General features: G+C 38.7%; 5 protein-coding genes and 4 pseudogenes across 5 annotated transcripts; 1 reads left to right on the top strand and 8 right to left on the bottom strand.

Annotated features, from left to right (window-relative positions):
• The first annotated feature begins 1,027 nt into the window (after nucleotides 1-1,027).
• LOC131409097 (olfactory receptor 52P1-like) lies at nucleotides 1,028-1,963 on the top strand. Its single transcript, XM_058546275.1, has one exon. It carries the CDS (start codon nucleotides 1,028-1,030, stop codon nucleotides 1,961-1,963), a length of 936 nt encoding a protein of 311 aa, XP_058402258.1.
• A 19,132-nt stretch (nucleotides 1,964-21,095) lies between these two features.
• LOC131409096 (olfactory receptor 52P1-like) lies at nucleotides 21,096-22,871 on the bottom strand. Its single transcript, XM_058546274.1, has 2 exons — nucleotides 22,770-22,871; nucleotides 21,096-22,049 (listed from the first exon to the last, which is right to left on the bottom strand). Exons 1-2 carry the CDS (start codon nucleotides 22,869-22,871, stop codon nucleotides 21,096-21,098), a joined length of 1,056 nt encoding a protein of 351 aa, XP_058402257.1.
• Nucleotides 22,872-32,572: 9,701 nt separating this feature from the next.
• On the bottom strand, nucleotides 32,573-33,516 carry LOC131408066 (olfactory receptor 52D1-like; annotated as a pseudogene).
• Nucleotides 33,517-51,188: 17,672 nt separating this feature from the next.
• Nucleotides 51,189-52,124, bottom strand: LOC131408065 (olfactory receptor 52H1-like). The gene has a single exon (XM_058544631.1). It carries the CDS (start codon nucleotides 52,122-52,124, stop codon nucleotides 51,189-51,191), a length of 936 nt encoding a protein of 311 aa, XP_058400614.1.
• Nucleotides 52,125-60,271: 8,147 nt separating this feature from the next.
• On the bottom strand, nucleotides 60,272-61,213 carry LOC131408064 (olfactory receptor 52H1-like). Its single transcript, XM_058544630.1, has one exon. It carries the CDS (start codon nucleotides 61,211-61,213, stop codon nucleotides 60,272-60,274), a length of 942 nt encoding a protein of 313 aa, XP_058400613.1.
• Nucleotides 61,214-75,739: 14,526 nt separating this feature from the next.
• Nucleotides 75,740-77,384, bottom strand: LOC131409095 (ankyrin repeat domain-containing protein 40-like; annotated as a pseudogene).
• A 108-nt stretch (nucleotides 77,385-77,492) lies between these two features.
• On the bottom strand, nucleotides 77,493-94,159 carry LOC131408752 (E3 ubiquitin-protein ligase TRIM22-like). The gene is made up of 8 exons (XM_058545794.1): nucleotides 94,035-94,159; nucleotides 88,805-89,296; nucleotides 88,122-88,217; nucleotides 87,246-87,476; nucleotides 81,171-81,193; nucleotides 79,834-79,934; nucleotides 79,499-79,525; nucleotides 77,493-79,239 (listed from the first exon to the last, which is right to left on the bottom strand). Exons 2-8 carry the CDS (start codon nucleotides 89,225-89,227, stop codon nucleotides 78,644-78,646), a joined length of 1,497 nt encoding a protein of 498 aa, XP_058401777.1. The 5' UTR covers nucleotides 89,228-89,296; nucleotides 94,035-94,159; the 3' UTR covers nucleotides 77,493-78,643.
• A 12,551-nt stretch (nucleotides 94,160-106,710) lies between these two features.
• On the bottom strand, nucleotides 106,711-107,433 carry LOC131409094 (E3 ubiquitin-protein ligase TRIM22-like; annotated as a pseudogene).
• Nucleotides 107,434-107,560: 127 nt separating this feature from the next.
• LOC131409093 (tripartite motif-containing protein 5-like) lies at nucleotides 107,561-142,804 on the bottom strand (annotated as a pseudogene).
• Between the last annotated feature and the right edge of the window lie 1,375 nt (nucleotides 142,805-144,179).

The raw sequence follows: 144,179 nt of genomic DNA, 5'->3' as shown, positions 1-144,179 counted from the left end.
TTTCATATCATAATGTTAAGTTTCCTAATATATGGAAACATGAGTAAGGATATAGGCATAAATTGAATGTACATGACCTAAAAAAGTAGATGAAATGGACAACATGTGGGAGATGGAAGAAAGTAGGTGCTATACAGGCAAGCATTAGTGAAAAGAGTTCCTGATTTAACTACTTCTTAGAGTGTCTATAGATCTCTGGAAAGAGAGAGAAATTCTTCTTAATTCATGATAGGAACTGAAGAATAAATGAGTACTCTTAGGTAGCCCAGTGGCCTAATTTGAAGTAAAAGTCTCATGTCTCAAGACAATTGAATCTACACATGAGGGCCAGTTGTAGTGAAAGATGCATGTGTGATGTAAAAAACCTCAAAGGACTGTCCATCAAGTGCATAAATACTCGAGAGACAGTGGGAGGCAGTCACCTAATGGTGTCCTTATTTCGACAATATATCTTTCATATTTTGCCTAAAAACAGAGGTGCCCAGTGGAGAAACAGGATCATGATCAGACAGTGGATTTCTTAAAGAAAGACAACACATAAAAGCAAAGTAACTCAAAGGAGGTTTTTCCCAACAGCTCAGCATTCCTGCAACAGGGGTTGAGGGAGCATATTTCCTCTTTATATAGAAAGCTTCGCAAAGAGAAGATCGTTGTTCTTTTCTCAGATTCTTCCATCTTTTCATCAAGGATAATAATATTTTCTCCTATTCTTAGAACTCCAAAAAAATTTTTGGAAGTGTGGAATTGCTGAACTGGGAGGGGAAAGAGTAAAGGTCTACTACAACATCCCTTATACAGAAAAGAAGTCCAAGGCTCATAAAGAAATGAATGTAAAAACAATATAAGTGCTTAGAGATAGGCCTGAATCCAGATTGCAGACCGCATGATCCCAAAGAGGTATTCTTCCTTCTTTCTCTGAGCCCCATCTCAGAAGTCATTAAAAGCTAAACTGGTAAATACAACCCACAACCCATGTCTCGTTGGCAGGTGTTTAAACTTCCTTTAACAACCACCGACAGTTTCTACTATGCTGACCTTCAACCATTCCAGCTTCATGACCTTCACTTTGGTGGGCATACCTGGCTTAGAGTCACAGAATTTGTGGCTATCTCTTTCTTTCTCCTCCATGTTTTTGGCTATCCTCATTTGCAATGGTGCTATCCTCTTCCTGGTGGCCACAGAACCCACACTCCACACACCAATGTACCTGCTCCTGGCTCTGCTTATGGTGGCTGACCTCATATCCACTCTGTCTCTGTTGCCTAAGCTCCTCTGCCTCTTCTGGTTCAATGATCGGGACATAGCTGCCAATGCCTGTTTCATCCAAATGTTTTTCATCCATGGAGCTTCTGTGGTACGATCAGCTCTACTTGTTGTAATGGCTTTTGACCGTTGCATGGCTGTGTGTGAGCCATTACATTACAACAAAATTCTGAGCCATTCCTTAGTTGGACGCCTGGGACTGGTGGCTCTAGCCAAGGGTGTGATTCTTATTCTGCCCATGCCTCTTCTACTTCAAAGATTGACCTTCTGCCACGTAGTCATTCCTCACTCCTACTGTGACCACATGGCTGTGGTGAAAATGGCCTGTGACGACACCAGACCCAATCGTATCTATGGGCTCTTTGTGATTCTGCTCGTGGTGGGACTTGATATCCTGCTTATTGGTCTCTCTTACGGTCTCATTCTGCAGGCTGTGGTACGCCTCAACTCTAGAGATGCCACCTGCAAAGCCCTCAACACCTGCTCAGCACACTTCTTTGTCATCCTTGTCAGTTATGTACCTGCACTCTTTTCCTCTCTCACTCACCGTATTGGTCACAATATCCCACCTCATGTCCACATTCTCCTTGCCAATCTCTACCTTCTCCTACCCTCAATGCTCAACCCCATCATCTATGGTATAAAGATGAAGGAAATACGGGGCAAGGTGGCCAAATATCTGTGCAGAGGATCTACATAGGCTGTGAGTACTGACAATAGACCTGTGAGAAAATGAACAACGAGGACAACTGACAACATCTTTGCCTAACCATCCAAGATCTCGTTTTATTCCCAGATGAGCTGTGGAAAGAATAGGCCATGGAGGAGCATTTTGTTTTTCTTTTGTTTTGTTTTTTGGCTTACACAAAGGATCAATATGTTTGTACTTTCACTGAGTTATGAACTAAAAAAGAGAGAGCCTAAGATATCTCTTTCTATGTCTGTTTAACAGGAGCACTCTGAGGGTATGGGTTTCCTGATGATTCTTACATATGTGTTCATATTCATCAACTACAAACAAAATTTCTCTGTCAATGATCCAAAATCAGCTTTCCTTGTCTTGGTAGAAAGTTAATATTTGCTTTAGTTTTCTATTTCTCCAATTCTCTGCATCTGATTCTAAATAGTATCTTATTGCTGAAAGGGACCTGACATACTCAATATCTTTGGATACCATCTTAACATGTAATATCTCTTCAGGCAATTGGTATTTTCATCTAGATTTTTATAAAATGCAGTGGTAAGATTGCTGGGAAGATGGTGGCATAGAAGGACTCTGAACTCACGTCCTCCCATGGACATAACAAATTTACAATTGCTCTTGGAAGAACCACCCCTGAGACAGAACCAGAGACTGGATAAAAATAACCCTCACAATAAAGGACAGTGATGACTGAGGTGGAAGGGCAGAAATACCTTTCTGGAGAGGAAAAGGCCACATTCTAGCTTTGGCACTTCACAGCTGGGAGCAGTCTTAGGGTACAAATCTTTTCCTAGAGGAGCGGGGTATCTGAGTGGGAGAGCTTTGCCATCCTAAGCAGCTTTTGAACTCAGCACAACTGAGGTGAATGTCATAATATCTGGCTTGGCTGGCTATTAAAAACAATGGAGTATACCCTCAGAAAAGCTGTTGACATAAGAGAAAGAAAAACCTGCTCTTAAAGAGCACACACACAAATTGACCCATTCCAAAAAACAACACAAAATCACCAGGAAGAAAGGTGCACAGTCCTTTTGTGAAAGAGGGTCTGTTGGTAGACTCTGGGAGTATCTCAGGGAGGCAGGAGGTGTCTGGGACCATGTCCCCAGTGACTGAGACATTGGCCACAGCCATTATTGTGACCTAGTGCAGGCATGCAGACACAGATGCTGGAAGATGCCATTGGCGTTCTTCCCCTAGAATGTTAGCACAGAGATTTGTTCCACCCACTAGAGCACCCATTTAATCCAGCTCAGCTAGGGAAGGCAGCCCACCCTAGGGAATGGCCCCATCCAACAACAAGCCCTCGGGCAACTTGTGGGGCTGCTAAGGGAGCTGCTTGGATCCTCCGAGGCCTGGTGACTGGGTCCACCTCTATAGGGTAGGCGTGTGCATGGAGTGGGTGGAGAGTGTGGGGCTGTGGTGGAGAGTGTGGGGCTCCCGCCTTGGAGAGACTGGGTCCACTTTAGGAGGTTGGGGTGTGCGCACGGGTCAGGACTGTGTTGACTGTATGTGTGGAACTGTAGGCAGTGGGGCTTGTCAGCTGCAGAAGACTTGTTCTTCTCAAAGAGTGACATAGGGGATTAGCCCTACCTTTCAAATCCTGAAACAATTGGGTGCTCCTGTGCCTGTGGCCAGCCCCACCTAGCTGCAATTCTCAGAGAGTTGATAAGGGACCTAAAGGCTAGAGGCTTATAGCAATTGTAAGCCCCTGAGCCTAACAACCTGCCATGCAAGGGACCTACACACTTAATAAAATACAGCAATGGGAATATGCCATTAGACCTTGCAGCCAATTGTGCTGGGACACCCCACACCGGATAAAGAGACTGAAGGGCCCACAACAATGACAAGCAGCTGAGCATTATAACAGCTGGCCAGGGGCATAGCTCAGCCTCCCTGGGCACCTACGGAAAGGACAACCCCACCACAACAGAAGGACACATGTAGCCCACACAGGGGTCACTCTTGGATCATTTGCAACTGGAGAGGAGAGGGAAGCACACTGCAAGGCCTCATAAGGCATCACTTATATAAGGTCACCTCTCCAAGAGCAGGAGATGCAGCCGACCTACTTAATACACAGACACAAGCACAGGGAAAGAGGCAAAATGAGGAGGCAAAGGAATATGTTCCAAGTAAGGGAACAAGACAAAACGCCAGAAAAGGAAATTAGCAAAACAGAAATGAGCAACCTACCTGACAGAGAGTTCAAACAAAGAGTGTTAAGGATGCTCACTGATCTTGGGAGAAGAATGGATGAACTCAGTGAGAATGCCAACAAAGAAATGGAAGATATACAAAAAGAACCAATCACAAATGAAGAATACAATACTGGAAATGAAAAATTCACTAGAAGAACTCAAAAGCAGAGTAGGGGATATGGAAGAACGATCTGCGAGCTGGATGAAAGACTAGAAGAAATCACCCAAGCTGAACAGATAAAAGAAAAAAGAATTAAAAAGAGTGAAGACAGTCTAAGGGACTTCTGGGACAACATCAAGTGCACTAACATCCATGTTATAGGTGTCCCAGAAGGAGAAGAGCGAGATCAAGGGGCAGAGAATCTATTTGAAGAAATAATAGATGAAAACTTCGCTAACCTAAGGAAGGAAACAGACATCCAGGTACAGGAAGCACAGAGAGCACCAAACAAGTTAAACCCAAAAAGGCCCACACCAAGACATCATAATTAAAATGTCCAGAATTAAAGATAAAGTGAGAATCCTAAAAGCTCCAAGAGAAACAAGTTACATACAAAGGAAACCCCATACGGCTATCTGCTGACTTCTCAGCAGAAACTTTACAGGCTAGAAGAGAGTGGCATGATATATTTAAAGTGCTAAAAGAAAAAAAACCTACAGCCAAGAATACTCCACCCAGCAAGTTTGTCATTCAAAATGGAAGGAGAGATACAAAGTTTCCCAGACAAGCAAAATTTAAAGGAGATTGTCACCAAGAAATCAGTACTACAAGAAATGTTAAGGGGACTTATGTAAGGGGAAAAGAGAAGACCACAAACAGGAAAAATTACCTATTTTCATGATAAGAGAGTAATGGATACAAATGCACAAAAAAGAGGTTAGATATGATATCAAAAACATAAAATGTGGGAGGAAGGGAGTTAAAGAGTAGAGCTTTCAGACAGAGGTCAAATTAAAGAGACTAGCAACTTAATACAGACTGCTATATATGTAGGTTACTATATATGAACCCCATGGTAATCACAAACCAGAAACCTATAATAAATACACAAAAAACTAAGAGAAAGGAACCCAAACATAATACTAGAGAAAGTCATCAAACCACAAGGGAAAAGAGCAAGAGAAGAAGAAAGGAACAGAGAAAAACTACTAAAACACCAAGAAAAAAAGTTAAAAAAATGAGTAAGTAAATACATATCAATAGCTACTTTAAACATTAATGGATTAAATGCTCCAGTTAAAAGGCATAGGGTGGCTGACTGGATAAAAAAACAAGACCCATATATATGCTGCATACAAGAGACACACTTCAGACCTAAAGACATTCACAAACTGAAAGTAAAGGGATGGAAAAAGATATTCCATGTTAATGGCAGTGAAAAGAAAGTTGGGGTAGCAATACTCATATCAGGCAAAATAGACTTTAGAACAAAAACTGTAAAAAGAGACAAAAAGGAGCACTACATAATGATGAAGGGAACAATCCAACAAGAGGTCATAGCACTTGTAAATATCTATGCACCCAACGCAGGAGCACATAAATATATGAAGTGATTATTAACAGACATAAAAAAAGAAATAGACAGTAACACAATAATAGTAGAGGACTTTAACACTCCACTTAAACCAACAGATAGGTCATCCAAACAGAAGATCAAGAAGGAAACATTGGGCTTAAATGACACACTAGAACAGATGGACCTAGTAGATATATACAGAACATTCCATCCAAAAACTTAAGAGTACACATTCTTTTCAAATGCACATGGAAGATTCTCCAGGATAGATCACATATTAGGCCACAAAACAAGTCTCCATAAATTTAAGAAGATTAAAATAATATCAAGCATCTTTTCTGACCACAACGGTATGAAAATAGAAATCAACCATAGGAAGAAACTCATAAAAACCTCAAACATGTGGAGATTAAACAAAATACTACTGAGCAACGATTGGGTCAATGAAGAAATCAAGGAGAAATCAAAAAACACTTGGAGACAAATGAAAATGAAAATAGGACATGCCAGAATTTATGGGATACAGCAAAAGTGGTTCTAAGAGGGAAGTTTATAGCAATATAGGCCTATCTCAACAAACAAGAAAAATCTCAAATAAACTATCTAACCATGAACCTAAAAGAAATGGAAAAAGAAGAACAAACAAAGCCCAAAATCAGTAGAAGAAAGGAAATAATAAAAATTAGAGCAGAAATAAATGAAATAGAGACTCAAAAAACAATAGAAAAAATTTATAAAACCAAGAGCTGGTTCTTTGAAAAGATAAACAAAATTGACAAACCTTTAGCTAGACTCACCAAGAAAAAAAGAGAGAAGGCTCAAATAAGTAAAATCAGAAATAAAAGAGGAGAAATTACAAAGGACAACTCAGAAATATAAAAAATTATAAGACAATACTATGAAAAGCTATATGCCAACCAACTTGACAATCTGGAAGAAATGGATAAATTCTTAGAATAATACATCCTTCCAAAACTGGATCAAGATGAAATAGAGAATTTGAATATCCAATCACCAGTAAGGAGATTGAAATTATAATCAAAAACCTCCCCAAAATTAAAAGTTCAGGACCAGATGGCTTCCCTGGTGAATTCTACAAAACATTCAAAGAAGACTTAATACCTATCCTTCTCAAACTCTTCCAAAAAATTGTGAAGGGGGGGAAGCTCTCTAACTCAATCTATGAAGCTGACATTACCCTGATACCAAAACCAGACAACGACAACACAGAAAAAGAAAATTATAGGCCAATATCACTGATGAACATCGATGCAAAAATTCTCAACAAAATACTAGCAAATGGCATACAACAATATATTAAAAAGATTATACACCATGATCAGGTGGAATTTATTCCAGGGATGCAGGGATGGTTCAACATTTGCAAATCAATCTACATGATACAACACATTAATAAAATGATGAAAAAAATCACATGATCATCTCAATAGGTGCAGAGAAAGCATTTGACAAGACACAGCATCCATTTATGATAAAAACTCTGAATAAAATGAGTGTAGAAGGAAAGTACCTCAACATAATAAAGTCCATATAGGACAAACCCACAGCTAATATCATCCTCAATGGAGAAAAACTGAAAGCTACCTATCTAAGAACGGGAACGGAGACAAGGATGCCCACTCTCACCACTCCTATTTAACATAGTATTGGAAGACCTAGCCACAGCAATCAGGCAAGAAAAAGAAATAAACGGGATCCAAATTGGAAAAGAAGAAGTGAAACTGTCACTATTTGCAGATGACGTGATTTTACATATAGAAAACCATAAAGAATCCACCAAAAATTTTTAGAAGTAATAAACGAATATGGTAAAGTTGCAGAATACAAAATCAACACATGAAAAACAGTTGTAGTTCTATACACTAACAAGAAAGTAGCAGAAAGAGAAATTGTGAATACAATCCCATTTACAATTGCAACAAAAAGAATAAAATACTTAGAAATAACCTTAACCAAAGAAGTGAAATATCTGTACACTGTAAACTAGAAAACATTGCTGAAAGAAATTGAAGAAGACACAAAGAAATGGAAAGACATTCTGTGATCTTGGATTGGAAGATTTAACATAATTAAGATGTCCATGCTTCCTAAAGCAATCTATAGATTCATTGCAATCCCTATCAAAGTTCCAACAACATTTATCACAGAAATAGAACAAAGAATCCTAAAATTTATATGGAACAGCAAAAGACCCCGAATAGCTAAAGGAATCCTGATAAAAAAGAACCAAGTTGGAGGTATCACACTCCCTGACTTCAAAATGTACTGCAAAGCTATAGTAACCAAAACAACATGGTATTGGCACAAAAACAGACACACAGATCAATGGAATAAAATCGAAAGCCCAGAAATAAACCCACACATTTACGGACAGCTAATCTTCAATGAAGGAGCCAAGAACATATGATCGAGAAAGGAAAGTCTCTTCAACAAATGGTGTTGTGAAAACTGGACAGCCTCATGCAAAAAAATAACCTCATGCTAAAAAAAAAAAAATTACCTTACACCATACACAAAAATTAACTCAAAATGGATTAAAGACTTGAATGTAAGACCTGAAACAATGAAAATTCTAGAAGAAGACATAGGCAATATGCTCTTCGACATCTGTCTTAGCAACTTATTTCCAAGCACCATGTCTGACTGGGCAAGAGAAACAATAGAAAAAATAAACATATGGGACTACATGAAACTAAAAAGCTTCTGCCCAGCAAAGGAAACGATCAGCAAAACAAAAGGCAACCTAACAATAGAGAGAAGATATTCACACACCATACATCTGATAAGGGGTTAATCTCAAAAATATATAAAGAACTCATGCATCTCAACAAGAAAAATACTAACAATCCAATTAACAAATGGGCAAAAAACCTGGAGAGACATTTCTCCAAAGAAGATATACAGATGGCCAACAGGCACATGAAAACATGCTCAGCATCATTAATTATCAGGGCAATGCAAATCAAAACTACAATGAGATATCACCTCATGCCCATCAGAATGGCTATAATTAACAAGACAGGAAACAAGTGTTGGAGTGGATGTGTGGAGAAGGGAACTTTCATAAGCTGTTGGTGGGAGTGCACACTGGTACAGCCACTATGGAAAACAGTATGGAGATTCTTCAAAAAATTAAGGATAGAACTACCATATGATCCAGCTATTCCACTGCTGGATATTTATCCAAAGAACGTGAAAACATCAATGCTTAAAAATACAGGCACCCCTCTGTTCTTTGCAGCATTATTCACAATAGCCAAAATGTGGAAGCAACCTAAGTGCCCATCAAGGGAAGAATGGATAAAGAAGATATGGTATTTATACACAATGGAATACTATTCAGCCATAAGAAACGATGAAATCCAGCGATTTGTGAGAACATGGATGGACATTGAGGGTATTATGCAAAGTGAAGTAAGTCAGAGGGAGAAGGTCAAATACCGTATGATCTCACTCATTAAGTAGTAGATAATAACAACAAACACATAGAGACAGAGATTGGATTGGTAGTTACCAGAGGGGAAGGGGGGAGAGAGGAGGGTGAAAGGGATAATTAGGCACATGTGTGTGGTGATGGATTATAATTAGTATTTGGGTGGTAAACATGAGAACATGATGTAATCCATGCAGAAAGAGAAGTATAATAATGTACATCTGAAATTTATACAATGTTATTAAACAATGTTACCACAATAAAGCAAAAAAAAAAAGGAAACATTGGCTTTAAATGAAACATTAGACCAAATGGATTTAGTAGATATATACAGAACATTCCATCCATAAACCACAGAATACACATTCATTTAGAATGAATATGGAACATTCTCCAGGATAGATCACATATTAGGTGTCAAAAGCAGTTTCGATAAATTTAAGAAAATTGAAATAATAGCAAGCATCTTTTCTGACCACAACAATATGAAACTAGGAATAAACTACAGGAAGAAAATCAAAAATCCAAAAATATGTGGAGATTAAACAAAATGCTACTGAACAACAATTGGTTCAATGAAGAAATCAAAGGAGAAACCAAAAAATACCTGGAAACAAATGAAAATGAAAATACAACATGCCAGAATTTATAGGATACAGGAAAAGTGGTACTAAGAGGGATGTTTATAGAAATACAGGCCTACCTCAACAAACAAGAAAAATCTCAAATAAACAATCTACCAGTGCACCTAAAGGAACTAGAAAAATAAAAAACAAATCCAAAATCAGTAGAAGTAAGAAAATAATAAAAATTGGAGAGGAAATAAATGAAATAAAGACTAAAAACACATTAGAAAAAAATCAGTGAAACTAAGAGCTGGTTCTTTGAAAAGATAAAAAATTGACAAACCTTTACCTATACTCACCAAGGAAAAAAGAGAGAGGGCTCAAATAAATAAAATCAGAAATGAAAGGGGATAAATTAAAATGGACACCTCAGAAAGACAATAGATTCTAAGAGAATACTATAAAAAGCTATACACCAAAAATTTTGATAACCTAAAAGAAATGGATAAATTCTTAGAATCATACATCCTTCAAAAGTGAATCAAGAAAAAATAAAGAATTTGCATACACCAATCACCAGTAACTGTATCTAAGCAGAAATCAAAAACTTCCCAAAAACTAAGAGTTCAGGACCAGGTGGCTTCCCTGGTGAATTCTAGCAAACATTCAAAGGAGACGTCTACCTATCCTTCTCAAACTCTTCCAAAAAATTGCAGAAGAGGAGAAGCTTCCTAACTTATTCTATGAGGCCAAAATTACCCTAATACCAAAACTAGACGAGGACAACATACAAAAAGAAAATTATAGACCAATATCACTGATGAACATCAATTCAAAAATCTTCAACAAAATATCAGAAAATCAAATACAACAATACATTAAAAAGATCATACATCATGATCAAGTGGGATGTATTCCAGTCATGCAGGGATGAATCTACAAATTTAAATTTAAACATCCACAAATCTATCAACGTGATACACCACGTTAACAAAATGAAGAATAAAAATCACATGATCATCTCAATAGATGCAGAGAAAGCATTTGACAAGATACAGCATTCATTTATGATAAAAACTCTGAATAAAATGTGTATAGAAGGAAAGTAATTCAGGATAATAAATGCCGTATATGACAAACCCACAGCTAATATCATCCTCAATGGATAAAATCTGAAAGCTATCAGTTTAAGAACAGGAACCAGACAAGGAACCCACTTTCACCACTTTTATTTACATGGTCCTAGCCCAAGTAATCAGGCAAGAAAAAGAAATAAAAGGGATCCACATTGGAAAGGAAGTGAAACTGGCATTTTTTGCTGATGTCATGATTTCATATATAGCAAACTCTAAAGAATTCATCAAAAAACTATTAGAAATAATAAATGAATACAGTAAAGTTGCAGGATACAAAATCAACATACAAAAATCAGTGGTGTTTCTATACACTAACAACATGGTAGCAGAAAGAGAAATTAAGAATACAATCCCATTTACAATTACAACAAAAAGAATACAATACCTAGGAGTAAATTTAACAAAAGAGGCAAAATACCTGTACACTGAAAATTATAAAACATTGTTGAAAGAATTGAAGAAGACACAATGAAATGGCAAGATGTTCCGTGCTCTTGGATTGGAAGAATTAACATAGTTAAAATGTGCATACTTCTTAAAGGAATCAACAGACTCAAGGCAATCCCTGTCAATGTTCTAATGACATTTTTTCCAGATATAGACAAAGAATCCTAAAATTTATATGGAACAACAAAAGACCCCGAATAGCTAAACGAATCCTGAGAGGCAAGAACAAAGGTGGAGGTATCACACTCCCTGATTTCAAAATATGCTACAAAACTATAGTAATCTAAACAGCATGGTACTGGCCCTAAAAAAGACACAAGATCAATGGAACAGAATTGAGAGCCCAAAAATAAACCCACACATCTACGGACAACTAGTTTTTGACAAGGGAGCCAACAACATACAATGGACAAAGGAAAGTCTCTTCAACAAATCGTGTTGGGAAAATTGGACAGCCACATGCAAAAGAATGAAAGTAGAGCATTATCTTACACCATACACAAAAATTAACTCAAAATTGATTGAAGACTTGAATGTAAGACCTGAAACTATGAAAATTCTAGAAGAAAACATAGGCAGTACACTCTTCAACATCAGTCCTAGCAGCATATTTTCCAATATAATGTCTGACTGGGCAAGGAAACAAAAGAAAAAATAAACAAATGGGACTACATCAAAGTGAAGCTTCCATACAGCAAGGAAATTATCAACAAAGTGAAAAGACAGCCTAACAGTTGGGTGAAGGTATTTGCAAACCGTATATTTGATAAGGGGTTAATATCCAAAATATATAAAGAACTCATATACTTCAACAACAAAAAAAAACAAACAACCCAATTAAAAATGGGCAAAATATCTGAACAGACATTTTCCCAAAGAAGATATACAGATAGGCAACAAGCACATGAAAAGATGTTCAACATTACTAATTATTAGGGAAATGCAAATCAAAACTACAATGAGTTACCACTTCATGCCTGTCAGAATGGCTATAATTAACAAGACAAGAAACAACCAGTGTTGGAGAGGATATGGAGAAAAGGGAACCCTCATACACTGCCTATGAAATGTAAACTGGTGCAGCCACTATGGAAAACAGCATAGAGAGTCCTCAAAACATGAAAAATGAGACTACCATATGATCCAGCTATTCCACTGCTGGGTATTTATCCAAAGAACATGAAAACATGAATGTGTAAAGATATACGCACCACTTTGTTCATTGCAACATTATTCATGATAGCCAAGACTTGGAAACAACCTAAGCACCCGCTAAGAAGTGAAGGGATAAAGAACATGTGGTATAAATACACAAGGGATTACTACTCAGCTACAAAAAAGATGAAATCTTGCCATTTGCAACATGGATGGACTTTGAGAGTATTATGCTAAGTGAAATAAGTCAGATGGAGAAAGTCAAATACTATATTTTCTCACTCATAAATAGAAGACAAAGACAACAACAGCAAACAGACACCTAGATACAGAGATTAGATTTGTGGTTACCATAGGGGAAGGGGGGAGCGAGGAGGGTGAAAGGGGTGACTGGGCACATGTGTATGGTGATGGATGGTAATTAGTCTGTGGTTGGTGAACATGATATAATCTACACGGAGGTGGAAATATAATGACAGACACCTGCAATTTATATGTTATAAGCCAATGTTATCTCAATTAAAAAAAATGAAAATAAATAAATGCCATAATAAGGCAGCATGTTCACAATATCAACCAGATGATGGTGATGATGTGGAAGCTTATGACAAACATGAAGAAACTTGAAGATGACATATAAACTCAGGACCAAGGGACCATTGAGATACATGTTACGGAAGTTTTCACTGCAAGTGAAAACGTGTGTCCAGATGACTAATTCAAAAGACTGCTGTGACCAGTAACTCCACGTTAAAAAAGCATATATTATCAGGAAGCCACCTGTGCCTGAAGTAGTATTCCAGCCTGACTCAGATCATGCAGCAAGACCAACTTATGTGATGAAGCATTACCTTGTTGAAATGTTTTATATCATTGCTGTGAATGAAATTTCTATCTAATTATTTAAATACGTAGTTATCAATGGATCAATTGCACAATGTTATAAGGCAAATATAAGATTGGATAGTTAGGCAGAAATGACCTCATTTCTTTTTTTTTTTTTTTTTGGCTGAGGAAGATGGGCCCTGGGCTAACATCCGTGCCCATCTTCCTCTACATTTATATGTGGGATGCCTGCCACAGCACTGCTTGATTAAGTGGTGCATGGGTCCACGCCCAGGATCCGAACCTGTGAACTCCAGGCCACTGATGCGGAGCATGGGAACTTAACCACTACACCACTGGGCCAGCACTGAAATGACCTCATTTCTAATAAAAGTTAAACAAAATGAAACCATGGAGTATAAAAATAATTAAAAAATAGGATAGTCATAATTTTCAGCACAATTTAAACAATTGTGATTATTGACTTTAAAGTCAGCAAAAAGAATCCTAAATTTCTAAATTCTGCATAAATGTCTATCACTGTGCTTGAGAATCTTAAGAGAATAATGACACTGAAGATAAGAGTAGTGCATGCACTCTTTATCCCTAACCAGGATAAATCCTGACCCCCTCTCTACTCTGGTGAGCTGACCAAGCTATAAACCTTAAGATCATCTTTAATTTCTCTGACCTAGAGCAGAGAGGGCCCTCGGTACTAAATACTCCTTTACTTTGTATTTCACTTGGTCCTGCTTATCCTTTAGAATAGGAAGATAACTACAAAACAGAAAAAAAAAATCACATTACTCAGAGAGGAAAGAATCATTCTCCTCAGCTTGCTTTGTTGTTAATCTTTCTTAATAAAGAAATGTCCTAATTTACTTTTAACTATGAAAGTTCTTTTGTCCAGAGTGTATTGGAGGAAGGTTGACCTTGGGTGACAGAAAAAGGGTAGAGTCAGATAATTAATCTATGGTGGCTTCTTTGTGACTTTTTATTCTTCATAAGCCAGATTTCCCACTGAAGGTTAAAGCATGGAGAGAGGATTTATGCTGAACACCATCATTACCAGCACGTCAGAGTTCAGAGAGAAACTAAGAAAATAAAGTACTGAATATTACACTGTCATCAAAATATAATCTCCTTGATGGAGAAGAAATATAGCTTTCAAACCTTGGATAAGCAGATGAGGATACTGGGTAATAAGAAACCATAAGAAAAGTTCAGGGCAATAGCTAAGGTTGGGATAGTTCTATCGTAGAAGAGGAGGTGAATGGAAGAGTCCTAGATTATTTTTCTCACATTCCATTAATTCTAGCAGAAATATCTTTGTTGAGATGGCTCTGTTCCAGTTATTTTACATATTTTTATCTACAATAGCTAATGGAATCATTTCAACTTTAACTCGTAATATAATAGTGTTCATTTTGCAGATAAAGTTACAAAAGCTCAATTTCTTTGTAACTTTCCCATAGTCACACAGGTAGTAAAGGGTTAAGCATCAATTTGAATCCTAATTTATCTGACATCAAATATCTTTACACTCTATTACACCCATGCTGCCTCTCTAAAGGCAACCCAGAATGAAGAAGTCGCGCAGCAAGACGAAGTGGAACATTTAGCAGGAATGGTTTTTATCAAAAAAACATGGCAACTATTGTACGCCTACCTCATTTCTAATACCAAAAAGTAAGTCAAGGCTTATCTATGTTGTAATATAAACAGTTACCACTATTTGGAGAACTGAAAATATCTTCCGTTTCTCATTTTCCTGTTTTTAATACCCCACTGCATCTCCATCCAATTTCTGCTCTTCTAAGACACATGCTTTGCCCGTAGGAGTTGGCATTGATGGAAGGCATTACACAGTCTCCATTGACATATACTTTCTTATTGGGTTTGCCCAAAGGAGCTATGTTAGTTTGCATCCCCAGAGAAGGAGACTCTAAGACATGATTTAACATAGAAGAATTTTATTAGTGGAAACACCTGTGTGGAAAAAACCTAGGGAGATGGTGAGGGTAGGCTGGGAAACCATCAGACTACAATTCAAGTTTGATCTTGAGTGAAGGAGGGGAGAGAAGGTTGGGTGGAAGCAGTCTAGATTTCTGGGCAGCAAAAATCACTGGGGAGTCTTTGAGCTAAAGTCAGCAGACTTTTTTTTTACCTGTCAGTTGTGAGTATGCCCTTAATATTTCTAGGGTCATTCTCAGTTGTTGCCTAAAAGTAGCCTCTGGTAGGCATGATCCTGGCGAGCAGTGGGCCCTCAGTCAATTCCATTCCTTGTAGTACAAAGTCTGTGAGCAACATTCTCCTGGCTGCCATAACCCACCCGTTGTAGAGTACAGATTTACTTCTCCACATAGATTCAGCATGCTGCTTCTACCTGATTCTGCAAGGTCTTATTCCCCTGAGGGAAAACTCAGAAGAAAGAATTTAGTGGGATGAACTCTAGCCCCTGCCCCTGCAGTTGATCTCAGGGCTGTGACTAAGGTTCATCTTTGCCCTCCACTCTCCATTCTAAATTTCCCTCACTATTAGCTATCACCGAGGCAGGTATTGTGGCTTGCTCAGTTGTGTGACCCAAAACTTCATCTGAAGTGTCCGAAGACTTAATAGTCATATGTTTTTATTTCAGGATGACTGTACATATTCATTTAGTCTTACAAGGGGTCAAGAGAGTACTAGTAGATGCCCAAGTAAATCACCTGATTTCACATGATTCCTTCCTGCTGACAGTGTGTAAAGGCAGCTCTACCTCCTCCTGTTGATCAGAACCAAAATTAAAGGAAGCCCTTGAACCTCCAAAATTCTGCCGGCCAAAACAGGCTGATAAACTACTCAGTTACAAACACACACTACCATTCATGAAAAAGTGAGGATGACTAAGAGGGTGGAACTATCAGTCCAGAAGGTAGAACCCAAAAGCCTGCAAAGTGGAGCCAAGAGCCATGAAGCATTATTTCTAGGACATAAAACCTGTCAAGGTACTCCAGCTAGAATTTGCCTGCTCAGTTTGTGGTGATTTTTTATGCAGAAGTAGAAAATGCTTACATGTGTTAAGTCCCATTCCTAAGAAAGTAAATTAATTCTTGTTCATCTAGCCTTATGTCCCAGCACCTTTGATCAAGCACCCTCAAAATTCAATCCCAGAGATTGCCCCTGGCTCCTACGAATACATGCCAGCTAGGTCTTGAAATTCCTTAGATGTTTGGTCTCTTTCTTCTTTTATGAGCTCTAGAATGTACCTAGCTGTGTTATGTAGTGATTCAGCCCTGTTTAGCCTGGCATTTAGGAGAGGAGGAGGAAGTATGTAATGAGAGGGGAGCCTGTTGTCTTTTTAGGACAGAGGCTTTGGCAGCATCTTCTAGCACAGAAGTAGTCCCAGGCCTTTGCAGGGATCTCTGCATGTCCAGAAGATCCAAAGAAAATTATTGAGTCATCTTATTCAGGAACATCCACCCAGATATTAATGCCTGTGTCCCAGTTTTCAAGATTCTGTGTTTTCTCTACCAGGACCCTTATCTACAGATAACAGACCTGCCTTACCTGAATGTTCAAACATCCCTGGAGCCCTTCAACTCTCACAATTAGTCTCCAGCCCACCATTCAGTTGTGTCTGCCCTTCCACTATGAGCTCTGAAGGTCTCTTCATATACCACCACTGAGGCTCCCTGGTTCTCCCTTTTAGTTACTAAATGCTTGTTAATGGCTCTCAGTTAATGGCTCCCAGTAACCAGTGAACTCTTGTCTTTGTAGGCACTGCTTCCTTCATATTTTTCAAATGCTTGCATAATTGTGCCTGACACAAAATTTCCTACCACTGGTAAAACCTTTAGCATTGAATCACCGCCTCTATCCAGTTGCTATCCTGTCCCACTTATCAATCAGGACAGCGCCCTCTGCCTGCCAAGCAGGAAGTGAGCTAGTCCCAATTCCCAATCTTACCTCTTGCATTACCCTTAGTATCACTTGTATTAGTCTGGGTCCTGTGCAAAGCAGATACCAAAATGGAATATAATATGTAAGCATTTTATTTGAAGAAATACTTGTATGAAAGAAAATGGAGAATCAGTGTAGATTGGGAGATCAGTCAGATCACAATACAATTCAACCCCAAATTAAGGAGAAAGAGAGAAAAGGCTGGTGAAGGTATCTTAGATTGTCAAGCAAAGTAAAAGTCAGTGGACCAAGGAGCCTCCTATACCCCCGGAATAGATCTTCCTTAACATCCTTGCCACCCTCAGTCACTGATGGGGGGAAGCCAATGGGAGGCATCACTCTGGTGCAAATACAATGAGGGATTTCGAATCTCAGGAGCTAGGTCTTTCAGCCAATTAGACTCTCTGCAGGAGGAGATCTGCAAGGCACATTCATATGGCCATTATAGGACACTGAATAAAATTTGGATGACAAAAGAAAATGAAATTCCAAGTAACTATTTTCCACATTCTCATACTCTCTCTCTAACTTCTGGATTTCTCTAAGGCAGGGATCAGCAAATTTTTCCTGTTAAGTTTCAGATAGTAAACATTTTTAGCTTTTGGGGTAATAATAGTCTCTGTCACACTAATCAAGGCTGCAACTGTAGCGTAAAAGCAGTCATAGATGATATACAAACAAATGAGTCTGGCTGTATTCCAATAAAACTTTATTTATAAAAACAGGCATAAGGTCATATTTAGGCCATAGGCCATAGTTCTCCAACCCCTGCTCTAAGGCCACAGCATTGTTTATAAAAATGAATAATTGGAACCAATGCAAATGTCTCCCAATATAGGATTGGTTAAAGCATACTATGAAACAGTAAAAAAAAAAAAAAACAAAAAAGTGGGATGAATCTATGCTGTCATGGATTGATATTAATAATAATAAGCTAAACAATACATTGCAAAATAGTATACATAAATATGATTCCATGTTGTAGTAATAACACTTGTAGAATTTTATTTACTTAAAGAATAGGTCTGAATAGACACATGTTGTACTGCGTTGAGTAGTGTCCCCCCAGAATTCATGTCCACTCGGAACTTCAGAACACGATCTTATTTGGAAATAAGGTGTTTTCCCATGCAATCAAGTTAAGATAAGGTTTTACTGGATTCAGGTGGACCTAATCCAGTGGCTGGGGTCTTTTGAAGAAGACGGAAATTTGGACACAGAGAGGCACAAAGAGTGGATGATGTGAAGAGACACACAGGGAGAGCATCACATGATGACAGATGCAGAGGTTGGAGTGATGCATCTTCAAGGAACACTTAGAATTAGCAGCAACCATCAGAAGCTAGGAGAGAGTCAAGGAAAGACTGTCTCCTAGAGACTTCAGGGGAGCATGGCCCTGCTGACAACTTGATTTTGGACTTCTAGCCTCCAGAATTGTGAGAGAAAAAAATTGTTATTTTAAGCTACCTAGCGTGTGGTAATTTGTTACAGCAGCTCTGAGAAACTAATACACATGGCAGCTATTACCAGTCATTAGATGGGGGAGGGGTATATTTACATTATATATTTTTATTTGAATGCTTACGTTTCATGTAGTACATTTTGGTGATCAGGCAAAAAGTGCTGCAAAAAGAAAGCAAAAAGTACACACACCCTTTCCTCTAATAATTCCATTTCTACATATTTTTACTTCAGTAATACTTGCTATATGCCAAAAAAAGATCAATATAACAAGATGCTCGTATGATTTTTTTCAAACAACAAAAGCCTGGAAACAAACATCTGTCCATTAAAATGTGACTGCTGAAATAAATGTTAACAAACATACAAAGGAATGCTATAGAACCATAAAAAAGAATAAAATAGGTCTATATGTGCTGATATATATATATATGTTATATTTTGCCCATAATTTCAGTAAAAGTAAACTTCTAATTTTTACAAAATATCTCACAAAAAAGGAAAATAAAATAAATATGAGAGGTAGATAATATTTTGTAGCATACAGACTCTGCTTCTGTACCTGAATCCCATTTAAGTCAGATGAAAAAGAATCCACTCTTAGATCTTAGCAAAAAATGAGTTTTGTGCTATCACAGCTTGTAGACTGTTGAGTGCCTCAGACCCTTTCACAATCTGCTACTTATTTGTCCTGAAGTTATTAATTACCAAACATTTTGCTGAGAGGTATTTTTTTTTGTCTATATGTTTGTGGTGGGTTAAATATCTACTCTTGGCATTCATTTCAGATAGCGATAAGCAGTACTCTGTTCCTCAATCATTACTGCACCTGCAAGATTCCTCCATTTATAGAAAGGGCACTTCATATTCAATTCTCAATTTTGTTTTTTTCTTCTGAAGATTGTGCCCTTTATTTCAAGGCTCTGAAATATCCCATCTTTCTCAGCCTTTGTTACTGAATTGTTTAATGGAAGCCTTTATTATTTTTACAGCTGGTACCACATTCTGGAGAAGGTTCATTTATTTTCCTCTAGTTTACAATTTTATTTATTTATGTTTCCCCCAAAGCCCCAGTAGATAGTTGTACGTCATAGCTGCACATCCTTCTAGTTGCTGTATGTGGGACGCGGCCTCAGCATGGCCGGAGAAGCGGTGCGTGGGTGCGCGCCCGGGATCCGAACCCTGGCCGCCAGCAGCGGAGCGCGTGCACTTAACCGCTAAGCCACGGGGCCGGCCCATTTCCTCTAATTTAAATATTGTAAGAGTCTACTTTAAATAGTGTCCATGTGGCCTTTAAGGTAAGTATCTTTTTCATTAAATTCTGCTTTCATATATTAGTTCTACAAAATAATGAAAAACTCTAGAATCTTTCTGGTTTCAAACTTCACACAGCTTAAAATATTTGTCATTATATCCCAAATCGTTGTCTAGAAGTGATTAACAACATCCCCCGAACTTAATGAATTTCCATATCTGGGCACAGGATCTGAACTCCACAAGCTGCCCTAAGTACTCGTTTATGACTTCTTCCTGGACTCCAGGGAAATTGCTTTACAGAGGTCTATAACCAAAGATTTCCTGTATAAAACTGAATTTTATAACTATAACCATTAACAGAACATTCTGAGAATTGTTTCTTTGTAAGAGATTTTTGTTAGACACTGGAATTAGTTGAGACAAGCAGGAGAGTTGACCCTAGAAGTTTTTACAAGTACGAAATTAGTTAAAATGCATATCAACGTTTTAAGCTTAGGAGCTTCCCATGGTTCCTTTTCCTCTGAAATTTCTCTGGGAATGAAGATGTTTCCTGTTCATATTCCCTAGTTCTACAAAGAAGCAACATGTCCTGTTGCCCAAATGTAGGTTTCTGCAGCAGGGATAATAAAATAGTGACTCTAAATACAATTTTGTACTTTCCCTGTCCCTTCTCACTCCCTCCAATCTCCACCTCCCGCTTCTCCTTAAGCACACAAATACAAATATACACCCATGCCTACGTACACCTTGGTCTTCCCTTGGCAAAGTGGTGGGCAAGTTATTGTTTGCTCTTATGTTCTTTGCATATGGAAACATTCCACCCCGCTTTACAGGCATTCACTGTGTGGTATTGTTCAAAGTGCTTTTGCGTACATTATCACATATAATTTGCCCAACTAAACATGTCAGATATGGAGAGAATTTATCATTATTTTCATCTCATAGAGGATAATTGCCTTGATTTGGAATTAGTGAGAGCAAGGAGGTCTCCTATGTCCTAGCCTCTCTGTCTAAGGATTTTGGCAGTTAATCTGTCAATATGACTTATTTCTACCACTAGTCAATTCCCCCAGCAACTGCATCCACTTAACATTTTTTCCTCATATCCACCACTGCTGGATGATCAGACAGGTTTCTGACCATGGGCAATGGTTATGTGCTCTTTTATCTAGCACCCATATTTGGTCAATTTGTCCCGAAACTCCTTGGTTTTCACTCCATAAATAATAGGATTGAGCATTGGCGGTACAAGGAAGTAAAGGCTGCCAAGAATGGTATGGACATGGGGTGGAATTCCCTGGCCAAAGCGATGAGTGAGAAAAGAGAATAATGAGGGAGTGTAAGAGATAAGCATGACACAGATGTGTGTGGTGCAGGTGTTGACTGCTTTGTGGTGGGCTTCCTTAGAAGAAAGCCCCATTATAGCCCGGATGATTAGCACATAAGATGAGGCAATAGCTGAGATGTCTAGCCCAGTAACCAACAAGGCCACCACTAGACCATATGTCCTGTTGACTGTAGTGTCCACACACACTATCTTCACCACAGCCATGTGCTCACAGTAGGTGCTGGGGATGACATGTTTGGCATGAAAGGGCATCTGCTGAAGGAGGATGGGCATGGGGAGAATGAACAGGATGGCTCTCACTAAACTCACTAGGCCAATGAGCCCAATGCGACTATTGGAAAGGATGGTAGCATAACGCAGGGGCTCGCAGATGGCCACATAACGGTCAAAGGCCATTGTCATCAGGATGGCAGACTGCAAAGCAGAGATGGAGTGGATGAAGAACAGCTGGACCAGACAGCCCTCATAGCTGATCTCACTCTGGCCAAACCAGAAGATGCACAGAACCTTGGGAATGGTGGTTGTGGTCATGCCCAGGTCTGTGAGGGCCAACATGCAGAGGAGCAGGAACATGGGTTTGTGCAGGCAGCGCTCTGTGGAGATGGTGAAAAGGAGGGTGCAGTTCCCAAGGATAGTGATGAAGTACATGGAAGAGAAGGGAATAGATATCCATCTGTGTTTGTCCTCCATCCCAGGAATGCCTTGGAGAATAAAGAAAGAAGGATGGCCCTGGGTGGCATTGCAAGCAGTCATGGTGGCACCCTGGTGAAGTACCTGAGAAGAGCAATTAAGAAACTGCGTGAGCCTCAATTTAAAAAGGAATCAAGATATTCAAAGTGGAAAAAAGAGTTGGAATATTAAGATACACAAAAATGATTCTGAAATCATGATAATATGTATCATATAGTATAATAGTATGATGTAGTATTGCAGTAGTAATAATGTGGTATAACAACATTAATATCTGAGAGAATATATTTTATGATAAGTGTTTTATTAAGGACAAATTCATTCATTATTTATTAACAACACATGTCATTAAATTTATAAAAATATTTTATGTATATTTTTGAATGTATAGCCACTTGAATATAACTTGAAGTATGTGAAACAAAAATGGATAGAAATACAAAGAAAAATCAACAAAATACTACATACCCCTCTCAGCAACCAAAAGGTCAAATAAGTCAACAAAAGAGTTTTTTTAAAAAAAAGATAACTTAAAAGCTTATAATAGAATCTTTCATTTAAAAATTAAAGAATACACATTTTCTATAGATATGGGGCTTGTGGGGACCTTTTTGAGGAGAATTGTGCAATAATGATCAAGAATGAAGCAGGCTATGGGCTTCTGGGCACCTGAGAGTAGGCTACCATAATGTGAATATAAAACCTACCCTCACCTAGAATTACTTACCTGAATGTGAGGCAATGAGAGAGTGGAAAGCTGGTCCAAGACACCTTCTTGAAATGTGTGTGTGTGAGTGTGCACACAGGGATGTAGCTATATCTTAGCAAACATCCATACGGCTGTTGGAGAGCATGCTCATGGCCCTGCATCTCTCCACTCCTCGCTTTCAGGTACCCAAAATCCATGGTGTGGCCCTTTAAATAACCTAAGTAAAGGTCCCAAGGTGCCCAGAATTAGCTCTTCGCTATTCTCTCCTTCCCCAAGCACACACACAAGGCACCAGTGCTATTATGTGTAAAATTGACCCTGGAAGTTACCCTGACTTCCCAAGAAATGAGGCTGGTCAACCTTAGGGATTCTGGGAATGTTCCAGTCTTTGCCAGTCCGGGAGGAGCCTGAGGACAGAGAATGTGAAGTTAAAGCTGAGTCTGGAAACAGATTAGGGCCTGGCAGGGTATCCTAAAGGCTCTCATTCCCAAGCATATACATGCGTGAGAGCCAGTGAGGGCCTTACTCCATGGCTGGAGTAGTCATGCTCAGGAGGGCACAGGAGTACAACCCCTGTTGTGGGATACCCTGGTAATAGTGTGCTAGCAGCTGCAAGTTCTGTCTATCCCTAGCCTCTTTTTGATTTTCACTCTCTAACCTTTTTCCCTGGGCAATGACTTTGCTCTAGACATTCCCCAGAGCATTTTCTGCAATCCCTATCTTCTCCTTCAGCTCCCACAGTCTCTCATGACCCATCATCCCCTCAACTTCTGGTCCAGATGTGACCATATTTCTGTTCTAGTTAGTCCAGAGGAAGCAAGTTATTAAAGTTTTCGGAAAGTATTTTGCCAAGTCCATTGCAAAATGCACAAGACAGAACAAAACAGTCAAAATCTTGCAAAGACTAAACAGAAGCAGGATTCAGAGAGCCAGATTCTAAAACTTGATGTGGTGCAAGTTCTGTTCACACACAGGCCCTGTGGGGGAGACTTTGCTCAGAGTCAGGGGTCAGTAAGAGTGAAACAGTGGCAGAGGAAAGTGAGTGGCAGAATAAATGACCTGGGACAATCAATACATCAACAGAAAGAATACATCAACATAAATCGGCAAGCACTGTGTGACTGCTTATAGACACACCCACATAGTTTGCCCTGCAGTAAGTGTGGATCTGATAACATATAGAACCCCTGTGCTCAGTCATTCTTTCCTCTCTGTCCCACGGTGGTCTGATGGATTAGAATGACAGGTAGCAACCCAAAAGAGTCATTTCTTCCTAGCCTTGCTTTCCCATTTTTACATCCTTGGCCCTATCAGATACCTGAATAAAACTTCTAGAGAAACTTTTGTTACAGAATATCCTCCAAAGTTCTATTAAATGTCTTCTACTATTGCCCAGAGGACTCTCACCTCTCAGTCACAACTTTTAACCTCACCTTTTGGATAATCCCACAAATCTGGGATAATAGCCCTGGTCTGATTTCTCCCCAAATCCTAAAGCCCTATTACTAGCATCATGTTTGGTGCATAATGGGTATATATACGTGTGAAATAAATTAATAAATGAATGAATAAGTATGTAAATTCATTTAAACATGAACCAAATATATATCCTATTTCACAAGATCTTACATGTTTTTGTTTTCTTGTGTATATAAATACCAAAAACACAACTATGTTTGAAGGCTATACCTTCTCCTTAAACGAATTTATAAATTCACAGAAAATCCAAACAAATTTCAAAGATTCATTTTGCTTGGAATCTTGACAAAATGATTCTGAAATTAAATTGGAAGAACAAACATTTGAAGATAATGATAGAACAGAGGGGTGCTTACTCTACTAGAAATGAAAATGTATTATAAAACTGTTGTACTTTACACAATGAGGCTGTGGTGCAGGAATAGACATTATTTGAACAGAATAGCATCAATACAAATACCCAAGTATATATGCAATATGTTATATAATAAAGACACTATCTCAAAATACTGGAGAAAAGATAGATTATAGATAATATAACTATACAGTAATAATTAAATCTCTATTTCTCACATCACTCATGATGTTTTCATGTCTACCAATGTCAAATCTAGACTTATTTTAATCTATTTTGGACACATGAAGGTTATAAAGAATAACACAGCATGCATCCATATATACACAATGTAGATTAAACAAAATATTACAAAAACAATAAGAGCTTCCTGAGTAGCTTTTCATGTGGCATTTGTTTTCTTTATCCGTCAGAGATAAATTGTGTCATTATAATTCCCATAACATTTTATACATTTTATGCTTTTATTACGTAAATATGAATCTTAAAATAAAGAATAATATTATAAAGCATATTTTTAAGCTTTGTATAAATGGCATAAAGTCATCATTTCTCTGCAGCTTGATTTTTGCTCAATATTATATTTGCAAGATACATTCATATTGATGCATGTAGATCTGGTGCAGTATTTATTACTTCTATAAAGTGCATTTATTACTATTATTTACAGGTACTATATGGTACTACTATATTTTATTGAGTGAAGATGCCGCATTTAATTTATCCATTTATTTGAATGAAGATACTATAATTAATTCTGTCATTCTCCTTTGATGAACATATATGTTGCTTGCAATTTTTTATAATTATAATTTTGTTACTAATACCTTATATAAGGATATCTTGTTCACTTGTGCAGTGTGCCTCTAGGACTATTTAGGAGTGAAATTTCTGGTTTGTAGGATATGTATTTCTCTAACGTTGCTAAATATTTATAAATTGATCTTCAAAGTGATTGATTCACATTTAGTATTCCACTAGTAGTAAATAACTGTTATACTTCTCTATATCCTTACTAATTATTAGTGTTATCTGATATTTGTTGTACTTTTGCCAATCTGAGAAGTATAAAAGTGGTTTTTATTATGTTTTCCTATTACTCAGATTGTTGGGGATTGTTTCATAAATTTATTGGCTACCCACGTTTCTTTGATAAGTGCATGTCCTTATCTTTCACTATTTCTATTTTTCCTATCACTTTTCATATCCATGAACTTTGTAATAGATATCTTCATTTATTTTGATCTTTTTTTTCTTCTTCTGCTGATCAAGATTCACCCTGAGCTAACATCTGTGGCCAATCTTCCTCTATTTTGTATATAGGTGGCTGCCACAGTATGGCTGTTGAGTGGTGTAGGTCCACGCCCCAGTTCCAAACCCACAAACCTGGGCCGCCAAAGCAGAGCACATAAACTTAACCACTAGGCCACTGATCTGGCCCCTATTTTGATCTTTTAAAAATATCTTTCAATTCCTTTCTTAATTCTTTTAACATAGAGGCCAGGTACATTTTTGTTATTATTAAAAGTACCTAAGATTTTGTTGTTATTATCAATTATAACTTATAAAATATCTACTATTGGTGGCTTTATATGACAATGTAATTAATTAGTTTTGGGTTTTGTTTCTTTACTTCAAATTCAACAAATCTCTTGAAATATCATTGGTTCCAAAAATCTATCTTTAGAGTCTTCTGGATTTTCTCTGTAGAAAAATCATATCATTTGTTAATAATATTTTTCTTTCTCCTTTTGTGATCTTAAAACTCTATTTCTTTTTATTGTCTTATCGTGTCAACTTGGAGATTATTAGTACAATTAATCCATTACTGAGTAGAAGTGATTAGAGGAGGTATACATATATCTCACTATATTTTAATGAAACTTCTTTCTTTCACTCTTCACAGCAAAATCAATGAAAAAATATAAATAACCAAACAAAAAATTCCAGAAGTACTATTTGGTAGCGAAAAGTTAACTTTACGTAAAGAGAGGTCTAGCCTTTGCCCTGAGCTCCTCAGCTCCAGGGAGGTGATCACTAGGCCCCTGAAATGTCCTGTCTGACAGGAGTGTCTCTATATTGCCTGGGTGCTTTGGCCACTGGACAGTCTATCTATGTGATCTACGATGGGAGCTTCAGGTCACATCATCTCAGTTCTGACCTCAAGAAGAATTGGAGACTACAGGTATAGCCCGACCTACTGGAGGGGCTCGGGAATAAAGATCACCATGTGAGCCGCCTCAACAACAACTCTGGACACCAAAGGCTCAAGTGAGCATCCTTGGTTGGCAGTACTCCATATATAGTCACAAATGGTGACAAGAGGAAGTAGCACCCATCCATGACTCCACAGGGAGAGGATGACCAGAAGCTCCTCATTTGCACCCTTCCTAGACTCTGCTTTATGCATCTCATCCCTCTGCTGATTCAATCTATATCTTTTGTTATAATAAAACTTTAATCATGTCAGTGCTTTCTTGAATTTTGCGAGTTTTTATAGCAAATTATTGAATATGAGGGTGATTGTGGTGACCCCCAAATTTGTAGCCAGTTGTTCTGAAGTAGGGGAGGTCCTGGGGACCCCCAAACTAGTTGATGATGTCTAAAGTGAGAGTGGTCTTATGGGAACTATTCCCTCAGATCTTGCAGTTTGGCCAATGCTGGCTAACTATAAATGTTGGATAGAGAAACATTTTCTTAGTTTTATTTGACTATTATTATCATAAGGAAAATTATGTTAGACATTGTTCCAGTTATTTCTGTATGACAAACCACTCCAAACTTCATAGCTTAAAGCAACACACTTTATTTTGCTCACTAATCTGAAATTTTAGTCAGGGCTCAGCAAGGACAGTTTGTCTCTGCTTCCCTATGTCCTTCCTGGCTGGGGCAGCTCAAAGACTGGTGATATTTGGTTTCAGATAGGGTACTTGAATCATCTAAATACTGGCTTACTCTAGAATCTGGTGTCTGGGCTGGGAGGATTTAAATAGCTAAGGGCTGGAACAGCTAGGAATCCTCATTGATCTCTCTTCATCTCCGTATGATATCATGGCAGCTTCAAGGAAGCTGGAATACTTACAGGTAAAAGAGAGAGAGAGAGAGAGAGAAAATAGGAGGAGGAGGAGGTGAGAAGGAGGGCAATGGCAGGGTACAGAGGAGGAAAGGAGGAGAAAAACCAGTCTGAATTTCTTTCTATAACCCAGCTTCAGAAGCAAGTCACACATTATTGCTTCCAATACATTCTTTTCACTAGAAATAAGTCACCAAGTCCAGCTCATATTTAAGGAGAGGGAACATAGCTTGTATCTCTCAGTGGAGTATCAAGATCACTTTGTAATAAAAGCATGCAGGATAGGATATATTGGTGTAATTGTCTTTTTATCATCTTTTTAAATCATTTTTAACATTATTCAATTTAAAAAATTTTGAAGACAAATTGGATACATAGTTGTTGATATATAGATATAGATATATAAAGATTCCAATACACCCAATCTAGATTCATCCCTGTTTCCCTGATTCTTTTTAAAAATAGTGTAGCACAAGGACGGTTACAAACCCAATAAGAATTCGTGATCATTAATTTTATGTGTTAACTTGACTGGGCTAAGGGCTGCCTCAGTAACTGCTAACATTATTTCTGGGAGTGTCTGTGAGGGTGTTTCTGGAGGATATTAGCATTTGAATCGGTAAACTGAGTAAAGATCACCTTCACCAATATGGGATGCATCACCCAATTCGCTGAGGGCCTGAATAGAATATAAAGGGAGAGGAAAGGGGAATTTGCTCTCTTTGCTTGAGCTGGAACATGAATCTTCTCCTGCCCTTGAACATCAGTGCTCCTGGTTCTCAGGCCTTAGGACTCAGACTGAAACGCACACCATTGGCTCCTTTTTTTACAAGCTGAGTCTCCAGCTTGCATACTGCAGATTGTGGGGCTTCATACACTCTATAACTGTGTGAGCCAATTCCCACAATAAACCTCCTCTTTTATCTATCTATCTCTATCTATCTACCTATCTATCTATCTATCTATCTATCTATCTATCTATGTCTATCTATCATCTATATCCTATTGGTTCTGTTTCCCTGGAAAACCTGACTAATACAAAATTCTATAAGAATCCTTTCTCAATGCCCTTTTATAAGCTGCCCCATGATTAGTCTTTGGGGGAAATTTTTATGTGCACAAGAATTTTTATTTGTGAATCACCTAAAACAAAATCAAACAATGTAGCCAATGATCTGCTTTACTTAACTTATGTAAGTAGGCATACAAACATACATCAGACTCAAAAATTGCCTCTCTGAAAACTTCCGGAGCCACACCGAAAAGAGAAAAGCCTATTGAGGAATTTAGACCTGTTGAGCACATAGACTCCAGTCTGTCTTTGGGTAGAGCCAGAAGAAGCAAAAATATGATTAGAAAAAACAAATTGATACGAGCCGAAAAATTATTTAGAAGTGATAGGATTTCAAACACCCCTCTTACCTTCCCTTTGCCCCAATATGTAAGTGTAACATTTTTCCTTATTAATCTGTGGTTAATTCTCTCTCCTTTCTTCCTTTTTATTTTTTGTTTTTGTGAGGAAGATTAGTCCTGAGCTAACATCTGTGGCCAATCCTCCTCTTTTTGCTGAGAAAGATTGGCCGTGGGCTGACATCTGTGCCCATCTTCCTCTACTTTTTATGGGACACCGCCACAGCATGGCTTGACAAGTGGTGTGACGGTCCACTCCCGGGATCTGAACCCGTGTACCCCAGCCACCAAAGAGGAGAGCCCGAACTTAACTGCTACACCACTTGGTCGGCCCCTCTTCCTTTCTTTCTAACCAACCATTTTCCTGTTAGCTTAGGAACCTAAGCTGTATCTAAGACTTTCTGCTGCACCTATGTGAACACACATTTTAGGTGAAACAGACTGTCACTAGACTTAAGAAACAGTCTCCTGGATCTCTAGAATATACTAAAATGGATTTTGGTCATGTTTCTTGTGGTTTGAATTTGGTGATACAGGTTTCTGGCTCCACAGCCTGTTAAATGGACTAATAATCATTTAGCTTCTGGTAATTGTGTTGCATTTGTTCAATGCACCCAGTCTGGAGTCTTAAATGTTATTCTATTTCATAGCTGTTGTCATATCAGATAATTCAACAGTTTATCCTTTAACAAAAGAAACATACAGGAATAACTAAGGCTATGTTTTCTGAACAAGCTTTCTACCAATAAAATGCTGACAATGGTGTGAATGTGCGCCACACAAATTAATGTTTTGCAGACTGATCTCATCTACTTTTGGCCAACAGGGGAATTGAGAGATAAAAAACAAATCCCTGCCAGAAGTTAGTCCATATTGTTCTCAATTGAACATAAACAGAGCCTAAAAAATAAAATCAATGCATGAACAGGCCACTCTGGAGCAAGATAGAGAGAGGTGAATCAAGAATTAACTTTCCTAGCTAACATAAATCACTGCTTTTTCTTTACCAGTGTGACCTAGCCCACATTTATTCTCATATTTTCAGGTAAAAAATATTAAGATACAATCACCAAATTACCCTTGTTTCTTGACCATATCCAATTTAGAATTTCCCAAACTTACAAGATCCACTCTTAAAATCGTCAAGACAACTTCACGTTCTATAAGAATCTCCACCCAACTCTCTATTATGGGTTTCAAAAAGGTTTCTCTGGGGTGCTTTCTCACTTTTTGTGGAAGAATCAGTCAGCTTAACTTTTTGACTATAGATATGTTCCTGGTGGTCTCAGCTTGGTGAGATTTAATAATTTCCAACAGAGGAGATAGTTGTCACAGTTGTTTAATTGTCCTTTCCCCAAAATATAGGAAGCAGCTTATTACAATTAATTTTTGGTAGAATTTTTCATAGAAATGGCTTAGTTATTCAACATGGGAACCATGAAAAGACTAAAAATATACACTCAAGTTATGAACAGGTTGTACCTTTTTGTCTCAGCACAATGGAAAGAGGGCTTAGAATCAGAATGGATCATAAATAAATGATCACTGTAAAAAAATAATGATTACTTCACTGTAAGAAAAAATAGAATTATCTTAACATGTACATATTTTCCTCTTTGCTCTAATAGTATCTTTCATACCTTGTCACTGCAAATACCATATTTTGTTGTAACTCCTTTATTTTTTCTCTCCCTAGAGTGTGTTTCCCAAAATTCAATGTCTATTATGCCTAGTATATATTTGATCCTCAATACTTTTGATTGGGATGTTCAACTACAAGAATAAATAAATGAATGCAGTTTCTAAAATTCTTGCAAAAGGCTTGCTCTCTTTAGAAAGTAGATTAGAGATTTCCAAGGCCTGGGCAGAGGTAGGGATGGGGAGTTATTGCTTAACAGTTATAGAGTTTCTATTTGTGGTGATGAAATTTTCGGAAATAGATAGTGGTGATGGTTGCACAATGTAATGGGTTGAAACGTCAAATTTTATGTTACATATATTTTATAATAGCACAATAAAAAGTTTTTTGATCTCTGTGTGTCTGACTCTTATTCTCCAAATACCACATTACAAGCTAAGTGAAATCTGTGTAGGCTGAATCTCAAACCTTAGAAAAAGAAAGAGATATGGATAATGAAGTTGAAAAGTAGCATGAATGCCTTAGAAGATTGAGAGTTTCTAGTCAAAGACACTATATGATGAAAAATTGACTCTAGAGAAGATTGATATACTATATAGAAGGGTAGATTGATTACTGGCCTTTATTTCTTCCAACGTATCCAAACAAACAAAAAAACAGACAATCACCCAGGCTCTTATGAAAGGTAAGCCTGTGCTAAAGCATGAAGGCCAGCTATTTGCAGAAAGATACTTGTCAACTCCGACCATCTTGGGCTGCCCTGGCTAGCATTAGCAGGAAACTCTGTGTCCTGGGAGTTCATATCTACCTAAAGTGTTGTCGACTAAATGAGGTAAACAAAATTCCACAGTGAGTCCACAGTGGTCCACAAAGTAATTTGCATATAAAGCTCATCACTCTGAGAATATCAGGAAAAATGCAAAAGTCATCAGTCATGAGGTGAATATAATAGATACAATGTGTCATCTTTTAAAGTAATTGCTTGAGAAACTTGTGCTATGGCTTTCCCACTGATATATGTGCTTTTTGACTTTTCACAATTTCATGCACGAGTTGTCTTCATCTACTTCAAATCTAATCACAGATCCAGTGGATCCTGGGCTCTCATAGCCATCTCTGGCCTAGGGCTGATGCTCTTACCGCAGAAATTCTTGGTCTAAGAAAGTGCTGGCCATCAATCAATCAATGTGTGTGTGTGTGTGTGTGTGTGTGTGAGGGGGCATTAGTCTCAATTTCATGAAGCTATAAGAAAATAGTTCTTTTCTGACCACTTTCTTTCTCCCTCTAGCAATGGGTTTTCTGTACATAGAATAACTTTTTCTGGTTCTTACTGTCAAAAGTACTACAATGCCTCTTAAATTTTTCCCAGGAAGATTCAAGACCTACAGGCTCATTAACAGGCTACATAACAGCTTTACAGGAAAATGGTGTTCTGTAGATTTAACAGGTATAAATGAGTTGATCTAAATACTTCAAAAACTGGGGGCCATCCCCGTGGCATGGCAGTTAACTGTGCACGCTCCACTACTGGCTGCCCTTGGTTCGGATCCCGGGCGGCATTGACGCACAGCTTGTCAGGCCATGTTGAGGCTGAGTCCCACATAAAGCAACTAGAAGGATGTACAACTATGACATACAACTACCTACTAGCGTGTTGGGGAGAAAAAGGGAAAAAAAAAGGAGGAAGATTGGCAACAGATGTTAGCTCAGGGCCAGTCTTCCTCAGCAAAAAGAGGGGGATTGGCATGGATATTAGCTCAGGGCTGATCTCCCTCACACACACACAAAAAAATACTTCAAAAACTCTCATATAATATATGATACTGGCTTGCTAGGATTAGCAGAAACAGCAACCTCTAGTCCAAAGATAAGAGATGCTGGAGAGGGTGGGAAATTAATTATAACTTTTCCCATTGGTGCTCAAGGTATGTAAAGAGCGTAGCTACCTTCTCCCCATAAAAAAGCCAAATATTCTCAGGCGGATCTGTTTGGTGTTAATGCCGTTGACCAGGGGATTGAGAACAGGGGGCAAGAGGAGATAGGGATTTGCAAGTACAATATGGACATGAGGAAGTACTTGGTGGCCAAAGCGGTGGGTGAAAAAGGAAAGATAGGCAGCAACACAGAAGACAAGAATCACACAAATGTGGACTCCACAAGTGCTAAATGCTTGGAACTGGGCATCCTTTGAGGGCAGGCACAGCACAGCCCGCAGGATCAGGCCATAGGAGGTTGTGATGAGGATCACGTCCATGCCAGTGACTGAAAGTGCCACGGTGAGACCATAAATGGTGTTGGGCTTGATGCCAGCACAGGCCAGCTTGGCAATGCCCATGTGCTCACAGTAGGTGTGGGGGATGATGTGATGTCCACAGAAAGGTAAGCATTCAATGAGGATGACAAAGGGGAAAACAAAGAGAAGGCCACGGACCACACATGCTAGACCAATCTTCCCAATCACCGTGGCATTGAGGATGTATGTATAATGAAGTGGATGGCAGGTATCCACATAGCGGTCAAAAGCCATGGCCAGCAGAACAGCTGACTCTGCAGCAAAGACTATATGAACAAAAAACATCTTGAGCAAGGCAGCCATGGTAGGAAATTACGTGGGACCTAAGCCAGAAGATTGTTAGTATTTTGGGCAATGTGGTTGAACAGGTCGGTGATGGAAAGGAGGCACAGGAAGAGGTACATTGGGTCATGTAGAATTCTATCCATCATGATAATATAGAGAATGGTGCCAGCGTCAACTAGAGCAAGGATATACATAGAGCAGAAGGGGATGGCAATCCAAACATGCTGGTCTTGCATCCCAGGGATTCCAAGTAGAATAAATGTGGAAGGATGGAAGGCCATGTCATTGGAGACAGATTCAGAGAGCATAGTGATGCAGACAACAGAAGGCTTTATCTTTCTAAAAGTGGTTAGAAAATGAAATTGTCATCCTAGATGTTATTTATTTCTCCTATATATCCATTCAATTTCTTGCCTTTTTCCATTCCCACCCATTCTATTCCAGTTCATGCCTTCTTCATGTCTTGGCTGGCTCATTAAAATAGCTTTGCAACTAATGTGCCCACTTCTAGGATTTCCATCTTCCAGTGAAGCTCTACATTGCTGCCTATATTTTCTCATGTGAAAATCATAAACTATAACACAAATATAACCTTTCTTAGTGTATGGTGTTCAGAATATCTTTCATTACCCTCCTCTGGTTTACTCTCCACCACTTTCTATCATGTTCTGGGTCCTGGGATACTAGACTACATCAAAAGACTCCCCTGCTCTCTCACTTCTGGATGGATTTGGCAATGAGAAACACCAACAGGAGATTGGAGGCAGGTCAGAGATTTCTTCCTTCATCTCCCTCCCATCAGAGTGGCTGCACACTGGCTGCATCTCTATGCAAAAAGCCTTGTCTGCCTGTGGTTTCCTCCTGTAACCATATTCTCTTGTCCCTCCAGTCCAAGGGTTGCAACAGTGCCTGCTGTCACTAATCCAGGAACTTCATAAGCACTTGTGATTTCCCTGTACCTACCCACACCTTTGAGAATGTTTACGCATTACGATGTCCTGAAATCCCTAAATGGGGCATACACTCTGTTTTCTGCTGGGATCTTGACACAATAGTGTGCAAAACTCTTCTCACTTTTACTCTCGCCCACCTAAGTCGCGTTATTTACCCCCACACTCCACCACATACTTCATGTTCCAGCCGTATCTAAGTGTTTTGAAATGTCCAAAAGTATGTTTTATCACACCTGCATGCCTTTTCACATGGTGCTTTTTTCACACAGAATGGCTATTTCCATTTGGTCACCTGGCTAGCTGCTAATAGTCATTCAAAACCCACATGAATACGTTCCCCTCTGTGAAGCTCTTCTATAATCCCTTCTGCTATGGTGAGAAAATCATACATATTAAGCATCACTCCCTTAAGAGGTATAATTATGTGCATATCTCTTGCCCCATTACACTATGAAATTTCTGAGTCTCATTTTTTCTCTATATCCAGCATCAATATCTTATATATATTAGGCCAATAAATAATGTTTGATGAGTAAATGGTTAAAGGATTGAATGCAGCAATTGATTTTTTTAACAGACTTGGGTAAGTGACAAAGGTTGAAAAATGGTGTTTCTTTTTGGAAGCTTACCTTATGGATCAGAGAAGATCTTCCCTCACAAGATCTATGATCCCCCATGTTCGTTTCACTCTATATACTCCAGGAGGTGCTCCTTATTAGCTCTTCAATACATTTCCAGTCTATCTACATAATAAATTTCTGTCTGCTTTCTTGATTGGCCACATGCATTAGTTTGATTATAAAACATATCTGCCTTAGTCTGTCTTGTCTGAATTAAAGTGTGAGCCCTGATATGACCAGTCAAGACACAAGTGTTGTGTTCCAGGAAATACCCAAGTGAAGCAAGCCATGAGGAAAAAAAAAGGGAGCTTACAGGTGAGTAAAATCAAGGACAGTTTCTCAGTGTGACCGGGCCATGGATTGATATTACGCCAATAGGAAAGGAGAAGAGAGAGAAAGAGGTATCTTTCCCTGGAGCCATCTTGCCTTGAGAGATTCCTATAGGTGAAGCCAGAATCATCATTCTTACTTTACTGAAGTCCAATCTTTGGGACTCAAAGACTCTTGTTTTTAAAAAGGACATGAATGTTAAGCTCATCCAGTTGTTCTCACCTAAAGAGAATTTTACAATGTGGAAACACTTAAGATCAAAAAGTTCTATAATAATTAAAAAGAATACCCTTCCTTCAATCTCTTATTCATGTCCAACTGTAGTATTAAAATAGCAACCAATTTTGTTTTATTAATTGCAATATGCATTTTCATATACTACTGCAAGTTTATTACTTCATGCTAATGGTCACTCTAGCTATAAATTGTATAGGAAATAATATTATTAAAAGTTTTAATTACTAATAAAATTATTATTTTGTTTGAATTTTAAAGCTGCAAAACAGAACTTATTCCAATTCCATCGTCATTTTTTATACTCTTAAAAATTCATAAATTAAGTTATAAGAGCAAGTAATTAGAAGCATTTTAATGCCCATCTTGGAAAGTGTAAATATGTTTTAGTTCTATCTTGAGACTAGTTGTGATTTTCATACAGCAGATAAACTAATGGAATATAATCTTTTCATCTAGTTAGGAAATAAGTTACAACTCATACGTACTTCAATAAATTATACGATGCTTGAATCCCCAAATGTGATATCCTGAAACGTGGTCACCTGGCAGATTCTTGCACAACTCTAGTGACACAAAACATATGCTTTCTTGAGGCAGCCATTCTCAATTTCAGACTCTCTGAGTCTGAGAATGTTTCTCTTTTCATTAAGCCAATATCTGTAAACACAATCCACATCAAACAAGTATTATTCCTCTTCAATATCTTAGGTTTTCAATTTTATGACCATTAATATCCTTTCTAAGGCTGCTCTTTATGCTCCATGATATATTAAGCTTGTCTAATGAGAAGACAGAGTTAATCAAATAATTACCAATATATGAGTCAAAATGCTACATTGATGTATGCTATGAAGAAAAGATACATAAGCCAGTTCCTATTCAGAGAAAGCTTCTCGAGGAAATGAAATTTAGTCTCCAAACCTGAGTCTTTCTCAAATGCTTCAGATATCTCTTGTACAACTCAATTGTTAGGATTTTTGTCACCTTCTTTATGTGGTCCAGTCTGGAAAATAAGAGATCAGAGATAAGATTCAGACTGCCTGGTTTCAAAATCTGGTTTGAATGCAGTTACTCGCTAACTGTATTACCTTCAGCAATTGTCTTATTCCTCTCTGCTCTCTGTTTTTTAATAATAAAAAAATAATAATAAATTTCAGATAATAATACTTCATAGGATTTTTTAGAGAATTAATTGAGAAAAATCATGTAAAGTACATAAGACAGTCTCTGTAATTTAATAAACACTTGTCATAATACTCACTGATATTTCTCATGCTTTTGCAAATCTCTGAGTCCTTTGGCCTAACTACGTACTTGCCTCTCAAAAGAAGAACTTTAGTTCCTCAAGTTGAAAGACATATTGGGCTTTCTTGAGTCTGTAATCCAAGGGTGAAGGCACTGTGTTTTCATCCTTTTTTAAACGAAGAACTATCTTCAGAGATATCCAAGACTCGTCCTCAGTTAGCTAGGTTAGGTGGACTCTTGCAAAATATAAGATGGAAGGGCTCCTCAATGATCCAAATTCTATCAATATGCCAATGTCATTAAACTCCCTTGGGACCAAGGAATGATTGTAATATTTGGGGTCCTTCAATACAAAAGGAGCACGCATGTTCTGTGCTGCAACTAAGAGAAAGTAAAGATGAAGGAATGTATATCTTATTTCTGTTAAAGAAAGAACTTCTATTAAGGTTTTCAATGAGACAGTCATCTAATTTTGCCCTGGAAAAGATAAATAGAACCTGGAGATACTGCAGCAGGGAGTCCTAGCTTGGTGGGCTTCTAAGTTTTCTGCAAGCGAAATTACAAGACAATATTAGAGGTATCAGCTACGCTTGAACACTGCGGAGATTGGAAATCAGAGGAGTTTGATGATCCCCTTGGTTTTTTGGGGGCACTTTGAGGGTCCTAGGTACTCAAGGACATGGTTACTCTCTTGCAAATATATGTAGAATCACTCCTGCCTGGCTGGCCTGACCTATAAGAGTGAGAACAATATGTAGCTATTCTCAAGAAATTTTGAACTGATCATTGCTATAAGAAAGACTGCTTCTAGAGATCTGACCGGCTTGTCCTGACCCCATGTGAAAATAGCAAGACACTAAAATCTCTAAGTGCAGCAAGAAAGGATTGAGATACAAAGAAAAGAAGGACTTACTGATGATAAATTTTGGTATGTAATAAGGCTACCCAAATAACTGAGGGATTCAAGGAACTGTATCTCCTATAATTGAATGAGGGGACAATCTGTGATGACCTGTAGAGTAGCTAAGGACATCAATGTCTTTGTATGATTGTCATCCTTCCATATCTTCCCTTACCTCTGCTCCTGCCTTTATAGAACTGTCCTCAACCTTATTTTCTGTCCATCTCATCCATTCAACACTCACCCCAGCCTCGGTGGTCAGCTACACTGTAGAAATCTTTTTGTTTGTTTGTTTGTTTTCTTTTAAACAGTTTATTTATTTATTTATTTATTTATTTATTTATTTATTTATTTTGTGAGGAAGATCAGCCCTGAGCTAACATCCATGCTAATCCTCCTCTTTTTGCTGAGGAAGACCGGCTCTGAGCTAACATCTATTGCTAATCCTCCTCCTTTTTATTTTTTCCCCAAAGCCTCAGTAGATAATTGTATGTCATAGTTGCACATCCTTCTAGTTACTGTATGTGGGACACGGCCTCAGCATGGCCAGAGAAGCAGTGCGTCAGTGCGCGCCTGGTATCCGAACCCAGGCCGCCAGTAGCACAGCGCGTGCACTTAACCGCTAAGCCACGGCGCCAGCTCTGCACTGTAGAAATCTTGATCCAGCACAAGTAGCATAATTCCTGGATCTGAGATTTGGTCCCATTTATCTCTACCCTCTGAAGGCTTTTTTGACCAGAGAGGTTGTGGTGTGGCTCAGAGCACCAATAGTCCCAGCTGCTAAAAGTAGAAATGAATCTGCAAATAAGATCTCTGGGGAGACACAATAGTCATAACAGAGTTTTCTTTTATTTTTATTTTTTTGTGAGGAAGATCAGCCCTGAGATAACATCTGCCAATCCTCCTCTTTTTGCTGAGGAAGACTGGCCCTGGGCTAACATCCATGACCATCTTCCTCCACTTTATATGGGACGCTGCCACAGCATGGCTTGTCAAGCGGTTCCTCGGTGCACGCCCAGATCCGAATAGGCCAACCCGGGGCAGCCACAGCGGAGCTCGCGCACTTAACCACTTGCGCCACCCGGCCGGCCCCCAGAGTTTTCTTTTAAAGGCTGAACATTTTTTAAGGTGAGAGAAGGGGTCATCACTGTCCTACAGTAAGTTAATACCTGCTCAGCCCTTGGACAGAAAAATGTAGGCAAGTTGTGTCAAACTGTTGGGAGGGAAATTCAGACACAAAGGAGGTGACATGGAATGAGGTTAGACTGGGAGGAGATATACTTTGAGTTGGAATTTGTCTGGTTTCCTTTGGTTGCCTAATCTAGTACCATATATCACCTGTTCTGAAGAAAATAATCACTGTATTTAATTTGAATTCCTCCAGGTTGACCTTGATTTTCAGTATTTATTTACCTTTAACATTATGTGTCTTCATTAGAGTAATTCTTTGTCTTTTCTCCTTCATCTAATTATACCAGATGATAAGCTAGCTACTCATTCAAAGGTACAGCAAGCTACAATTCAGTGTGAAATACATACTTCTCCTATAATACACTGAGGAAATGATATGTTGGCCCTTTGAAATATTCTTCAGTATTCTTCATCAAACTCTCACTTAGGTCAAGTATCTAGGTACCCTAGAATGGAGATACAAAATTATATGTTGGATTGATTGAGTCAGGTTAGACTCCTATAAATTAAGGCAACATCAAAAGTGTGTACTTAAGAAAGATAAGAAAGGGGACAATGGCATTTCCTCCCAGAATTGGATCTTCATCTGGAACTATCCAAGACTAGAGTATATCTGAACCATGGGAAGATAGCTTTCCAGGAAGAAGGAAGAAGGATGGACAAGGTGGACTCAGATTCATTTTAAATGTACTCACCAGGCAGATCTCACATCACTGTAAACATCTTAGTTATCCTGTCCGGACTCTTCTCCTTCTCTCACCCCAAATCTCATTATCTGACTCATTGATATGGAATTATAAATACGTATGTAGATCACAATAATATTTACAATTTTCCTGTGACTTTCATGCAAGTTGGTGTGTAAATTGTTTCAAGATCCTTAGAAAGCAATTTAAGAGTAAGTACAAAGAAACCTAAAAGGTGATTCTCCTTAATCTAGTGTTACCACACAGAGGAATCTATTTTATACAGGAAATAGAGCAAATGGAAATGAGACAGATATAGATTTAAATCCCAGCTGTGACATTTACTAGCTGAGAAATTTCAAACAAATTGTTTAATTTTTCAGACTCTCAGTTTCCTCATCTGTAAAATAAAATTATTAATTACATTCTAATCTGTGGTTCCAAAATTTTTACTGTACACTGGAACATCATGGGGCTTTTTTTTTTTTTTTTTTTTTTTGTGAGGAGATCAGCCCTGAGCTAACATCTGCCAATCCTCTTCTTTTTTTGCTGAGGAAGACTGGCCCTGGGCTAACATCTGTGCCCATCTTCCTCCAGTTTATATGGGACGCCGCCACAGCACGGCTTGCCAAGCAGTGCGTCAGTGCACGCCCGGGATCCTACCAGGCAAACCCTGGCCCACCGCAGCGCAGTATGCACATTTAACCGCTTGCGCCACTGGGCCGGCCCTCATGGGGCTTTTTAAAAAATGCTAGTACCTCAGTTTTACCCACAACCATGCTGATTTAATTGATATGGCATGAAACCTGGGCAGGTGGATTATCAAGGCCCCAAAGAGGACTGTACTTGGTGTGTCTGAGAAGATTCAAGAAGGCAAGTACGGCAAAAGCAAGTAGGTCAGGAAAATGTAGTAGAAGATGAGATCACAGAAGTATAAGAAGTCAAGGTTGTGTTGGATTCTGTAATAGAAATTTTTTATTCTCATAACTGGTTTATCTCTCCATTCTATATATGAGTGTTCCTGATGTATTTAGATGGGGACATATGACTAGTTATGGCCAATGATTTTAGAACAGAAGAGGCAAGTATCACGTCAGGCTAAAACATCTAAAAACAAGTGCCAATACTCTGCTTTATCTTCACTTGCTCTTCACAATGACAAAGGAAGCCATGTGCTGCAATTGTTGATATGCAAGTTAGAAGCACCCTGGGTCTCTGAGCCACTGCACAGAGAAAAGCTACGCTAGAGAGTTGTCAAGTACTATAAGACTTTGTGGACATAAAAAAAAAAACTTTGTTTTGTTAAATCTCTGAATTCTGGAGGTTTATTACTACTTTATTATTGTTTTGTTTATTTGTTACTATAGCGTTATCATTTACTATTGACCTCTTATCCCATCCTGACTAACATAAACATTGCAGGTCATTGAAGGACCTTGGCTGTTACCTTAAGTATGCTGGATAGCCTTAGGAAGTTTTAATCAGAGAACTGTAACACTCAGATTTACATTTTAACAGAATTTTGGGTGCTGTGATGAGAATGAATTGTACATGAAGGGCAAGCACAGAAGCAGGAAGATCAATCATGAGGCTATTGCAACTATTCAGGATGAAATTATGATGGTTTGGTCCAGCTTATAGGCAGTAAATGTACAGAATAAAGATCAGATACTGATTATATTTGGAGGTAGATATAACAGGATTTACTGATGAATTAGATGTGGAAGTGAGATAAAGAAAATTTGAGGATAGCTTCAAACATTTTGGCATGAGCTGTTTGAAAGTTTGAGGTATCTTTTATTGGCATGGGTAAGAAAAAAATGAGTAGGTTTGTGAGGGAAGACAGGAGTTTACTTTTGGATTTGTTGAGTTTTAGTTACTTCTAAGATAACCACAGGGAGCAATCAAGTAGGCAGTTGTTGATATATAAGTCAGGACTCGAGAGAAAACGTCCACACTGGAGATATACATTTGTTAATCACCATCACAATGATAATATTGAAAGCTATGTAGTTAAATGAGATCAAAAGAGAGTGAATACATTTAAACAGCACCAAAAACTAATCCTTAATATTTGAAGATTACATGATGAGGAAGAATCAGTGAAAGAGACAAATAAGGAATAGCTGTGAGGTAGGAGAAAAACCTCTGTAGCCACGTGAAGAAAGTAATTCAAAAAGAAGGAAATGGTCAACTATATAAAGCCCTGATGATAAATTAAGGAATAAGAAGATTGAGAGCACTATTTTTAGCAATTGCAATCATTATTGACCTTGACAAGGACAGAATTGCTCAGTGGTAATATGAAATTTGAGTAGTGAGATAAGAGAAAATGGGAAAGAATTAGAACCAGTAAATATAGACAGTTCTTTCAAGAAGTTGTACTGCAAAGGGAAGGAGAGAATTGAGGTAATAGCTGGAATGGAACCAAAGTCAAGAAAGAATTTTAAGGTGAGAGAACTATTATCAAGTTTTTAAGTGGATGAAGAAAGATCCAACAGGGAGACATTATTGATAGTTTAAGAATGAGAAGAGAATTTCAGTACAATGGCTTCAAATAGGCATTAGACAACGGAATTTACTGTGAAAATGGAAAATTTGATCTTGGATAGTGGCATCTGTAGTAACCAGAGGGAAAGTAGAAATAAAGGTGCAGATGCAGATAGGTGGGTATATGTAGTTGTGGATTCTTGTGGAAGTTGTCTTCTTTTTGCCTCTGTGTTTCCAGGCAAGTAAAAATAAGGTCATCCTTATTGTGATGGATGGTGGTGAAAAAAAAAAATATTGGAAGTTTGAGGAGACAAAAGAAAGTATGAAATAATCACCTAAAGGGGATATGAGTATGAAACTAAGAGCTGGTTCTTTAAAAAGATAAACAAAATTGACAACGTTTTAGCTAGACTCACCAATTAAAAAAAAAAAGAGGATTCAAATAAATAAAATCAGAAATGAAAGGGTAGATATTACAACTGACACCACAGAAATAGAAAGGATCATAAGAGACCATGTACAAATATGTACCAACAAATTGGATTACCTAGAAGAAATAGAAAAATTCCTAGAAACATACAATCCAACAAGACTGAATCATCATGAAATAGAAAATCTGAACAGACTGATTAATATTAAGGGGATTGAATCCATAATCAAAAACTTCTCAACAAACAAAAGTCCAGGACCAGATGCCTTCACTGGTGAATTCTACCAAACGTTTAAAGAAACATTAATACCAATTCCAACTCTTTCAGAAAGTAGAAGAGAAGGGAACTCTTCCAAACTCATTTTACAAGGTCAGCATTATGATGATACCAAAACCAAAGACATCACAAACAAAGAAAATTACAGACGAATATCCTTGATGAACATAGATGCAAAAATCCTCAACAGAATATTAACAAACTGAATTCAACAATACATTAAAAGGATCATACACCAAGTGAGATTTACTCCAGAGATGCAAGGATGCCTCAACATCTGCAAATCAGTCAATGTGATACACCACATTGACAAAGTCAAGGATAAAAATCATATGATCATTTCAATAGACGCAGAAAAAGCATTTGACAAAACTCAACATCCATTCATGATAAAAGCACTCAATACAGTGGGTATAGACAGAATGCACCTCAATGTAATAAACATACTAAAGCCTGTATATGACAAGATCACAGCTAACATCATATTCAATGGTGAAAAGTGAAAACTTTTCTTCTAAGATCAGGAACAAAACAAGGATGCCTACTCTTGCCACTTTCATTCAACCTAGTATTTGAAGTCTTAGCCAGAGGAATTAGGAAAGAAAAAGAAATAAAATGCATCCCAATTGGAAAGGAAGAAGTAAAACTGCCACTATTTTCAGAAAACGTGATATTATATATAGAAAACCCTAAAGACTCCATCAAAGACCTCTAGAACTAATAAACAAATTAAGTAAAGTTGTAGGGTACAAAATCATTGTACAAAAATCTGCTGTGTTTCTATACACTAATAACAAATTATTGGAAAGAGAAATTAAGAAAAGAATCTCATTTACAATTTCATCAAAAAGAATAAAGTACCTAGGAATAAATTTAACCAAGTAGATGAAAGACCTATACACTGAAAACTACAAGACATTAATGAAAGAAATTGAAGAAAACATAAATAAATGGAAATATAAACCATGCTCATGGATTGGAGGAATTAATATTGTTAAGATGTCCATACTACCCAAAGCAATCTACAAATTCAGTGAAATCCCTATAAAAATTCCAATGGCATTTTTCACCAAAATAGAACAAAGAATCCTAAAATTTGTCTGGAACCACAAAAGACCCTGAATAGCCAAAGCAATTTGAGAAAGAACAAAGCTGAAGGCATCAGCCTCCTTAATTTCAAACTACATTACAAAGCTATAGTAACTAAAATAGTACCAAATTAACATAAAAACAGACACAGATCAATGAAACAGAATAGAGGGCCCAGAAATAAACCCATATATGTACCGTCAATTCATTTACAAAAAAGGAGCCAAGAATATACAACAGGAAAAGGACAGTCTCTTCAGTAAATAGGGCTGGAAAAAATTGACAGCCACTTGCAAAAGAATTGAACTGGACCACTATCTTACACCATCACAAAAATTAACTCAAAGTAGATTAAAGACTTGAACATAAGACCTGAAACCATAAAACTACTCAAAGAAAACATAGACAGTAACCTCCTCAGCATAGGTTTTGGCAATGATTTTTTGAATCTCACACCAAAAGCAAAAGCAACAAAAGCAAAAAAAAATAAAAAAGTGGGACCATATCAAACTTCAAAGTTTCTGCACAGCAAAGGAAACCATCAACAAAATGAAAAGGCAACCTACTGAATAGGAGAAAATATTTGCAAATCATATATCTGATAAGAGCTTAATATCCAAAATATGTAAAGATGTCATACAACTCAATGGCAAAAAAACAAACAATTTGATTAAAAAATGGGCAGAAATGAAGGTATGAATTGAGATTTTTTCCACGGAGACATACCGATGGCCAACATGTACATGAAAAGATGCTCTGCATCATTAACCATCAGAGAAATGCAAATCAAAACCATGATGAGATATCACTTCACACCTGTTAGAATAGCTGCTATCACAAAGACAAGAAATAAGCGTTGGCGAGGATGTGGAGAAATGACAACCCTTGTGCACTGTCGGTGGGAATGTAAATTAGTGCAGACACTATGGAAAACAGTATAGAGGTTCCTCAAAAAATTAAAAATATGATCCAGCAATTCCACTTCTGGGTATTTATCTGAAGAATATGAAAACACTAACTCGAAAAGATATATGCACTTTCATGGTTATTGCAGCATTATTTACAATAGCCAACATGTGGAAACAACCCAAGTGTCCATCAATGGATGAATGGATAAAAAAAATTATGGTGTATACACAATGGAATATTATTCAGCCATAAAGAAGAATGGAATCTTGCCATTTGCAACAACATAGAGGAACCTCGAGGGCGTTATGCTAAATGAAATAAATCAGACAGAGAAAGACAAATACCATATGATCTCTGTCTCTTATATGTGGAATCTAAAAAAAAAAAAAACCAAAAACACAAGCTCAGCAATATAGAGAGCAGATTTGTGGTTGGTGGAGGTGGGGGAAATGAAGGATGAGAGAAATGAGTGAAGGGGCTCAAAAAGTAAAAAGAAAAAAAAATAGCTAACGTTTTCTGAGGCTTTCTTTGAGCAGGTACTAGACACCGTCCCTACAGCATTTCTTTCATCTCCATTTGCAGATAGCAATGCTAAGATTCAGAGGTCCCCTGTCCCAGGTTACTTCAATAGCAAGTGCCCAGGAAACCCAGAATGTATCTCCCCTCAGTGCCCACATCCTACCTCAGTGCTGATGTTATAACTCCACATTGTGCAAGTAATTTTAGAAGATTTAGGAGTCCAGCCTGATTCATTAACTCCTGGTTAAGAATCTCTATTCCATCCCATCCTACCCATTTCTCAGAAGAGATGCAGAAGCTCAGAGACTGAGTAGCCTGCCGGACAGCTGAAATCTCACGATGTCAGTGGTCGCTAGGCGAATGCACAAGGCATCTCCCACACTGACCTTCTGCTCCCTGAGATGCCCCACTAGCTCCTCCAACCGCTAGTTCCTCACCTGTTTCGCCCACCTGGGTGCAGGCAAGGAGCAGCGGAGCTTGCGGGAAGCAGTGGGCAGAGGCACTCAGGCTCTGACTGATAGTGGCAGTTCTGGGTTGGTGGAGATCTGTAGATGCATGTGACTGTGGCCTCTGGGCTGGAAGTGACTAGGAAGGTGGCCTATCCTTTGAGACTTCATTACAGGGAGGTGGACAGTCTGGAAAGGCTAATGGGATCTCCCTCCACACACACCTCCTAATCACAGTGACCAGGAAATATTTTTTCCAAGAAACTAAATTTAGTAAAGGTAAGAGTGCATAGCATTTTAAACTTAATCCACATCCCTCTCTGTGCCTTCCTGGTGGCAAGTTTTTGTGGTTAAGAATGCAGACTTTGAGGCTACATTGTGTGGATTAAAATCCCAGCTCCTCCATTTTCTAGCTATGTGAATCTGAGCAAAGCATACCCTCTCTGGGCCTCAGTTTCCTCATCTATATAATGGGGATAATAATAGCACCTCATTCATAGGCTTGTTGGGAGGATTAAATAGAACTGTTGTGCCTGGTACTCTTTCCAGGATCAGACAGGGCCTGGGAGGCTCTGGAGCATCAGGGGGTGCCACAACTACTCCAGGCACAAAAGTTGATCAAGCCAAGACAGACACAGAACTGAGGAAATCCCTCCATATATACTCATATATCCTAGGGGAAGCAGCTACCACCTCAGGGACCTTAGAGCCTTGGTGGAGCCGGGGGGTGGGGCGGTGTGGGGGTGGAGTGGAGGGTGGAGGGGGGGGAATATAAGAAGAAATGGAAAGAAGAAAGTAATATAACTGCTATGAAATAAAAAGTTAGGTGGCCATATATTCTAATTTGCTCAAGAAAGGACCAATTTACCTCTGTTGTCTAAGTGAAATTACTAATAGTTCCTCCTTTCATTCTAAAATTATATGTGGTCTCTTTAAAAATGCTCTTGAGTATAACAATCTTAGATTTAAAATAAGGTGGGTCAGAACATTAACAACTTTTATTCCATAGCTGCAGGCACAAACTGAGCGCAGTGTTAGATTTAGAGAGGGTTACTGAAAAAGCACAATCGTTTGTGTGTGTGTGTGTGTGTGTTTGTATGTGTTAAGGAGGGAGTGAGAGAGGGTGAAAAGGAGAGAGAGAGAGAAAGAATTTATATTAAACAGTAATTCTAAGAATGAACCATAAAATAAATGCTGGTAAGGCAGAGAAAAAGAAATGAAGAAAATGTGAAAAGGTAATAAGGTCACTTTATTTTCAATGCATTGTAATTGAAAGATTGTTGAATTGGGATTCAAGAGAAAGGGAATTGTTAAAATAGAAAGGGATAGGTTGGGAACTGAATACCTAAAATTTAGATTATTAGTAATTTACATGTATGTGTGGAAATACAAATTCTAAAGTATTTCCAAGGAATTAGGTAGATGAGGTAGGATGGTCAAGATCTTTGGAGAAAAATTCAGAGTACTGAGAATCAAATTGTTCCAGCTATTTATTATTGCATAACAAACTATCCCCAAAAGTACTGGTTTAAAACAAGTTACTGTTATTTCTTACGATTCTGTAGATTTACTGGGATCATATGGGCAGTTGTAATTTGGAGTCTCTCTCTCTCTCTCATGTGGCTGCAATCAGATTTTGAATGGAGCTATAATCATCTTTAAGCTTCATTTAGAACTGATGCAATTGATTCTGGCTGTTAACTAGGAGTTCAGCCAGGATGTCAACCACATGAACTCTCCATGTGGTCCGGGATTCTCACAGTGGGGTCGCTGTGTGGTAGAGTGTCCAAAACACAAATATTCGAAGACATCAATGAAGAATATGTAAGGTTTCTTGTAATCTAGCCTCGAATATCCTAAAATGTCACAGCTATTGCATGCTTTTTTCAAGGAAGTCACTAAGGCCAGCCCAGATAAGAGGGGAGTGGAATTAGATCACACCTTTTGAAGGAGCCGCAAAATCACATTGCAGAAAATTATATGGGATACAAGATATTGTTTTTGCCATCTTTGCAAAATAAAACCTACAACAGTGCACCCTCTGACCACAATAAAGCATACCTCCTCCCACATGCAAAATACATTCATTTCTTCCCTGAGATTCCAAAGTCTTACTTCCATTATGAGACTAGTTCAAAGTCCAGGGTCTCAGCCTCTAAATCAGGACAACGTGTGAATAAGGCTCCAGGAGTTCTTCAGTTCCTTGCATACAGAATCTTAAATGCAGTCTTCTCAATTTGAAGACCTGTGTAGTAAAGAAATGAGAAAGAAATCTGCTGCCTACACAGCCAACATACCATAGTGACACAGATATAGGATAATTGCAATAGATACTCATATATAAAACCTTGGAAGAGTTGTCTCTGGCTAAAATCCAGCCAGAAATATATCACCAGTTTCTTAATATGGACCCAATCCTACTCCTTGGGAATGATTCTCCATAGCTCTTGGCTAACTTGTGGGCAATTGGCTCTATATTCTGTGTCATCTACGCTTCTTAATGAGAAATGACTTGTGTTTACATCCTAGTACTTTTCTCAGTCTGCTTCCTGCCTAATGAGGTTGGACACCCAAAGCCCTCATTTCATTTTGCGCTAACTCTATCCCTTTTAGTACATTTCTAAATGTCCCCATCTGTTATGAGAGGTTCGGGGATTCGATCGGAGACGTAAAAGACACTTTCCACTCCAAACAAATGGACTGAAGGTATATTTTATTATATAGAGGATAGTAAAGGTGACAGTCTGCAAACAGATCCAAATAGGTCAAATATTAAGAGGGAAAAAACATCAGCCCGACTGGAAAGGGAAAACACCCACATCGGCTGAAGAGAAATGACACAAATCAACCAGAAAGAGAAACAGCAGGTTGACCGAAAAGAGAACACATCAAATCAATTACTTCATATCAAATCAATTACTTCACATCAAATCAGTTGCTCACAACATCCACGTCCCACTGCCGGGAGAGCCCTGTCAATCGACGCGGCTGGGCAAGGATCACACGTCCTGGGCAAGGTGTCCCTTCCACAGGTGGAACTCTCACCGGGTCTCAGTTTCCAGCAGTTTTTATACCATCAGTAATTTTCAGAGTAAGCAATTACAGAGTTTGCAGAGCAAGCATTTAGTGTTTCCATGCACAAAATGGTTATCAGTGGCGTACGTGCACTGAGCCCCCTGGCTAACGTTCCAGCCCAGTAGTTGTGCACGTGCATTGTTCTCTTTGGTTATCGTCCCAGCCTGGCACAGATGGCCAGTCCGTCCCGTACTACGATGCTCCAAGAGCCTTGAAATGTTACAACTTGCAACTCTCTCTGTGGGGGAAGGGCCAGTTCCCACCACACAGAAAGCAGCTTGGTATTTCTGTTTGTGCTGGTGGCTGTAGGTCAATGGAGCGGCCAAACATGGCTGTACTCATGTCAAGACACCATCTGTACATTTTTCTTAAAAATTGTAGCTCTCTATGAATTTTTCAGGGTTTACTCCATTAGACAAAAGTCAGACTCATAAATACCTTCCAGATTGCTTCCTGTTTGATTTTTGCTGAGAGTTATGGTTCTCTGGGAAAATATCCTTAAGATTCTAAGAAGATTCTTTGTCTAATTGAAACGATTTATTAGGCATACCTTAAATATTTCTGTATTCTTAGCAAAGGATCTTACAATCTCATCCTAGAGATATTGTACTCTGAGACCATTTTTTCCTTTGAGAATATTTTGTCATTTGGAGAAGTTAGGGGAAGTAATCAATTTTTTTATTTGAACCCAGTCAGCCATGACTCCTTTTAATTTACTCTAAATTATGCATGAACACTGAATAATTTCATTTTAGCTTATATCTCTTTATATGTACCTTATCATATGCGGCAATGATACTCTGCTTCAAAATCTCCTTGGCCAAATGCGTCAGTTAGTTAAGCATATTTTCTATTTTCCATATTATTGCCAGCTATGATATTGCCAAATTTTCTACAACTACATAGCACTCATACCTTTTTCTCCAGCCTCCAATAGTAATTTTCTCACTCTCTTTCAAGTCTTCATTAATAGTCTCCTCAAGACCCTTTCAGCTTCTGCCTGTTGCCTTATTCCAAAAATAATGCCACATGTTTTAGGTTTTTGCTACACCAACACCTTACTTCCTGTTGCCAATTTCTGTATCATTTATCTATTGCTGCATAACTAACCATATCCAAATTTATTAGAATAAAATAGCAAATTATTATTTCTTATGGTTTTATGGCTTGGCTTTGATCAGTTAGGTAATTCTCTCTTTGAGTGTCTCATGCATTACAGAGAGGTGTCAGTTGAGCCTACCAATACCTGAAGTCTCAACTGGACTGGATATTCAAGGTGATTTGCTAATGTAACTGGCAGTTGTTGTTGACTGTTGGCTGGGAGTTCAATTAGGGCCTTCCACCAGAATATTTAGACGTGGCTTCTCCATGTACCTTGAGATACTCATAGCATAGTGGTTGGGTTCCAAGAGGGAGCCTACCAAGATCAAATATTTCAAGAGACCGAGGTGGAAACTGCAAATATTTTTATGGCCTAATCTCAGAAGCCTCAGAATGTCACTTCCACTGAATTATATGTCAAAGAATCCTTAAGCCTAGCCCAGATTCAAGAGAAGCAGAATTAGACTCCAACTACTGATGTGGAAATGGCAAGTTCACACTGCAGAAAAGCATGGAAGATGGAATATATTATTGTGGCTATCTTTGGAAAATACAATCTACCATGCTAAGTTATCAAACAGTCATCTCCGTGGACATTAAAATCACCAAAAATCTTGACAAGAACTTTTTGTTCCAAGAGCCAAAGTTCTTTAAAGGCTGAAATAAGTAGACATACTTGATAATATATTCTGATCATATGAGATTTAAAGTTTTGGAGTTTTAAGACAGATAATAATACTAGGCAAGAAGCAGTTCTATGGAGCATAAAGGAGAGCTGCGTTACTTCCAGGTCCAGGAAATTACTACAACAACCAAGTCTATGAGTTTTTCAAATGACTAGGACTTTTCTGATCTGGAAGGATCCAAATTTCTCAGGTATCAGAATCACGTAGACAACTGTTAAAGAACAGAACATAGGGACCCATTGAAGTAGGATGGAGTTTGGGACTTTGAAATTTTACCAAGTTCCCCAAGTGATTCTAATACCTACCAATGCTTGAGAACCACTTTTATAGATGATTAATTTTCCTGGATGATTCTTAAAAGAGGGTAATCATTCCTGTTAGCTTTACCAACTCTCATCTGGAAAGTGTCCTACAAAGGTATCCCAAATTGTTAAACTTTTACTCATCTCTTTTAGCCTGTTTATATGAATAATATTCTCTCCACATTATATATGATAACATCCTACCCCATAAGTCCTGGAAATCTATCTCAAAATAAGGTAGATATTTCCCTCCAATCTCCCTTTTCAGGCAGATATATCTTCTTCAACATTTTTTTTTCTGTCACCTCTCTTGACATTTACCTCCTTATCTTGTCTCAGTGATTCCTACAACTTATAGTGGATTTCTAGGATTTCATACATATTTAAGTCCTGATTGTAAATATTCTAGCTTTAAAAAATGAAATGTATTCCAAAATCAATACAGTTACCTGTTTCCTCTCCCAAGCTCTCAGTCTCATGTCACTGGGTACCTCTAAGAAAAGAGTGGGATGATTTTTTCCCGAAACTGCTTGGTCTTCACCCCATAAATGATTGGATTGAGTGCAGGAGGGATGGCTACATAGAGGTTTGCAATCAGTATGTGGAAGGAGTGAGGAATATTGTGACCAAAACGGTGGGTGAGGACAGAGAACATGGCTGGTGTGTAGAATATAAGAATGACACAAACGTGGGAACCACACGTGTTGAGGGCTTTCTGGCGGGCATCCCGGGATGGAAGTTTAAAGACAACACAAAGGATGAGAGTGTAGGAGATGCCAATGAGGATCAGGTCTGACGTAACAGTCATTAGAGGCACAGCAAAGCCATACCAGGTGTTGATGGAGATGTCCGCACAGGCGAGTTGGGCAACACCTATGTGCTCACAGTATGTGTGGGGAATGATGAGTGTTCGACAAAAAGGCAGTCGCTTCAACAGGAACACACATGGGAAGATGATACAAAAGCTCCTGCTGACAATACCCATCACAATCTTAATAATAATCTGACGGGTGAGAATAGTGGTGTATCTTAGGGGGAAGCAAATAGCAACATAGCGATCAAATGCCATGGCCAGCAGGATGGCCGAATCCATGGCAAAGCTGTAGTGGAGGAAAAACATCTGAGTAAGGCATCCAGGAAAAGTGATTTCCTGGGGACCTAGCCAGAAGATGCTGAAGGTTTTTGGTACACATGTATTAGACAGGATGAGGTCTGTAGTAGCCAGCATGGAGAGGAAAAAGAACATGGGCTCATGAAGGCTGTGCTCCGTGGAAATAAGGTAGAGAAGGACACTGTTGCTCACAAGGGCCACAAGGTAGGTAATAAAGAAGGGAATCCCAATCCAGATGTGGAACTGCTCCAGCCCTGGGATTCCCAGTAGGATGAATGGGCCTGGATTGAAGCTGCTCAAGTTGAATGTGGCTATCATGGTCTTCGATTGGGTGTGTCTCATAGACTGAAAATAAAAATTTCATGGCTTATTGTTAGAATGATTTACAGATGTCCACCTCTGAGCCTTCTCCAGTATCATCCCTTCACTTTCAGCTCTGGAAAGTGCTAAACTATCTCTCTTGTTTTCTCTTTACTAATAAACATCTGCCAAATTTTTAGCCACAATTTTAAGTCATAACAGAAGTGGTATTGAAATAATTTTTTCCCAGAGACACAGTCATATAATTCTGAACAGAGTCCTGCCTAGCTACCAACAACCTAAGAAATTTTCTAAGAAAATATGTGCACAAAATAATATTAGGCAGAGAAATGATTACTAGTCAGGGATTTGGAGCAAAGTTCAATGTGAAGCCCCAGCTCTGATGAACCGGAATAGGAACACTAGGGTTACAAGGTGCTGAACGAAGCCAGGCTCAAAGTCCAAAACCAAAGCTCATCATGCTGTCTCTTTTCTTCTTTACTCTTCTATCCACACTAGAACATCTGCTCTGGCTCTCATTAGTGTTATAGAAAAGTTCACCAGCATAAAGAGGAGACAAAGAGTATTATTCCCTAAAATCTAAGGTTTAGATGGTTTAATCTGTCACTTCAGATATCCCCAGGTTGGAGAAGTTTTTAAGAAAAGACACTCTCCAGCAACTTACTATATTAGATTTGGAAAGAAGATAAGAAGATAGAACCCTTCTCTCAACCCTCACAGAAGATAATCCCAGCAGGGGGAGCCCGGTATCCTTGCAACATTATGCAATGACATTCTTGCCCCTGTCTAATCTATATAATGACTTATTCTCGTGAGACGTCATTGAAACAGTTGAGCCCATCTGCCAAAACTCCTCTATTTTGCGACATGATACACAAATCTTTTTCTCCAACTTCGGTAGTCACTCATTTTTCTTTCTACTTGTTCTTGAATGTTAGAATTATGCCTTACTCTATTCATGTCTGCTGCTTTCTAGGTCGACAAACTCCACCTGGGTGACATCCCCAAATGCCATGACTTTAACTGTGACTCTTACCTTAAAGATTCTAAAGTTTATAATCTTGAAGATATTCCTCTATTCTCAGCGTTTGAATTAGTTATATTATGCCTCAATTTGGAACTAATTATCCTTTGCCCACCATCTCTTCACTTAGAAAACCCACAGGCACATCCAATTCAGCATGTTCCAAACTACCCCATTTCTCCTTCCATTGCTCCAAATATGTTTATCCTTCAATGTTTTCCAACTCATCAAATGACAGTATAACACTATCAGTTTCTCAATCTAGAAGCCTTGAAATTATCTTACTCATATCTCTCTCACACACAATCGTCCTCCACATCTTCTAAACAATTATCATATTACATGTATTCACTCCCTACTTAGGGAGTGAATATTAGATCTACTTATTGAATATTACATCTACTTATCGCTATATTACATCTACTTATTGTTACCCCTGCATTAACTGCTCTATCCTACATGCCATCACGTCTCATCAAGACCTCTGCATATGTCTCCTAACACAAATGCATCCCTTTTCCGTGAGCAATTACAGTTAGATGAGATGTAAGGTCTCTATTCCAACTAGAGAGAAAAAGAATGTGGAAGCCTGTAATTCTATATAGGAAGAAATGGCAAGGCTAGCAGTCAGCAGCAGTGAATATTATCTGTGCTCAAATCTAGGAAGAGTCCATTTCATTCAAGATAGATTCAGTTTCGGTAGAGGACAACACATCAAGAAGCCTCAGCTAGGGTTCAGAATCCAGGCTCCAGGTTCCCTAATCATTGACACAAAATTATGTGTAAGGCTGCTTTCCCCACATCCCACGTCCCATACCACATAAACACCCAGATAACATCTAAGAAAAGAAAGAAGGACAAAGTGGAAATTGGAAGGACAAACTATTACAGAGAAAGAATAATTAAACAGGAGGTCAATAAATTCCAGGACAAAAATACCACAATTAAAGACTAATCAAAGTGAAAAATATATAATTCCATTAATATTTATTTAAAATATTCCTACAGATGACAAAAACAAAGCCCTTTGATCCGGTGGAAAAACTGGCAATGGATATGAACAGTCATAGAAAACATATTAATATTTAATAAATATAGAATAAAGACAAAAATATTGATGATACCATTGACAATATCTAATTCTGTGAAAGGTCTGAAGAAATAATAACTGTTATAACTATTTTAGTAGGGTTTACTGTATAATGTTCTTAGAGACTAATTTGGCAATATGTATCAAAGCATAAAATGCACCTAGCCATTTCCCCAGCAGTTCCAAATATAGTAATGTTTCCAAAGATAGAGTTATACAAATAAAAAATGGCATAAGGTTATTCACAGCAGCAACATTTATAATGTGAAATTTGAGTGAATTATAATATGAAAATTGAAAAGCTGGCACCAGTTTAAATTTTAATCTGGGAATGATTTTAGCATTTACCGTATGTTCATACAATGGAAGAGTACATAGCTTTTAAAAAGAATAGGATAAAGCTATGTGTATGGGAATCAAAAGATGCCAAAATATATTTAAATGAAAAAAGGCAAATTACAGTACAATGCTAGTATATGTTATTAGTGTTAATTTGGTGTTCATGCTGGTATTTGCGTTTAAAAGTCTGGATGAATCACACACATCAACTATTCCAAGTAATAATTATAGTAGAGCTTTTTAGGGTGGGATGGAGAAGGAAATTTGAACTTTTAACTTCATATGTATAAAATTTACTTGTCTTACAAAGTAAACTTTTATTAAAGTAAAATATTAAAAATTAATTACTGGCAAGTTATTTTATATATGTAATGCAACATTAATCAAAATTCACCTGATTTATATTTAACTGGTAACATGTCAGAATATTTAAAAATAACAGTAAATATATGTAAGAAAAATATTTTAAATGATAATAAAGAAGGGAATCATGCCATTTATGAGCTACAGATAAAATGGCATGATTAACTTGAATACATTTATTAAATGCATAATACATAAAATAAATTAAACATATAAATAAATCACATAGTATATTGTTGGCTCAAAAATAAATATACCCAAAGAGCAGAATACATAGCCCCCAAATTGGCTATAATTTTTATAATACTATATGCAATTGGAAGAATTAAATCAGTGAGAAAATACGATTATCCCTCAAATTGTTTGGAAATTATTTGTTATTTATTGTGAAAGAAATGTAGTTAGAGCCACCATTTACATTAAGTAAAATAAAATTCCTCATGAATCAAAAAGATATGTGTAAATCAAATCACAATGAAACCTCTAAATTGCATTAAAAGGGTATGTACCTGAAACCTGTATGAGAATGAGGTTTTTAAGAAGTACATTTAGGTGAATAAATAAGTAAGGTAGAAAAACAAATGTGTAGATATAGACTAGACAAGACCACCAAAGACCTCACTAAATGGCAAAATTTCAAAAAGTAATAGAACCTGCTTTATGATGCAAAATTTTAGTCTTAAACACATTATCAATTGAATAAGAAATAATTAATACAAGTATATTAAATATCCCAAATTGGAAATTAATTATTTTCAAAAGAGAAAAAAGTAGTAAATGCAATCAATAATATCTTGATCATGAAGCATTGTAATCCATACCATACCTTGTCCTTTATTTCTCTTTTTTATGCTGTGTGTCTATGTGAAGGTCTCTCCTCTGCCCTTTTTAGGGAAAGGATTATCCACAGTTGGTCAATGGGTCACAGAAAGACGGTTGTAAGATCCATTCTAGAAAGCAACTATTCAATTCCATTATGTATTTGTGCCCTCCATGATGTGTAGGGTGGGTGGATATCTTAGTACTTGCTGCCATTATCCCAAAAGAACAGGACACTCATTCATAAATGTACTCACAAATACAAACATGCTTACACATATAAAATAACCTAAAAGTCTCTGAGGTGGCATATGCAATTTCAATCTCCAGATGGCTTGCCCCTGTCTGATACGGCCAGGCTTAAGTCTATCATTACCACTTATTCACTTTAATTTTTTTTACATCCTTAGCATTATAAATTTTAACCTTTAGAAAAACCTAGAAATGTTTTGGAGAGAGCAATGGGAGAGGCTTAGAACTAAGCTCTTATGAGACACTTCTCTTTCACATCATTCTCTTACCATGAGTATCAGCTCTAGAATCTATATTCAAAGTTCTAATCTAGGTCTTATTTCCTAGAGCCCTCCACCAGCTCTCTCTATCCTCTCCATCTGCTCCACTTATCATGAGCTCTACTCCCTGTCAACTTTACTCCCTAATAGTTCTATATTGCTCACCACCAGCTTATACTTTGGAAGTCGTGGTCCTGGAACTGTTTTGCAAAGGCAGGGTAAGGACCAGAGAGTGCAGAAAGACAGCAGGCAAAAAACAGACCAAAGAACAAAAGAAGCAGTTTCTGAATCAGTAAGGATAGACACAGGGACAAAAAAGACAGGCTTAGGGTCATACTCACAGTAGGGAAGAACAAACACAGAGCCTGGAGGAGTAGAGTGCAGGGATTCTCCAGGGATTAGAGACAAGTTAGAACAGAGAGTCTCTGAACCAAGGGGACCTATGGGCCTCAGGGCCCAAGGCCCCAAGTCAGTCTAAGACATGAGCAAGGGTTCAACCAAATTAACACTTTCCCAGCTTAGGAACTTACATCTCTGCTCAAATCAGTGGTGGCTTGGGAGTTTTGGAATCCGGGATGAAAGCATACCTGAGTGTCTGCAGGGTCTTGATCTAGCTTGATCAGTAATGTGATAAAGATGCTATAGCAAGAGTCAGATCTTCCATGTCTACCATGTCTCCAGGCCCAATCTAGAACTCCTAAAACTTCTTGTACAGGGATTGTTGCATTTCCCTCTGAATCTCTGATAGAGTTTATTTCATAGTGGACAATCAATAAATATCTGTTAAATTGAAATAAATCTGCTTCCAGCCTTAGATACCGAAACCCTGGAGACATTTCTCACTGTAGCTGCCATTTCCCCAGGTGTGAAGAGGCCTCTCTTGTTAGATACTTATGTCAATGTTCAGTCTTGCTTGGCAGTTCTCTCCATCTTCCCTCCATGGAAAATCATCACTACCTTTGTGTTCAGTCCATTATGTAATATACAGGCTAGTAATCTGTTTATGTGGGGAAAATCTCTAACACAAAGTACATGCAAGTCTGAAAACCATAGATAGCCAGCTTGATTACAGTCTCATCTTTCCAACAGGAAAACACTCCATACAACCTCCCATCAACCTCCCATACAACTTCCCAAAGAGAAAGTCGACTTTCAATATCTAGTGGCCAAAAATACAGAACTCATCCTTTGTTTAACTCATCCTTTCCTTTGTATTTTAACAAAATATTTAACTGTTCTGGAAATCAGTTTCCACGCCTATGAAAAGGGAATAATAACTTGGAAATGCTTAATTGAAAGAGGAGGTCTGAGGAATAAGTGGGGAAACATCTATTACTTTATTGTGGAGATAATATCTTTCTCTGTGACTTTCCAACGTTTTCTCTGATTAGGTTGAGTTACAAATCCAGGTAGAGTCCCACTATGAAAATAGGCATTTCATTCATTAATTAAAACTCATTTGCTTCAGCAAAAACTCCTGCAAATATTTTTTACATACCTGTTATGAACTAGGAGCATTGCAAGTGATAGGAATGCAATGGTAAACAAGGCAGGAATTAACTTGGTCCCTGATGACATAGCTGAGGGGACAGACATTAAAGGACAAGTATACAAGCAGTCACCCTATTAAAGTTGTGATAAGGCTTGAAATACAAAGTGCATTGTGTAATGAGAATGTATACAAGACATACTAATCTAATATGCAGGATTAAAGAAGGAATATCTGAGGAAAGATTTTTAATTGAAGCCTAAATAGAAACTGTCAAACAATGAATAAAGAGTAGACAAGTATGGTGTTGTACTGTCTTAATTCATTAACAGTAGTATCAGTCTGCCCTGTGGGGTCATTTTCTCCAACTTCCCCAAAATACAGGCTAACTTGATTAAGATCCCTAGAATATTTTTTCAATTGAGTATGTAGGAGATACAGTTGAGTTTAGGACAAGTTGAGTTTAGGATAAACAAGATAGTGATTGAAATAATATACTATGGAATCTAAACTGGACAGAGAAGGAAGAAAGGAAAAGTTAGGGATAATGGATGGAACAGGGATTTCTGATGAAGTTTAAATATGTATGAAACCTTTAATGAGAACACATGGTGGGTCAGATATTTTCATAAGACAGGGTATAAGAAGATGCCTAGGACTAAGTTTCTGTCTTCAAGGAGCTCACTATAAAGGTGTGGATACATAAATACATAAGCAAATAAGTATGATGGTTTATAATAGTGGTATGAAAAAGCAGCCCCTGAATTTGTCTCTTCTGAACTGCCTGAAGGACATTACAGACAGCAAAGAAAGTATCAACACACACACACAGAGAATTTTATCTCATTATGCCAGTTTACTCGTTACTTCTTACTACCAAATAATTTAATATGTTCATCTTGATTAAATGTATAGCTTCTTTTCCAGTAGAGATTTTAGGAAATAGATGTTTTTGTCCTGTGACAGTTTCTTAAGAAGAGTATAGATGGCTCTCACCCAACTCCACACACTACACACTCTACTCACACTAAGTTTTATTTTTTGTAAAGGAACAGGATACTGAGTATGACAACACAAAAGAAGAACATCATGTTGGGAATTACTTGCTCAAAGAGCCAGGGGAGTGTAGATGAAGTGAAAATAAACATAAATGAAGTGTAAATAAATGTGAATTAAGAGCAAGGCTCTGAGTTCCATGGAAGATTGCTCTTTCCTTTTGTCTTCCATCCCCTGCAGTGAATCTAAGGACCATACTTACTCATAATCTTGAAGACAATGGAATTATTGAAGAGTTTCAAGGTGAAAAGTGACACAATCATATGTGAATTGTAAAATGATCATTTCGGTTTTTATAGAAAGAGTGGATTGGATGGAGCAGGGTTGGAACTCCTTTAAAAGGATGACTTTGAAATACTCTCAGAGAGACAGATAATAGATAAGGACCCAGACCAGGTCAAAAGCCATATGAGAATGCGATGAATATAGCTACTGGAATGACATCAAATTCAACTATTCAACTCAAGAATTTAGTCCATTTTGTTAGAGAATGATGTAGGATAAACCAACGACAAGCCACAGGTTTCTGGCTTTAGAGTTCATGTTTGTGGTGTTGCCATTTATGGTAAAGGAAAACAGAAAAGGGAGGGCATTTTTTATGCAGGAAGTTAATAAATTTCCAAGTCAGCTTTGGAGAAATTAAGTTCAAGGAGTATGTGAATCATTCAAGTGAGTAGATATCCAGGAAGCATTTGGATAAAGAATCCAGAGCCAGGCAGACCTGGATTTGGATTTTAAATTTACTAATTGTCTTTCTGTAATCTTTATAAATCTGTATTGCCTCATCTGTGAAATGAATTAACTAATGTTACCCTCTCATAATTATTTTTTAAATTAAATATGTTGATACTTGTAAAATATGGGCTGAGTAGTGAAAATTTTCTTGGAACATGTAATTGAGGAAAATAGATACAAAAGATAATCAACTCTATGAAATCTGAGATGGGTAGAGAAAAAAGTAAAATAACTAAAGGACACAGGAGGAGGGATTAATAATGTATAGAATGAGGACTGAAGTGTGAAGCAGTAAGTTTGGTAGTTGTAGTAGAGAGAATTGACAGCTACTTAAAGAGGGAAGGCAGGAGGCTTTGCCTTTAATTCAAGAACTGATAAGCACAGGGCTGTGTTGCATATTAGGAAATATATAGCCTTCAAATATCTCAAAAGCAGCAGCAGGAAAGATGTAAACCTTACTGTTAGTGCTCTTCTGGACCCGTCATCACTTTCTTCATATAAGTGGTGAGAAAATTAAACCAAGAAAGTTCTTGATTTTCTAGAAGTCTGGAAGATTTTCTTTCTCCTCTTTCCCTCTTGTGTATACTTTGCAAGTGGGTAGAACTCTAAAATGTCAAGTTAATAGGAGTTACAACTTTACTTCTATGTCTTCCTGCCTTATACAAAATTTCACCTAATCAATTTTACCTAAATTTCTCCTTCAGTGGCCCTCCTCACTCATTGTGTCTTGTTCAAAGAGAAGAGGAGAATAAGTTTGTCCTGGATCTGCTGGGTCTTCACTCCATAAACAACAGGATTTAGAGCAGAAGGGATGGCCACATAGAGGTTGGCAAATAGGACGAGCACATTTCGCGGGACACTGTGCCCAAAGCGATGAGCAAGGATGGAGAAGAAGGCTGGTGTGTAAAACATGAGGATAATACAGACATGGGAGCCACAGGTGCTGAGGGCCTTTTGGCGGGCACCCTGAGAAGAGAGTTGAAAGACAGCGTGGAGGATGAAGGTATAGGAGGCAGCAATAAAAATCACATCTGAGATGACAGTCATGAGAGGCACAGCAAATCCATACCAGATGTTGAGGGAGATGTCAGCAGAGGAAAGCCGAGCAACACCTATATGCTCACAGTACGTGTGTGGGATGATACGTGTCCCACAGAAGGGTAACTGCTTCAGTAGAAAAACATCTGGCAGGATGACAGAGAAGCTCCTCACAATAATGCTCACCACAAGCTTAATGATCACCTGCGGAGTCAGGATGGTAGTGTATCTCAAGAGGAAGCAGATGGCCACATAGCGATCAAACGCCATAGCCAACAGGATGGCTGAGTCCACTACAAAGCTGAAGTGGAGGAAGAACATCTGAGTGAGACAACCAGAGAAGGTTATTTCCTGGGAGCCAAGCCAGAGGTTACTGAGCAGTTTGGGCACTGTGGCAGTGGACAAGATGAGGTCCGTGGCAGCCAGCATAGAGAGGAAGAAAAACATGGGCTCGTGGAGGCTGTGCTCAACTGCAATGAGGTAGAGGAGGATGCAATTGCCCACAATAGCCACACCATAGATGAGACAAAAGGGAATCCCAATCCAGATGTGGAACTTCTCCAGGCCAGGTATTCCAATAAGGATGAAGGAACTGGGGGTGTAGCAGCTCAAATTATACATGGTCTCTTCAGTCTGGGATCCATGGGTTTTTGAGCCCTGGGGAGAAATCAGCTGTCAGAATGGGCTGTGAAAGATAAGAATTTCACTCTGGTGCTGCACCTGGTTGAGGACTGCAACTGTCACATTCAGGGTTCCTACATGAGAAGCCACCTCCTGTCCCCTCAAGCTGGCACCTATAGAATTGACTTGTTATTGCCCTTTTTCTTTGCCATCAGCCCCAATTCATTTCTTTCTATATTTATTAATAAACCACGTGAAATGGTTATTTTTTTTGTCAGCAATTTTATATGATGAAACCTGAATAACTATGTCTTTTTATTAATGGAGATTATTTAGTATAGGCCCAGGGTCAAATGGGAAAAAATAGAAATATGTATGAGAAGGAAGGAGGTGTGTGTGAGGGAGAGAGAGAGGGAGAGAGAAATGTTAAAAGTATTAAATGGGATAAGCAGTGAGGAAAGGGGAGTAATTGACTTTTATAGAGCAAATATTATGTTTCAGACAATGGCTTTGATAAAATAAACTGAAGAGTTTCAATAAAGCAGAAGAAAAAGATAAAGAAAAGGAAGGAAAATGAAAGGACCAATTCCAGTACTGTGGGTGGTATGGGAGCTTTGTCACACAGGAATTGAAATGTGAATCAGATTAGGAGGTATGCTTACTGGGATATGAGTATAAAAGAATGCATCTACCAGAAAATGCACAGGGACAAGTAAGCAGCATTCTCCTCACTCGGGCAGAGAGCAGTAAGCTCAGAGGATAATTTATGGCTTCAAGGGCAATGCCCTAAACCTGGAAGACTCTGTTCCCTAACATTAGTACGGGAGACAGCTCTACCCATCAGTGAGGCTGGAAATGCCTCTCTAACAGATAGGGACCAGTGGCATTTGGCCTAAGCAAAGTAAAGCAGAGCAGATTCTCACCTCCTAGACATGAAACAAAGAATAATAAAGTTTTACCCTAATGTTTTCATTTCTGGTCTGCCAGGGCTTGGTCCCCATCTTTGGGAATTTTCACTTTTGCACTAAATAGATCCTGTTTTTGGAGGTACATTTTGCATTGAAAATATCCTTTGAGTTTTAACTCTATTGTATGATCTAGTTTATGAAGTACTTTTGAAATGGAAATCAGTAGCATTGATACCAGGAAGCACAGCACTGAAGAGGTCCAGCACAATTTGAGCCATCATTAGACCAATCTTGGAGAGGTTTAGTTCTTACCCACCCCAACAAATTTACTAAGTAATTCAACAAGCTTTTAAAGAAAGGAAGTGGATTTTGTGGACAAGTCATAACAGCTCTATATTATTGTGTTTGTCAGGAATCTGTAGTTTTGTGCACAAAGAGGGGAGAAGGGTTCAAGCCATGTAGGATTTTTGTGACATCTCTGCCAGAACCCCAGTCAAAGCTTTACATAGTCAGCTTCTCTAACTTAGGGGATGGTTTCCTCGTTGCCAGAGTCCTCAATTAGCCAAAGTGAACAAAATATCTACTAAGAAGAATGTAACTAGTTTCCACTGTCCAAAAGCAGCTTCCCCCACCCCTGGACCCAAAAGAATGTATGTTCTGAGTCACACCTCCAGATCTGATGCAGACAGAACTCCTACAGGCTCTGAGCTTTCATTAGAATAATGATAGCAATAGAGTCTTCATTGAAATCCTCCTTGAAAGAACGGCCACATCATCTTCTAGGGCATGAAGAGCAGGTAGACTGGGAAATTCCCAAAATGTCTCTACAATTTAGTCTAGATTGCAACTCAGTCTCGTGGAGCACAGAATCACTGCCTCTTGACATGAAGCACATTTTCTTAGGGTCACAGGGAATAAATTCAAAGAAGAGAACAATAAATCATCAATCGTTAAAACTATGAAGGAAAAGAAAAGCAAAAGAAAACATTCAAACCAAGGTCTGCTGCTTCAATCAAATCCTATTCTGACTTCAGCTCTTTTACCCAAAGAGCTCTTCCTTCTTCTGAATTCCCTGCTGTATTTCTGGTCATATTAGTTAGTCTGCACTTGAAATCAATAGTTTCCTGCCAGCATCTGCCTCCTTATTATGGGATCATTGGTGTCAGTAGAGTCCTTCCTCCCAGAGTCCTGTCTTCCAGGGCACAGCTCCTACTGCGACACTGAGTATATACTAGGCTACATTATCTGACAAAAAACACCAGAGCTAGTGTAGGATTTTCCTCCTCCCTGATTAACTATAGTTTTCAGCTCACCAAACTCTTTCTTCTGTCTCTTGCTTTACAGGAGTAGTGGGAAGTATCTTATTTAGAAGGAAGCAAGTAAAATTTTAGGCTAGGAGAGGTTCTGTAAGAGGTAAAATGAAAACGTTTATGCATTTCCTTGTATTCCTAGGAGATAGAACTCAGGTTATATGGGCCCGTCCATTTCCCATTCCCAGACAAGGGATAAAATCAAGCATATTAATTCCTTTCCCTTGAGATGGAACGTAGCTTAGTGTTTTTAGTAAGCTGTGGATATTGCATCCCTAGGAAATTCCATCTAGATGATTCAGACACAGTCAGTTGAGAGAGAATTCTCAGAGGCCCAAGAATGTTCCTGTACTTGGGGTATTCTTCAATTAGTCTATTCTAATTGTATAATCTTGTATCAATACTGTACATTTACAATTAAAATTTTCTACTCTTAATATTGGAATGTAAGTGCTACAACTTTTTCTTCAAAAATTTTTTAGCCATTCTTGCCACTTTGCATCACCATGAAAGTTTTATAAGTGGTTTCTCAATTTACACATGCACACACATACACACTCTTAGAGTTTTTATTTTGATTGCACTGAATCTATATATCAATATAGAAATACTTTATATGTTTATAATACTGTCTATTCTTATTATGAATATTATACATAAATATGATATATGCCTCCATTTTAATTTCCTCAATAATGGATTAAGATGTCCATATGTTCTTAAAAATTTCAAATATTGTTTTTTGTTGGATGCAGATTGTTTTCTATGGCTGCTATAACAAATTACCACAGACTTCATGGATTAAAACAACACAAATTTGGGCCAGTCCCAGTGGCTTAGTTGTTAAGTTTGGTGTGCTCCACTTCAGCAACCCAGGTTCAATTCCCAGGCACAGACCCACACCACTTGTCGATGGCCATGCTGTGGTGGCGGCCCACATACAAAACAGAGGAAGATTGGTAACAGATGTTAGCTCAGGGCAAATCTTCCTCAGAAAAAATAAAAGGAGTGTTGGTAACAGACGTTAGCTCATTTTCCTCCGCAAAAAAAAAAACAAAAAACAAAAAACACACACAAATTTATTATCTTACAGTTTTGTAGTTTAGAACTCTTGCATAGGTCTCCCTGGGCTCAAATCAAGATGTTGAGAAGACTGCATTCATTTCTGGAAGCTCTAGAAAATACTGTTTCCTTGCTTTTTCCAGCATCTAGAAGCCCCCTTCCTCAATCTTCAAAGCCAGCAATGTTACCTCTGCCCTCCTTCCATTCTCACATTTCCCTCTGTCTCACCTCCTCTGAACTTCCTCTCCAGCTTTTAAGAACCCCTGTGACTACATATGAGCCACTTCGATAATCAGGGATAATATTCCTATTTTAAGGTCTAATGATTAGTTTCATCTGATATTCATCTGAAACTTAATTCCTTTTTGATATACAACCTAATGTAATCACAGCAGTTTAGGGTGAGGACATCATTTGGGCAGCCATTATTCTGCCTGCTACACCAAGTTCTGTAGTTTATAAATTATGTTTGTCAAACTCACTACTCTTGAGAAATTTTAATCTGATAGATATGTTAATAATAATAGATGCATTTAAATGTCTCATTTTATTTTGTTAGTTTCTCCTTGCTTCTTAGTTAATATTTTACATATTAAGGCTACATTGTTATATACATATACACTGTCTGTTTTCACGTATCCCAGTGGTTTGCAGCATCATTCTGAGTGGGAGATCCCCTCTGACTTCTCTCTTTCTTCCGTGCTTTCTTCTAGTGCTCATCCTTCCAGTTACCTCTCCTATTCTCCTAGGTACTCTGCCCTGAACCAAAGATTAATGTGGCGGTGTCTGATCCTGATCCCGTGATGATTTCATGAATATCATAGACCTAGTTTCTAAAACAGAAGGAAGATGGGTCCAGTGCCCGAGGGCAGAATGTGTTTGTATCCTCTCATATCTCTAGGAAAAGCACTTTATGTAAACTTTAATCTGGAAAATGATTTGATACCAGGTTTTTGGTGTGTGTGTGTGCTTGCACACGTCTTTACTTTACATTTTGATCAGGGACCCTATCCCCCATTCTTGGCTTCAGATAGTAGCCTCAGTTTTGGTCCTCTACATGAAAGAACTTATTAAAAACCTGCAGGAGCTAAACTTCTTTCTAGGCTACCATTTCCTTTTTCTAGATCTGAAACCCGGAATATCTACGGATTTGTGAACCCCCTGATCCATAATCCTTGTTTTATTATTTTTTCCTGATCTTCAGGATATAGGAATGTACCTGTAGGGCGTCAGAGGCAAAGCAACACTCAGGAGGAAAATAATGCCACACTTTCCACCTCAGGGAGACTGGATAAGAGTCACTTGAGCTGAGAGTGCCTAGCTCAAAGAGATATGGAAGGGGGAGGGGCTGAGTCCTTGACTGCAACTCCCTTCAGAGACTGCCATGCACTGGCTGTGCACCAAGTTGGGAGGGTAGCTTTGCCCTGTGTGATAAAGTCTTTATAATTGCCAATGGTAGGGCCCCCAAAAAATTACATAAATTTTTGGCCTGGAGTTGGACTCCTCAACTCCACCCCTTAATTGTTCAGGACACAAACTAGAAACATAGGCTACACCATCATGAACCCTAATGGGTAAGACTTTAAGGGATTACATCAAAAACTGGGTAGTCTGCGGCAACAATCGAGACCACTCTAAGTAAGATGATGAGGCCTGTCTGAAGGATTTAACGTAACCATGAGTCTCATCAGTGACCAAATCAGGAAAATATGTCTCTTAGTGGTTAGGTTTCTCCTTAAGTTTCCATAGGAATCCTTTGTATCTGGTCCAAGGCATTAACTCAGGCACAGCAGAGCTCCAGCCACAGCACAGCTGAAGCTGACCTGAAGCCTTTTGGGGAGGGGAGGTTGCTGAAGCAATGTTAGGATAGTCAGGGTACACATTCAAGAAGCGTAATCCCAAGGGGCACATATGGTCCCCCGGAAACAGAGTTTACAATGTGAGGGCACCCCAAGTAAGACATATACTAATTAGGGAGCTGGTTAACAGAGCTCCCAATGCCGCCTTCCATGGTGGGGCCTGCTGCCCTGGGATTCCCTGTCCAGACTGAATAATTCCATTTAGTCCTTGGTTTCAAACTGGCACGGGCAGTCAGTTTCAGTTTTGTTTATCTGTGATATCAGTTTATCAGCCTCAGGAGTGTGGATGACATCTGTAAGTGCTCTGTGTGGAAAATGCAGGAGCCAATACCAGCCATCCCCTTCTGTCTCAGAGTCAGAACTATCAGGTGTGGTTTTTGACTCAGCAGTCAGTCTGAATCCAAAGCGCTCACAGCAACTTAGAAAGGAAGCACAGGGAGGTTTTACATCAGGAGGAGGGGAAAGCTTTCCAGAGGAGTTCCGAAAGATCATTAATATCTTTCTCCCTGCCCCACTCCTCCCCAGGTACCCAGGTTTTAGTTTTAGTTTTTGGGGTTTTTTTGCCCTATTGTTGGTGTTATCAATGTGACCCATTTAACAAGGAATTTTGAATTTTTTAATCCCCTATTATCATCTAGACTTTTAGTACGGATGGACTGTATGCAAGAGGGACAAAAACATTTATACAGAAAAATATTTTTATACAACTGAATCAGAGAGACACATTATGTTTAAGAATTGGTTAGCACAAATATCTTGAATCTCCTATCCCCTGTTGTTTAATAATCATTCTAATCTCCTAACTGAATCTTTAGAAAGGAGTTGAAAAGATTGGAAGGCCCTTGTAAGGTCCTCCACAAAGATCGCGGTGTCAAAATTGTAAAGGAAGGGTGTACAATTGAAGGAAGGGGGAGAAAGCCTGATCAAACATGGTCAGAAATGAGAAGTGTCTTTTTGGTGAATTGCTGCCTTGAGACTCCAGATTGTTCACCTGAGATGTACGGTCTAGGCTGAGGTTTTCGTGTCCCTTCCCATCAGCTGTGCAAGCCTGTCCTTTAATTGCCTAATAAAATGTCAATTTCCCCTGCAACTTGGGTGTGATATTAAGCACGAAGTGTCCATTGTATGTCCCATGATTGGGCGCACAGATGAATAGCTTGGGCTGATAATCCAGGGCTATTATCAGATGCAATATGCTTGGGAAACCTGAACAGGAAACAAATGTGGCATTGTAGGGCCTGGATAGTGTGGCTTGAGTCAGTGGGATGTACGGGATGGCTAGGCCAAATGCAGAGAAAGCGTCAACTGCAATCAGGATTTAGTGATATCCTCTGATATAACAAAAGACTCAATGTGAAGCAGCATGTTCTAGCTGCTAAGAATATACTAGCCCATTGGCTTGGGGAATGTATCACTGGGCAGTGTTTTTAGCCTCGGCAGGGTCTAACAGGGGGACAGACTTTTTATGCTATTTCAGCTTTGTTTTACCTCAGTGGCAGTCTGTGTGTGTAGGCCCAATCTAAGATGATATCTAGATTTTCATCCTCTAGTGAATTCAGGAGGCAATTGGCCCCACACCTGTTTCCTCTGGGGCCAAGGACACTTTAGGCTCCATGTTTAGTTGACAAGTATGGTTTGATCATTGATTATGTTTCCTTGGCCAAGTTTAGAGGTCTCTCTGGTTAGCATCCACATGGGTAACAAAAACTTATTAGGACTAGAACTGATTTTTATCCAAGTTTCTCATCTCTATGGAAGGGTTTGTTTTATATGCCAGCTAAGTTTCTCAAGAGGCCTAGTCAAATAGCCAGGCCATTAGCTATCCCCCATGAGCAGGTAGGTTTACAGTCTTCCACATGACCCACTAAAATGTACATATCTGCAGCATTTCTCATCATTGCTTGGAGACAAAGGTTAGCAAAGGCACACACAGATGATTTATCAACACCAATAACACATTAGCTGTGGGGGCCATCACATAGAGGTTTGTAGGGGCCTGAAGACACTCATCCACTGTCAGGCTTGGGCAAGGGTTTGAGTGGTGACAAAAAATCTCTCCTTGACCAAACTCTAGTCAGGCTACTCTGAACTGTCTTCTCAACTGGGCTCTGATTTTTAGGCTTCTGGTGTTCATCTCTGCATTGTCCAGTTTTAGCAAAAATCCTGCTGATTTAATTTAGTGAGTCATTGCCTCAGCCCCCTTGAAGATATTTAGCTCGTCTGACCACCCTCAGTATCTTATCATCCTGGCCTGCCTTCAGCAAAAATTATGTTATGTCAATTTAGCAAAGAATTACTCTACCTCTTAGTAATTTTCCATCTACCAAGCTCTGACCCTGATCCTGGGCTATAAATCCCCACTTTTCCTTATTATACTCAATGTTGAGCTCAATCTCTCTCCTCTATTACCATACTCCATTGTAGTGGCCCCCCTGGAATAAATTATTTCTTATCTTCCATCTTTAACAAGTGTCCTGAATAATTTTTTCTTTAAGAGTGGTGTTGGCTTCAGAAACCAAATCAGAGAGCATTATCTGCTTTCCCCTCATCTTGATGCCAGGAGTTGGTGGATCACAGTCACCTGTGTACCAATATCTATAATGCCCGTGAAGTGCAACTTTCTCTTATCTCCCCATTAAATTCTAAGGGTAGGAATTTACCTCCCTTACCCTTCGAGGTTCCCATGGCTGACCTAAGAGTTAAATCAACATGAAACAGATTAACAGGAAGAAAACAAAGAAATGTTTAATAGCATATATTCATAGGAGAAACCCAGGAAAACTGAACAACTCACTAAAATGGCCAAATTGTCACCTTAAATATCATCCTCAAGTAAAGACAAAAGAAGATATGGGAGTAGTGGTTTGGGACTTCAAAGGGGAGGAAGACAATTCACATGAAGGTGGGAAAGCAAATGTTTGCCATGCCACACAGACACAATGGGACACGGAGAGGACTCTGATCTCTAGGCCCTGCCCAGTTCCCCCCCACCACACTTAGCCCATGTTCTTTGTAGTTCTCTCTGGTGATAGCTCTGTTCCTGTTACAGGCTATTTATCTAAATTCTTTTGGGCAGTTAAAGGGGAAGTAACAAGAAAAACTTTCCGAGTCTTCTGTTCCTTTAAAATAATCAATGTCCCAAAGGGGCATATTTTGGGGTAGAAAACTCTGTTCCCTTTCAAGTACATCCCAGTGAGACCCTAAAGGAGAGAACCCAGCTAAGCTGTACCCAGACTCCTGTCCACAGAAACTGTGGCATAATAAATGTATGTTCTTTGAAGCCTAAAGTTTGTCTACCACTAAATTTGTGGTAGTGTGTTACACAGCAATAACAAATGAATACAATTTTTATCTAGTATGTTGATTTAGATTAAAGAGGCTGTTTTACAGTTATCAAAGATGATGAGAACAAAGTTATTTTTACAATAATATAATATTTATTTTATAATTGGATATAAAAAATTTTAAAGACTGATTCTTTATTCATATTATACTATTTCTTGAAACGAAACAAAGCTAATCATTTTAAAGTCAATGAATGTGCTTTCTTAAAATCATTTATTTCAAGTCAGAAAAACAGCCAAGAAAAAATGTGAATAGACATCACTCTGGGTCAGTGCTAATGTGCCAGGAAATAACAGAAGTGATTACAAATGTTCTACTATTTAATTCCCACATATCCCCATCAGGTAGGTTTTATTATTTTTATTTATTTTATTAATGAGAAATTGAAAGCCATAGAAATGAGTTAATTTGATAAGGGCCACTAAGAGGCTATATCATAAATATAAAAAATTTGGTCGTTTTTATTCTATTTTTAGAGTCCAGAAATTTAAAAATCCAATTACAAAGTCCACCTTTTACACTAAATGGAGCGGTTTTTTCTTCATGTCATCTGCAATAACATGCTGGTCATGAAATAGCTCAGCATAATATTATCCATTTTCGTGTTTACTCCTGTCTTGTTTATTGCTACATGGATAGAGCTTATCAAATTACATTTCTTGGCACCTAAGGTTTTCCTTAATATGCACCAGGCTTCTCCTGCAGATCAGCATTCCTTGGCTCTCCCTCCTGCCCCACATCTTTGGGAGTCAGGCTGCTGCCTTCTCTGAGGTGTGGTGCAGAGGAGATAGTACAAGTGATACTGGCTCAAGACAAGGTTGACATAAGGGAAGCCATGTTGTAGAAAAGAAACCCTATTGTAACTTTGAATCATCTCTGACAAACTAACCAGGCTGGATATGCACCCTCCAGGAGATCTAACTGCTATGTTGATTTTACAACTCCTGCCTATGCATATACCTCCCAGCTGTGATAAGATGATAACTTTGTTCTTTTGAGTTCCTTAAGAATGTGATGACACCCAACAGAGCGTCTACGCTAATAGCCATCATCAATGAAAACCAAAGGATCTGGTGTGGCCAACTCTCAGTTTGTAACACTAGAATGTCAACATTCCTAACCCCCTCCCCTATAATCCACCAGCCCATATAACTGTTGTAAGATTTTGTGCCCTTTTAAGATGGTTCTCTTGGACATTAGTCAACCATGTCCCCTCTTGCTAACAAGCTGTAATAAAAAAAGTCCTTTTTCTCCTACTACCTTGCCTCTTGACTATTGGCATGTCTTGCGGTGGGCAGATGAACCTCCTTTTTAGGTGGTAACACAGGTGCTGGAGTAACACACACCTGGTATCAATCCTGCCTCTCCCACTCATTAGCCTTGAGGCCATAGTGAAAAATTCTAAGTTTCTAAACTCTTTTAACCTCCTAATATAAATTTCTCCTTCTTATGATATTTGTAAATACTAACTGGAATAATGTAAATATATTTTGTAGAGGAGGAAGAATATTCCTTTACCCTGTAGGTTCTTCTGGCTAGTCTAAACATTAAATTCACATTAGACAGAATAACAGGAGAAAATCAGAAAGTTTAATAACATGTGTATAGTGAGAAACCCAAGAAAACTGAGTAGTAACTTGCTAAAATGGCTGAAGCCTCCATCTTAAATACCAGGTGAAACAAAGGAGTTTGTTGGGGGTAGTGATTTAGGACTTCAAAAGGAAGGAAGGCAATTCACATGGAGAAAGAAAAGCAAATGTTTGGTAAACAAATGTTTGCTGGGCCATCTATAAAAGATGGGACCTGAGAGAGAACTTTGATCAAATGGTCCTTGCTAGGTGCCTGTCTGTCTATCACACCTAGTTTATATTATACTATAATCATCTTACGGTGTTAGGTCCTTCCTGGGGCAGGCCTTCTATCTCAAATTCATTTAGGCAGTTAGGGGAAAGGTCAAAGTTTCTTTCTGAGTCTTTTGTTCTTAAAAACAATCAAGCCAAAGAGAAATATTTTGGGGTGGCAAATTCTGATCTCCAACAATATACACATATTTATACTAATGATTACATGTATATATACTTAAATGTGTATGTATGTGGACATGTGAATGTATGTGTGTATATGTGGAGATATATATATATATATATAGAAAACGAGAGAGAGAGATGTAGATACATACAGATATATACACTGATCCAAGCCAGGCACTTTCATTTTCATCCAGCATGACCAAGATACTCATCATTCTCTAAACCCCTAAAAATATTTTTATTCAGTCACTTAATATTTAATTGTAATACGACATGTTATGTTTTAACTGTAAGTAACGTACAAAGAAAAAACTTCAATAAATGTTTACACACAGTGTAAACACTGGCTTTAAATGTGCAGTGGATGAGGGAGGTTGAATTCACAGTTAACCTATGAATTCCTTGCTATAAATTACACAAAATATATTCTTGTTATAATTTACACAACACATACAAAAATATTTCTCTGAATGCATAGAGTAAGACTTTAAACTCACCTATCAGCAACTGTATAGTCTTATCCCACTGACATGTGCAGGAGTCAGTTGACCCCAGAGGACTGTATAAAGGAGAAGAGAGACCACTATAGGGTCCATTTCTCGCTGGAGATGCCAGCCCCTTGCTAGCCTGTTTTTAAGCCCAGGAAATGCCCTGGAGCTACTCGTCTGCAGGCCACCTCCCAGCCAGGGGCCTCCACTGCTTCTGAGAATCTCGAATTGATCCGGATGGCTGGAAGAGTTTTAACCCCAATGGTTTAGACATGAATTAATACTGAATTTATTTATTCCAGGATTGAACTAGCCTTAATTGTATCAATACATGGTAACTTTTTTCAAAGGGAAAGTAGAAAATGTTAATATGTCTAGATAAATTACCTTCTGATTGATTGAAACACAAGGGAGGCTTCTTCTTTAAAGCACTTCAGAAAAAAAGGGGAATAAGTAACCTTTACTCTGTTGTGCAAACACTATACATGGGGGAGTAACTCACCATCAGTCGTTGGTGGAATACAATTAAGTGACTGAACAGAGTGACTCCATGAAGTTGGCCTTGAACACACCTCAACCTCAGCTCAGCATTTAGGTAGCTGGATGAAGCCATTATCTTAGCAAAACACTCCCTTCCATTGACATCTTCTGCATGTTCTCTCTCAATCCTAGTGTCCCAATAAACTAACCCAGGTAGGAAGTTAAGTTTCTTTGGCAAGTGTAGTCATTATGGGGAAAAAGCTACTTAAGACAGCAGGGAGGCTCTTCAACAGCTGACTTCAAACCCCTGCTCTCCGGTTTGTCTAAATAAGTTCATTCTTATTTCTAAAGTTTAAACTGTTTGTTTCAACAAGAGAGGGGCTTTGCTTTTAACATTAATGACACTGAAGGAAAGGAAAAGAATCCTTGAATGCATTCTTTAAAAAAATTCTTATGCCATATTCAAGAGATTTTTGAGGTGTTTGTTTCTTTTTCCAGAACAAAGCCTGGAAACCCACTTTGTCAAGTGGATTGATTTTGTTAAGTGGTGGTAGTGAGGGATCTTTAAGATCAAACAATCTGTTTAAAAAAGCAACAGATTTCAAAGATGTGTAAAAATCCTAATAATTTCAATATAACCTTTATCTTTGATCTAAAAACAAAGATACAAGAATATTTGTAACCACAGGACCAGGAACAGAATTTACCATCTGAAAATATGCCTCTTTGGTATAAAAATTACTTTGGGCTGATTATGTTTTTAAAAAACAGCAGACACAGACAAAGTTCTGAAAACCTAGTAGAAGTTACCCATTTGTAAGGGAAATTGACATTTATAAGAGAAATCTGCATTTGTAGGGGTGCCTTCCTCTGAGCCAGGATGGACAGGATGACGAAATATCTAGAAACTCTTATCAATAAAGAAAGCAATGACTTAAATCTACATAAAAACTTTACCCTTGTTTACTGTGCTGACCTCATCTCAACAACAGAACGTTAAGGCTATTTTTCAGGGGCAGAGAGCCAGCCAGGACCATGCACAAAAGAAAAAGTTTTGATCTGCCAATGGAAGCTCATCCTGGTACTTCCCCTTACCAGTCTTTAAACATTGATCCTCTCTGATCCTTTAGATCTTACCCTATACCCTGGATCCTGAAGACAGAGTTGAGAGCCTTCCTTCTGTCTCTCTCGCTTTTTTTTGTTTTTTTTTTTGAGAGGAAGATCAGCCCTGAGCTAATATCCATGCCAATCCTCCACTTTTTGCTGAGGAAGACTGGCCTTAAGCTAGCATCTATTGCCAAACCTCCTCCTTTTTTTTCCCCCCTTTTTCTCCCCAAAGCCCCAGTAGATAGTTGTATGTCATGGTCGCACATCCTTCTAGTTGCTGTATGTGGGATGCCACCTCAGCATGGCTGGACAAGCAGTGCGTCGGTGCGCGCCGGGGATCCGAACCCGGGCCGCCAGCAGCAGAGCGGGCACACTTAACCACTAAGACCTGGGGCCGGCCCCCCTTCCTTCTGTCTCTTTACCAATCAATTGGATAATAAACTTCCTTCCCTCAAAGACCAGTGTCCAACAGTTTTGGCCCAACGTGCACAGAACTCTTACTCAGTAACAATACTAACTACTTTAGCAAAGTTTCCCGTAGTAACCTTTAAAATACCAACAAATTCTGTCTTAAAATTTGCTCTTCATTTGTAGCAGAAAATGAAAGTGGAGAACACAGACCGGAATTTTTGTGCTCTTCTCATACAGTGAAATTAAACACATAGACGACAGGAATCGCTTCAGAGTTTAAAATAAATAAATAAAAGCCTCAGAGTCATCTAGTTATCACGATGGGGACTTAAGCAAGAGATGACTGTCTAGACAATGGTGGACTGGAGACAGGGAAGTCATGGTGTTTACAAGAAAAAACTGGGTGAGGGGAAGCTCTTTTGGTTTACAGCATATTTACAATTAGGTAACTGTATTCTTAAACACTTTAACCTGAGCAACATTTATAAATATGTTCTGTGAAACCTGACAGCAACAAGTCATACTAAAATTCCATTGTTCAGTAATTGAGATTTCTCCAGGTTTTTTTTTTGTCAGCTCACATTTCAGGAGAGTTAGGAGCATGTGTTACCACACAAAGTGCACGATCTGCTTGCCGCAAGACAAAAGCCAATCGTCAAGAGGCAAGATGGTGGAAAAGAAAGGGTAGTTTATTACAGCTTGCTAGAAAGGGGGAAGATGGATGACTAATGTCTCAAAGAACCATTGTAAGGGGGCACAAAATTTTACAGCATTTATATAGGCTATTGGGTTATAGGGGAGGGGATTAGGAATGTTGACCATCTAGTGTTACAGACTCGGAGTGCCACATCAGATCTTTCAGTTTTCATTGATGATGGCTATCAGCATAGATTCTCCGTTTGGGGGTCATCACATTCCTAAGGAACTCAAGAGAACAAAGTTATCATCTCATTGCAGCTGGGAAGTACATGCACAAGCAGGGGTCGTAAAATCTACAGAGCAGTTAGATCTCCTGAAGGGTGCATATCCAGCTGAGTTAGTTAGTCAGAGGTCATTCAAAATAGAGTTTTTCTTTTCAACAATATGGCTTCCCTCATGTCAACCTTATGCTGAGCCAGTATCACATGTAACACCAAGAAAAGTACATCCCAGCCCTTCAGATGCACTGTCAACAGGAGAGACTGGAAACAGGCTCCATTCTCTCTCAGCTTCTGCTCAGACAACTCTCTTATATTTTGTAGGTAAAACACACTGGATATAGAACCACTGGCTTCTGCCTCTCCAGAACACTCCCAGTTATTCACAGCTTCAAGCAACAAGTTTATTGTGCACCAAGAGACTTGGAAGTGTGGCACTGCTCCTTGGGGACCAGGGTCTTCCAATCTTGCAAGAACAATGTTAGTGTATGCTCTCTGGTGGGACCAGGGACCCTCCCAGGCGTCCAAGTCATTTAGATCAGTGGTTTATCCTTGGCCCAGAGGTGACACACACTGTCACAATACTCAGTGATAAAAGTCCCTACTGCATCAATAAGTCAGTTTTTAAGCTCTCTTGCTGTGGCAAGACCTTTCAGTCAGTGTGGATGCAGCATTTCAGAACAGAAAATTATTTTCACTTGTCATGATATCCGGTTCCTACTCTTGGAAATCTTGAAATTGAGCAACAATTTTGTCCTTTCTTTTTTGACTTCTTTCTTTTTTTTTGTGAAGAAGATCCACCCTGAGCTAACATCTATGCCAATCCTCCTCTTTTTGCTGAGGAAGACCAGCCTTGAGCTAACGTCTATTGCCAATACTCCTTTTTTTCCCTTTTTCTCCCCAAAGCCCCAGTAGATAGTTGCATGTCATAGTTGCACATCCTTCTAGTTGCTGTATGTGGGATGCCGTCTCACCACGGCTGGACAAGTGGTGTGTCGGTGCGTGCCCGGATCCGAACCGAGGCCGCCAGTAGCGGAGTGCACGCACTTAACCACTAAGCCACGGGGCCAGCCCCCTGTGCTTTCTTACCAGAGTACTGGATAACTTTCTGATCTTCTCCACTTGATCTAGATTAACACTCACCTCACAGCAACTCAACTCTGAGCAATTCTTGGTAGGTGAGCTACTGCCAGTCCAGATTAATTTTAATGAAATCATTTTCTTGAAGAGATGGGTTCTAAATCCTCAAGTACTAGTTCCTTCATGTTAAATGGTAATGCTCCCATGAAGAAAAATGGATGGGATTTTGGCACTGGTCCTATACACATCCCATTTTGACACTCCAGAGACACTGGTGGCTTGGACAGAATAGAAGAGAACAGTGAGTGACTGTGACTCACTGATGGCTGAAAAACAGGACCTGGTTTTGTGATTTCTGGTTTTCTGAATATGGCAGAAGGGGAGACACATCCCACTTCTGAACCAGTGCCAAAGAGGTGTGGTCTCATGGAAAGCCTCCTAGCAGGGAGGTTCCCCAGTGGGGAGCAATGGTGGTGAGCCATCCACAGGGGGTAATTCAGGAGGTGTGGGGAGGCCCCCATTCTACAGCTGGGGTGAATCTACTGCTTTGGAGGTATTGATAAAAGGGAAGGCTGGTTTGGCCAAATAGTTGGGAACAAAGGGCTGTTCTGACTCACTCAGCTAGAGGAGGATTTTGTCATAATCATCATTATCTTCCACTCCAATAGTCTTCCTGAATTCTCTCCTAGATGTTAATTGGACTGGCATTTCTCCTTTTGTGGTAAGAATCTCTTTGTCAACTTCTGATTTTATCAAGTAAGAGACCACTTGGCCATGATGGTATTTACATGCTTAGTGAATATAGGTCCAGCTGTTAACTTCATTTTGGGAGTAGACATTCACCCCCCTCTCCATTACTGTCTGCACTTCTTGAAGGTCCCCCAAAGTCGAGGCCACCCACCTCTCTCCTGCTACTCCCGGCCTGCAGATCCAAACCTCCTTCAGTCCTGCAAATCTTGACTCAAATTTTGTACAGTCACATAGCCTGCCCTAATTTATAATGCATACTTCTCTAAGAACAGTTTGTGTCTTTGCTATCCTAGATAATTCTATTCTTCATCCTAAGTTTGAAAATGTTTTTTTTTTTAAGAGAGAACAAGTGCATAAGGTAATAAAATCAGTGCTATACCAGGTGTTCTACCATAAGGAAAAGGACTGAAGACCAAAAGACCATCTCTCATAAGGATAACTGAGCCTAGACATGACCTTCTCTATAGGACACATCATGAAAACTCAGTGCTGTCCCCAGCAGGTTTTTGGAAGCTGAAAATTGAGACGTCAGTAGAACCAATTATCATTTTATTGAACAAAATCACCAAAACAAAACTGTTCCTTGAATTATTGAAAAAGCTTACATTATCTCAGTAAAAATAACAACCATTTATTCCTACATATAAGGCTCTTAGAAAAGTGTATTACAGTCAATGAAATTTAGTTTCTCAAAATGATCCTAAGAATTAGTTACAATCTATAGCATTAATATTTATTTTAAGAGATGGTTAGTAACTTATTCAAGAGATGGTAAATAACTTATTCAAGGCTACACAGTTTATAAATGAAGAGACTAGATATGACTTCAGAAACTCTGAGAACCAAAAATCTACTTTTGGAAAGATTTTATTTATGCATATCCCACTTTTACTCTGTGATAAATATGAGGTGCCACTGCTAAAGCAACACACTCTCAAGGATTCCTATTTAGGGATAGATCCCTATGCTCTGTCCCAGATTACATGGATAGGGCTGACAAGTTTCGTTATAATGTACAGAACAATTAAACAGCTGCTTTACATTGAGTGACACAGTTTTGCGAAAGGATCTAAGAATTAAGTACAGTTTTAAATCTCAAATTGCATTTTAGGAAAAAGAAACAAGAATTTAGTCATCATTACACATCTTGTAAAAGAAGAGAGAGGATAGGAAGTCAAACACTCTGTACACAAAATCTTCGCTCTGAGTACATACACGGCTTATGTTTTCCTTCTTTGACTTTCTTTTGACCCTGGTGTGTCCTGGGCAGCAAACAAACATACACTCAAAAACTCCTTAGCTGTTTCTAGTGGGTGGGGGGTGATTATGGGCTGACCTAGATAATGTGGATGGTGGCAGACAGGCTTTGCAATATCTCTTCAGATTAATGATAAAGGAAAATGTGGAGAAATGGGAGGGCAAACATGTTATGTCAATACTGCTCTGTCTTTAGGAGGGCGACAATGTCTTTCTTTGAGAATACTAAAAAGGGTAAATGGTAAATAAGCATCTCTCCTGACTTGAACCAGATGCACTGCACATCCCAAAGATGATTAAAAATTCTAAAGCAAACAAGGTTTACAGCAAGGAAAAGATGATGTGAATGGTGCAGATGAGCTCAGGTATAGAGATGAAAACCAGGAAAAGGGGCACCAAAAGAAGCAGGTGAGAAAAAAAGTAGGTTCAAGAGCTTGGTGGGCACAGAGTCATGGGAGCTGGACAGTTCCAAGGATTGATATATGGATAAGCAGTCTGAGAAAAGTGACATTTAGAGAACTTGTAGATGAGTGACCCGTGGTTGGTGACATTGAAAAATGAGACAGTGCCTCCTTCGTAGTCTAGGAAAACCCCAACACGACGGGGAGGAACAGCCATGGAGAGAGTCAAGACCTTGGGATCAGAGGTGGAAGAGTCCTCAAAGGCCTTGTACTCGGATTCATTCTGTAACGCTATAACCCAGTAGCCATATTGAGGTCTGTATCTGGAGTATACATTTGAATGATTTAAATTTGGGTCAAAAGTAAATCCAGAACTCTTTTTTCTATTAAAGCACCTTTTGCTACTGCATACCCCCAGGATCCAAGCAATCTTCCCAGACACTTCTACTTCCCAATAATATTTGCCTGACGAGAAACATTGGCAGCCCAAGACAGAAAAAGCAGAAAAATCACATGGATATACATTCCTAAACGTAAAAGGGTGCAAAATTTTCACTTGTCTCTGATCCGCAGATATGACAATATTTGAAATAGCGTTGACTGGATTCAGCATCACATCCACTGTAGGAAAAATTACAGGGTCAGTAAGGGATATAGGATAGTTGTGTCTTGTGTGACATTGTGGGGAGGAATATTCAGAGTTGACTGGGAGGAACATGTGTTGATGGGTCAGAGATGAGTAGGACACTTAAGAACTGTTGTATGTATGCATGTTTGGGGAAGAACACATGAACCTAACGTCATGGGACCTAATAGTAACTACAGCTTCTGAAGAGGGATTAGAACATGGAGATTTGAAGACCCTGTAACTTCTTCTTACCCCAGTAGCATTGGACCTCTGTCAGCTCTGAAATGACAAAAGTTGCAATGATGTTGTTAGAAGCAAAGGAGTAAACACAGATACCTATCTTCTCTCCAGACTGAGGACTGGAAGGGGGAGGGGAGCCCTGTGAGACTATGAACTGGTGAATGAGAGGACAAAGCAGACACCTGGCTGTTCCCCCTTAGATCTGATCATCTTCACACAGAATCTCTCTCTCTTTGTCAGGCCTACCTCTTCTCTTTTACTCTCACCTAGAAACAATGTCCACTCCCCCATTTTGCCCTGATACTACAAGAATCCCACACTCACACCCTTCCCCTGGCTCTCCTCACCTTTAAATACTTGCAGCATCCCGCTCAGATCTGGAACTCGGAATGCATTTTTCTGTTTCTTGGAAACCATTTTTGGCTTTTTCAAGGTCCAGGTCTCACTCCTAGAGAAGACAAAAATTGATCATCCCACACTACTGACCTTGTGTCTCTCCAAGATCATGGAGATACACTTGAATCTTCTTCACTGAGGAACTTGAAGAGGAGAAAAGGGAGAGCCCTGACACTGCAACTAGAAGAAATATGCTCATGTCTACCATGCCATTTACTCTCTGTGTGATCTTGGGAAGGTCTTCACCCCAAAGAAACCCATGTTACGTCTTCTAAAATGGAAAAATTAACCCCAGACACTCTACCTGTTAAAAATATAAAAATGATATAAAAATAGATGAAATAATGGTGTCTTTAAAAGGTATTTGATGCCTCTAAAAGAAGTATTTGATACATGGATAAGTCACTGCCTTCTCAGGGGTTCCACAAGGGGAGGCCAGAGATGTGAGATCCCAGGCAGATGGTCAGTAGAGAGAGTCTCCTAAACATGGCTACAGAGGGGTTTAGGTTATCCAGTGTTGGGTTCCCGTGTTGAAAGTCTGAAGAGTCTCCAAAGCCTGTTATCCCAGGACAGATGCCCAGAAATTAACATTTGAGGGCACATTCTTTGGGGAAATGTTACAAACATTTGGAAAAGAAGAAGTTATGATGACCACATTAATAGTGGTCTGAATTTCATGTGTTTGGGAAGACCTTGGTACTGGCAGGTGGGTAGTCAGCTTTAGACACAGGAAAACCATTTTTCCTACGAGATGCTGAAGTGTATAAACAAGAACGGATTAATTATTGACACCAGGACCAAAGCCACTATTCCCACAGACTTGAGTCTATTTTTTTTGGAAATCCAAAGAAAACCACCTTCAAAGACCCTGTTTTTTCCATTCTCAGGAAGAAAAGTAAATATAAAGGAGCTGTTCTTGTGGCAAATTCGGGGGCCTGGAAGATAAAGTGGACAGGTTCCTCCCTGAGATAAGATACACAACTAAAAAATATGGAAACAAGAGCTGAGGCAGACTGAGGTTTGGCTAAAATGAGTGAAGTCATGGAGTTCTGATACGGCAACCCCTCATTTCTAATGCCTCTGTTGGCCTTAATTCTGTGACCTCCCACCACCCAAATTCCCTACCATTGACAACTTTCATCTATCATCATCAATTTGGAACAATATCATACCCAAATTTCCCAGCTCTGTGATTTTTTTAAAAATTTTGATTGATCTCACAATAATACTCATGGCTACAATTCTGTCTTCACACAAAAATAGACCATACCTGGTCTCACACACATACCTTCTTATGAGGTTAATCACATCCTAGGAGAAGAGAGAAAACATGCGTCAAGGATAGAATTGCAAGATTTACAAAATACAAATGGCTACTGAAATTTTAATTTTGGATAAATAAGAAATACGTTTTAGTATAAGCATGACCTCTACAATATATAAGATATTCTTCTACTAAAAAATGATGTGTCATTTATCTGAAATTCAAATTTAAGTACACATCCCATATTTTTCCTGGAAACCCTTCAAGGAGTGAGAAGCTCTCCTACCTTACAAAGTTTTAAGCAACTTCCCCCTCACACCACTAGCACCCTTTGACTTGATTTGAATAAATCGATGGTCAGAATATGGGGGAAAAAATGTAGAGATAAGACACAGACCACCCATCCTTGAGGACTCATGTGAGGATGTTAGGAAGATGCTTCAATTATGTGGAGATGGGATATATTTAAAAGGAAGAGAAGTGGCCTACTACTGTTTCAACTACATTTATGAGAAAACTTCACTAATTCATTATGCTTTTATTTATTCTAGAGACAAATACAGGTAAAATCTACTATTTGCCAGACATCATTCCAGGCTCTGGGGAATCAAAGACGAATAATTCATAATAGTGCTCAGGAAGTATACATTCTTTTGCTGCAGGTACAAGCAAACAAGCACTTCTAAGTAGATGTTTCTCTGGTCTCCCTTTACTCACTCTATATATGTCCTGCACACTGCCTATGGGTGATCTCATCAATTTTTAAGTATGAAATAAGCCACAGGAACCAGCACCTAAGAAGGTCTAAAATGTAACATATTATTTCCCAACTATTTATAGGCCAGTTGTCTAGAAGGTTACTAATATCCCCTGGGTCACTGTCTTAGTAACTATAGTATCTTACTCTGAATTCCAACATTGAATCAAGCAGTCTAATCCATATCCCCAACTTCTTTTAGCCATCTTCTCTTCCCAATCATAACCATTATATCCTTTATTTTTTTGAACAGAAATCTGCCAATATATTTGGTTTTTCCATCTCCAGCCTAACCCCTTTTACACCAAAGACTTGGCTACCACTTGACTCTACATCCTCAGAAAAAGTTTTATTTTCTGTAATAGGCTATTTTGCTGTTATTGTATATGACAAAAACCCAACTAAAACTGACTTAAATTTAAAAGGAAAAAGAAGAAATACAGGGGGCAGGTATAACTTCAGTCACAGCTATGTTTTTAAGTGAAAATATTGTCATCAGAGTCTGTTCTTTCCTCTCAGAACTTTATTTTCTACCTGCTATGTTGACTTTCTTTTCAGACTCTATAAGACATCAATTTGAATGTCTTGGTTTAAATGATAACCCTGATATATTACCTCGCAGAAAAAAAGAATTTCTCTTTCTAGTCATGACAGTAAAATTCTAAGGTATACAAATCATTGACCTGAATTGGATCAATGATTAAATCATTAAAATAATTACTGCATCATTGGTAAACATATAGGAATCAGATATGCTGATTTACCTAGAATTGAGAGACATATACATTCCTGATACTATTGATTTTATCAACCTTAACCAGTTACATGGACTGAGGGTTGAGACGGTTTTCCAAAGGGTAATCCAAGAGGTTGTTAACATAAAAAACAGATATTTGAATTGAGCTTGGACAGACAAAGTCCCATGCAGTCCATCGCTTACTTCCTCACTCTATTTACCAAACTATTTTTTTTAAATGGTTAAATATATTATAAAGTTTACAGTGACTTTAAAAATGTATGACATACGTCATATATAATTTATAACTTAAAATCAATTAAAGATCTAAAACTATAAAATTGTTAGTAGGAAACATAGGGTAAACTCTTCATGATATTGGATTTGGTAATAATTTCTTGGATACAAAACAAAAAAGGACAGGCGATAAAAGAAAAATAGATAAATTGGACCTCATCAAATGTAAAAACGTGTGTTCATCAAAGGACTCTCTGAAGAGAGTGAAGAGACAATGCACAGAAAGGGAGAAAATACTTGCAAATCATATATCTGATAAGGTATTAATATACAGACTATACAAAGAACTCCTACAACTCAACAACAAAAAACAAACAACCCAATTCAAAGAATGGGGAAAGGATTTGAATAGATATTTCACCAAAAAGATATATAAATGTCCAATAAACATAAGAAAAGATGCTCAGCATTCTTGGGGAATGCTGGGAATGTAGGGAAATGTAAATCAAAACCACAATGAGTACCACTTTACACTCTTTAGGATGGCAAAAAAACTCATGAAAAGTAATGTGTTTCTGAGGATATACAGAAACCGGCACCCTTGTACATTGCCGCTATAAATGTAAAATGATGTGGCCACTATGGAAAATGGTTTGGTGGCTCCTCAAAAAGCTAAACAGTTACCATTATGATCCACCAATTCCACACCAAGGTACATACCAAAAGGAATTGAAAGCAGGGACTCAAACAGATACTTTTATGCCACTGTTCATTGCAGCATTATTCACAACAGCCTAAAGGTAGAAACAGCCCGTGTCCATCAACAGATGAATAGATAAGTAAAATGTGGTGTATACACAAAATGAAATATTATTCAGCCATAAAAAGGAATGAAGTTCTGATACATGCTACAGCATAGATGAAGCTTAAAAAACATTATGTTAAATGAAATAGGCCAGACACAAAAGGAGCAGTATAGTGTGATTCCACTTATACATGTACCTTAGAATAGGCAAATTCATATAGGCAGAAAGTAGATTTGAGGTTATTCAGAACTGGGGTCAGGGAAAATGGGGAATTATTGCTTAATTGTTACAGAGTTCCTGTTTGGGTTGATGAAAGAATTTTAGAAATAAGTGGTGGTGAGTCTTGCACAACACTGTAAGTGTAATTAATGTTTCTGAACTGTACACTTTAAAATGGTTAAAGTGACAAATTTTATGTTATATGTTTTACCACAATTGTTTTACATTTAATAATGCAATATACCAAACACCATTGAATTTTATGCTTTAAATGAATGAATTGTATGATATGTGAATTATGTCTCAATAAAGCTGCTAAAAGAAATGGATGCGAGCCCTTTTCTAGGGTAGAAGATCTAAACTGTCATCTACTACTCAAATCTACTTTTAAGCTCAGCATTTCTGTCATTTTCATCCTTATCAGTCTAAAGTAGATCTCACGGTTTAGCAAGAAATGTATATATGATAAAATGATCCATTCTAAACCTTGCCAAAATATAGTCCAGATACAGAGAAACTGTCATCTGAACTGCTGATTGGCAAAGCTGTGGAGGGTAAAGACCACAAGCCTTTCACACATTATAACAATTTGAAGAAGAATAGCCAAAACTCAGAAAGTTTCTTGATTGGCCCACACAGCTACCCCAGATCTATTCTTATCAGCAGTGGTGAGTGGTCCCACCCAAGAGGAAAATCGTAGAGAATGTCCATTACATGGCTATAGCTTTCCGATATGTACGGACATACAGGTTGCATATTCAAGTCTGTATATTGCCTCAGGAACGGAACAATCACAAGCATCATTTCCCACGATTGTGATTGACTTTCCCAACTACTTCCTTAAAATGATATGTGATTTTGCTTTATTTATGGTCAATTGTATGACCTAGTAACGAAAACTAGAGATCTCTTCTAGTCCTACAGATTTATATCTAAGAGTTTAGTTTATTTGTTAGCATGTGGACATTATCCTTGAGTTAATTCAAAACAGGTTATCAGCTCCTTTCCCTAATCTGCATTCCAATGAATAGACATTAATAGTAATATTCTTGTGCCCTATCTCAGGTGGGAAATTTACACCTGACCTATGACTGCTGTCTCAGTCTCTGGCTCTTCATTAGTCCCAGTCATAAATCATGCTTTGCTTTCATCTTCTCTGACTTTGCCGGCAATAACTTTACCCGAGACTAGAAAAGCTGGACTTTGTTGCAAAAAGAATGAGCCTCTCTTAGCAACTTGAACTGAAATTCCTCAGTCCTATAGGTCATTACTAAAGGCTAAACAAAACAGCCACATACAAAGTCAACAGTCCCACTATATAAGAAGTGACTGTGTAAGAACCGCCTCACTTCCATCTTCCGTTTGTAGCCCAACAAATACAGAGAATCATTTACATATTACTCAGCATTCTGTTTATTTCAAAGGACTAAATACAAAATCAAACAGGCTTGATCAGAAAAAGATGGAAGTAGATTGTGCCAAAACACATAAATGAAATATGCAATAATCTATCTGGCTCCAGAAATAACTGGTCTGATGAACTCAAAGGATCACAGTTTTTTGCTGTTTCTGAGCTTATACTTTTTCTGAGTTAGTGTCATTCCCAGGTTTCACTTGTCATCCCTAGACAACTGAGTGTTACTTCTGGTTATCTAAGTTAGAATGGGAAAAACAACATATACATAAACATAAAATAGAGAATGATGAAAAGAATAAGAAAAGAAGAATTTATTAGATCAGATAAGAAGCAACTGAAAAAGAAAAGAAAAGAATCCAAAAGAGTCAACTCAAAAATTGAAGAAAATAAGTAAATGACTTTTGTGCTGAAAACTACAAAATACTGCTGATAAAGTTCAAAGAAAACCTAAATAAATGGAGAGATTTATTTGTTAAAATGACAATACTCCTCAAATTGTTCTTTAAATTCCATATAATGCCTATCAAAATCCCAGCAGGCTTTTTAATAAAATTTAACAAGATTTCTCATAATTTTCATGGACAATTCAAAGGACCTAGGGCAGAGTTTGTCAACTTTGGCACTACTGGCATTCTGGCCCAGGTAATTCTTTGTCATGGGTCTACCCTGTGCATTGTAGGAGAATTAGCAGCATTTCTGGCCTCTACCCACTAGATGGCAGTAGCACCCTCCAAATGTTCCCTGGGGCAGCGGTGGTTACAATTGTCCCCATAGAGAAGAACTAACTTGGAAGAGTTACTTTGAAATGTAATTGTTTCAAATTTTTTTCAAACAATTTTGGAAAAGAAGAACAAAGTTGGAAGACTAATGCTACCCAACTTCAAAATTTTCTATGAAGCCACAGTAATCAAAAGATCAGAGCATTAGTGCAAAAATATAGATCCATATCACAGATTGACAATCCAGAAATAAATCCCCATATTTAGAGCAAACTGATATTTAACAACGGTGCCAAAATAATTCAGTGGAGGAATAGAGAGTCTTTCCAACAAATGTTGAACTGAATTTGTTTATAGTTTAACAATTCAATAAATTGACTAAAAATCCTTAAATTGTACACTTAACAGGGGTGGATTTTATGGTATATAAATTATACCTCAAGAAATATTGTTTTTTTGTAAGGCAGGGGTAAAGATCCAGCAGATGAAAATTGATTACCGCAGTATTGGAACAAAAGTTAAGTAAAGAAATTCTTGTTCTGCTAACAAAGGAGAATGGCAAGAAGTGAAGCAGAGAAAATTTGAAATTTCCTGAATTTCCTGACGTACTTCATAGCTCAAGATCACAGTCACACTGCCAACACCACAGAAAAAAAGTTTAACATTCATACTAGGTACAATTCCTCCATCAAGTCTCTGTAGGTTTGCCCCCACATCCTTCCCCAGCCAACGAAAACACACAAACATACATGCACACACACACACTCATACACAGAAGCACACACACATAATCATACATGCACATTCCTCACTCAGATATGACAGAGTCTAGTCTTACATTTGTCACTCCTCAACAACAACAACAAAAATCAAACATAAACAAAGATTCCCGTAGTTTGCTAGTAACTAAGCTTAGCAAGGTGAGGCCTTACAAATGCTAGCTAATGGGAGCCTATAAAGAATCTTCTCCCCAAATTCTTACACTCCCTTTTAGAAATCAAAAACAATGGGAATTTCCCTTACCATTTGTACATTGAATTATTCCCATGATCCTTGAAATGAATGACAGAGAAGGGGCACTGAGGGGCCAAAGGAACATTTTAATGTCACCAGGAGGAAGAAAGCACAGGGACCCAGAAGAGAAGAAATGTTAAGCCTCTGTGTTTTCCGCTGAATCTCACATGTAGGAGCTCCATTCTAAATCTTACCTTCAGTGTATCTATTGATGATCCCCACATCTGATGCTCGAGATCTGAGATAAGCTCTCTCATGTACTGACTCTGCTGGACCAGCTGGTCTTTTGCTGCTACCAAGTTCTCCAGCACATTCACCTCGTCTTCCTCTAGCTTTTGTAGCTCCTTCTGTTCCAGACTGTCCAGGATGCATCTCATTTCATTAAACCCTTTCAGAATCCTCTGTCTCTCAGTCTGCATATGGTTCTTTAGGAATGAACAGAGAAAGAGGTTGTCAGTCTGTCTGGATGAGGGCCTAATTTGTGTGGGCCTGGGAGCCAAGATAAGAACCATTTTCCTCTGGGAGTTCTCAAAGGGATAGGGCATGAAATCAGTGAGCAATTCCTGGGAAAGCACTTTTCCTGCTATTCTCACTTGAGCTCCTCCCAAAGCAATATATTCAAGTTTACTCTATCAAGGCCCACCCTGAGACACAATGTGGTACCTGGAGGAGGCTTGGATTGCAGACGCCTGTCCTGGATAATCATGCTACACTGTGTATTAAACCCCTCCACTCTTATTTCCTAAACACAGAACCCGGGGCCTATCTCAATGTGTTTTCTGGCAGTATCAGAGCCTCAAACTTGATGATGGAAAGGGGATAAGGGATTCATAAGTCGTTTTTTTCGTTGCTTCCCTCTATGCTTTTGCCTCCAACATGGATTCCCTTATGATATGTCTGCTCTCTAGCCACCAACATACAACAAGGAAGGAATGAATTGAGGACTAATCAAATGTCCTTCAGACTCCTTACTTCTGAGGTAACGAAGAGAAAGGAGCCTGCTTGTGATGGGATGATGGTGCTGCCCAATTTCCTGTCTCAGAACTCCCTCGGGAAAAATCTGTTCCTGCCTTCCAAGTAGCTCTCTCTTCTCTGATGTCAGCTTCCAGCTCCGCAGCTTTCTGCTGCTCCTTCCTCAGCTTCTTCAGAGCTTCCTGGAGCTTCTCCTGTGAGAAAGGAACCATCAGAATCAAGCTATGAGCTTTCTCATCCTCTGGGTAAATGAGGATGAAATCAGGCTTATCTCAGAAGAGACTGAAGTTTACAGAAAGGAAACTGGCAAGTAGAATCTAGGATGTAGACTAAAATCTGGGAGTGGGGGGGATGTATTCTTTAACCCTGGGAGATGCAAGTTATGATCCTTTCATCAAGAATAGCCTGTATCTCTCTTTCCCTAGAAGAAGAACTGATCCTGGAACAAGGAAAGTCCTTTTCTCTCTTTGACACTTTCCCACATCCAACCAACCATGTTCCCAAAAAACCCTTCTGCTCAGAGGAAAGTCAGAACTTATCTTGGGAAGCAATTCTCCACTCATCCAGCTTCTCTTTGCTAAGAGTTTGTAGTCTTGGCTTATTCTGAAGCAAATGAACAAATGCACAGAAATGTCCTTCAAGCCTCAGAGCTGAGCAAAGGGTATGGAAAGATTGCAGGGCTCAGTTCTAGGATGACAAGGGTAATAACGTAGGACAAAAAAAGCAAAAATTTCACTTTAGATACCATTTCTGCCCTATCTTCCTCCACTCTGGCGCCTACCTGGATTTTCTTGACCACCTCCTCCATGCAGAATATTTGGTGACCCTGGTGCTCCCGAGACACCACACAAAGCCTGCAAATGGCCTGCTCCTCGTCCTTACAGAACATATGGAGTTTTTCTCCATGGTGCTCACAGAATTCTCTCTTCTGCCGCTTGCGTGGGTTCGTGTTGATCTCCCTGACTCTCTCCACTATGGTGGCCAGGTGCCGATTAGGCTGGAGGGTCCCAGGCTGGTATCTGCTCTGGCACACAGGACAGCTGCATTCCCCTCCTGCGTGGATCACTGACTCCTTGTTCTTTGCAGTGATGCAGGCTTTGCAGAAGCTGTGGTCACACTCCAGGCTCAGGGGTTCTGTCAGGAGCTCCAGGCAGATGGGGCAGGTCACATCCTTCTGTAGATTTACCTGTGCTTGTAAATCCATTGCAATGTTCCCCTCGCTTCTTCCTGTCCTGAGTCCTGAGGCTCTTCTTGCTCACAGTCTCCTGCAGGGCTGGGAATGTTGAAGGGGGCGGGATAAGACAGGCAGGAATAGAAAGGATGTTGATTGTACAGAGATTTAGAACGGGACAAACATTAATATTCAACAAAGAAAGGAAGAGAGAGAGACAAGAGAAATAGGTCAGTGACAGAATGAAGAGGACTTTTTGTCATAATTTCAAACACTTTACTTTTAGTTTATGTTGCATGACAAATTTTACCCCATTAGGGCAATGATTGCTAGTTTCTCTTCTACTGGAGAGAAGGACAAATTGAGGTCCTTCCTACCAAGAACCTTGTATAACACATCATTTGTCCCCCTTTTCTTCCTCAGCCCAAAACTCATGCTCCATGTTAGATACACTGAACCCTGGGCCTTTGCACTTGCTCTTCTCTCGGCATGGAATGATCCTACCCCTGATATTTGCGTGACTCACTTTTTAAAAACACTTTTATTGAGTTACATTTACATCAAGTGCATTTGTTTGAAGAGTATAGTACAAAAATTTCTAGTCAATTTATGGAACTGTATAACTATCATCACAATCCCATTTTAGAACAATTCCATCACTTGAAAACAAACCGAATGCCATTGGCAATCACTCCCTGCTGAGTGAGCCTCAGGCAACCACTAATCTCTTTTGTGTTTATATAGATTTGCATTTTCACATCAATTCATAAAACAGAGTCATAATCCATTGACTTTTGAGTCTGAGTTCCTTCACTCGGCATACTGCTATTGAGGCGCATCTATCCTGCCTTTCTTTCCCAGGCCAAAAACACATCCTCAATGTTAAAAGCACAAAACCCACTTCTGACTCAGAGTGTGTGCACTTGCTTGTCTCTCTGTGTGGAAGGATTCTCCCTCTGATGTCAGCATGACTGGCTATTACATTTCGTTGAGTCTCCTCTTACACATTATCTTGACAGAAGGACCTGCTCTAACTTACCAAAGCAAAACTACTGATACTATCACTTGCTGTACATTTGCCATGTCTCTAATTTTTACTTTAGTATATCTAACATCTTTCTTTAAATGCCTACTTCTTCCTCCTAAGAAGTAATCCATGCATGGATCAGGCATGGTTTTGTTCACTGTGTATCCTCAGTACCTGGAACAGTGCTTCACACACAGGAACACAGTGTTTGATGAACATGTAAAGCTAGAAACTTCTCATCTCTCCATAGATGATTAGACCTTTCTCATCAGCTTCTCATTTTTTCTTTCCATCAATTAGCAGTTCTCCAATGGCTGAGAAATGTTTGCATCTTAACATACCTGTCCCACACAGAGCCTTCCCCTGCCCTCAAACTCATTCCCCAGAGACACCTACGGAACTGAAAGAAACATAATAGGGAAGTAATTTTCTCACTAACAATTTTATAATAGTTACAACTTAGAAATCACTTTGCCCTGCTTATTCCTTATATAAAAATCCTTGACAAATGAGAATACTCCCTTTCTTCAGATGTGTAAATAGAATCAAGTGACTTACAGATCATTCTGTTTACAGAGATAATTCCATTATAACAGGTAGAGTTGAGGTGAACATATCATCCTTGGGATCCTCCTTCAGAGTTCTCTCCACTACTGCACAGATTTTAACGAAGACAAAGAGAGGTAAAGTTTGCAAATAGTAGATTGATACGCAGTGCTATGGAGGTGTAGAAATGCAGAGATCAAGGCCAGCTAGGTGGTTCTGGGGAGTTCGGTATTTGTAGATGTTGGACTTTTATCTTGGCCTGGACATAATGCAAGGGTGTTGATAGGCACATAAAGGTGTATGTGTTTAGGGGGGAAAGAACAGGTTCATATACTCATAAGATCATACATTTGACAGAGACCTGGGAAACAAATTCTAATGAGTCATCTGTTAGTCTTGGGATCAAAGGGACCCTGTTTCAAACACACTGAGTGCTACTACAGATTGAATTGTGTTCTCCAAAAAGATGTTGAAGTCCTAACCCCATATATGTGTGAATGTAACTTTATTTGGAAATCATATCTTTGCAGATGATCAAGTTAAAATGAAGTCATTAGGGTGGGCCTAAATTCAACATGACTGTGTACTTATAAAGATGGAAAATTTGGACACAGACAGACATGCACACATGGAAAATCTATGTAAAGACAAAGGCAGAAATCAGGGTGATGCATCTACAAATCAAGGAATGCCAAAGATTTCCAGCTAACTATCAGAAGCTAGCAGAGAGACTTGGAACAGATCCTTCCCACACAACCTTCAGAAAGAACCAACCCTGCCAACACCTGTGATCTTGTATTTCTAGCCTCCAGAATCGTGAGAAAATAAATTTTATTTAACTCGTCCATTTGTGGTACATTTTTTATGGCATCCCTAGAAAATAACACCAGTACTTATTTTTCCTTTATTCATTCATTCTTTATTCTATCATTGAAGAAGCAATATACCATTGAAATTCTCCCCACCTAAGACAGACAGACAAACAGACAGATACATACAGAGATAAGACATATGCTCCCCTCTGGAGATGGAGCAATGTAGGAGTTTTTACAGTAAGGTAAGGACCAACTAGGTCCTGAGTTTCCTTATCTCACTATATCCTGATGGTCTGCACAGAGGCTTTCTGTATCTGTACAGTTTAGACAAGAAAAAGGAAAGTATCTCCACAATAAGGAGAATAAGTCCTATGAGGGGTTGAACCAACATTCTTGAAACTTCCCCTGTTCCCTGGATCAGGAATTGCCAATGGGAAAGTGGACTTGTCCTTGGCATCCAGAGACTTGAGGAAACTCAGAAACAGTGCAACTCCTCTCCATCCCTCTACGCTCAGAGCTCCCTCTTCAACCACCTCTTAGAGATCAGGGTTTAACTTGCCCCACATTAATTACCCTCTCCCCAAACACTCTAGCTCCCAGGTCAACTAGTTTCAAAGAAATCATTTGATAACAGAGGCCATCTTCATAAAGCTGCCCCTGGTCTCATCCCTTTTTCTCACTGTCAGTTCATCAGAATATACTCTATCTCTCACTTCAAATTAAAGAGTCTTTCACCCTGATTCCAAGAATAGTTTCCCCACTGGTCTCCCTGATACTGCCATTGCTCCCACAAAGTCTCTTTTCATCACTGTTCACACTAACAGCTAGAATGATTTTTAAAAGTATACATCAATCTTGTCACTACTCTGCTCAAATGCATGTCATTTAGCTTGAGTCCATCTTTTTCGTGGTCTAGTTAGGGGCACATAACACATCCCCTGCTATGGCCTCATCCCTCTCAGCCCACCTCCTACTCTTGTGGAACCCACACTGGCTGTTTTTATGCTCCTTAATCACTCTGGACAAAAATCCATCTTAAATTCATCATTTCCTTGAATATGCTGCTCAAAATCACCTGTCCATGCTAAGACTTAACCTGAAATTTATTTAAAATTTCAAAGCTCTTTCCCAGGGCACATAGATTCTGTCTCCATTACAGCCCTTTTGGTATATTATTGTTATTTCTTTGTTGTACATTTGTACCATAGTGAGTTTCATCTTTTAACACACTACATGACACTTTTACCCCTTGTTTTCTTTCTCCTGACTCAGAATATAATATTTCATAGGTACTTCATATTTATTTTATGTTCAGTAGATGTTAACACAATTTTTTTCACCATAGCTGTATGCTTTTGTTCTTGTGAATTTAAGCAGAAATATTAAAAATTAAAAAAAAATTCATTTCTTCCTGTTTATTGAGCTCTGTACTAGAACTGAGTAGACAATTAACATATACCATCTGTGAACCTTGTCCAAGTGTAAGGCACAGACTCATGACCTCTGAAAAGTGCAAGGAAATAAGACACACATGAAAACATATGTAACACAGAAATCAAGGAACAAAGTATTCACAGGTGAGATTAAGATGGGGTTCTTTGGAGAAATAACCAACTCCTTGTCTTTGTGCAAGGGAAAATTGAGTAAGGAGTTGAGGTAATAAGCAATGGAAAGGTGTGTCTAAGATGATGAGGAACAAGTTCTAAAGCAAGACCTCTCACCAGAAGGTCATGAGGCACTACTGAAGTAAGAGTAAACCCTTGCACTCAGCAGAGAACAAATTCCCTGTGCCTGGAACTCCAGAGATAAGTGACCACAGAGGAACTGCAGAGATAGGTAGCATCTGATAAGGCAGCCTCTCTCATTAGGCTGACCCAAGGGCTGGTAATTCATCAGGATGTTTGTGGATAGCTTCCTAGAAGCTACTAGGAACAGAGGAAAAGGATAATCTTCAATAAGGTCTTATCCCCGACGGAGCCCCTAAGATCTCTTCCCTCTATCATGAGTCCATATAAGGGCTCTTATGTCTGCTGGCTCTCACCAGGAGCTTGGGCTTTTATGAAGAGGGAAAACAGGACTCCATCCTCACAGCCTTTTCTGGAGAAAGGAGGAAGGAGTTCTCTGCCTCTGAAATAAAAGAGTATTCTGGCTCATCTTGTCAAGGTAGAAAGTCAAAACTACAGAATAGGAAGAAGGTGAAGGTAACAGTTTGGAGAAATAATGGTCCCTCCAAGAAACAAATGACATTCTTTGCCTTTTTAACCCTTCCTATTTTAAAGGTCACTCCTCTCCCAGACTCAATGCTCTCTTTCTCTGCCGCTTTAGCAGAAAACCTGTAAGCTGGCTCTTTTTGTTAATTCAGAGCAGCTTTAGAACCAATAAACTCACCCAAACACATTCATTCTATTCTCAAAGACTGCTGCCCTTTGCCCTCACAAGGTACCTTACACACCTTCAGGAGAAGTGGAGGAGTCTTGACTCCGTGGAGATCAGGTGCAGGTGTGGTCAAGATTCATTCATGAAGCCAGACTGATGCTTGTTCTAGAAGAGGAGTTTCCCCACAGGAGCTGGGTGAGAAATGAAAGTTAAGTTCTTAGAAGTAGAAATGAAACAAAGGAAACAGAACAGAAACTTAAAAACAATGGGAGGACACCAGAGGAGAGTCATGTTTCAGCATGTTCTAGGGCCTGCACCGATGAGTCACCCAATCTCTATATTCTTATTCCTCTCCCAGTTTACTCCAGCAAAATATTTGATAAGAATATGAATTACAATGATACATTCTACATCTTGCCCGAATACTCAGAATTTCAATTCAATCCTATAATTATTAGTTAAGCTTATCCAATAGTCAGATCTTAAGCAAGTCACTAGGGATAAAATATAATTCAAAAAGGCTCGGCACCTCACCTCTTGTATTGCAGAGTGTGATGGAAAAAGCAATCGCCTGCAAATTTGAGCTGGCACAGTGAGTATTAGTGGCTGTCATTGTGAATAGTAAAAATAAAATTTTTAAAATATCTTCAATGTGAGCCTATTTAGAAAATATTTTCACAATGTTATTGAATCTTAGAAGTCCACCAGTTAATTACCAGTTTCTGCTCCTTATCCAGGCAGGCCAGAAGAGGAAGGATTCTCAAGACTAATCATGGTAAAACTGTGTCATTTCCATGTTACTCAGCAACTAGGAGGAGGGTGAGAATATGGAGGTTAGTAGATGGTGCTGTTCCAGTATAATCTTTCACTGAGTAACACTCACACCTCCAAAATTTGCTGATTTTTCCCTGCTTCCTTTGGAAAACATTTGGTCCTCTCTATACCATAAACCAAAAGCAGAACATTTTATATTTCCTACACGTACTTTCATGCCACATTATCTATTGTGTTGTTGTTCTGACTACATGTTCCAGATGTTGCAGTTACAAGACGATGGATGCTCCATAACATGGATCCCTGACGGACGGAACTGAAGAACACATCATTCTTCACACATTAACTGATGTGAGACAGGTAGGGCACTGAGAAGTTGATGTTTTTCCAATTAAAGCACAGATATTTTGGTATTGTTTGTAATCTACAGAAAAGTAAGAAAATCTTGGCTTATAAACTCTTCCTGAATCACTTATATCTGTGAAGTAGTAACCGAAAATTATATAGACATAAATGCTGAGCCATATTGACAGTTTCAGTTTCTCGGCTATGAATAAAATTTGTTCTAATGATAAATAAACTCATGATGCCTTTCAAGTGCAGTGAAAGTCCTCCACATTTTGTATAAATTGCATTTTTCCTTTATCTTCTTTGTTATCACATAATACTGTCATTGAGTATCCCTCCTATTCTGGCCCTGTGCCCAACAACAGTAAGTTGTCTGAAGGCGGAAAGGGACCTTTTCTATGTTGTTCCTTCATGTCTCAGATCTACTACAAAGTGTTGTATATAGGGAGTGATATCTAAATAGAAAGGCATGCAGTAGCATAGCTATAGATATCATTTTAATTACATTGAACAAATTGATGATAATCACAGTTATATTCTATTGTTTTTGTGGCAGTCAACGTAATTGCTGTGATTCATAATGAAATTCTCGTATTTGTATTAACACATATGAACTCCCTTGACAAATTTTAATGAACAATTTTCCATTTCTTGTGTTTTGTTCCTAGGATTGACCCAGATACTTACCTCAATGCCGGATGTTTCCTCTATCTATACCACCACACTCTAACCGCATTACTTCCTGTACCCTGTGGTTTTTTCAGACTGTAAACAGTAAAAAATTGTGGGTTCAAAATGGAAGAACTTTCATGAGACTCCTCTCCAGCAAGAGATGTAGGGACTGGAGGGAAACACAGAGCGCTAAGGAGAATTTATTATTCCCTGGGCCTTCAGAACCTAACAAGCTAGAATGTGGACCATAACAAAGTGGCTACCTTTGTAAATAGACTTTGGGTGGGAAAAGGAGCATGGTTCCTTCCGGTTTCCTTTTGGCCCATGTTTTCTTGTCCCTGACAAGCTTTGATTTCCTCACTGGTTTCTCTCCACCTTAAATCTAATGTCTCAGAGGAAATTCCCAGGACATCAATGGCACTCTCCCTACCCTCCCATCCCCTCTTGGGCCTCTGATTCTCACCTACATTTTCCAGAGGAATTTTTTATAATCTCTTCTCAGACAAGATCAAAAACATCAGGTTTTCTATGTACCCATAATTTTTAAATTATAGGTTGATCCAAGGCTTTATAGCCCAAAGCTGCCCTATCTCAACCTACTCAAAAATAGATACCAAGTACTGGGTCTTGAGTTTTGCAAGATAGGGATCTCAGGGGCTAAGGAAGAGGGATCTAGAACAGCCAGCTTTTATACCCCCCACTGCCAAATAGATCTTTTTCTTTACATTCCAGAAGCACTTGGACCTCGTGTGAAGATCTCACAGAGAATGCATTAGTTCTCTTGGGCCCAGGACTTGAGGTCAGAACAGTGATTCAAAGGGAGAAAAGACTACAGGCACACTTTGCTTTATTGTGCTTCACAGATACTGTGTTCTATTACAAATTGAAGATTAGTGGCAACCCTGCATAAAGCAAGTTTATTGGCCCCATTTTTTCCAAAAGCATTTTCTTGCTTTGTGTCTCTGTGTCACGTTTTGGTAATTCTCACAATATTTCAAACTTTTTCATTATTATTATATTTGTTATGGTGATCTGTGATCAGTGATCTTTGATGTTACTATTGTAATTGATTGGGGTGCCATGAACTAAGCCCATATAAGGCAGTGAAATTAATCAATAACTGTTGTGTGTGTTCTGACTGCTCCATCAACCAGCCATTCCCTTGACTCTCTCCTTCTCCTCAGGCCTTCCTATTCCTTGATATACAACAATACTGAAATTTGACCAATTGATATCCCTAAAATGACCTCTAAGTGTTCAAGTGACAGGAAGAGAGGCACATCTCTCACTTTAAATCAAAAGCTATAAACAATTATGCTTAGTGAGGAAGGCATGTCAAAAGCTGAGATAGGCTGAAATCTAGGCCTATTGCACCAAACAACTAGTCAGGTTGTCAATGCGAAGGAAAAGTTCTTGGAGGAAATTAAAAGTACTACTCCAGTGAACATATGAATTCTAAGAAAGTGAAACAAACTTATTGCTGATGTGGAGAAAGTTTTAGTGGTCTGGATAGAAGATCAAACCAGCCACATTTCCTTAAGCCATAAGCCTAATCCAGAGTAAGGTCCTAACTCTCTCAATTCTATGAAGACTGAAAGAGGTGAGGAAGCTTCAGAAGAAATGTTTGAAGTTAGCAGAGGTTAATTCATGAGGTTGATGAATAGAAACTATCTCCATAACATAAATGTGCGAAGTGAAGCAGTAAGTGCTGATGTAGAAGCTGCAGCAGGTTATCCAGAAGACCTAGTTAAAATAATTAGTGAAGATGGCTACACTAAACAACCGATTTTCAAAGTAGGTAAAACAACTTTATATTGGAAAATGCCATCTAGGACTTTCATAGCAAGAGAGAAGTCAATGCATGGCTTCAAAGCTTCAAAGGACAGGCTGACTCTCTTGTTAGGAGGTAATGCAGCTAATAACTTCGAGTTGAGCCAATGCTGATTTCCCATTCTGAAAATCCTAGGTCCCTTAATAATTATGCTAAATCTACTCTGCCTATGCTCTATAAATGAACAACAAAGCCTGGATTACAGCATAGTTTCTTGAATACATTAAGCCCACTGTTGAGACCTACTCCTCAGAAAAAAACAAAAAAATTCCTTTCAAAATATTACAGCTTATTGACAATGCACCTGGTTACCCAAGAGCTCTGAGAGATGCACAACAAGATTAATGTTTTCATTTCTGCTAATACAATATCACTCTACAGCCCATGAGTCAAGAGGTCATTTCAACGTTCAAACCTTATTATTTAAGCTATACATTTTGTAAGTCTATAGCTGGCATAGATAAGATCCTCAGACAGATCTGGGCAAAGTAAATTGAAAATCTTCTGTAAAAGATTTACCATTCTAGATACCATTAAGAACATTCATGATTTATGGGACGAGGTCAAAATATCAACATTAACATGAGTTTGGGAGAAGTTGATTCCAATCCTCATGGATAACTCCGAGAGGCTCAAGACTTCAGTGGAGGAAGTAACTGCAGACGTGGTGGAAATAGCAGTATAACTTGAGTTAGAAGTGGAGCCTGAAGATGCAACGGAATTGCTGCAATCTCCTGATAAATGTTATTGGATGAGGAGCTGCTTCTTATGGATGAACAAAGAAAGTGGTTTCTTGAAATGGACTACACTCCAGGTGAAGATGCTTGGAGATTTTTGAAATGACAACAAAGGGTTTAGAATATTACATAAACTGAGTTGATAAAGCAGCAGCAAATTTTGAGAGGACTACACCAATGTTGAAAGAAGTTCTATTGGTGGGTAAAATGCTATCAAACAGCATCACATGCTACAGAGAAATCGTTCATGAAGGGAAGAGTCAATCGAGGTGACAAATTTCATTGTTGTCTCATTTTAAGAAATTGCCACAGCCACTCCGACCTTCAGCAATCACTACTCTGACCAGTCAGCAGCCATCAATATCAAGAAAAGACCCTCCATCAACAAAAAGATTAGGACTCACTATAGGCTCATATGATGTTGAGCATTTTTTAGCAATCAAGTATTTTTTAATTAAGGTATGTACATTGTTTTTTTAGACATAGTGCTATTGCACACTTAATAGACTAAAGTCTAGTGTGTAGGTAACTTTTATATGCACTGGGAAGCCAAAAAATTTGTGTGACTTGCTTTATTGTGATATTCACTTTATTGTGGTAGTCTGGGACTGAAACTGCAATATCTCTGAGGTATGCCTGTAAAAGGATGGCTATGAGATTTAAAGAAAGCATGATAAGGAAGAAGTATTGGAGAGAAGAGAGGGCCTTGGACAAGGGAGCTCATCTCCTTTGATCTACACAATCAATTCCCTAGCCCATGCTGTGCATGCCACATAAACACACTCACACACACTGAGCCATCCTCTCCCCTCCAGTTGTCAACATGATTTACAGATCAAAAATAGACTATACCAAATGTCACATATACTGTATAGCTCTGTATTAACCACCATATCATCCTCTTCTCCTTTGTGTACTGTGAGAACGAAAAGTGGGACAAACACTTTGAAAGAAATCTGGCAGTTTGTAATGACAAAAAATACACACTGACCCTAAAAACCAGTAAATCACCTTTCAGTATTTACTCAAGAGGAATGATCTGTTTGTATTTCTAGAGGGCTGGATATGGGGCCCCACCAAGCCCTGCATGAACAAACACTGCAGAAACCGCTCCCTTCCCATCTCACTGGGGAGGAAAACAGGGTTTTCTTCATTCCTGAGGACTGCCCTAGTCTGTCAGCTCACTGGAAAGAGGTAGGCTGACCAGGACAAAAGTTTGACCTGCAACATTGTTGAGAAATCCCACAAAGTACTCTTGACTCTTCCTGTATTGCTGTGAATAATAATTTTTTGAAGCTAGGCAATCCCAGGAAAAGATTTCCAATAAAATAGAATTACTGCAAAAATAGAAAAGGATATTAAATCAACTTTTAATTAGTATATTCAGTGAAATAGGCTATTATAAAATGAGACAAGGCAACTATGGACATTATAAGAAAAAATGTTTTACAATGCTAAAATATTTATTTTACAATTAGATAAAATTCTTTAAAATATCTTTAATTACTTAAGAAAGGTATTCTATTACTTAAAACAAAGCAAAGGTAATAAGTTTGAAAGTAAACTAATAAGTATTTTTAAATAATTTATTTCAAATCAAAGGTAAAGGAAACCAGAAAAATAATTAATAGACACCATTCTGGATCACCGCTCATGTGTTAGGAAACAGCAGCGGTAATTAAAAATATTCTCTTGTTTAATTTTCACAATAGCTCATCAGGTGATTTTCACTGTGTGTTTCTTGCAAAGGAGGAAGTTCATCTTACAGATTTTAGTTTACTTGATAAGGACCAGTATGTGGCAACACTGGAATCATAATAAAAGTCTCCCTGTGGTACAGAAAGAAAAATACTGCATGAGCTCACTTATATGTAGAATCTAAAATAGTCAGACTCATGGAAGTAGAGAGTAGAATGGTGGTTGCCAGGGGCTGGGAGGAGGAAGAAATGAAGAGACATTGGTCAAAGGGTACAAAGTTTCAGTTACATAAGATGAGTAAGTTCTGGAGATCTAACGTACAGCACGGTGTGATGGTCTGAATGTTTGTGCCTCTCCCTCCAAATTCATATGTTGGAAACCTAATGCCCAGTGTGATGGTATTAGGGGATGGAGCCTTTTGGAGGTGATTAGGTCATGAGGACAGATTAGTGCCTCATATGTGTCATAAATGGGATGCGTGCCTTGATAAAGGAGACCCCAGAGAGATCTCTAACTCCCTGCATGATGTGAGGACACAGCAAGAAGTTGGGAGTCTACAACACGGAAGATGGCCTTCAGCAGACTGGCACCATGATCTTGGACTTCCCAGCCTCCAGGACTGTAAGAAAGAAATTTCTGTTATTTATAGGCCACTTATTCTGTGGTAGGTTGTTATAGCAGCCTGAAAATACAAACACAAATGGTGACTATAGTCAACCGTTATGTATTCTATACCTGAAATTTGCTTAGAGGGTATATCCAAGATTAAATCTTCTCACCACTGTCAGGAGAGAGGGAGAATCTCCCTCTGCCCTTTTCCTTAAGGTTCTTATGGCTGGCCAAATAATTAACAAGACAGGTTAGCAGGAGAAAATAATACCAAGTTTAATAACATGTATACATGGGAGAAAGCAGGGACACTGCATTTCTCAATGCAATAGCAGAAATTCTCGTCTTAAATACCATGTTCAGCCAATGACAAAGGAGGATGTTGGGGGGGGCAGTCAGTTACAGGAGATTACCACTAAAGCACAGTAAACAAGAGTAAAGTTATTATGCAGATTTAAGGCCTCACCTTCTATATTGATAAGTCTCTAGAAATGAGGCCACTCCCCCTCTTCCCAAAACAGAGAGGGAGATACCTTTACAAATGGAGATTTCCCTTATAAATGTAAATGTTTGTCTGGCAACTCCTGGTAGGGCCATCCAGAGAATGTGGCCAGAGAGACAGAACTTCTGATAAGATGGGCTTGTTGGTGCCTTTCCTATTGTAACATCCATTTTACATTATATTACAGCCATCAGATAGAAGATCTGTTCCAGGAAGGACTTACTATGTCAAATTCTTTAGGCAGGTAGTAGGGGAGATCAAATGTCCCTCAGAGAAAACTATCAAGGTAAAGAGATATATTTCAGGGTGGCCAAATCTTGATCTCCCACACCACAGACACACATACACACACACATACACTCATAACATGCACACACATGTACACACAAAATGGAACGATGTAGAGGGGATGGGTATGTTAATTAGCTTGATCGTGGTGATCATTTTACAATGTATATAAACATCATTTGTACACTTTAAATATTTACAATTTTTATATGCCAACGATATCTTAAAGCTGTTAAAAAAACTAAAACAAAAATAAGGCTGTGAAATATACGCGTATGTGTGTGTGTATCAAAGCAGAACTGGAGTAATCTTGACAGTGGTGTCACGGACCTGAAAAATGGGTGAATTGTACAAGCTTGTCTTATTATTTCTTACATCTGTATGTGAATCTACAATTATCTCAAATGTTTTTTTTTAAATGTTGCCAGTTCTAGAAAGTCTTCTCTAGGGTACAAGTATTTTCTTTGATTTTGCGTCCTCTGTTGAGCTTTTCTTCCATATGGCAGAAACGGCCTAGGAGAAGCATGAGTGAGTTTGGTATATTCAAAGGTCTGTTGATATTTCCAGAGGACTGGGTGTTGGGCTCAAGGAAGATGAGTAAAGAGAGGAGAGACTGCAGAACTAGACGGGAGTCCTATCATCAATACCCCTATATATAGGCAAAGAGGGAACTAGAAATTTCTCTAGAGAATCACAAATACTACTACATATTTACACGTACAAAAGGCAATTTTATCAGCTTTCCCAGATCCCTCTAACTTTAAGATCACCAAGGCTCCTCATTTCCTTCTCTCTCCTGAAGGAGAGCTGGTACTGATGTCCTCTGCTGTCCCTGATTACAGATTTGACCCAGACGCTGGGCTGTCACAAGAAGAGTTGGATATCTATAATTTCATAATTTTGCATATCCTCTCATTACTTTGGTCCTATGAAGTTTTCTGCTTCTTTCTAAGAGTGAGTCGTTTTTATATTACCCAAATTATTCATTTAACAGAGATTCTAGTGATTGTTAACTAGAATTGTATAACAATTTTTAAATTGTTTAGTTATTAGTAATAGACCACTTTTCATTCACAATTTCATTAGCTGGTATAGATACCTTTTGCCTTTTTTGTGTGTGAAGTGATTACACTCTTCTCTTGTCATTTATTTTAGTATTTGTATTTGCTCTTCAATTATTTCAAAGAGTAAGTCTCCCCTGTATGAAAGTTGATAGCAGTTTGGAGGCAAGAAGAGACTGTCGTAGTTCCCCAAACCTGAAATCCTTGTCTGGACCTTACAGAAGACCACATGCTGCTGCAGTTGCCTCCACCTGTGACACCAGCTAGCGGTAGCTTGAGAGTTAATGACTCAGAAGGGAAGGAGCAGGTTCAGGGCAGGGAGGAATCTGCAAATACACAACACTGCAGCTGCAACAAACACAACACAGCCTTGACATTTTCAGATTTCAAGCCACATAGAAACAGCACCACCCTATCAGACAGTGAGGGAGACTAAGATATCTTTACTTTCACTGGGGCAAATTGGCATGAGTTTCTTAATGAACAGGAAAGCCTGTGGCCCTTGAGAACACCTGTGAAGGCACAGATGCCACTTTTAACACTTTAGTTTTCCTACCATATACTAAACATCAAAAATTAACTCATGACCCACATTAAATATAAATACCCTAAAATTTGTGATTTTGTTAAAGAGGACCACTTGGCATAATAGCATGTTTAGGAGGAAGATAATTACCATTTATTCATCTACTATGAGGGGGTTTTCACCCCACAAAATGAAAATACTGAGTTGTGTTATTAAGTCTCCAATATTCTCCATATTAACTGAAAACACTTAGGGTCTGTGGTGATTAATTTTATGTGCAAATTGTCTAGGCCACAGTTCCTAGATTTGGCCAAACACTAGTCTAAATGTTGCTATGAAGGTATTTTCTAGATGAGATTTATATTTAAACCGGTATACTGAACAAAACAGATTACCCTCCGTAATGTGGGTGGCCTCATCCAATCAATTGAAGGCCTCAAAGCAAAAAGGACACAAAACCCCCAACCCCCCCAAAAAAAGAATTCTCATTCCAGACTGCCTTCAGACTTAGGCTTCAATGTTAACTCTTCCCTGAGTCTCCAGCATGCCAACCTGCTCTGCAGATTTTGGATTTTCACCCTCCACAACTGAGTCAATTCCCTAAGATCAGTCTATTGAGCTTAACTGTCTGTCTGCAGGTACATCTTATTGGTTCTGTTTCTATGGAGAACCCAGACTATTACAGGTTTAGAAATGTACCTGTACAGTTTTGGTGGCAAAGCAACATTGAGGAGAAAAACAATTGCTCCACTTCTCACCTGAGGGAGACAAATAAGAGTTACCTGAGCTGGGAAGGTATTTGGCACAGCAGAGGGGAGTATAAACCACGGGTGCTGAGGTTAAGAACAGACTCATGTTTGACAGTATGGAGAGATTACGAGTCAGAATGAAGAGATTGCACAGCATCATCATCACGTAAAATGGAAGGTCACTGGAATCCCATGTTAATGACTGCAGGTTATGTGTTTATTCCAATGAAGATCTCAGGTCCTCAAATGGAGAAATTTCTGATCACCATCTGGTGATGGCTCTAGATACCGCTGCCAACACATTGTCCATGGATGATCCTGCAGGTCAAAGGTTTCTTGTTCCCTGAGATTCTCCTCAGCTCACTCAAACTTTCCACTGTGGATGCACATCGGCCTCTTTAATGGCCCAGCATAGTCCTGAGGCCCCAGAAATACAAGATGGAGTGGTTGCTACTGAGAGGTTCAGTGATGACAGGGAGGGAAAAGCCCTGGAACTGATTTGCAGAAAGTAAATCTACACTTGATGCTCATCAAACTTTTGAGTCCAGGATACTTTCTCTGCTTGTTTACTGAGAAGAGAGTGTAACTGGGAGCAACTTTAAAGTTTCATATTCTATTCAGCAAATGGCTTCATTTTGGGGCGATGAGTCTCTGTTAAAAAGTAGATGCTTCTCAGCGTACAGATCTTTTCTGCATATAAAAATTCAGGTCTTTATTTCCTTGTAACTGGTACTTCATCCTGAACTGAAGGACTGGGCATTCCAGTAAATGGAAAGTTTTGACTGTCCCTGGAGAGTCACTTTTCAACAATTCACAAGTACAGATTTTTTTTGTGTGTGTGAGGAAGATTGGCCCTGAGCTAACATCTACCAATCCTCCTCTTTTTGCTGAGGAAGACTGGCCCTGGGCTAACATCCATGCCCATCTTCCTTTACTTTATATGGGATGCCGCCACAGCATGGCTTGCCAAGCGGTGCATTGGTGTGCGCCCGGGATCCGAACCAGCGAACCTCGGGCCGCTGCAGGACAGTGCGTGCACTTAACCACTTGCGCCACCGGGCCAGCCCTGTGAGTACAGATTTTTGCTAGTGAGTCAGAGCCTCAGTCATCGTAGCAATTGGGTGACAGGAAGCCAGAAGTCAAAGGGAAAATTTACAAGATCACTTTCATCCAGTTTCCACAGATAAGCACTAAGAAATGGATGTGTACATACACACACAGATACTGGAAATATCCATCGTGGAATCCCTCATCTCATAAAAGGTCATCCAAAGATGAAGAAGTCGGGAATTCCTGGGGACAAGCAGGGATGAGAGCAGGTACTACTTGACCAAACAGCCTACTTTTTTTTTTTTTTGACTCTGAAAGTGGTTGGGGGAAGAGTTGGGAATAAAAATGCCAAAAGTCGTGGGGAATCCCACCAAGTCCCAAATGAACATCCGTTGTATAGATAATTCCCCTCCTATCTCACTGAAGGAGGAGAACAGGCTTTCCTCTTTGATCTTGAGAATTTTCATTTCACTGCAAAAGTAAGACTGACCAGGGCAAACAGAACACTTACCTACATCTTTGTTAAGAAATCCCATAATTGTACTTCTGACTCTTACTGGATCACTGTGAATAATAACTTTTTAAAGCTCGGCGAACAGAGCCCAAATTGAAATTCAATTTCGGTGACATAAAATTACTGCAGAAAAATGAAAAAATTAAGACTGGGTGGCTGTAAAGAAACATTTATTTTACAATCACTTAAAATTTAAAGAAGATTTTAATTCTTTAATTAAGTTATTGTATTTCTTAAAACAAAGCAAGGGTAATAATGTTGAAAGTAAACTAACATGTGTTCTTAAAATCATTTATTTCAGCCGCAGTGATAGGGAGCCAAAAAATAAATAGACAGCATGCTGGATTGCTGTTTATGCACTAGAAATAACAGTAGTTTTGAAAACATTCTTTCATTTAATTTTCACAATACTACATCTGGTAAATTTCATAATAATTTATTTTTACAAATGAGAAATTGAATCTCATCGATTTCAGTTTACTTAATAAGGACTAGTATGTAACAACACCAGAACTATAATAAAATTCTAAGTGCGATACACACACACAGAATTATCTATCACAGGCAGAGCTGGAGGAGTCTTGACAGCAGCACAGAGGTATCTGGGATCTGAAAATGAGACTTCCGTAAAAACAACCCTATTGCCCCGAAGACACAAATCAGTTTCATAAGATACTGACACAGCTTATATTTTTCAGTAATTAGTAGAGCGAAAAAAAAAAAAAAGATTTATTATTAAGTTGACGCATTTAGATGCTTTACACTTAATGGTGTTTATTTTCTCACAATGATCCTAAGTATGGTGCAGTTTATATATGAAGATTACTTTAAGAAAATAAACACAGCACGTAAGTATGTTATTCAAGGTTACACAGCTAGTATATGTATAGAGAGACAGGACTTGAACTCAGACACTCTAGATACAAAACTTCCACTCTTCATACATATTATTTATGATTTCTCTTTAACTCCTTGATGAATAAGGGCACCATGGGTAAACTGACACACTACTAAGGACTCATTCTTCTGTGGATAAATCCTATACAAGGTTTCCGATAATATGAAAAAGTTATTGAAAAGCTTTCTTTCATCTTCTCAGTAAGTGCTAGAGCAAGAGATTGTAAAAATTTGGTAGAAGTGTTGCCTCAATACTGATCTTTCTTTATGAGGCATCAGTCATTTTTCCCTGGGATAATGATGAATTAAGATTCTCTCCTAATTCAAACATGATATTGGGAAAAATACGATACACTCTATTGATGAATGAAGGACATTCAAATGGAAAAAAGGGAGGCAGCAAGGAAAAGATGGTGAGAGTGGTGCAAATAACCTGAGTGTCTTAGATGCACCCAAGGCAAGAGGCACTACAAAGATAGTGAGGGTATAAGAAGGTTCAAGAGCTTGGCAAGCACAGAGTCATGGGAGCAGGACATTTCATAGGATTGAAAACAGAAACGTTTCCTGAGAAAAGTAACATGAAGAGAATTTATAGAAAAGAAACCCATGGTTTGTGACATTGAAAAATGATACAGTGCCAATCTCATAGTCTAGGAAAACCCCAAGATGAAGGGGAGGAACTGTCAGGGAAAGGGTTAAGATCAAGGGATTGGAGGAGGAAGATTCTTCAAAAGCATTATATTCAAATTGATTCCGTAACCCTATAACCCAGTAGCCATTTTTAGGTTGATATCTAGAGTAAACCTGTTGATAACTTTCACCTTGTCTAAAACAAACCTCTATGTTGAATTCAGGGCACTTTCCACTATATACCCCCGGCATCCGCACATTTCTCTGACTCATCTACCTCCCAGTAATATTTCCCTGATCTGATAACTGGGGAGCCAAGGACACCATGATCATCATAATCCTCATTGAGACATGCATTTGTTCTTTACGTAAAATAGGGCATGTATCTCACTTGTCTCCGATACCCAGAAATGAAAACATTTGATTTATAGGTGGAAGGATCCAGTATCACATAAACTAATGAAAAATTAGAGGGTTGGGTGAGAGATATAATGTAGTTTTATTTGTAACATTGAGAGACAGATCTTGAGAAGAACTTGAGTGGGAACTGGGAAGAAATTTATTATGTTCTACAGGAGAGGTACAACATTGTAGAAACATAATATGCATGTGTGTATTGGAAGGGTACATGGGTCTTAAAACATGAGACCCACTAGAAATGCACAATTCTGAAAGATGATGAGAACAGGGTGGCCTGATGATACTGTGATTTCTCCTTATCCCAGTAGCGTTGCACATCTGTGAGCTCTGACACAAATCTATAATATTAAGTATAAAGGAAGGAGTCAGCACTGAAATCTATTTCCTCTCCAGATTAGGGGAATGACTGGGGACTATGGTGAGATACTGAACTGGTGGATGAAAGGATGAACTAGACATATGGCTAATCCCCATTAAATATGACCATATAATTAGCACATATATCCATCCTTTTTTGTCTCCTCTATCCACATCTAGAAATTGTACTCTCTTCCCCATTTAGCCCCTGCTTTCACAAGAATCCCACAGCCACCCACTTGCTCTAGCATTCCTCACCATTAAAGACTCGCAGTATCCCTCTCAGATCAGTAGCTTGAAACACTCTCCTTTGTTCCATGGGAAGAGTTTTTGGCTTCTTCAGAGTCAAGGTTTCACTGCTAGGGATGACAAAAATTGACCTGCACACTTTTGAGTTTTTGTGCCTCCAAAACCACTGACTTCCTATCTTTTCACTCCATTAATTCACTTGAACCCTCTTCCCCAGAGACTCTGAGAATGGAGATACCAGACTGCTCCAATTGAAGCCAGAAATGTGCTCATATCCACTTTCCCAGTTACCCTCTGTGTGACCTTGGGAAGATATTGACCTCTCAAGGGCACAGTTTCTTCGTTCCAAAATGAAATCGTTAAACTTTCCCTCTCTACCTTCTAGAAATGATATGAAATTATATGAAATGATGGATTTAAAAAACAAAACAAAATATTTTTACCTTAAAAAATTAAAGTATGGAAAAGTCATGGCATGTATGTGGGTTTCTAGGGAGATGATCACAAAATGAGGTTGCACAACTTGATTCCTGGGTGTTTGAGACATGTCAAGTGTGGGAATACTGTCTGGAGAGACCAAGATCTTAAATGTCTGCTCTCCAGTAGGGAGGTCCTCAGAATAACATCTGAGATGTCAGGTTGTCAGGGAACAATTACAAACACATGGGAAAAAAGACATTCTGAACACCAAACTAATAGTGTTCTGAATTTCATATGTTCTGAAAAAGCTTGATGCTGCCAGGTAAACGTGCAAATTTAGACACAAGGATGCCGCCTTTCCATTCTGACCTCTAAAGTATGTGACCAAGATGGATCAGCTTTTTGTATAAGGGCCAATGCATTTCTTGAGATTCAAGTCTGGTTTTGGAAATCAATACAGAAACTTGTAGAAGGACCTGGCATCTTCAATTCCTTGGGCAGAAATTTAAATATAAAGGAGTTGTCTCCAATTCTGGGCACTTGGCAGGTAAAGAAGACAAGACCTTCTCACAATATGTCAGGCACCTGTGAAATACAGAAACCTGAGTTAGATACAGGTGTCCAAGGTGAATAAAATTTTTGAAGTCACAAGGGTCTGATTCAGTAATGCCTTATTGCTAATACTGCTACTGATCCAAACTCTGCAACTTCCCACACCCTAAATTCCCTACCACAGAATCTGGTCCACTCTCAATAGTTAAATAGCACTCAAGGATGACTTGTGAACAGACATTTAAGATAAAACTAGACTCAAATTTTCTTGCCTTGAGTGATATTTTATTATAATTGACCACTAAATAACTGGAAAGACTTTAAAAATCTTTTCACAGCACAGAAGGAAATCTCTGGTCTCCCTCACTTACCTTTCCTTGATACCATTCATATCTTAGGGAGAAAAGAGAAACACGAGTCAAGAAGTGATACACCCTCTCCCCTTGCAAAGCTTCATCATATCCCTACCACTTTCAGTGGGAACAGAGATGGTCCCAATGTGAGAGCCAAAAAGAAAAGAAAAGACCCAGGCCAATCATTCCAGAAGACTCGTTAGAAGTTGTCACGTTTCCTAAAAGGTAGAAACAGCTTTGACCCTAATGGAAGTACAGCATGAGGTTTCCAATATCTGGAGATTAGACATACTTATGAAGAAAACAAGAGGTCCATATTTTTTTACCCAAATACATAAGGCACCCCATGAGATGATTTGAATAATTCATGGTTCTTTATTTATTCTATGGAAATGTAATGTGATATACTATTATTTACCAAGCATTAAGCCAGGCTTTGAAGAATCAAAGATGAATAATAATCATAATACTACTCAAGAAGTTTACTTGGTTTTTACTGATAGTACAAGCAAACAAATGTATTAATGGAGGCATTTTCAAGTCTCTCACTTCTCATTTTATATACCATCTATAAGTGACCTCATCTATTTCCTTTAATTCACCACACACATACGTGCTATTGATTTCTAACTCTTTATTTTACTTAATTTTGCCTCTTAGATGCAGGCTAATATATTCAGTAGTAAAGAAGCCACAGGAACTAGTAATTTAGGATATCTAACAGGTAATATACAATTCACAAACCAAATTATTTCCTCTCTTATACTCCATTGCTCATAATGATACTGATATCCCCTTGGTCACTGTCATAAAGACTATAATATTTATCCTCGTTTAGTCCACATCCTTAGTGGCTTTTAGCCATATCTAATCTTCTTTATCATCACAGATATTGTTTTATTTTTCCCAACAGACATATATTAATACATTTGGTCTCTTTTACCTCAGACTTACTTCCTCCATATTACCAAAAACTAGGCCAACAGCTGTTTCTCCAAATGAGGAAAAAAAGAAATGGGCTTGCTCTCTGTAGTAGGGCTTTTTTGTAGTAACATGACAAAAACCAAGCAAAACTAGATTAAGCAGAGAAAAGCATTTTGGGTGGCACTTATAATTTTAGTCCAAGCTTAATTTTGAAGCTCAGTCCTTGTTCTCAAGATCTGGTCTATGTCTTTCCCCAAATTCTATTTATTTACTCTACATTGACTCTATGCTCCATTCATGAAGGAAACATGAATCTCCTGATATAAACTCCAAAAGAAGAGAGTTCCCTCATTATCAGAAAAAACTCTGAGGCCTGCATGGCATTGGTCTCCAGTGGATCAGGTGCCCATATTAAAAGAATCACTGTGATGTGGCTGGAAAGAAATGAAGTAATGTTGGAGGCAAGTTTCTATATTTTACTGGGACTAAGTTAGTTTTAATCTGAAGTAGATTGTGATGTAGTAGTTTAGGACGCATATTCTAAACACTAGAGCAAAGACTAGGAAAAACAACTAAGAAAAATGGGGTAAGAAAATAGGAAAACTTAAAATTTTGTATCTGAAATATTTGCTTAACACAAAAGCAGCTTCTTAAGGAGAAAGAGGAGAATAAAAACTACTGGAGACATATAGAAAGCAATTATCAAACTGGCATATTTAAATACAACAATATCAATAATTGCACTATGTCATTGTCTTAATAATCCAATTAAAAGACAGAGATTTTTGGACTGAATAAAAAGCAAATTTCAATTATTGCGATCCACAAGATATATATTTTAGATTCAAGACAGAAACAAGGGACAAGGTGAAAATATAGAAAAATATATACCATAAAAGCAGTAATCATAAAATTGCTCATGTCTACATTAATATTAGACAAAATAGACTTTAAGCAATAAATATGAGAGAATGAGAGGGAAATTTCATAAGGATAAATAGTTCAGTACATCAAGAAGACATAACAAATATAAATGTACATACACCTAACAATAGGACTTCAAATTGTAATTAATTTAATTACAAAATGTAATTAAAAGGAAAAAATAGACAATTCAATAATATAGTTAGAGATTTCAATAACTCTCTTTCAATAATTGAGTGAACAGCTTTCACGAAAACTATCAAGGATTAGAAGACACGGACAATATTATCAACCAACTTAACCTAACTGACATCTATAGACCATTTCACCCAATGAATCCAGAATAAACATTCTTTTAAATTAACATAGAACAATTTCTTCATACAATATTTTAGCTCATAAGCAATTGTCAGAACATTTAAAAGATCAAAATAATAAAATATATATTCTCTGATTATAAAGGAATTAAATTTGAAATCCACAGCAGAATAAAAGATGATAATCCAGAAAATATTTTTTAATCAAACAACACATTTTCGAGTATCCCAAGAGTAACAAAAAAATCACAAAGGAAATTTGAATATAAGTTGAACTGAGTGAAAATAAAACTAAATAATCAAAATGTATGCAATAGAGCTAAAACAATGGATTTATATCATTAAGCACTGCATCAGACAGGATGGTCTCAAATCAGTGATCTGTTTCCACTTTAAAAATAACTAGAAAAGCAACAGCAAACTAAACCCAACAGACACTCGTGTGTGCACCTGCATGTATACACAGACACGCACAATGAAAACATTAAAGGAGAGAGTGGAAATAAATGGTATGAAAAGGTTAATAAATTAATAAAATCAATGAAATAATAAAATTTCCTCTTGAAAAAAACCAATAAAATTGACCAAACATATCTGAACTGACCAAGAAAAAAAGAAAATCACCAAATCAGGAATAAAAGATGGGACATTACTGTAACTACTGTAGAAATTAAAGGGTTTATAAGAGATTATTATGATTAACTTTACAAGTACAAATCAGAAAACTCAGAATGGAAAATCTCCTACAAAGACAATATTAGCAAAAACTGATTAAAGAACCGTAAAAAATCTATATAAACCTAATACAAGTAAAAAAAAAAAAAGGTATTTTAAACTTTTCCAAAAAGAAAAGTCTAGAGGGAGATGGCCTCACTGGTGATTTCTATTGAATATTTAAAGAATTATTAAGACCAATCCTTCACAAAATTTTTTCCAAAAAGTAGAGAAAGAGAGGGAAAATAACAAATAAGTATATGAGGAAAAAGATAAAACTATACCTACTGGAATCCAAAGTGCATTTGTTTGTCTGTGACTAAGCTGGATAATGAAAAATTACCTGATAAACGCTTAACATAGACCACAGATAACAGGGGCCTATAGCATATCACTGGACACAAGGGAGTTTCTCTCTAATGTCAAATTTTTGCACTGCACTTGGTAAATTAATAAAAATGAGATTTTCCCTGTTATTCATGCATTCAATTATTCCTATAACCTCTGAAATAGATGCAGGGAAGGGGTATCACAGGGCCAAGGGGACCTTAGTGTCACTACCAGAAAGAGCACAACAGTACAGAGGAGAAGGAAACCAGTCTTCATTTTTCTCATATCTCAGAAGCTGGGGCTTCTTCCCGAGTCTCACCTGCAGCATCTTCATTCTTGACCCCTGTAAGCGATGCTCCACTTCTGAGATGAGAGCTCTCACCAACTGGCTCTGCTGGACCAGCTCCTTCTTACCCTTGGTCAGGTTATGTAGAATATTTGACACCTCATTCTTCAGCTTCAGGACCTCCTACTGTTTCCCAGAGTCCAGGATACCTCTCATTTGATTAAACTCACTCTGGACACTTTGTTGCTCATTTTTTATTTGATTCTTCAGGAAAGAGAAAGAGAGAGGGACTCAGGCTCTCAGGCTGACACTGAGAGAGAGGAAAATAATTATCCTATTTGGGACGTTCTCACAGGGAAGTGAGAAAGAAGCAGCAGACCAATTCCTGGGGAAGCTGACTTTTCCTATTATTTTTTTTCCATCACATTCCAAAATAATGCCCTCAAATCTGCATTATTGAGATAATCTTTGAGCCACATTGGATACCTGGGTGTGGCTCATTTTTCACACAGCTGTCCAGAATAGTCAACCCTCCCTGTATCTCTCCTGACCCACACCCTCATCCTCCATCTTATGCCAAAAGTTGAACACTGAGGACAGAACCATGAACCATTGCCAAATGTCTTCCGCCAAGAGAGTGAAAGGCCCAAAAACATGACAGGAAAAGGACACAAAATTCAATAGCCCTCCTCACCAGAGTCTACCCATGTGAACACCTCCATCCATATATCTGTGTTCATTTGTGACATGTTCACTTTTCAGCCCCCACCTCTACCAGGGAAAGGAAATAAAAAGAGACCTAATCAAATGACTATTGGACATATCAATTGTCAGGGAACAAAGAGGAAGGGAGCACCTGGTTACTAACCTCCAAGGCCCTGCCCACATTTCAATCTAACCCCCTCAGGAAGTGTTTCCTCCTCCCTTCCAGGAAGTTCTCCTTTCTCTGACATAAGCTTCCAACTCCTCAGCTTCCTGCTGCTCCTCCCTCAGCCTCTCCAGAGCTGACTGGAGCTTCTACCATGAGAAAGGAATCAACCCAGAGTCAAGCACTGAGTTTTCTCAGTGTCAGAATAGAGGATAAATGGGGAAGAAATCAGGTGATTTATGGACAGACTAGAGTTTACAGAAACTGTGAAATCAAGCAATTAGAGTCTCTGACTTGGAAGAAAAGCTGAGGTGATAAATGTGTTCTTTAAGCCTCAGGTGATAGAAGTCAGCATCCCCTCACCAAGAGAAGACTGATTCTCTTTCTGCTACAAGAAGAAACCTGATCCAGAGGCAAGGAAAGAACTTACATCACAATCTGCCCAGCTCCCTAGCTAACCCTCCTGTTCAAAGGGGTAATGAGAGATTTTCTTGGGCACCAAATCTCCACTTACTAGCACAAGGTACAAAAATATCTACTTATGGCTAAGAGTCTGTACTGTAGGCTTATCCTTTTGCAATTGGATGGAATGCACATAAATGTCCTTCAGGCTTTGGAAGGTGAGCATGGGAGGAAAAGAATTCATAGGCCTCAGGGCTATAATGACAAGGTAATTAAAATCCAGTGCAAAGTGGAGATATCCCATCAAGTACCATTTTGTGCTGTGTCTTATCTCCATCCTGTTCTCTTACCTGGTACTCCTGGCCAACCTCCTCCATGAGGAACATGTGGTGACCACGGTGCTGCTGAGACCACTCACAAACCCAGCAAATGACTTTCCCATCCTCTTTACAGAAGGGCAGGAGTTTCTCTTCATGGTGCACACAGAGCTCTCTCTTCCGCTTCTTTTCTGTGCTGAACTTAACCTCCCTGAGCTTCTCCACTATGTTGGCCATGGGCCGATTAGGTCAAATGTTCCCAGGCTGGAAATGATTCTGCACCCAGGGAAGCTGCTCTCTTCTTCTTGGCCAATCCTTTGTTGTTCATGGTGATGCAGGCTTGGCAGAAGCTGTGGCCACAGTCTAGGCTCAGGGTTTCTGTGAGGAGCTCAAGGCAGATGGGGCAGGTCACCTCCTCCTTTATGTTCCCCAGGATTCCTGAAGACATTACAGCCCCTTTCTCGTCCTACTTTTCCTGATTTCTGAGGCTCCTCTTATTCATAGATCCCTGCATGACGGGGAAGATAGAAGGGGACAGAATAAGAAAGGTAGGAATAAAATGATACTAATTGTGAAGAAATCAAGGATGGGCCAAGACCAAAATATCGAAGGATGAAAAAGAAAAGGTGGAGAAGCAAATAAAGAAGTTTGGCGACTTGGAAAAAGGACTTTTCGTAATAATATCAAACACTTTAATTCTAGTTCATGTCACATGACAAATCCCATCCTCATCTATTTAATGACTGATATTTTGCTTTACATTCACTGAATGAAAGATGACGTGAAGTCTTTTCTACCAAGATCCCTGTGTGACCCACCATCTATCCTGCTTTTTCTTTCCCATGCCAAAATCATATCCTCAATGTTAAAAGCACCAAACCACTTATGTCTCTGGGATTTTATACCTGCTCTTCTCTCATCTGGCATGATAGTCACATGACTCACTTTTGTACTTCAGTGAACTCCCTCCATATATGTTCTCCTATCAGAACGACCTGCTCTGACTAAGTTATTTACGGTGTAACCACTGCCATCACTTGCTGTCTGTTTGTGATGATTTTTCTTATTACCACAACATAATATATGACAAGGTGTGTGTGTACACGGTAAGAGCAAACTCTTTATCAGATGTGTAAATAGGGATAGTAAGTGACTTACAAAGATCATGTATCCACAACACACAGATTAGGGATGAACACAACGTTTGGGGTTCTCCTTCAGAAGTCTTTCTTCTCCTACCTCACAGAGTTATTCAAAGACAAACAGAGGAATATTTATGTGCCAAATTAATACCAAAGAAATGGGATGTGTGGAAGTGAAATGATCCAGACCAGCTGGGAGGTTCTGGGGATTCTTGTGTTTGTAAATAGTGACATTTCACCTTAGACTGGAAAAATGCCCAGGACATTGTCAGGAGCCTCAATGTGTGTAGGCATGTGGATGGTAGAGAGGGAGAGAGTATGGATATATTCATAGGATCACACATGTTAGATACTTGGAAAAAGAGAAAGACACATGAAATGAATGTTAGTCCTAAGAAAGAAGTCTCAAAATATTTGTCAAGATTATTCAACAAATTATCATTGACAATGAATTGTGCTAGCAACTTGACTAATGTGCAAAAATGCAAAGATGAGCATTAATAAAGAGAAAATTTAAACCAGTGGGCCTTGACATTCACTTGGGAAGTAATAGTAAATTAAATATTCAGCCTTATGTGTACAAAAAAGCAGATGTAAAACACGCTACTAGAGAGACACACAGGTTTTTGGAAAATCAAATAATGGGGGTAAATGGAGGGTTATCCAATAATTTCAAGCTGAAAACATAACTTTGTTTTAAATTGAAAGCTGAAGAAAATGAGGGAAAAATAGGATGAGAGAGAGGAAAAAATTGTATTAGGTGGAAGAGATGATCTGTTCATGGAAAATATATCACCTTGAGTGAGTTTTAAAACCAGTGTGTCTGGTGTACAAACTGCTGGGCCTTTAGTATCAGATGATCCTGCAGTCACCACAAAATATGACACTTCCCAAATTGTGTAACATTAGGGACTCTTTTCCCAGAGCAGGGATAAATTATCAATGTTTTCCCATCAGAGAAGTGTAGGGTGATAATTAGCTTTACGAAATGTTAGATGGATCCAGAGTGGAATTGGGAAGTTAGGACGCATGTGCAGTTGCTCAGCAGAGATATGATGATAGCTTGAGGGACAAGGTGATGAAGGAAATGGAGAGCAGGAGATGAGAGTACGAGACAAGATGAGGTAGCAGGATAGGATTGGGAGTTAGAATGAATATATCGGAGCAAAAAGTTAACAGCAGTCCTGAGCTCTTTCTTCCTGTAAAGATGATATTGTACTTTTCTCCTAGTAAGTTTGTTTGTGTGTTTGTTTGTTTGTTTGTTTTCTGTGAAACCTACTGGGTTACAATAAAGTGGAAGTTAAGCTGCCTTGATAGTAAAAATGGCCTGATGTGTAAAGTACATTTGGACTAGGATATTTTATATAGACCTCAAATGCCAGTTGCTAAGCATCAACCTCATTTTTCACAAGGGAAATGTGTTTGTGATACCCAAAATGTATCTATTATAGGCCCCTGGAAGCTGTGCTCAATGGCTTTCAGAAGGTAATAAGTCATTTGTAGCACCAGGCTTATGTAACCTATGGTAGTTGCACACACATCCACCTAGTCTGGGTTCTTATAAAGCTGAGATGATGGGGATAAAGTATTTTCTGTACCACTGTAAGGTCCATCACAGAGAACTCACCTGAGGAAGTCACGCAGGTATGCTGTGTCTGTTGTCTTTTATCACCACCTAAGCTAAGTGAACCTGGCAGTTTATGTCTTATTTGGTCCCATAGATAAAAATAGTCATCCTGACTGCAAACTGCTGCTAGTGGTCAGTCAGAGTGGGCATCATGAGTGGTAGCACAGTGATGCTTATTCTCCAACTCGGGCTCAATATGGCCATTTGGCCATAGTCTAGGATCAGGAATTATGTCAGGAGATCCGTGCAAATGGCACTATGAAGCAAGAAACAAAGACAGGGAAGATCTCAGCAAGTGTTAATGTCATGATAGTCGTCAAAGTTTGAGGGTAAAAGAAAGATCTCCAGCATGAGACAAACAACAAGTTTTACCTTTGCTCTGCACAAGGGAGGGAAAAGCTATAAAGGCTGCATGGAGATAAATTTAGACCTACTAAAAGTGTCTACTGGTGCCATGGTCATCATACACGAAAGGAATCTGATAAAGACTAAGGCTGAAGGTGAACCAGAAGTGTAATCCAGCTAATGGTGCAAACACTAAAAATACTCAGAGGGTACATGCAGTTAGCCCCCGGCTGTAGAGACTACGGCCCAGATCAGTATCTGACGAATAGCAAGATCAGAGATAGACATTATACCATGGATAGATGTTACATCATAAATGTCTACTCCTGTTTATGACTCAAGCTGCGATCCAAACATGGTTGTGGGGCCTCTAATTATTTCTCATCCCATTCAAGGTCCAACCAATGCTGAGAATCATCAAGAGCCTACAGTGGAGGGAGGAGCAGAGCATGCTTTCTGCCATGGGGTTACAGAATTTATTTTCAAAGGGGGGCCACAAGGAACTAATGTCAAATCAAGTGCTGCCTCAATTGACACAGAAGGCAATATGCAGAGGAGCTAGACTCCTCTCACATGGAGGATGACCCCTTGTCTAACTAACCAGTGATCTCAGGGGCTCTATAGTAATCGGGGAGATAGATATGGGAATATGAGTGATGTCTGCCTGATAGAACTCCCAGGAGAGTTGGCTGCCTATGTGTCAGGTGATTGTACCTTACATATTGGTCGTCCGACATCTGAGTTCGTTAGAATACAAACTCAAAGTGTCCCAGAGGTGACAGCTAAAGACAAGTAAAAAAGACATTAAAAGACAATAACTATGTAAAAGTTCAAACAATAAAGGTATAGTAGAACTTTCTTCTTCTTACTGGAGTAAAACTGTTTCTGTAAGCATAATGAAATCACAAATTACAGACCTTGAATGAGAAAGAGTCACTTTTCCTAAATAGAAAAATGGGAGAATGGAAAAAGGAAACTGTGTTATGTTTTCATTGCCAGGCTGTCATCTAATACTATTTAATATAAACTCTTTATAATACTAGCAAATTAAAATTGAAGCAGAAAAGTAACAAATCTATTCTAAACCCCTGTGATAATTGGCATGACAGAGTTGTACTGTATGAGTTCAGAAGACAGGTGCCTAACACTGACTTACGGCTGAGACGAGGACAAGAATGTGTAGCAGAGGAGATAATCTCCAAGTCAACTTTGATAAAGTAAGATTGGGTCACATGAGAGGAAGCCAGGGTGAGAAAAGAGATTTGGATCCACCATATGCCTGAGTAAGGGGGGTGGGTGCAGCTGTACCTTCTATAGGAAGGGGGAGTAAACACAGAGTCTCCCCTACTCTAACTTCCTTCCATCAGGGATCTCAGGATCCTGTTATTGTACTACTTCTTCTGACATCTTTTTATATCATTAATACCAATCAAGAACTCATTTTGTTTTTTAAAGTGAGAAAAGATACTGCATCTGGAAATTTTTCGTACGTGCTCCTCTTGTTTCTGATCTTTCAGCTGAGCTCCATTTCTGGGTGGCAGATGTAGCACAAGGAGAAATATGAGCAAATATAGCTATTTTTAAGGAACTTCAGCAATTCCCTGTGTCTGGACTAGTGAATAGATAAAGGCTGCAGAGCTTGTCATCTGTCACCCCATCAAAGCTCCTTAGCACAGGCAAGCCAAGGTGATGAGAATTAACCTAAAGAGTCATACAGAAATGCCATGTTGTTACATGAATAGATATTAAACTCTCAGGATTCAAAGATTCCTGGGACTTTCTAGCTCTGAAAAATTGAGAAGTCTGGTGGTCCTAAGTAGGTACAATTCAAAATTATAGAACTAAGAGGAGAGGTGGATAATTTCAGCTTGGAGAAACAATGATCCCTCCAAGAAACAAAAAAAGCCTTTCACTTCTCCAAACCTCCTTCCTTTATATCCATCCTTCCCCTAGACTGTACTTCAGTCAGCACTCTTAGCAGGAAGCCAACAAGCTGGGCCTTTTCCCCCCTTCAGAACAGCTTCCTGAAGACAAATTGAACTCACCCAAGCAAATTCAGTCTTTCCTCTGAAATATCCCAAACTCACTCTGCCCTCTACAAACTACTCAACACACCTTCAGACACCAATGGAGAAGTCATGCCTCCTTGGAGAAGAGTGAAGGCAGGCCAGGGGCACAGGTGATTAGGATTTGCTCAAAAGAGGGAACAATAGGAGGCCTCCACATCCGGCCCCTGGGAAATGACAAGGCTTTTGCACCTGGGCCAGACGGGCCAGTGACTATATTCTTATCCTTATCTCAGTTCTAGTCTTAGAAACTGTTTCACGGCTCTTCAAGCTAAGTTGTCTTTTGGAGCACTAGGCTTTTGGAGCACCTTGCCTTGTTTCCTTACAAATGAGCTCTCATGAGGAAGGAATAAAGTACCTCCTTCACAACAGTGAGAACCCACACTGAAGACTCATGTGAGGCAGCCACACCAGCATGCTGTCTCCTGTCCTGCATCCACCAACCAAGCTAAGGGAATCTGGGCAGTTTGTGTCCTATTAGGTCATGTGAGAGAGAATGGCTATCCAAAACTGAAATTACCTCAGGTGGTCACTCAGAGCGGCTATCACAGTGGAAGCACAATACTGCTGACTTCCAAAATATGGATTCAATATGACCAATATGCTACTTTTTCCTAAATACACTGGGAAGATGAAACTGTATGAAGTTTCAATTGTTGGGCAATGCCATCCAATACTATTAACATATAATCTCTATATCTTAGCATAATAAAAATAAAGCAGGGAAATAATCATGATGGCTTCTTTTGTGTGTATACCTGACTGGCCATGGGGTGCCCAGATTATATATTATTTCTGAGTACGTGTGTGAGGTTGTTTTTTCCAGGTGAGATGAACATTTATATCTGTGGACTCCATAAAGTAAATGGTCCTGCCCAATGTGGGAGGACATCACCCAGTCTGTTGAGGTTCTGAATAGAACAATAAGTGGAGGAAGAAAGAATTTGCCCCTTTTACTTCCTGCTGCCTGCTTCAGCTGGGGCATAGTTCTTCTCCTACCCTTAGACTAGGACTTGTACCACGCTACCCTGGTATCAAGCCTTTAGATTTGGACTGAATTATACCACCAGCTTTTCTGGGGCTCCTGCTTGCAGAAGGCTTATCTTGGAAGTTCTCAGCCTCTGTAACCATGTGAGCCAAGTCTGTATCCATCTATCTATCTATCTATCTATAGATAAATAGATAACCTCATATTGGTTCTGTGTCTCTGTAGAACCCTGACTACTACAGTAATGAAACCATTTTAAAACTGTGTTAAGTGTCACAGGTGAACTGTGACAATAATAATGACATAGGTGAACCGTGCTATTTCTTTTTTTTTTTTATTTCGGTAACATTGGTTTATAACATTATATGAACTGCACTATTTCAAAAGACGTAGCCTAAAATTACTTGGTAGAGTTAAAGTGATAAGGAGGATGTTGAGGAGGTGATAAAGCCTGAAGTAAACCTTAATCCATAAGATCTGGTCAGATTAAGGTAGTCAGAATAAAAAAGAAAGAGCTTTGATTGGGATCTACCATCTGAGTGAGTCTGTCTTGGATACAGTGTGCCTTTCACAGGAAGAGAGGGGGTCAAATAAAGAGACACTTCTATTTTAACCCCCTTCTCTCATGGGTCTCAGGATCTTTTTCTCATGCCATTTCTTCTGATATCTTTTCACATTATTAACACCAATCAAGCTTTCATTTTGTGTTATTAAAACTTTTAAAGATGCGCCTTATGGAAATCTTCCTATATGTTCCTCTTGCTCTTAATCTCTTAGCTAAGCTTTGTTTCTTGGTGGCAGATATAGTCCAAGAAGAAGGAGGAGCAAGGTTAGTGGTTTTTCAGGAATTGTATTAGATCCCTGATTTTAACTTGAAAATCTCATAAGACTAGTAAACACAAAGAAACTGCAGAGCAGGGCAGCTGTCACACGATTAAGGCTCTCAAACACAGAGAGGACAGGGTGCTAGGATTATGTGGTTTGTCTATAGAAATCCTACATTGTTACACTGACAGATGTTAAATTATTCAGCTTCAAAGAACTCTCTGACTTTCCCCTCTTGCTTCCTCAAAGGATCTTTTTCATCCTTGAGCAGGGCCAGGCATAGCACTTTTCTCTGCTGCTCTCTTTGCAGAACTTGTCCAGAAGCCTGGGCTGTGCCACATGGAGACTCCATAGGCTCCTTCTCTAGGGCATCCTTTGCTAAGATTTCTCAGGAAGCTCTTGCTGGAACTAGGATTACTCCTAGAGGTGAGGTCTCAGTCGGTAGGAAATGACAATGCGTGAGTGGAAGGCAATTGAGAGAACTGCAGTGGGGAGCCTGGTGTTCTTACTAATACAATCATTAGTGATCTCCAACCCCACCCCACATTGCAACTCCAACTGTGAGTTTCTTGAACTCGGGTAGAGACTTTCTCTATTCTGTTGCTTATTGCCTCAGATTTATTAGAAGCTGTTGCACATAAGGAGTGCTAAAGAGATATACAAACCTATAGCTGTAAATATCATTTTAACAGAATTGAACATCCAGATGATAAATCATGCTTCTATTCTGCTGGTCTTGCTATAAACACAATTGCTGTGTTACATAATGAAATTCAGCTTTTCTTATGGTGTTATTAACATATACATGATTCCCCTTTAACAAAATTTAATGAAAAATTTTTCATATCTCCTGTTTTCTTCCTAAGGTTTTACTCAGATTGTTGTCTAATGTGTCTCCACTATCACACTTCAAACACATTAACTCTTACTTTTTTTAAGGTTTTCTCAATTGGGAAAATGTTAAACATCCATGAGCCAAATGAGGAGATATTTCATTAGCTTTCTCTCCAACTGATGTAATGACTGGAAGTGAAGTACAGAGTTCTTTAAAGGGAGAGGAGTAAAAGGATGGATATTGATCTGTGGAAGGATTGGGAAAGAAAGAAGTACTAGACAGAGATGAGGTCTTAGAAGGGAGCTCATTTCTTTTGAACATTGCAATCAGTACTGCTGGGTTGTACTTGGCACAAAAGCACAGTCAGATTCTGAGCTAATCATTCCCTCCAGTTTCAATCATAATATACCTAAAAAAAAAATCTATTTTTAAAATCTCTGCATTAACCACCATTCTCCATGCCATCATTGCTGAACATGCAAAGCAAGTAAAACTCAAGTTCCCATTCCACTAGTGGAGGTATTGATTCTAACAAAACAGCATGCTTCATCCATAGATCAACTTTAGAAACCTTGGATAAATGTAAAAAAAAAAAAGAAAAAGAAAACTAAACATGAAGGCACTAGAGAGTGACAAATCAGTTAGAATCTACAGTGTAACAGACACTTGGAAGAAGAGAACAGTATTGAGAGAATTTTCTGGTTTTACAGCTTTTCGTTTGAAGGCAGACCTCAGTCCATAGTGGGTGGGACAGTTAATACTCGGTTAGCAACATGCAGACTTATTAGCTTGAAGAACATAACAATGATTTTGGGCCACCACAGCAGCTGGAAAGTGGCAGAGAACATCTGTAAAATAGAGGTCCAGAAGAAGAGAACCCAAATTGCACATATGAACTCTGTCCAAATCTCTGAACTACACATGTGTGAGACAGATGCCAACCAGCCCAAGTAGGGCTAATGGAACTAAACAGAGATTTCAGGTGCTGCAAAATGCAGGAGAGATTAAGAATTTGAGTTCAACCAACTTAACTGCCAGAAAAAAAAATAGTAATATTCTTTAGAGAAATAAACAGAATCCAGAGTCTCTATATCTCATTCACATTTCCCCAGGGGGAATTTTAAATACAATCTAAAATCATTGTGTTCAAAGAAGCTAGAAAACATGAAAACATGGCTCATACTCAAAAGAAAAGGCAGTCAATGGAGATCAACTCCAATATAATCAAAATGTTGTATTTAATAGATGTGAACTTCACAACATCTATTAAATCTAGAGTGAAGGATGTAAATGAGACTATGTTTATAATAATGAGCAAATAAGAACTGCCGAAAGACAAATGAAAAGATTTTTTTTTAATTGAAATAGTCAAACTAAAAACTATCATCACAGAAAAAAACAAATCCAGCTGTGGCTTAGCAGAACTTCAGGATCACAAGAAAAAGCCTAAGTGAACTTTAAAGTAGATTAATAAAATGATCTGATATGAAACTAAAGAACAGAGCCTCAATCATCTGTAAAAAAAAGTCAAGGTAATAACATAGGCTTAAACTACAGAACAGCTACTAAAATACAACACTAAAACAACAAAGGTAGATGAATTAAATGGGAAACAAATGGGTAAAAATCACATTTTCATTTAAATATATGCAGAAAAGCATCACACAAATTCTAATACCCATTCATGATAATGATAAATTAGGAACATTAACCTGATAAAAGGAAATGAGTAAAAGACTACTGTTAACATCATACTTAGTGATCAAATATTGAGTACATTCTCTCTATGATTGGAAACACATCAAAACTCACCATTCACATTAATCATTGAACTATATGTCTTAGGCAAAAAAATAAGGCAAGAAAAACAAATAAAAGCATGAATAGTGGAACAGAAGAAATAAAGCAGTCTCTATTTGCAGATGACATAAGAGTTTATGTAGAAAATCAAAATAAATCTAGAGGAAACTTCTAGAACTAGTAAGTGAATTAATCAAGGTAATAGGACTCAAGGACAATATTGAAAATCAATTATATTTTATAATGTAGCGGTGAATGGACAGAAAGTTAACTTTAAACATTCCTTTACAATATTGTCTCCAAATGAATTACACTGAGGGGATAAAAATCCTCCCTTCCCACCCCTGGATGACTAGATGAGTCACCTGGTCCGGGAGGGTTGAAAGCACTGAGAGGTATGGTGGAGTTGCTACAGATATGAGAGAAAAAAACAGACCTGAGATTGGAGAATACGGAGAGATTGGCAGTCAGAATCAATAGATCCCCCATCAATCAGCTTGGGCAAAACGAATGATTCTTTAGAATCCTATGTCATTGAGTGCAGAACATATGTCTCTATTCCAATAAATATCTCAGGTCCTTGGGGTTTAGAAATGTCGGTCACCAACGAGTGATGGCTGTAGATGCCACTACGTTGTCATCGTTCATGGATGAACCTGCAGGATGATGCCTACTTATTCTCTGAGATTCCTGTAATCCCCTCCCCGCAAATTTCTTTTGTGGACATTGATCTCCAAAATTCATGACTCAGTATAATCCTAAGGTCCCAGACATACAAGATGGAGTAATTATCAGAGAATTTAGATCAAGAGAGAACCCACACTTGATGCCCAATGAACTTTTTAATTTGAATTGAGAATTCTTTCTCAGGACATTTTCTGACAAGAAGCTACTTAGAGACTTCATACTATTCTGAGGAAAGGTCTTCATTTGGGGGCAGGAGACACTGATAAAAAAAGATGTTTCAAACTTTTCCTTTGTGTTTGCTAACTCAGATATTTTTCTGCTTAACCTGTTTCACACCTTGGAGTGGTTTCCTTAATGAGTTATGGCCTCAGTCATTGTAGCAATAGAGTGACTGGAAAGCAGAGATCAAAGGGAATATGGATAAAAATCAATTTCTCTCATTACCCATGGTTGAGAGTTTGAGAGATATGTGTATGTGTGTGTATGTGGAGAGAGCCTTGATGTACCTAACGTGGAATGGAGAACTGAAGAATTTCTTGTGAAACAGGGACCAGTGCAGACACTTTGCCCAAGTAGACTGTTATTTCTTTTTCTTTCAGCTCGTAAGTAGGTTGGGGAAGAGATGGCCATGAGAATGCTAAAAGACACAGGGACACCACCACGTGCTGCAGGAACAGTCAATGCTGCAGCATCTGCCCTGCTGCCTCAGTGGAGGAGGAGAACAGGCTTTACTTCATTCCTGAGGACTACTGTTGCCTTTCAGGTCACTGGAAAGAGTGAGGATGACCAGGAAAAGGAGAAACTGACCTACATCATCGCTGAGGGAGCCCATGACCAAACTCCTGACTCTTCCTCTATCACTGTAAGTACTGATGGGAACGAGCAACCTGAGGAATGGAGATTTATATGGGCAAACAGAGAAAATCTTTTCCATTGAGAGAATTACTGTGGAAATAGAAAAGAATGTCAAACCAAATTGTACCAAGTGTATTCATTTAGATGAAAGAGCCTCTTTCGGTAATTAAAATAAAAAAGACCAAGAAGCTTTGAAGAAGGTAAAACTTTCTTTTATAACATAGAAATATTTGTTATGTGCAAAATGCAGTATTGTTAACTACAGTCGTGGGCTGCATAAGGATGTTTTGGTCAACGATGAATTGCATATACTACATGGTCCCATAAGATTAGTCCAGATAGCTTATGTGTATAGTAGGCTATTCAATCTAGGTTTGTATAGGTACACTTTATGATGTTCGCACAAAGATGAAATTGCCTAACGACACGTTTCTCAGAATTTATCTCCGTCCATAAGCAATGCATGACTGTATAGGCAGAATGTTGTACAGTAGATCTTTAGAACTTTTTTATCTTGCATAAATAAAACTTCATATCTGTTGAACAGTAACTCCTTAAAAATTTCTTAAGAAGTTAAATTTCATATTAAGTATCCTTACCACAATTAAAAAAATAGAGTTTGATTGATAGCAGACTATTAAATAGCAAAGTCCAAAGGAACGTTTAGAGAAACAAAAGTTAGAATTGTGCACTCAGATAATTATCTGTAAGTTGAAATAAAGATATCTGAAGATTTAAAAAAAGAAATATTTATTATGCAAAAAGATGAAATAAAGAAATTATCTGTGATTCTTTAATCAAGTTAGTCTGTTTCAAAGCAAAGCAAAGGTATTGATATTTTTGTTGTTGTTGTTTTGTGAGGAGGGCTAGCCCTGAGCTAACATCCAATGCCAATCTCCTCCCCCCTTTTCTTTTTTCTTGAGGAAGATTGGTCCTGAGCTAACATCCGTGCCCACTTTCCTCTACTTTATATGGGATGCCGCCACAGCATGGCTTGACAAGCGGTGCATCAGTGTGCACTCGAGATCCGAACCTCCGAACCCCAGGGCGCCGAAGCGGAGCACACGCACTTTAACCACTTGCGCCACTGCTCCAGCCCCCAAAGGTACTGATATTTAAAGCAGATTAATATTCATTCTGAACACTAATTATTTCAATCACAGAAAAAATAATCAACATCAGTCTGTATCAGGGCTCATGTGCTAGGAAATTAGGAAGCTACTACAAATATTCTATTGTTTAATTCCCACAATATCCCTATCAAGTAAGTTTTAGTATATTTATTTCAGATGATGAACCAAATCCAATTAAATTTAATTCATTAAGGTCCAGTAACTTAGCAACATCAATATGATAATGAAATTCTATCTGATTTCAAAGTCCAGGCTATTAACTGTCCACAGTGTTCACCCTCTACATTATGTCACCTGAAATAGCACCCTGGTGATGAAGTAGCACAACTTGGTTTTAGCCATTACCATGACCTGCTCCTGCTTCATTAATGCCTACATGGGTTGAGCATATCAAACTCTATTTCCTGGCACCCAAGATTTTCCCATGATGCTCCCAGCTCCTTCTGCAGATCACCATCCCCTGGGTTCTCCCTCCTACCCCACGTCCTAGGGAATCTAGCGCCTACCTATTCGTAAGGGGTGTACTGCAGAGAGGGCAGGTGTGCTGAAGAAACCCAGACCTAGTTCTAATCCTGCCTCCTCCGCTCATTAGCTGTGGGACCCTGGGGAATATCTCTTAGGCTTATATATTCTTTTACTGCCTGATTGGAATTCCTTCCTCATATGATATTTTTGAGGATTAACTGGGATAAAGATCTCCTATGAATATGTATTTACAAACATAATTATATATTTACTTGTGTGTATGCATGTGTGTGTAAGTATGAGTGTGTATGTATATACCATTCCCAGGCCAAATTCTTTTTTTTTCATTCCACTGGGGCAAGTTATTACCTCTGTATATCTTAATGTGGGCTCAGGGCAACAGGCTGTCCTAGTTTATATTACATACGTCTCTAAGAAAATTTGTACCTGTGCTGCCCTAGGTAAGTTATTTCTCATCCAGAATTTGAAACTGTTAAAAAAAGAAAAAAAAGAAAAATGCATAAGATTTTATACATGGTGTAGACTCAAGTATTTTGCTACAAGGAAAGACCTGAACATCAAAAGCCTGTCTCTTATAAGAGTAGCTGTCCCCACATATGGCTACCTCTGCTGGATAACTTTGTAAACTCATACTTGGCAGTTTTCTGAACCATTCCCAATAAACGGCCTTAGAAACAGTCACAGCCTAGGTATAAAAAGTTCTATAGAAGAAAACTGGAAATGGAATGGTCTTCACAGCAGAGTCTGGGAACTTGAGAAATGAAACTTCAGTAGAATCAATTATTCTTCCTCTGAAGGGCACAAATCTGTTGCAAAGGACATTAACACAGCTTGTATTTTTTGGTAATCAAGAGAGAAAATATTTATTATATTGTACAGGATATTTAAATAGGTGCTTTACATTGAGTGACACTTAGTTTTGCACAACAATCTAAGAGTTAGGTAGAGTTTTAAATCCCAATTTGTATTTTAGGAAAAAGAAGCCTGGAATTTATTCACCATTATATACCTTGTAAAGGAAGAGACAGGATTTTATAGTTCTCCACATGCCCCACTAAAATGTTCGTATCTGTAGCATTACCATCATGACTTGGAACCAATGCTAGCAAAGGTATACATGAATGATTTCTCAATACCAAAAACACATTCAGCCATGGGGATCAACATAATAGAGGTTTATAGGGGCCTCAAGATACTCACATAATGTCAATCTTGGGCAACAGTTTGAGTGGTGACAAAACTTCCCTCCTTGACCAAACTCTGTTCAGGCGCCTTTGAACTCTCTTCTCAACTGGGCTCTGACTTTTAGGCTTCTAGTGTTAGTCTCTGCATTGTCCAGTTTCAACAAAAATTCTGCTGACTCAATTTAGTGAGTCATTGCCTTAGCACCCTTGAAGATATTCGGCTGGTCTGACCGCCCCCAATATCTTATCACCCTGCTTGCCTACAGCAAAAATTCTGTTAGGTCAGTTTAACAAAGAATTATTCTACCTCTTAGTAATTTTCCATCCACCAACCTCTGACCCTGCTCCTAGGCTATAAATCCCCACTTTTCTTTATTATGTTTATGTTGATCCTGATCTCTCTCCCCTATCACCAAACTCCATTTTAGTAGCCCCCTGGAATAATAAAGTCTCTCTTTCCTTCCGTTTTTAACATGTGTCCTGAGTAGTTTTTTCTTTAAGAGTTGTGGTGGCTTCAGAACCCAAATCAGAGAGGATTATCTGCTTTCCCCTCATCTTGCTGTCAGGAATTGGGGGATCACAGACACCTGTGCTCTGACATCTGCAATGCCCAAGAAGTGCCATTTTCTTCTATCTAGCCATTAAACTCTAACCTTGGCAAAGAGCTACGGATCCTTCCTGGAGACACAGGGACATCCCCTTAAACCCTAGTCTTGTTTATTTCTGAAACCTGAGATTTCTGGATAAAGTGGCAGGGCCCTCCCATTGACCCCTAAGACCACAGAGAGTAGCAGGGGGAACAGTTCCTGAATGAGTCACAGGGGCTTCCCTTCAAGGTTTGGACACAAGTTTTATAGGGCAGAGGGAGGGAGAGTTGGGTGGAGCAGTAGCCCAGGCAGACACTGTTTCCCAGTGGGGACCTCTGGGGCCAGCACTGGGCCAGTTCGAATTGAGTCTAGGCTTCTCTTAGGCTTTCCTGACAGTTATCATGGCAGCATCTGCTGTCAGGGCAACAAAAGCCCCTAAAGAAGGGGCTTTGCAGTAAGGGGCCCACATGGTACTACTCTTACTTACAAGTTTCGGCAAGATTTCCTACCTCCAATACCTCCAGAGGGAATCTAATTAAGACTCTAAAGTCTCTTTAAGGCTGCTGGACAAATGGATTCCAAAGGGCTCTAAACTCTTTTTTTCTCCTTCCAAAGTTTCAACAGCTGGCTGCACTACAGGGTGTTTATCAGGACCAGAGACCTGCACAGACTCACTCTGCTGGCAGAAGCTCACTGGCCATTCCCTTTGGCTGAGGGCCCTTAATAGTGGCTATGGGAGAGCTTCCCTATCTTTCTCCAAAACACTCTGAGGTGAACATACCCCCAATGAATCTTGGCATTCATTCCTTTCTACAATCCCTTCCCTTTGAGAGCTGGCAGAATTTGTGAATTCCTTGTAACTGATGGAATGTGGCACAGGTGATGAGATGTCACTACTGTGGTCATATTACATTATGTAAGACTGTCTCCCTGCAGTAGTTCTCTTTCTCCTACTGGCCTTGAAGAAGTCACAGCCATATTGTGTGCTTCCTATGGAGAAGCCCACACAGCAAGGAACTTTGGTCACTCTGTAAGAGCCGTAAGAGGGTCTGTAAGACAGTCTATAAGAGTGTCTCAGCCTTATAAGTGCCAGGAACTGAATTCTGTCAACAACCTAGGATAGCTTGGACCCAGAAGCTTCTCTACTCTAATGTGTATCCCAGCTGGCACTTTGTGTATATAACAGAGGAAGAAATGTTCATTTACCTTTCCAGGTGATCTTGGCTTGTCTAAGAAATAAATTAACATGAGACAGATTAAAATGAGAAAAACACAAGTTTAATAACCAGTATACATGGGAGAAACCCAGCAAAACTGACTAACTCCATAAAATGGACTAAGGCACCACCTTAAATGCTATCCTCAGCTAAAGACAAAAGAAGATGTTTTGGGGATTGGTTTGGGACTTCAAAGGGAATGATGGCAATTCACATGGAGATAGAAAAGCAAATGTTTGGTAAACAAATATTTGCCTTGCCATGCAGACACAATGGGACATGGTCAGGACACTGATCTCTAGGTCCTACCCAGTCTCCCCCACCACATTTAGCCCATATTGTTTGTAGTTATCTCTGGTGATAGCTCTGTTCCTCTTATGGTCTATTTATCTAAATTTTTTTCGGCAGATAAGGGGGAGGTAAGAGAAAAACCTCCTGAGTCTTTTGTTTCCTTAAAATAATCAATCGCCCAAAGAGGCATATTTTGGGGTAGCAAACTCTGTTCCCTTTCAAGCACATCCCAGCGAGACCCTAAAGGAGAGAACCCAGCTAAGCTGTTCCCAGACTCTGTAACCACAGGCTCTCAGGACAAGTTCAAATGACCCCCTCTCTTATCAACAAAGTGATTAAGAATTGTCTTTCAGAAAAACTGCAAAGTCACATAGCCAGAGCATGTGTAAAAGAAGAAAGCGTGACCTGAAATGACCTTGGAACAAAAAATCCTCCTGGCCATGGAACCCAAGGACCAGGACATGACCAGAACTTGAAAGTCAGACTCTTATAGGAAGCAAGGGTCCCGCATTCAGGAAGATCCTGTGTTAAAATCCCTTCCCCACCTCATCAAAAATGTTTAGAACCCCATAATAAATGTTTAGAACCCTGTCATAAATGTTTCAAACCTTACCATAAATGTTCGAAGCCCACCAGTCAAAACCTGTCCCACCAGCATTTCCATGTGCCAGCCTGTTCTCACTAATCTCTTAAATTTTGCCCCAAATCCTGAATCAGGAAGACAGATCTGAGGGCACACACCCTCTCTCTCCCTGCAGATTGATGTCTCTGAATAAAAGTTGATTTCTCCCCATAAAGGCTGATGCCATTATTAATTGGCTTATTTATAAACATTGGGCAGAGAACCCCAGTTTTGTGTGGTAATAACAACTCCTGTCCACAGAATTTGTGACAAATATATGCATACTCTTTTAAGTCTAAATAAGCTTTCTACTAAATTTCTGGTAGTTAGTTACACAACAATAGAAAATAAATATAATCTTTATCTAGTGTTAGTTGGATTAAAGAGGCTATTACAATTATTAGATGATGAATACAGTTATTTTCTACAATAATGTAATATTTATTTTATAATTGTATAGAAAAATTTTTAAAGACTGATTCTTTATTTAAATTATCTTATTTCTTGAAATAAAGCAAAGTTAATTTTTTTAAAGTGAATTCATGTGCTTTCTTAAAATAATTTATTTCAAGTCAGAAAATAAGCCAAGAAAAAACATAAATAGGCAACAGTCTGGGTCAGTGTTTATATGATAGAAAATAACAGAAGTTATTATAAAGATTCTATTATTTAATTCCCACAATATCCCCATGAGGTGAGTTTTATTATTCGTATTTATTTTATTACTGAGAAATTGAATTTCATAGAAATTAGTTAATTTGATAAGGGCCCCTAAGTGGCTATATCATCATTATACAAAATTTAGTCTGTTTTCAGAGTCCAGCCTTTTAACCATCCAATTACAATGTTCACCCTCTACACTAAAGGGAGGTCTATTTTCTTCACGTCATCTGCAATAGCATGCTGTTCACGAAGTAGCTCAGTATAATATTATCATTTTCATGTCCACTCTTGTCACCTTTATGGCTACATGGATTGAGCATATCAAATTACATTTCATGACACCTAGGTTTTGCCTAATATGCACCAGGCTTCTCCTGCAGGTCAGCATATCCTGGCTCTCCCTTCTACCTCACACCTTTGGGAGTCAGGCTGCTGCCTTCTCTGTGGTGTGGTACAGAGGAGACCGCACAGATGCTGGAGCAACACATGCCTGATACTAATCCTGCCTCTCCCACTCATTAACATTAGGGCCATAGGGAAAAATTGTAACAGTTTCTAAACTCTTTTAAGCTCCTGATATAAATTTTTCTCTCTTAGAATGTTTGTAAAGACTAACCCAGTTAATGTTAATGTATACACATATATTCATACAAATGATTACATGTGTATTTACCTGTATGTATATATGTGAGTGTGTATGTGTGTATACATCTGTATATGTATAGAAAGAGAGAGAGAGAGACATTGATCCCAAACCACACACTTTCATTTTCATCCAGCATGACCAAGATACTCATCCTTCTCTAAAGTCCTGCAAACCTTGTTTATTTATCAGTCAATTAGTATTTCATTATAATAATACTTTTTATGTTTGAACAGTCAGCAATGCACAAAGAAAAAACCTTCAGTGAATGTTTACACGCAGTGTAAACACATGCTTTAAAAATGCAGTTGAGGAGGAGGGGTAATTCACAGTTAACAGAGCTAAAAAATGATCCTTGTTATAAATTACACAAAGTCTATCAAAATATTTCTCTGGATGCATAGATTAGGACTTTAAACTCACCTACCAACAACTCTGCAGTCTTATCCCACTCCATACTTAGGAGTCAGTTGACCTCAGAGTACTTTATAAAGAAGAGAGACCAATGTTGAGCCATCTCTCACTGGAGATGCCAGCCCCTTGCTAGCCTGTTTCTAAACCCAGGAAACACCATGGAGCTACTCCTCTGCAAGATACCTCCCAGCCAGGGGCCTGCACTGCTTCTGAGAATCTTGAATTGATCCTGATGGTTGGGAGAGTTTTAACCCCAGTGAGTTAGACATGAATTAATACTGAATTTATTTATTCCAGGATAGAACTAGCCTCAATTGTATCAATGAATTGTAACTTTTTTCAAAGGAAAAGGAAGAGAAGATTAGTAAGTCTAGATAAACTAGCTTCCGATTGGTTGAAACACAGGGGAGGTTTCTTCTTTGAAACAATTCAGAGGAAGGGGATAATAAGTAACCTTTACTCTGCTGTGCTAACACTGTAGAAGGGGAAATAACTCACCATCAATCATTGGTGGAATACAATTAAGTCACTGAACAGAGTGACTCTATGAAGTTGGCCTTGAAAACACCTCAACCTCAGCTCAGTGTTTAGGCAGCAGCAGGAGGCCATTGTCTTAGCACAACATCCTCTTCCATTGACATCTTCTGCACATTCTCTCTCAATTCTGGTGTTCCAATAAACTAGCCTAGTTTGGAAGTTATGTTTCTTTGGAACCTATAGGGACTAGAGGGAAAAACCTTCTTAAGACAGCAGGGATGCTCTTCAAGAGCTGGCTTCAAACCAGGAGTGGCCAGAAATAGGCTCTTCTCTTTCTTAGCTTCTGTTTAGACAACTCTCTTACATTCGTCGCTTAAACCACACTAGATATAGAGCCATCAATTTCTCCCTCTCCAGACCACTTCTCAGCTCTTCACAGCTTCAAGCAATAGTTTTATTGCGCACTAAGAGTCTTGGAAGTGTGGCACCACTGCTTGGGGTCGGGGGCTTCCTACCTTGGCAGAGAAATGTTAGTGTATGCTACGCAGTGGCACCAGGGACCCTCCAGGGCACTTAGATCAGTGGCTTGTCTTTGGCTCTAAGATGACACATGCTGTCACAACACTCAGTGATAAAAGTTCCTGCCACATTGGTAAGTCAGTTTTAATGCTTTCTTGTTGTAGCAAGACCTTTCAGTCAGTGTGAGTGCAGCATTTCTGAGCAGAAAATTATTTTCACTTCTCGTGTGAACCAGTTCTAACTCTTTGAAATCTTGGAGTTGAGCAATATCTTTGTCCTTTCTTACCAGAGCACTGGATAACTTTCCGATCTTCTCCACCTGATCTGGATTAACACTCAGCCCACAGCAACTCACTCTGACTAATTCTTCATAGGTGATCTCCCATGGGTCCAGTTCAATTTCAATGAAATCATTTTCTCAAAGAGATGAGTTCTGAATCCTCACCTTGAATACTAGCTCTTGCATATTAAATGGAAATACTCCAATGAAGAATAATGATGGAATGCTGGCACCAGTACTGTACACATTCCATTTTGAGGCTCCAGAGACACTACTGGCTTGGATGGGAGAGAACACACTGGTCGCTGACAAATAGGACCTAGTTTTGTGCTTTTTGGTGTTCTGAGTACTGCAGAGGAGGCAGACACCCTAGTTCTGAACCAGTGTCAAAGAGGTGTGGTCCTGTGGAAAGGCTCCTAGCAAGGGAGGTTCCCCAAGGGATGCAATAGAGGTGAGCCATCTGCAGGGAGTGATGCAGGAGCTGTGGAGAGGTCCCAATTCTGCATCAGGGCTACATCCTGTGCTGGGGTGGTATACACAAAAAGTGAGGCTAGGTTGACGAAACAACTGGAAACAAAGGGCTATTCTGACTCCTTCACCTGGGGGAGGTTGTCATCATCATCATCTTCCACTCCCATAATCTTCCTGATTTCTCTCCTTGATGTTAATTGGACTGGCATTTTGTGGTAAGTATCTCTTTTTTAGCTCTTGATTTTAACAAGTAAGAGACCACCTGGCCATGATTGTGTTTGCATGCCCAGTGTAAACAGGTACAGCTGTTGACCTCAGTTAGGGAGTTCAGATTCATCCTGCTCTCCAGCAGATTCTGCACCTCTAGAATGTCCCCCAAGGACAAGGCCACCCACTACTCCCCTGCTGCACCTGGCCCAGAGACCCAAGCCTCCTCCAGTGCTGCAAATCTTGATTCAAAATTTGCACTTTGGCATACATAGCCTGCCCTAATTTATAATGAACTCTTCTCTAACAACATTTTATGTTCTTACTTTCGTAGTTAGTTATATGCTTCATCCCAAGTTCGAAAATGATTTTTTTTTTTAAAGAAGAAAAGTGCATAAGATAGTAAATATCACAGTATAGCCAAAAGTTTCACCCCAAGGAAAAGAACTGAACACCAAAAGTCTGTCCATCATAAGGACAGATGAGCCTTGACATAACCTTGTCTACAGGACGCATAATGAAAACTCATAATGTCTGCAGTGGGGTTTGGGGATCCAAAAAATGAGACTTCAGTAAAGCCAATTATCATTTTATTGAAGCATAATCCTACCAAAACAAAACTGTTTGTTGCTGTATTGACATAGCTTTAAATTTTTCAGTAATAATGACAAATATTTATTCTTACATATGAGACTCTTAGATGAGTTATTACTTACAGTTAATAAAATTTAGTTTCTCAAAGAGATCCTAGGAAATGAGTATAATCTTTAAAAAAAATTTTTATTTTAAGAAAAGGAGACCAAGAGATGCTAAGTAACTTATTCCAAGTTGCATAGCTTATAAGTGAAAAGACAAGATTTGACCTCAGAAACTCTGAGCACTAAAAATCTAATCTTGATAAATATTTAACTTATGCATTTCTCATTTTAACTCTCTGATAAATATGGGCTGCCAGTGATTAAGCAACACACTCTGAGGGATTCACTATTTAGGGACAGATTCTTATGCACTGTCCTAGTGCAGACAAGTTTTTCTTGATAATTCTGTTAAGCAGCAGAGGGAATGAGGAAGAAAAGAGATATCAGAGGAATTACAGCAATACTGTTCTTTCTATAGGAGGGATTAGATGTATTTTCCTTGCAAAGACAAAAAAAATTTCATTCTCTCAATGAAAACAAGACATTAGGAAGAAAAGGTTCAAACTTTTGCTGTATGGTAAGGAAGTGTAACGGACTGTTATAGGTTGAGTTGACTTCATTCAAAACTCAGAAGTTGTAATCTTATCCCTTAATACTTCAGAATGTGACCTTATTTGGAGATTGGGTCTTTACAGAGGTAATTACGTTAAAATGATGTCATTAGGGTGGCGCCACTCCAGTATGACTGGTGTCCTTATAAAAAGGGAAAATTTAGACATAGAGCCATGCATAATGAGAAGATGATATAAAGAAATATAGGGAGAAGACAGCCATCTACAAGTCAAAGAAAGAAACCAGGAACAGATCCTTTCCTCACAGCCCTCAGAAAGAACCAACTCCGCTGACACCTTGATTTTGGACTTTTAGCCTCCAAAACTGTGAGACAATAAATTGCTATTGTTTAAGTCACCTAGTCTGTGGTACTTTGTTATGGCAGCCCTAGCAGACTAACACAAATACACTCTAAATAAAAGAAGGGGGAAAGGGAAGAGACAGTCAGAATTGTACAAATAAACTCCAGTGCAGAAGATGAGCCCCAGGACAAGGGCACAAAGCAGAAGTGTGTGAGGTATTAAGAATGTTCAGGAGCTTGGTGGGCACAGAGTGATGTGGCCTGGACAGATCCATGGATTGAAATATGGATAAACAGTCTGAGAAAAGCAACATTTGGAGAACTTGTAGATGAGTGAGCCATAATTTGTGACATTGAAAAATGACACAGTGCCTGCTTCATAGTCTAAGATAGCCCCAACATGACTGGGAGGTACAACCATGGAAAGAGTCAAGACTGGGGGATCAGAAGTAGGAGAGTCTTCAAAGGCATTGTACTTGGATTCATTCTGTAATCCTATAACCCAGTAGCCATATCGAGGTCTGTATTTGGAGCAAATATTTGGATGATTTAAATTTGGCTCAAAATCACACTCAGATCTCTGTTTTCTATTGAATTTACTTTTGTTACTGTATATGCCCAGGATCCAGGCAATCTTACCAGACACATCTACTTACCAATAATATTTACCTGAGGAGAAACACTGGTGGCCCAAGATATCAAAAGCAGAAAAATCACATGGATATATATTCCTAAACGTAAAAGGGTGCACAATTCTCGCTTGTCTCTGATCCACAGATACAACAATATTCGAAATGGTATAGACTGGATTCAGCATCACGTCAACAGTAGGAAAAATTACAGGGTCAGATGAGGGATATAGAATGGGTGTGTCTTGTGACATTGTGAGGAGGAATATTGGGAGTTGACAGAGAGGAACTCGTGTTGATGGGTCAGAGATGAGTAGGACACTTAAGAACGGTTTTATGTATGCAGATTTGGGGAGGAACACATGAAGCTAAGATCATGGGATCTAGTAATAGCTACAACTTCTGAAAAGGGATCAGAACATGGAGATTTGAAGACCCTGTAATTTCTTCTTACCCCAGTAGCATTGGACCTCTGTCAGCTCTGAAATGACAAAAGTTGCAATGATGTTAGAAGCAAAGGAGTAAACACTGATACCTATTTTCTCTCTAGAGTGGGGACAGGGGCGGGGAGCCCTGTGAGGCTATGAACTGGCAAATGAGAGGACAAAGCAGACACCTGGGCTTTCCACCTTCCATCTGATCATCTTACTCACAGGATCTCTCTCTTCTTGTCAGGTTACCTGCTATCTTTTATTCTTGTCTAGAAACAACATCCACCCCCCCATTTTGCCCTGATACTACAAGAATCTAATACCCACACTCTTCCCCTGACTCTCCTCACCTTTAAACACTTACAGTTTCCCTATCAGATCAGAAGCTCGGGACACTTTCCTTTGTTCCACAGGAAAAGTTTTTGGCTTCTTCAGAGTCAGGGTCTCACTCCTAGGGATGACAAAAATTGACTGCCACACCTCTGCTTTTGTGGCCCTCCAAAACCAAAGACTTCCTATCTTTTCATCCCATTGATTCACTTGAACTCTCTTCTCTGGAGAGTATATGACAGGAAAGAGTAGAATGCTGACCTTGGAGCCAGAGGAAATGTGTTCAGGTCCACCTTCCCGTTTACCCTCTGTGTGACTTTGGGATGATCTTGATCTCTTAGAAGCACAGTTTCTTCCTTCCAATATGAAATCATTAACTTTCCCTTTCTACCTCCTAGAAATCATATGGAATTACATGAATTAATAGATTTAATAAAACAAAATAAAACTTTGCTACTTAAAAAAAAAAGTGTGGTTAAAAAAAAAGTGTGGTTAAGTCACTACAGGGATGTGGGACACTGGGAAGATGATTGAAAGCGAAGTTGCAGAAAACAGTTCCTGGGTGTTTGAGTCATATCAAGTGTGTGAATACTGTCTGGAGAGACCAAGATCTTCAAAATCTGCTCTCCAGTAGGGAGACCCTCAGAATAACATCTGAGATTTCAGGTTCTCTGGGAATAATTACAAACATTTGGAAAAGAAGAAATTATGATCACCAAAATAATAACAGTCTGAATTTCATGTGTTAGGAAAGAGCATGACGCTGCCAGGTAGAGGTGCAAATAGAAACACAAGGATGCTGCCTTTCCATTCTGGCTTCTAAAGTACATGACCAATGCGAATCAATTGTTTGCACCAGGGCCAAAATATTCCTTGAGATTCAAGTTTGGTTTTGGAAATCTAACCAGAACCATATAGAAGGACCTGGTCTCCTCTATTTCCTGGTCAGAAATGTAAACATAAAGGAGTTGTCTCCAATTCTGGGTTTTTGGCAGATAAAAAAGTCACACCCTTCCCACAGTAAGTCAAACACCTATGAAACATGGGAACTTGAGTTAGACACAGGCATGCAGAGTGAATAAAATTTATGAAATCACAGCAATCTGACACCGGAATGCCTTATTCCTAACACTGCTACTGACCCTATCTCTGCGCCTTCCCCTGACCAAACCCCTACCATGGTATCTGTTCCATTCTGGAAAATGATAGAACACTCAAACCATGATTTATGAACAAAAATTTAAGTAAATCAACACCCAAAATTTTCTACCCTGAGCAATGTTTTATTCTAATGGATCACCAGATAATTCTAATGGCTTTAAACCTCTCTTCAGAGCGAAAGGATCATTTCTGATTTCCCTCACCTACCTTTCCATGATGCCATTCATATCCTACGGAGAAAAGAGAAAACATGCGTCAAAAAAATAATATGGGGGCCGGCCCCGTGGCTTAGCGGTTGAGTGCGCGCACTCCGCTACTGGCGGCCCGGGGTTCGGATCCTGGGCGCGCACTGACGCAGGCTTCTCCAGCCATGCTGAGGCTGCATCCCACAAACAGCAACTAGAAGGATGTGCAACTATGACATACAACTATCTACTGGGGCTTTGGGGAACAAAAGGGAGGAGGATTGGCAATAGATGTTAGCTCAGAGCCCATCTTCCTCAGCAAAAAGAGGAGGACTAGCACGGATGTTAGCTCAGGGCTGATCTTCCTTACACACACACAGACACAAATAATATGCCCTCTCACTTGCGAACCTTCATCATGTCGCCACCACCAACTGATGTAGTGGGAATAGAGATGATAGCAACATCAGAGCCAAAAAGTAAAGAAAGACCCAGGCCAATCATTTGAGAAGACTCATGTGATGTTGTCAGGTTTCCTAAAGGTAGAAACAGCTTTCTTCCTAAAGGTAGAAACAGCTTTCATCCAAGTGGAAGTACAGCATAAGGCTTCCAGTATCTGGAGATGAAACATATTTATGAGGAAAACAGGAGGTCCATAAATTTTTCCCCAAATGCATAAGTCTCCCTATGAGATGATTTGAATGACTCATGGTTCTTTCATTTATTCAACAGAAACGTAAATTGACATGCTATTTGCCAAGTATTATGCTAGGTTTTGGAGAATCAAAGATGAGTAAATAATCATAATATTCCTCAAGAAGGTTACATGCCTTTTGCTGTGGTTACAAGCAAACAAATGTATTAATGTAGGCATTTCTCAAGTCTCTCTCTTCTCATTTTATATACTATCTATGAGTGACCTCATTTCCTCTCTTAAATTCAACACACACATACGTGCAGTTATTTCCAACTCTTTATTTTTACTCAGTTTTGTGTCTTACATGCAAGTTAATATATTCAGTAGTAAAGAAGCCACAGGAACCGGTAACATAGGATGTCTACTAGGTAACTTACTATTCACCAACAAAATTGTCTCTTCTATAATACTCCATTGTCCATATTACCAATATCCACTTGGTCACTGTCCTAAAAACTACAAAATTTATCCTCCTCTTCAGTCTCTACCAACCCAGTTTAGTCCACATTCATAACAGTTTTTAGCCATTTGATCTTCTTTATCATCACAGATATTGCTTTATTTGTTTGAGCAGATAGGTACCAATACATTTGGTCTGCTTTACCTCAGACTTACTTCCTCTATGTCACCAAAAACTAGGCCAACATTTGGGTCTACACATGCTAAAAAAATGGTTTTGCTTTCTGTATTAGGGCTTTTTTTTTTGTATATGACAAAAACCAAATAAAACTAGATTAAGTAGAGAGATGGGTGTTGGGGGCAATTATAGCTTTAGTCACAGCTTAGTTTTGAAGCTCGACCTGGTTCTCAGAATCTGGTCTATGTCTTTTTCCAAATTCTATTTATTCCCTCTACATTTACTTACTCTCAGTTCATGACGGAAACATGAATCTCCTGAAATAAAATCCAGAAGAAGAGAGAAAATTTCTTCCCAAAAATTTTGAGGGCTGTATGACATTGGCCTGCATTGGCGAAGGAGCCCATATTGAAAACATCACTGTGCTATTGTTGGAAGGAAATGAAGCAGTGTTGGAGGCAAATTACTATATTTTACTGGAATTAAGTTAGAATAATCTGAAGAAGATTGTGATAGGATAAGATTTATATCATAATCACTAGAGCAACCACTAGGAAAAGAACTTAAAAAGATACAGTTAGATAAGAGGAAAAGTTAAAATTTTATATTATAAGTATTTAATACAAAAGAAGTTTCTTAAGGAGAAAGAAGAGAATAAAAACTATAAGAGACATATAGATGCCAATAGCAAAATGGTAAATTTAAATACAGACATATCAATAATTGCAATAAATATCATTGTATTAATACCCTAATTAAAAGATAGAGATTTCTGGGTTAGATAAAAAGTAAGATTCAATTATTGCTATCTAGAAGGGACATATTTTTGGATTCAATGACACAAATAGGGCAAAAGTCAATATATAGAAATATACAAGCAGTAATGATGAGATTGATCAAGTGTCAGTATTAATATTAGACAAAATAGAATTTAAGACAATACATGTAATGAGAGAATGAGAGGGAAATTTCATAATGACAAAAGGTTCAGTATGCTGTGAAGATATAACAATGATAAACGTATATGTATCTAACAACTAAGCTTAAAAATACACAAAGCAAGATTAAAAGGAAAAATAAGCAACTCAATAATAATACCTGGAAATTTAAATAACTCACTCTCAATAATTGAATGACAGCTTGAGTGAAAACTATCAAGGATATAGAAGACATAGACAATACTATCAACCAACTTAAGCTAACTGATATCTATAGACCATTTCACCCAATGAATACAGAATAAAAATTCTTTTCAAATTCATATAGAAAAAATTTGAAATATACAGCAAAAGTAGGACATCACCAAGTACTTTTGAATTAAACAATACACTTTCAATATTGCTAGAGTTAACAAAAACCACAATAGAAATTTGAAAATAACTTGAACTAAATGATAATAAAAACTAAGTAACCAAACTGTATGGAATATAGCTAAAGCAATGGATTTATACCATTAAAAACTATATCAGAAAAGATGGTCTCAAATCAGTGATCTAAGTTTCCACTTTGTGAAATTAGAAAAGGAACGACAAATTTAATCCAATTCACACACACACACACACAGAGACATTTGCCCATGTGCATATACACACACACATAAAGTAAGATAAAGGAGAGTCAGAAATAAATGATATAGAAAGGTTATAAAATAGTAAAATCAATGAAACTAAGGGTTTTTATTGGAAAAATCAACAAATTTGACCAATCATAACTAAATAGACACCCCCCCAAAAAAAAAAACACAGAGAGAGAGAAAAAAAAATCACCAAAACCAAGAATAAAAGAGGAGACATTACTGTGAGTGACGTAGAAATTAAAGAATTTATAAGGGATTATTATGATTAGCTTTACATCTAAAAATCAGACAACTTAGACAAAATGGACAAATTCCTACAAAGACATATACTACCAAAAACTGACTGAAGAACTGTAAAAAATGTAAATAAACCAAATCTCCACCTAGTAGCACAAGATACAAAAATATTCACGTCTGGATAAGAATCTGTATGTAAGTTTACCTTTTTGTAATTGGGTGAAATGTAAAGAAATGGCCTTCAGGCTTCAGAAGGTGAGCAAAAGAATAAAAGATATTACAAACCTCAGGAGTATGGTACAGGCATAGTGGAGTTTTCCCATTAGGTACCACATTCTGCTCTGTCTTGCCTCCCTCCTGGTCTCTTACCTGATATTCCTGGGCAACCTCCTCTATGAGGAATGTGTAGTCACCACGGTGCTCCTGAGCTCTCTCACAAAGCAAGCAAATGACTTTCCCATCCTCCCTACAGAAGAGCAGGAGTTTCTTGTCATGGCGCACACAGAGATCTCTCTTTTGCTTCTCTGAGCTCAACTTCTGGTCCCTGAGCCTCTCCACTATGTTGGCCACGTGCCGATTAGGCCGCAGGTTGTCAGGCTGGTAACCAATTTGGCACACAGGGCAGTAGCGCTTTCCTTCTTGGCTAATCTTGGACCTTTTGTTGTTTGCGGTGATGCAGGCTTTGCAGAAGCTGTGGCCACAGTCTAGACTCAGGGGTTCTGTCAGAAGCTCCAGGCAGATGGGGCATGTCACCTCCTCCTTTATGTCCACCAGGATTCCTGAAGCCATCGCAGCTGCCCCCGTGTCCTACCTGTCCTGACTTCTGAGGCTCCTCTTGTTCACAGATCCCTACATGATTGAAATGGTAGAAGGGGACAGAATAAAAAAGGTAGGAATAAAATGATCCTAATTTTGTAGAAATCAATGACAAACCAAGACCAACATACTGAAGGACAAAAAAGAAAAGCTGGTAAAACAAAGAATCTTGATGACCTGGTAAAAAGGGTTTTTCGTAGTAATTTCAAACACTTTACTCCCAGTTCATGTCATATGAGAAATTCCATCCTTATCCGTGCAATGATTGATATTTTCCTTTACTTTCACTGAATGAAGGGATGACCTGAGGTCTTTTCTGCCAAGATCCTTGTGTGATCCACAATCTATTGCATGTTCTTTCCCATGCCAAAAGCACATCCTCAATGTTAATAGCACCAAACCCCTTATGCTTCTGAGGTTTTATACCTACTCTTCTCTCAGCATGTTATGCTGCCATGATATCAGTATGACTCACTCTTATATCCAGTTGACTCCCTCCTTATGTGTTCTCTTATCAGAAAGACCCATTCTAACACATTTAAAGTGTAACATTTGTCATCACTTGCTATATATTTGCAATAATTTGTCTTGTTATCACGACATAATATATGACAACATGGTAAAAACAAACTCTGTGTTAATAGAGATAGCAAGTGACTTACAAAGATCATTTATCTTCAATACACTAAGCAGAGATGAACCTAATATGTTTGGGGTCCTTCAAAGGTCTTTCTCCTCGTCCCTTACAAAGTTATTCACAGAAAAACAGAGAAAAAGTCAAGGACTCAATTAATAACCAGAGCGATGGGGCATGTGGAAATGAAGAGATCCAGACCAGCTAAGGGGTTCTGGGGAGTCTTGTGTTTGTAAATGGTGAGATTTCAACTTGGCCTGGAAATACGCCAAGGACATTCATAGGAGCCTAAGGATGTGTATGTATGTGGATGGTAGAGAGGGAGATGGTATGGATATACTCAGAGGATCACACATGTCAGATACCTGGGAAAAGAGAAACACAGATGAAATGAATGTCAGTCTTGAGAAAGAAGTCTCAAAATATTAAGGAAAAACATTCCACAAATTATCACTGATGATGAATTATGCTGGCAATTGGACTCATATCCAAAGACACAAAGAGGACTGTAAATGGAAAATTTAAACCGGCATGATCTTGACATTGACCTGGAATATAACAGTATATTAAATAGTCAGCCTTATTTGTACAAAGTAGTAGATGTGAAAAACACTACTAGAGAGATGTCCATGTTGTTGGGAAATCAAATAATGGGGGGAAATAGAGGGTTATCCAAGAATTCCAACTTGAAAACATAAGAGTTGAGCTGAAAAC

Source organism: Diceros bicornis, chromosome 7 (genome assembly GCF_020826845.1).
Source record: "Diceros bicornis minor isolate mBicDic1 chromosome 7, mDicBic1.mat.cur, whole genome shotgun sequence".
NCBI classification, from domain to species: Eukaryota; Metazoa; Chordata; class Mammalia; order Perissodactyla; family Rhinocerotidae; genus Diceros; species Diceros bicornis.
Note: the sequence above shows the minus strand (reverse complement) of the source record. Positions and strands in the feature narration are given on the sequence as shown.

Excerpts from the sequence above, each read along its gene's own strand:
- LOC131409097 (XM_058546275.1), top strand. The coding sequence starts at position 1,028 with ATGCTGACCTTCAACCATTCCAGCTTCATGACCTTCACTTTGGTGGGC.
- LOC131409096 (XM_058546274.1), bottom strand. The coding sequence starts at position 22,871 with ATGGATTTTGGGTACCTGAAAGCGAGGAGTGGAGAGATGCAGGGCCAT. Across the intron at positions 22,050-22,769 it reads TAAGATATAGCTACATCCCT|GTACTTCACCAGGGTGCCAC; the intron begins GTGTGCACACTC and ends TGCTCTTCTCAG.
- LOC131408065 (XM_058544631.1), bottom strand. The coding sequence starts at position 52,124 with ATGATAGCCACATTCAACTTGAGCAGCTTCAATCCAGGCCCATTCATC.
- LOC131408064 (XM_058544630.1), bottom strand. The coding sequence starts at position 61,213 with ATGTATAATTTGAGCTGCTACACCCCCAGTTCCTTCATCCTTATTGGA.
- LOC131408752 (XM_058545794.1), bottom strand. The coding sequence starts at position 89,227 with ATGGATTTACAAGCACAGGTAAATCTACAGAAGGATGTGACCTGCCCC. Across the intron at positions 81,194-87,245 it reads CATCAATAGATACACTGAAG|GATGTGATTAACCTCATAAG; the intron begins GTAAGATTTAGA and ends CTCTTCTCCTAG. Across the intron at positions 79,526-79,833 it reads GATGCTGCAAGTATTTAAAG|AGCTGACAGAGGTCCAATGC; the intron begins GTGAGGAGAGCC and ends TTGTCATTTCAG.